The sequence below is a fragment of the Notolepis coatsorum genome, assembly GCF_963971535.1.
Source record: "Notolepis coatsorum genome assembly, chromosome: 3".
NCBI lineage: Eukaryota > Metazoa > Chordata > Actinopteri > Aulopiformes > Paralepididae > Notolepis > Notolepis coatsorum.
Genome location: NC_140167.1, coordinates 175,265,021 through 175,379,768, shown reverse-complemented (window position 1 = coordinate 175,379,768; position 114,748 = coordinate 175,265,021). Strand labels below are relative to the sequence as shown.

General features: G+C 44.1%; 2 protein-coding genes across 2 annotated transcripts; one reads left to right on the top strand and one right to left on the bottom strand.

Moving 5' to 3' along the window:
- Positions 1-10,028: 10,028 nt before the first annotated feature.
- Positions 10,029-45,654, top strand: coq10b (coenzyme Q10B; the record flags this gene model as incomplete). The annotated part of the gene is made up of 5 exons (XM_084310251.1): positions 10,029-10,126; positions 18,084-18,239; positions 41,691-41,883; positions 42,434-42,535; positions 43,162-45,654. 5 exons carry the CDS (start codon positions 10,029-10,031, stop codon positions 43,327-43,329), a joined length of 717 nt encoding a protein of 238 aa, XP_084166377.1. The 3' UTR covers positions 43,330-45,654.
- Positions 45,655-46,331: 677 nt separating this feature from the next.
- Positions 46,332-64,933, bottom strand: hspd1 (heat shock 60 protein 1). Its single transcript, XM_084309616.1, has 11 exons — positions 64,817-64,933; positions 62,969-63,147; positions 62,345-62,680; positions 62,041-62,136; positions 61,792-61,885; positions 61,199-61,367; positions 52,277-52,376; positions 50,464-50,709; positions 48,694-48,868; positions 48,393-48,571; positions 46,332-47,941 (listed from the first exon to the last, which is right to left on the bottom strand). The coding sequence occupies exons 2-11, from the start codon at positions 63,143-63,145 to the stop codon at positions 47,780-47,782; spliced, it is 1,734 nt and encodes a 577-aa protein (XP_084165742.1). The 5' UTR covers positions 63,146-63,147; positions 64,817-64,933; the 3' UTR covers positions 46,332-47,779.
- Between the last annotated feature and the right edge of the window lie 49,815 nt (positions 64,934-114,748).

Genomic DNA, 114,748 nt, shown 5'->3' with positions numbered 1-114,748 from the left:
AGCGGTCCTAGTATCTGATTAAACTCTAAGCATTACCGACTTCGAAAGAGGGCCTAAGCATAACCAGTTCGAAACAAGGTGAGGCGGACATTAATACAATTTTCAATCAATCAATCATTCCAATAACACACGCTCACTTCACTTCATTCTTAGATGGCATGCACCTCCGAGTACTTCGAGAAACGTCCGTACTTTCCGCCAATCAGCGAGCTCTCTGTGGCTGCCACAGGCTTGCCCCTTGAGAGGATTCTCCGGCGCTGCAGCTGGACCCTACTCGTTCGTTTTGTTTACAGTTACCTGATTGATTGATTGAAAACTTTATTAACAGATTGCAGAATGGGTACAGTACAGTACAGCTCAATACATACAATTGTTAAGGGGATGCAGACCAGAGAAAGACTTTCGTCTTGTTTACATCAGGGTCCCCGATTTTCAATTCATCGTAACATATATGACATATATGACATACAGATAGACAGTACTGCTACATCTATACATTTATGACATACCAGATTTGCAAATACAGTACTGTTTGTGATACAAAAAGAGTCCAGAAAAAAAAGTATATACATTTGACGTGGAAACTGTACATTGGAGGAGGTTGGGTGGAGGGGGGGGGGGACTGTACATTGGAGGTGGTTGGGTGGGTGGGTGGGTGGGTGGGGGGGTGGGGGGGGGGGGGGTTGGGTAGGAGGGGTGGGTGGGGGACACTGTACAACTGTACAAACAAAACTGTATATTGGAATATTGACAAGATCATACTTGGTAATTTACTGTACATTGGGGGGGGGGGTTGTGTTAGGACATTTACAGGGGCCAGTTTCGAATTGCAGTCTCCCGTAGGTGTTTTTTTAGAGTGTTTTTGAAAGTGGGTAGTGATTCACATTCCTTTACAGCTTTGGGTAGGGCGTTCCACATTGATGTGGCATAATTGCGAAACGTGTTTAGTCCCTGTTTGAGCCGAATCTGGGTTTAACATGATTTGTGGAGCTCCCTCTGGTGTTGTGATCGTGGTATTCACTGACCTTTGGGAAGTATTTTGACATGTACATGGGTACCTTGGTCGTGTAGTGTATCTTGTAGACCAGGCCCATTGCAAGTTGCTGTACTCTGTCGTCTACTCTAAGCCATCCTAGGTTGTCAAAGTGGGCAGGGGTGAGGTGGGTTCTAGGAGTAAGGTCATGCAGTAGTCTGACCAGTTTGTTTTGAGATGTTTGTAATTTTGTTTTTAGCGCCTTTGAGGTGCTTTGGTACCATGAGGTGCAAACCTGGGTGCATTTGTATTGATTTGGATAAGGTGGGCTGAATCTGCCCCTTTTCCACTGCATGGTACCTACTCGACTCTACTCTACTCGGCATTTTCGGTTTTCCATTACCAAAGTACCTGGTACCAGGTACTTTTTGGGTACTTTTTTAGTCCCTGCTCTGTCGAGGTTCTTAGCGCGTGCCAAGCGAGTAGAACGAGTAGGGGGTAGCCGCAGAGCCAGGCGTGGACGGGTTTGAGGCGGGGCTTCGTGGCGTAGACAAGTATTAGTGGCCTGGACAAGTATTTGCACTACTGCGCGGATGAGGGGGGGGGGGCTCTCTCGCTCGCTTCCTCTCTCGTTTACGACACATACACAACTTGAATGAATGAATGAATGAAAACTTTATTTAACAGATTGCAGAATGGGTACAATACAGTACGGCTCAATACATACAATTGTTAAGGGGATGCAGACCTGAGAAAGACGTTTGTCTTGTTTCCATCAGGGTCCCCCATTTTCAATTCATATAGAAAACATATAGAAAACGTAACTTTCGTCTCGTTTACATCAGGGTCCCCCATTTTCAACTTCACTTTCGTCTCGTTTACATAGATCCCCCATTTTCAACTTAACTTTCGTCTCGTTTACATAGGTACATAGATAGTAATGTTACATCTAGACATTTATGACATACCAGATCTAGTAATAATAGAGTATATACATTTGAGGGGGAATACATTTACATTTAGTCATTTAGCTGACGCTTTTATCCAAAGCGACTTATAGGTACATAGACAGTAATGTTACATCTAGATATTTATGACATACCAGATCTAGTAATGATAGAGTATATACATTTGAGGGGGAATACATTTACATTTAGTCATTTAGCTGACGCTTTTATCCAAAGCGACTTACAAGTTCTGTACGACAAGCCATCAGGAAGGGCACAACTCTATCAGCTGAGCCCCCCCCCCCCCTCATCCGCGCAGTAGTGCAAATACTTGTCCACAGTGGCAAATCCTTATGGAAGCCAGGCATCCCTATCAAAATATGAATTAATATCAAATATGAAATATGAAAATGTCTTTTAAATGTCTCCCTCTTCTCCTTCTCACTCTCTCTAACACACTGTCAGACTCACTATGCTCACTGCAGCTAGAGGAGAGGCAGGGGGTAGGTGTCTTTCTCCAGCCTCAACCATGTGATTCATGTATGTAGAGTCCAAAACCGATACTAGCCAATCAGATTCGAGCTGACTGCCACACCTTAAAAGTTTAAAACGGGGCTGTGAGCAGAATAATTAGTCTGGCATCCCCTCTGCACACCTCCCCTCTGCACTCTGAAAATTGTATTAACCTGTGACTGCTCCCACGGGCCGAATATTGCCCCGATCCTCGCGAGATTAAATCCACGGGTACCTCTCGGCGTGCCGAAGCTTTTCCTAAATCACTTCCATCATCGAAAACGAGGGGAAAAGGTTGGCTCGCGACCCTGAAAATGTCGCGTGCTTTTAAAAACGCTGTATTAAGTGAGCCTATTATGGGATCCACGCAAGCTTTCTATCGTGGAAACATCTGGGCGTCCCGCAACTTTTACTCATTCACATGTAGCCCCGAAAATGCTTAGAAAAGGAAAGCCGAAAGCGTGGAATAAACTCGCCGAAACGGAAAAGTGTCCCACGGGCGTGCCGTGATTCCGATCCGGGCCATAGAGGAGACCGTGGGACACCTTTTTGCAACCGAATATGTGTCTCGAATTTGCTCCCACGCTTTTCCACTGCATGGTACCTACTCTACTCTACTCGCTTTAGGTACCTGGTACTTTGTTCCTTTTCCACTGCAGGTACTAAAATAAAGTACTCAGTTTGTCTCCGTGTGGGGAGGCGGGGCTGCTGGTGTACAGCTGAGAGCTCCATAGCTCTGTGAGAGCTCCAGCATAGCTATGTCCGTGAGCTAGTAGGCGCAAGCCCAATCAATCAATCACAACATTAACGAGACTCTCGTTGTGTCTATTCTGCTAACGCTAACGTTACCTCTCATTGTGTCTATTCTACAAGCGTTAACGTTAGCTAGGCTGTCTATGCTAACGTTAACGTTAGCATTAGGCTAATAAGCTGTAACGTTACCAGTCGCGTCTATTTGCTAACGTTAGCATTAGGTAATAACAGGTTTAAAATGGATGGTGATTACCTCACGTTGTGTCTATTCTACTAGCATTAACGTTACTCATACAAACAATCAATAGCGAGTTATATTGATCACGCTATGTACGATAGCCATGCTAAAACGCTAGCACAACATTAGCACAACATAACCTTAACCTTAACAAGTCAGCGATCTTTTTGCGAGACTAAACTCTCCGCTCGGTGGCAAATTGTGTTGATGTCGGTTTTGTTTAATCAATAAATGAGGCAGAATACACAGTGACTGTATCGTTTGTGTATTGAATTTGTGCCTGCTGCAACCATAATGAAATCCTATGCGAGACATTAAAGATGGCGGCTTTCTGTTTTCGTTCAGACTCTCCAACGAGTGACGCGTCTCTCTTCTGACCAATCAGTGGTCTGCAGTGTTTCACGTGACTTTTCTAGTACCAGTTCTACCCGCTTGGCTCGCGCTTGGAACCACGACAGAGCAGGGACTAAAATAGTACCTAAAAAGTACCTTTGGTCATGGAAAACCGAAAATACCGAGTAGAGTAGAGTAGGTACCATGCAGTGGAAAAGCGCCATTTTTTTGGGTACTTTTTTAGTCCCTGCTCTGTCGAGGTTCTTGCCAAGCGAGTAGAACTGGTACCAGAAAAGTCACGTGAAAAACTGCAGACCACTGATTGGTCAGAAGAGAGAGGCGTCACTGTTTGGAGAGTCTGAACGAAAACAGAAAGCCGTCATCTTGAATGGCTCGCGTAGGATGTCATAATGTATGTTTGCAGCACGAAACAAGTGCAATAAAAAAGGATACAGTCACTGTGTATTCTGCCTCATTTATTGATGAAACAAAACCGACATCAACACAATTAGCCACCGAGCGGAGAGTTTAGTCTGACAAAAAGATCGCTGATTAGTTACGCTTGTTGTTGGGGTTAGGGACGTGAGTGGTAACGTTAGTTAGCCTAATGCTAACGTTAGCAGATAGACACGAGAGGCTAGGTAACGTTAAAGCTTGTAGAATAGACACAATGAGAGGTAACGTTAGCGTTAGCAGAATAGACACAACGAGTCTGGTTAATGTTGTTATTGATTGATTGATTGAAAACTGTTTTACTCTGGCTTGCCAAGCTCATAGCTCCTTTCGTGACTGTGATGCACCGAGTGAATCCACAGTCACTTGCTCCTCAATAGGAAACCAACCTAGATTTACCATGAAGGACTGGTTCTGGCCGAACCGTTCGTTATACAAGTATCACAGAGACATTTCAAAGGTACTCACAGTTGCACGAGGGTTTCGGACAGAGATACGGGATGGTTTGAAAGCTCTGCGTTGCTAATAAACATTTTAAATATTTTTTATAAACTGCTCAACACTGCATTATTTCCGGCGTTTGCTGCCTGGTGTGATCACAGCGCATGCGCATCATGCACCCAACGCCGGAAATAATGCCGTTTTGAGCTGTTTATAAAAAATATTTAAAATGTTTATTAGCAACGCCGAGCTTTCAAACCATCTCGTATCTCTGTCCGAAACCCTCATGCAAATATGAGTACATTTGAAATGTCTCTGTGATACTTGTATAACGAACGGTTCGGCCAGAACCAGTCCTTCAGGGTAAATCTAGGTTGGTTTCCTATTGAGGAGCAAGTGACTGTGGATTCACTCGGTGCATCACAGTCACGAAAGGGGCTATCAAGCTCACGGACATAGCTATGCTGGAGCTCATGCTGATCACCAGCGGCCCCGCCTCCCCACACGGAGACAAACTGAGTACTTATGAATGAATGAATGAAAACTTTATTAACAGATTGCAGAATGGGTACAGTACAGTACAGCTCAATACATACAATTGTTAAGGGGATGCAGACCAGAGAAAGACTTTCGTCTTGTTTACATCAGGGTCCCCCATTTTCAATTCATCGTAACAGACATACTTACTACTTAGTACCTGCAGTGGAAAAGGATTGGAACGAAGTAAGGTACCTAAAGCGAGTAGAGTAGAGTAGAGTCGAGTCGAGTAGGTACCATGCAGTGGAAAAGGGGCGTTTTGTCTGGCTGATTCCACGTATATGTTTAGTCATCTAAAACAAATCTCATGAAATTAGAGGGAGAGGAAGAAAGAAGAGGTTAAAGTTGCTTACTCATGAGTAGTATGTCCATTGATAAAGAAAAATAATGTCCACACCCGGGTCTAGAAATGCAGGCTTCAATCTATGTTGTTTAGTCTATCTGTTCAGTACTGCTCAGCACTGTTTCAAGATGCACACTGACCTCTTCTTCTTCTTCTTTTTGGACACTGACCTCTTCTTCTTCTTCTTATTTGAATTTCCGGCAGAGTAGACGCATCGTGGCGTATTACTGCCCTCCGCAATTCTTTTTATGGGCTCTTCTTCTTCTCCTTCTTCTCCTTCTTCACCTTCTTTTTCTTCTTCTACTGGACCCCGTCATCAACTACATTGTCCATTGGAGTGCAGCTACTGCTGCTACTTCCTGCCTGAGCCCCCCTCCGCGGGACCCTCCTTGCCCCCTGCTATCTTATCCTGGGCTGCTTTGTCCCTCGCAGCCTTGTCCCTCGCAGCCCCCTCAGCCAATTCATTACACACCTCCTTCCAGTCCAGACCTTCCAATCCCAGATGTTGAACCGCTATCCTAACAATCATCTTCACCATCTCTGTTCTACCCTTAGCCTCTGCCATACCAGTAACTACCCCTGCCACGAAGGCCACAATACCTAATTTCTCCTCCCTTCCCCTCTCTCTTTCCACCTGCTCTACCCTCACTGCCAAATGCCCTCCTTCAACCCCCTGCACCCTTTCTTGGCTACCCTGTCCTGCCCTGCTAACCGCCCCAGCATACGTCAACTTACCCTCCCTTCTCTCTCTCCGATCCGCGACCTCCTTCATCATCACCTCGCACCCCCGAAACGCAACACTATGCTCCCCACCACAACTACAGCACTTCGGCTTCACTCCCTCTGCACAATTCCCATATTCATGTTCCCCGCCACACCTAGCGCACCTCATCCCCTTCCTACACGTGGTAGCTATATGGCCAAACCCCTGGCACCTATAGCACCTAAGAGGATTATGAACAAATTCCCTAACCCTATACATCCTACGCCCTACAAACACCTCCCTAGGAACAACCCCACCCTCAAACGTAATCACTACCGTCCCCGTCACTGCCCTCTCCGCTCCCCTCTTCATCCTTGCTGCACTCTTAACTATGCCATTACGCCCGTCCTCCTTTAGCTCTTCCACCAGCTGCTCTACTGTAACCTCGACCGGTACCCCAGCTATCACCCCCTTACATCCCCCCCCCCTCTTCTCCCCTACTCTCGCCACCTTACTTATACCCACCCCCCCAATGCTCTGCATCTTCCTAGCCACCTCCACCTGCCCCTCACTACCACACCCTACGGCCAGATTCCCATCCCACAAAACGTTCACGTACTTTACCTCTCCTAATCGCTCGGCAATGAGTTTGGGCCACTCGAGCCTACCTACTTTCCTCTCATCCCTCTCCCCCTCAAGCCTGACCACTATATGGATCACTTCCGCTTTTGCCCCATCTTTTCCTGCACCCTCGTCTCCCGGCCCACTTGAGCTATCGTCCCCCCCTTTCTTCCTCTTCCCCCCTTCTCCTCCCCCCCTCTCCTCCCCCCTACTCTCACTATCCCCATCGCTGTCGTTCCTCTCCGTCCGCTTCTTCCTCTTCTTCCCCACCGTTTCCCACCCCTCCTCCTCCCTCTCTTCTTTCTCCCTCTCCTCCCCACTGTACTCCGACTGATCGCGAATATCGGTCGTTCTGGAAATTCGTAGCTCCATTTGCCGTTCTTCCTCTTCCTTCTTCTTCTTCTTTACACCATCCGACTCCTTCCCTTTGCCACAGCAAAACGGAGGGCAAGGCTTGCCCACCGTTCCACAGCAAACGCAGTCCTCCACCATCGCCGAGACCTCCTTCTCACTTCCCTCTCCGTAGTCTTCCACCATCTCCGAGACCTCCTTCTCACTTCCCTCTCCACACGTCACACCCCGAGGGGACACTGGGCTCGCACCCGGTGACTCGCGTCCCTCCTGACGCAAGCCCTCATTCCACTCGCACCCATCTCGATTCACCCAAAACCCTGGACATTCTTGCACCGGCCGGGGCCATTCACGAGGACTCCACTCTCCCCGCTCTCCATAAGCTGCGTCGCTCGCCTTCCACCACCGCTCACTCCCCCTCAGCATTACCCAGCGGTTCATTCGTGTTAGCTAGTCCAATGAGATCTGCATGGCTTCAATCTATGCTTCTTCTTCTTCTTCTTCTTATTTGAATTTCCGGCAGAGTAGACGCATCGTGGCGTATTACTGCCCTCCGCAATTCTCTCTCTTCAATCTATGCTTCTTCTTCTTCTTATTTGAATTTCCGGCAGTGTAGACGCATCGTGGCGTATTACTGCCCTCCGCAATTCTTTGTATGGGCTCTTCGTCTTCTTCTACTTCACCTTCTTCTTCTTCTTCTACTGGACCCCGTCATCAACTACATTGTCCATTGGAGTGCAGCTAACGCTGCTACTTCCTGCCTGAGCCCCCCTCCGCGGGACCCTCCTTGCCCCCTGCAATCTTTTTCTGGGCTGCTTTGTCCCTCGCAGCCCCCTCAGCCAATTCCCTAAGCACCACCTCCCAGTGAGAGAATTGTTGAATATATATAGATACACAAATGTTCTAGAATGTTTGATTATGACATCATACTGTGACATCACAAATGTTCTAGAATGTTTGATTATGACCATACTGTGACATCACAAATGTTCTAGAATGTTCTGACAAATAAGACGGTTCAATGACTTTATCTAAATCCAATCAATATCCCTAATGCCGTTTCAATGTAAGGTTATAAAAATAAACATATAAACATTCATATAATACAATAACCTAAATATATAGCTTTGGCTCCTCTACAGAGGTCATCTGTATAATTAATAGAGGCTTTGCTGTTAAAGGGATATTTCACTTTAGTAGAAATTGTCAATTGATTGATTGAACACTTTATTAACAGATTGCAGAATGGGTACAGTACGGCTCAATACACAATTTTCTTTTTTTTTATCCACTTTTTCTCCCATTTTTTTTTCTATATTTTCTCCCATCCCAATTTCGTATCATCCAATTCAACCCTCCCCTGTCACGGACGCTGTTTCTTGCCTCCCACAAGCCGGCTGCAATGTGGACTAAGTCATACATAGCACAAGTCCCCTCCGGTACTTGAGGTAACAGCAGTCGCATCTTTTCACCTGCGTATCTTTTCACCTCAGTGGCGAGGAGTAACGCGTGGGAGGCTCACGCTGCCCCCGACACTTCCTGATTCTACTGCGCAGGCGCACCAACCGACCTGTAGGAGTCGCTGTCCACAACGCCCGATCCCCACCCTTCAGTTTCCCTCCCCGTAATACGGCCAATGTGTATTACTGTGGACGACCAGCTAAACTGAAAGCAAATGTGGAGCGCTGGGCTCGAACTGACGAGCCCAGCGTCTCCAGCATTTCATGGCGAGCGCCTTGCCCACTACGCCACGTAGCCGCCCAATACACACAATTGTTAAGGGGATGCAGACCAGAGAAAGACTTTCGTCTTGTTTACATCAGGGTCCCCCATTTTCAATTCATCATAACATTTATGACATACAGATAAACAGTACTGTTACATCCAGACATGTATGACATACAAGATATACAAATATACAGTACTGTTTAAGAGACAGAGTTTCTAAAAGAGAGTATATACATTTGAGGGGGAAGAAACTGTACATGGGGGGGGGGGGGGGGGGGGGGTTGGACATTTACAGGGGCCAGTTTCGAATTACAGCCTCCCGTATGCTCTTTGAGAGCGTTTTTTAGGTGGGTAGGGATTCACATTATTTTACGGCTGTGGGTAGGGCGTTCCACATTGATGTGGCATAATTGCGAAACATGTTTAGTCCCTTGTTTGAGCCGAATCTGGGTTGAACATGGTCGTGGTATTCACTGACCTTTGGGAAGTATTTCACACAAAGATCTAACTAGAATCCGCCAAAACATTGCCAAATTATATACAAATTTACTTTATTTCACAACCAGCAAACTACACAAGCGAAAATAACATTAGTAAAACATACAGATTCAAATACAAGTTCAAGTTTTGTTTTATTTGTCACATATAATGTACATTACAGTGAAATGCTTGGTTCATGAGCCCCTGATATTGTGCTTCATATAGTAAGTAAAAAGAATAAAGGCCAAACACTATACAAAATATACAATATACAAACTAAAGTACAAAACAACTAATGTATGTGTGTCCCATCTACAGCAGTGCTAATCACGCAGTACATTGAACTTGAAGTAAGGTTACCCAGGTCGACAAAGCAATCTTCACATCTCGTGACATCTATGGGTGTGTGCAGTGCATAGATGCACACAAAAAAAAGTACATACGTCACCAGTTTTCCTAGCTGACGAACGGGTGGAACGGACCAATGGCGAGTGTTACTCGATATCGACAAACCAATCGTAGACTACATTTGAGAATAGGGGCGGGACAAGCGTGTTGGGGAACAAGCCGTCAACCGGGTGGGCGACAGAAGAAAGACCGTCAAGGAAGGCAAGATGGCGAGAGGTAGCCGGAGCCTTCGGAAAGTAGCAGAGTGCATTAAACAGTTACCGTCCGCAGCCAGCCGGAATACAGAAGCGAAAACTAACGTGAGGTACCTGATACGTTTCCACCATAACTAACCCATTTGTCTCGGTAGAGAGCGCCATAAAGTGCACTTATTTTATGTTAACGTTTACTAGCTACGATTAAGTGAAGTTACATGTACGAGCTCTGTACTGTACAACATCTGGTTAGGATTATTTAATAACAAAACTCTTGTTGGAATACTTTCGAGCTCATCTTTCAATATGACACATGCCTTCAGTAATGTATGTGTCATATATCATGTCTTCCGTTCCAAAGAGTCTTGACGAGACTTCTGTGATCGCCAGCCAAGTAGTTATAACATTGCTGGGTAGCGTCAACAGGTAACGTGAAGGCCTCCCCAGCAGCACAATTAATTAATACAACCATTATTATATATCTATGAATACAACGACCATTGTTTTTTTTTAATTATTTTAATTTTTATAAACTTATAACATGGCGTTATCCTGTTGCCAGTTCTAACATTCTAGTGGTGACTATATCTGATATCAGGTATGTGGTTGTGTTAGGATGTATTAACATCTTATTAAAGTAATGCACTTATCCGGTGAGCTGAAGTGTGAGAGGCTTAAGTTATTATATATAAGTAAGGATCACTTTTCACTTGATCTTGTTCTGAAATCCCCCTGACTGCTTTGCTTTGTTTTCTGGGGGAACGCCTTTTCATGCCAGCTGAGAGCTGACAGGTGATGGGACTAGATAAGACAATTGCCGTGCTACTCTCCCAAAGCGATGAAACTGAAATCCAAGTTAACCTCTCACAGTGTTTTGGAAGGTGGTACATTTCTTAGAAGACTTGAGTTCTCACGATACAGACTTTAAATATCCAGCACCCCTCACGCACATGCACACACACACACGCACACGCACACCACACACACACACATGCACAGAAAGTCTGACGTCAGCTCCATGTTTCAGACTCTGTATTGTATTTCACTCCATCTCTACAGTCTGGATCACAGGACTGTGAGTGTGGGTATAAGCATGCCATTGGCCGACTATTTCAGTCAGAATTCTCCTCCCCTTCCACTATCAGTGACTGTGACACTACCGTAAGGGCACGGTCGCTGCATCCTGGGCTTAGCGGATGTTTGTGATTGGTTTAAAGAAATATTACAAACAAGCCAGAGCGCCCCCCCCCCATACCGGTATGATAATAGTTTCAGCCAGACCCCTCTCCGGTGCTGGTACACCGCTAACATAGTGTAGAGAGAGAGGTATGGCTATGTGAGACTATCTCCAGAGTAACCTGTGGGTGGCTGGCTATGGAACAGGAATTCTATGCAGCACAACCTTATAATTAATTCCATGGGTCGTGCCATAATACCCAGTTATTTTCTTTTCTTTTATCCACCTTTTCTCCTTATTTTTCTATTTTTCTCCCATCCCAATTTCGTGTTTCCAATTCTCCCCTCCCCTGTCTTGAACGTTGCTCGCATATGCCCCCCACTGGTCGGTTGTAGGGAGGCTAGAAGCCTTGCATCACATGTCCCCTCCGGTACACGAGGAGGCAGCCTGTCACATCTTTTCACCTGCCAGCGCAGACTCTCATTGGTGAGGTGTAACGTGTGGGAGGCTCACACTACCCCCGCTACTTCTTGTCTCTGCTGTGCAGGCGTCCCCCAACCGACCTGTAGGAGTTGCTGTCCACAACGTCCAGATTACCCATCGACTTCCACCCACTGACTGCCAATTGAGCCAGTATGACGGCCGGCCCAAGCCGGAGGCAATGCTGACACCCGGATTCGAGACCGGAGTCTCTTGCATTGGTGACGAGCGCAATCTCCGCTGCGCCACCCAGCCGCTCCATAACACCCAGTTCTAAACATCTGTTTGTAGTGTGTCGCCAAAGGCCATGCAAAATAAATGGTTTGGTTCCGGTTGCCGACCAACCCTGCCAATTTAGGTGGGACCCAAAGTAAAAATAAAAAAAACTGCAAGGCGCTCACCACCAATGCAGGAGACGCTGGGTTCGAGCCCAGCTCTCCGCATTGCATTCAGCTTTGCTGGTCGTTCATACTAATACATTTGGCAGTATTAGGGGGTGGGAAGCTGATGGGTGGGGATCGGACGTTGTGGACAGCGACTCCTACAGGTCGGTTGGTGCGCCTGTGCAGTAGAATCAGGAAGCGACGGGGGCGGCGTCCCTCCAAAGCGCAGACCCCCGACGCTGAAAGATCGCGCTGTGCAGGTGAAAAGATGCGACGGCTGCTACCTCGAGTACCGGAGGGGACACGTGATGTATGGCTTCGTCCACATTACAGCCGGCTTGTGGGAGGCATGGCCTAACAGCGTTCGAGACAGGGGAGGGTAGAATTGGACGATACGAAATTGGGATGGGAGAAAAATAGAAAATGGGAGAAAAAGTAGATAAATAATAATAATTAAGTGCAGTCCATGTCAATAATGAGAATATATAAAAAGCAAGTATTTCACAATATTTGCACAGCTCTCTGACATCAGGATATTTAGTGAGTAGTATTTACTTAGGGGTGGCATTTTTAATACTACTACCTTTGTACATTGTACTTTTGTAGTACAGTGTCTTTGTATTTTAACCTTTAGTATTATGGATATTAAACATGCTGGCAGAGTACATGCATCCATGTTGCCGTGAACATTTTTATTAAATAAAAAAATTCCCTATTAGTATGCCGTGGGACAAAATTAAATTAAATAAATTCCCTACCTACCCATGGCCTTAACTGACAACCAACAGGAACCAAACAATTTATTTTGTTAGGCCAAACCGCCCTATGCCAGGGACATTGTGGCTCGTGTGGCACGGTCCAACGGTGGCCAAATCATACCGGCTGACCGATCCCTGGCTCTCAGTTCCATTCAACCTGTCTGGCTGACCGATCCCTGGCTCTCAGTTCCATTCAACCTGTCTGGCTGAATTCAACAATATACCTTTTTCACAGAAGACCTTTTGACATTTCACAGCCAGGTAAACTAAACACACAGGTGTAACTAATAACATAAATCCCAGCAGGTCCATTGTAGGTGTGCCAGTGCTTGGGTCCTGGTGTCGTACGCGCTGACGACTTACTGGCACGGCTCATTGGCACGGCTCATTGGCATGGCTCATTGGCACACCTAGGCCTACATGTAATGGAGCTATTATTAAAGGTCATCTCTGTGAGATATTTAGCATGAAAACCTTGTAGACTCAAAACCAAGTCCAAAGCACATAATTTAATTTGCACACAATTCTCTGTTGCCTATACTCAATTTATACGTACCTACTGTTTCACTGTCTACAACTGCCCTACACTAATCATAGTAGTAATATTATAATAATCTTAGCTACCCACCTCATACTATAGTCTACCCATATACTCTGTATGATAGCATGTACAACAGTGCTGTATATACAGCATATTTACATTTTTATATTTACTGCATATATATATTTGTCTAAATATACCTGCATATAACCCCTCTATATACACCTGCTATAACCCATAGCTCTGTATGATAGCATGTACAATAATTCGGTATATACTACTGTATATATATATTTATTCTCACTGTATATATATATATATCCACCACACCTGTCTGTACTTACCTGCACATACGTAATCCTTTTACATATCTGTAGATACTAGATCTACCGGTATATCTGTAGATATCCCTTACCTACTCTTACTAGTTACACTGCTGGCCAGTATGACTACTACCATACTGTCTTTACACCTGTATCACTGTACATATTAACACTACAACTCTGTACATCTGATTAGCACTACCAGTACCAGTACCCACAGTAGCACTAAGTAAGTTGTATATTTTGTACCCAGTCTGTTCAATTACCTGTACATTGTATGTTGCTGTTGCACTTTACTGTTACATTTGCACTCTGGTTGGATGCCAATTTTTTCCCCCTTGTACTGTACTTGTGCTGTACAATAAATCTGAATCTAATCTTAAGGGTTGAGTCGGAACAGTCACTATTATGGAACACAATGTGACAAACCGCTTAGACTCAACCATTAGCCTTATTCACATTGCTGCCATCTTTAACCCTTTCACTACCACACTACCAAAGGGTTAACCCTTTCACTGCGACACTACATAAGGATAACCCTTTACATTTACATTTAGTCATTTAGCTGATGCTTTTATCCAAAGCGACTTACAAGTTTTGTACAACAAGACCTTTCACTGCCACACGACAAAGGGTTAACCCTTTCACAACCACACTGCAGAAGGTTAACCTACCGTCTGTAGTGAAAGGTTAACCTTCTGTAGTGGTAGTGAAAGGGTTAATGGAGACGAGGCTGGTGTGGGAGGGTTAATGGAGACGAGGCTGGTGTGGGAACCACATAGATCCCTGTCATGGCTGCTACTACAAAGTGCTGCTATTAACAAAGTGACCAAAACATCGTTCTTCCATCTCAGAAATATAGCAAAAGTACAACCATTTATTAATAAAAACGAGTCACAGGTCTCCATAAGAAAACCACAGAGAGGCTTCAGCTAATCCAAAACTCTGCAGCCCGACTGCTAACTAGAACCAAAAGGAGAGAGCACATTAGTCCAGTCTTAGCTGCTCTAGTACACTGGCTTCCTGTAACATTAGAATTGACTTCAAGGTCCTTCTCCTTACATACAAAGCTCTAAATGGACAGGGACCTAGCTACATCGCCAACACTCTAATAAATTACAGGCCAGCAAGAACACTGCGATCATCAGCTGCTGGACTACTAGAGGCTCCCAGAAACAGTCAAAAGAGGATTGGTGATGCAGCCTTTATCAACTACGCCCCAAAACATCAAGACAGCTTAAAACCTATTTCTTTGCTCAGGCATTTAAAAGAAACATCAGGGACATCCTGACACAAATTGTACTTTACCTGCACTTTTCTTACCCTGCCTACTTTTATACACTTCCTATCAAATTCATGTGTCGATTCTATGCAAATTTGATCTATATGCACTGTATTTTTAAGAGCGTTGCTCTGTTCAAAACTGATGCACTGTTGTATGTTAGAACTATTTGATGTCCTATTTTATTATTTTTAGCCTATTTTTAAACCGAATCAAACCGCACTTTTTTTATTCTGTCTATAATTCTATTTTTATTATTTGTATTACTGAATGAAACTGTAAACAGAGAGGCCTATTGGGATGCTAGATCCTAATGTGAAACACTGTGATTTACCTTACCTTGCTACCTCTATCTTTTTTATGCTCGCTTATGCCTGTATTTTTTACTGTTGTGAAGCACTTTGAACGGCAACTTCTGTATGAAAAGTGCTATACAAATAAATAAAGTTATTGCTAATGTTATTTAAAAAAAAAAAAGCTATTCTAGCATCAAAGTTATATATAAAAAATATTTAAAAAGACGCATGGAAATGGATAGTTGCATAACCACTCCTATTATATATGACTCACGGTTCATGCATCTGAGTCACGCATGACTCATTCACTCCCATACATTTAAAAACACAGAAACTACGGCGGTTGAAAACAATCTGAGTCAGGCGATCATGGGTCTGTACTTTCATTTGTGTATTCTGAATCTGGCTGTTGTTTTCACAGCTTTGGTTCTTGAAATAGTATTTTTGTGGTGATGTTTTTTACATTGAAGCGAATGGGCACTTCTGCATCTTTCCAGCTCGTCGACCAGTAGGATGGTCCTGTGAATATAAGGCTAATTAATTGAATACATTCTTATTCCACAAAATCATCTAACTGGGTCCGAGTCTACTACATGGTTCTCATTCGAAACAATCGAATATCTTACTGATATGGCCTTTAATGTTATTAATTATCAACATTTCTGTTGTGAAAAAGCTCTATTGTATGCCTTGAGTCTCTCTAATGGTAGCAGAAACCTTCTGCCTCCGTCAGACTGAGTGGAGGTCACTCATTCGTGTCGGGCAGGGGGTACTGTATACTGAGGTATACCGAGAGGACCGAGAGAGACTTAGGCCCCGTTTAGACGAGCGTTTTGTGAACAGAAACCGCAAAAGTCATCTTGCGGTTTCACTTTTAATTTTACGTTTAGACGAGCGTTTTGGAGTGGAATTCTCCGTGCAGACGACGCTGTAACGACGGAGACCCGCTGTCACACGATTGGCGCATATGTCACATGACGTGCTGTGAAGACCCGCCCTACTCTGCCTCTGATTCGCAGACTGTGGATGGGGAATGTGATTGCACCAAAGCAGAGTCACTCACAGACAGTGGGTCCACTCACGCCGCGGGACAGATTCTTGTGTATTTAACCCTTTCACTGCCACACGACAGCCGGTTGTGTGATAGTAAAGGGGTAACCTTCTGTCGTGTGGCAGTGAAAGGGTTAAAAGTACTGCCAATGTAGCCTTCAGGTGATCTCCGTTGATATAAGTCAGACATACTTGCTTTGTTTACGTCTCGGCTACTGGTGCATCGCGCATACCTGCTACCTGTGACGTAAGCAGTACGCGCGACCAGAGCCGTGACAAACCTTTCGTCATCGTTTTATCAGATTTATACGTTTTAACAGTTTAGACGAGAGCGCAAAGCTTTTGCGTTTCTAGGAATTCCACCCTGGAAGGTAGTCTCACTTTTTTGCGGTTTCACCCCGTAAAAACGCCGTTTCCGTATAAACGAAAGGCACATCCGAAAAAATATTTTTGCGGATTCACCTGCTAGCGTTTCCGTCTAAACGGGGCCTTAGAGGCCGGTCGTTGAAAATACTGTGCTTTCATCTTTCATTTTATTGATGAAATCAACACAAAGCCCTTGGTTGTTCTTTTTAGGTCTCTCTCGCTCTCTTCCTGGTCTATTCTTCCTAGTTTCAACCACATCATTCGCATATTACAATGAGAGTGAGCAGGGAGGAGAGTGAGCAGGCGGGAGAATGAGCAGGCAGGAGAGGGACAGGCGGTCTGTCAGAGTTTTCCGCAGGGTATCGGGAGGCATCTGCAGATAAAAGCCAGGGGACCCTCTAAGTCCAGCCCACTAAATATCTGAACTTTCCGAGGCTCCATCTTGCTTGGGAACACTGAGCTGCTATGCATACCACATCGCCCTGCCTTCCCCTCCGGGCCAGGCTGAGTAAGAAATTCAAGAATGAATGGAATGGTAGGACAGCCAGCTAGGCAGGCCGGTGAATTCACTAGCCCTGATATTTATGTAGTACGCCTGTGTTTTTGGTATACAACACCGGTATTACAGTCGGTACCCTTGACCTGTTTCCATTCTGCTTTTGAAGTCGTGTTTTGACCCCCGTCTGTGTGCTCATTTTGTGAGCTGTCGGGTTTCAATGACAAATGGTTGTCAGGTGGTAAATGAGGGCTCCCGTATAGAGTCTGTTGTAGGCTTTACGCTTAAAGGCCTACATTGCTCCTGTGACCATTTCTCCTTTTTAGCAGGTCAGTTAGTTATCAGGTGGCTTGATTGTGCAGGTGAAGTCTGGTTTCTGAGACTGTTAAGATCATCTTTCTTGACAACCGTCTTTAATGAGATTAAAGACATTTATGTGGACACCCGCTCATAGTTTTCTTTTGGGGGGGGGGGGTCTTTTGAAATTACAAATCGCCCACATTTATATTTAGTCATTTAGCTGATGCTTTTATCCAAAGCAATTTACAAGTTCTGTACAACAGGTCAGCAGGAAGGGTGCAACTCTTGCAGCTGAGTAACAATGTTCGTCAAACAGTGTTGAACTTGGGTGCTACACTGCTACAGCCTTGAGTGCATAGTAGTAAAGACATATTAGCATAGTAGGTATAGGTAAGGTAGTTTATTTAGTAGCAAAGTGCCTAATAGTAAAAGGACAGTACAAAGGTTCGTTTTTTCTTATTTTCTATTTATTTATAATGTAAATAAGTCATGAAGAAATCCACAGAGTTCACAAAAAGTACTTGGAATGTGAGTGCTTAATTCTGCTCTGTAACAGCCCACTGAAAGCAGCCCTGTTCCCTGTGTGACCTCACACACTCTGCTCTGCATGTTTAGGTACCTGTCGTCATGTGGGATCCTGATGACCCGAGTGTCCCCCCTGCTGGGCATGACCGTGCCAGGCCGTGCCACGCTGGTGCCCGCCCGTAGTTTCTTCAACTTCGCTGACTCCTTCTCGAAGAGAAAGGAATACTCTGAGAGACGCATCATCGGGTGAGTCGGTCACTCGTCTCACTTTCTGCTGAGCGGCACCCAGAGTTCTCACAGGGTCTTAAAATAAAAGGTTTAGTGAAGTTTAGTGAGAATCAGGGATGCAGCCGTTGCTATTTACGCACCAAAGCTATGGAACACCCTGCCTCTGGACATTAGGGAGGCAAGCTTGCTAAATATTTACAAAAGTAAGCAAAAAATGTACCTCTTCACCGTAGCCTTTTAACTCATTGGACGAGTATAGTCGGGTTAACTCGCCGACGCTTGAGCGCCAATCACGAGTATAGTCGGGTTTTAATTGTTATTTCTTTTATTAGCGATATCCATTAATTTTCATCCATCCAACCTGATGTTATCGTTGGGAATGGGTCTGAGCTCGCAAAAGGGCAAATACCGCTGCCTATCGTCTCCCGGATGGTATTGCACATCATTGGATTGGCTGGGACTGTGCATAAAAAAAAAAGTCCAGTCCAGGTTTTCCTTCTCGGGCATGCAGTATATTATAACACATTGACTGGGGACACTCTGAGCAGTGTGGATTATGTGTTTTGGATATATAACGTTGGATCAATAAACGCGATCAATATTTGGAATGGCGATCAAGGAATTTGATTAATCTTTTTGCAGGACATCAGATGTGAGGTAAGGACTCTATGTTACCAATCTTGGGTTAATCACATGTTTCTTTCACAGCGATCACAACGTGTCTGTGTGTGTGTGCGTGCCGTTGGCGCCGACCAATGCACGGATAAGCGATTTTTCAGCCTGCTTCTGTATCGTGCATGAAGACACATACTATTGATAATCTAGCGTTTATTTGAAAACGATTCATAAATCAGCTGAAAAATGACAACGTGTTTTGTGTATTCCATTAACACTTTGGCGACCATAGTCCCGCGGCGATTTATAGTCCAGAGGACCGAGCTTTGTCAACAAACCGATGTACTTTCTAACAGCTATATATATACTTTATAGTATTGCTATCTGTCCATTCTCATTGTCACTTGAGTGCATAAACCGTGCCTTCATAATGGCTTAAAGAAAATAAAAATCCATCGGTTGGTTGTCATTTTATAGCGCCGTGAATATAAGGTTTATCGCAGTTTTCGCCTCGTCTTTTTTCTGGGGAGCTAGATATGAGGCTAAAGGCTAGTCACGTTATATCAAACGCCATTTCTGTTGTATATATACGAATGAAATAAAACAAACTGCGTAGCATCCGGACTATTACAGAGCATCTATGGATGAAATGGGGGCGGCGGGGGACGCCGATTACTATTATTGATTAGCAATACAGTGTGCGTTCAAGTAGCCATTTTCACTGATCGATCAAGTTGCATTTTAAAACAAGCTCCAATCCGGCTGTAATTTGGCTGAATAGTATCCTACCGTCAGCCCATGTGATCGCCGGCAGCATTTCGTCATAATACATCGGCATCTGGTAGATCGATATGTCCATTGGCTGATCATAAATCCCATTATTCCAGGCTGAAATCTGCGCTTCCAAACGTGATCAAAGATGGAGGGTGTTCGTTTGGGATCCAGGCTCAAATGAAACGTCCACAGACAGTAAATCTTTTTTCCCCCCAATCGGCCTCAATGATACTGCAGTGGAGCGATGGCGCCCCTAAGAGGATCTGGCCGGTATTGCATGTTGCCGAAATAAAAAATGCGGGTAGGTCCCCAGAGTCGATCGGGCACGTTAATACGGTTATTAATATGGAATAAAACAATAATAACTTGCCACGAGTTAACTCGTGGCTCCGGTCCACAACGCATGGCACCGTAACACGTATAAACTCGTGGCTGGTCCTTAAAGTGCTAAAGGGCTATTATTGCGTCTTTCTCTGGAATTACTAGAAATCACAAACTATACTCGTATTCAAAACGGTATAAAACGGAAATGTACTGATGAAAAATGTTGACTGCAAGCAACTCATTGATAAGCGACGGGTGTATTAGACCCATAGCCATAATTTAAGATATATATTTTAAGCACTCGCAAATCTTCCACTCCTCCCATTGATTAAAGCGATGGCGTTCTACCGCCCTCTGGCGCACTTAAGCGGTGGCGTCCAATGAGTTAATGCACTCTTCCACTTAGATTATTGTACTGTCTGCACCTTATGCATTGTTTTTATTCTGAAAATGAGAGCTATTTTATTGTACTGCTTTATTCTGTCTATCTTATGCTCACTGTATGTCAATTCCCTGCTCATTTTATGCCTGTCTATATATATGCCAATTTTATGCAAATGTTATGTCCATTATGTACATTACTGCGGTGAAGCACTTTGGGCTACAATTCTTGTGTGAAAGGTGCTATACAAATAAAGTGTATTATTATTATTATTATTATTATTATTATTATTATTATTAATAATAATAATAATAATGATAACAAATCTTACATTTAACACTTTAATCGCCAAAACGCTGGACCACGTCTTTCCCCGCCATGCGCATTCTGCCAAAGATGCTGGACCACGTCTTTGATATCAATATTTCAAAAATCTGTGATCGAAATCATATTTCTCCCCCGGAGACTTGAGATCTACTGTTGAGCCCCTCTCAACTCTCCAACGGTTCAAGAGCGCCATCTGGTGGCCGATCGGTGGATCGCCCAGAGCGGCAACAGGAAATGGAAGCTGGTGCTCATTTCAATTGGGTCCGATCACTCGGTAATAGTCCCAGGACTCGAGCTAGACACAACGGATAGCAATCCGTTACCAATAACTCGATAAACAACATGATTTGGACGTATATACTATTATACAACCTGGAAATGGATCGCATATTTCTACATCCCATAATAGGAATATTTCTGTTCCACGCTCATCGCCCAACGCTATGAGGAAGCTACGGTAAGATTCAGCGTTATTTTTTAACGTGTTTGATACTAACTGCTCTAATGATCATATCACCCACACTAGATGAATCATCTAACGTTGGCCACGGAATTATAAACGACCCCCCCCCCCATCCGGTCAACATCAGATGATCAGTAGTGTAACTGCCCCCCGGCTTGGTGTTGAAATAAAGATGCGGTTATGTTTCGTACAGATGCTTTTATTTATTTTCTCTTTTTTCTCTTGCATTTCAGCTTAGCAGTACTGTAGCTTTTCTTTGGTAGTTGTGTCGTTGCACCGTGTTTGTACAGGTAGTGACGGTTGCATCATTTGCTCCGTTTGCACCCCGTTTGCACCTCGTTTGCACCGTGAAAACTGCATAGGACAGTCAAACACAAACATACAATTAGTTATATATTTCACATTTCAATATTGTTCACATGTTGTTCATTATTATACCAAAGTGTTCAAACAAACAATTGCATTCAAAGATATTTAAAAGGTGAACTCGTCTTCCATAACAAAGGCACTCAGGGAAAAACAATGATATATAATAACGTTACTTGTCCGGCAGCAGGTGCCTTTGATTAGAATCTACTTCGTGAGTGCACCACTTTATATGTTTATAAATGTTTGGCGGTTACACACATAAATATACAACAACATATCTTCAACAACAGTAATAATAATAATACATTTGAGTGTTCGACATACCTTATTCCGCTTTACCAAGGGTAGTTAATTTAACTGGAGTAAGGTCCTTCTATCATACATATTCGCTGCCTGCTCCGTCGTTATCTCTGAATTACTTCCGCCTTGGTCACACAGGAAGCTGTGACTTTATACTAAAGGAAGACTAGCTCTGCCCCCATGTGGACACTAAATGAAAGTGCACAAGTGGCTCCGAAATATTATTTTCTTAAATAGATAAATAGAGGGCTCAGTATTCTGAGCCAATACAGAGAAATTGATCATCTAGACCAGGGGTGGCCAACCAGTCAGAGACTAAGAGCCACAAAAAAATGACGGTGGTACCACAAAGAGCCACACCATATACCAGCGTTTCTCAACCTTTTTTTTCAGTCACGGCACCCTTCATGTGTTTATAGGTCTCACCCTCTGGCCTCTGAAGTTGCTAATGTCTTTTTTATTTGGGCCTCACAGGGTTAAAAGTACCCTGTGAGACCCACGGTTGCAAAATTACAAAATCACTTTTAGCCATTTAAATAAATGTTTATTTAAAAAATGTTAAAGGGGAACTATTTTACTATTTCTTTCACTATTTGGGCACTTTTACACAATTCCTGTGAGTCTATGGAACACCTAGGTTTTTTTCAAAAAAAATGCGTTGTTTTGTATTTCTAATCAAGTACTAAAAACCGCATTTTTATACCTCAAGATCTTAAGCCGTTTTAAGGCTGGGCTCCAACCACTGTGTGGCCTGGTGCCAACTGCCACATCAACTGCCACATTATTATGCAGCTGAGAAATCTCTGACATCACAGATATGCACATTTTCAGATGACTCAGTTCAGTGAGGGTGAATATTGTGAGAGGAGAATTGGAAGAATTCGCCAATATGAGAATTAGAGACATATATCCAATTAATATAAGTCCACATAGCTAAGAAACAATGGTAAACACTGAAAAAAGCCATTTATAAGATAGTTCCCCTTTAAGCACATGTATAGTCAATTGGTCCTGTTGTTCAGCCTCACAATGCTATTTGATAGTAAATGTGTTTATATGTCCCACCCTCTGGCCTCTTAAGTTGCTAATTTCTTTTTAATTTGGGCCTCACAGGGTTAACCTCTTAAGGCCGAGATATACAGTAAAAGTATATCAGCATTATGTTTGTTTACCAATTATTTTAACTGTTATTAGTGAAATATAAGATTATAGAAATCTCAGGGCATTGAGTCGGAAACCGGCGCATATTGACAGGAGGAAGTGGCACAGCCAAAAGTGAGTGTAGTCTTTTGAAGGAAGAGACTCAGGGCTTTCAAATTTCGAAAAACTACCCTACCCAGCTCACACCAGCCCCTGTCAATCATCTGACTTCTGGATTTACTTTTTAATTTCTCTTATTTTTTGGGATTATCTCCCACAAACCTGAACGTTATTGCCATAAAACAGAACGCAGTTAGTTTCTCTACCTTTCTGTGAACGTCTTGCAAAAAACGGTGTTGCAATATGATGAAGAATGGTGGAGAAATTTACATTATAAAAAAGATGGCAGAATTCAGTACTGTATCTACAAAACCTTCTGTTTAATCATCTTCCCTTTATTCATTTGCTTAGATTTTTCAGGTCTGGTCAATTTTAGCATGGTGTTATTTACAGTCAAAGATAAATTTTTTATGGATGGAAGAGCCGCACATTGACGGGCAAAGAGCCGCATGCGGCTCGCGAGCCGCGGGTTGGCCACCCCTGATCTAGACCAACGCAAATCAAAGCTTACTGACAGTAAAGATGATAGGCATCTTTACCCTTGGCGGTCAGTTACACTCCCACCAAATCCTGCTATGACGGATAAGCACAAAACAATTAATTTAGTCATACAGGATTTCCTTTTAGATTTCACATAGCATCAAAATAATACAATTCAAGCGTTTCTATACTAATTACTCTCGAGGAGGAGTACCAATTTCTGGATCGGTCGCTCGAGGACTGAAGGTCTGGTAGAGTGATCTTTTCGCTCCCCAGTCTGTATTTTTACTCGACGTACTAGACCGTCGCTCTCTGGAATGGCTTCGACGACCCGACATAGTTGCCACTGGCTTCTTGGCAGGTTACTGTCCTTGAGGATGACTATGTCGTTCACCTTGAGGTTACGCCGTGGTACGTGCCACTTCTGGCGTGTAGAAATGTTCAGGAGGTATTCCTTCTTCCAGCGGCTCCAGAATTGTTCGATTAGGTACTGGACTCTGCGCCATCTCTTGGTTGCATACATGTCCTCTTTAACAAATCTCCCAGGGGGTGGAAGAGCGATTTTAGACTTCATCATGACTAGATGGTTTGGTGTTAAGGGTTCTAGCGCCATAGGATCGTTGATACCATCTACTGTCAGTGGTCGACTGTTTACAATAGCTGTAGCTTCATAGAAGAGTGTTCTAAGAGAGGCGTCATCAAGTCTGCCTGGACACAGAGCGATAGTGGCGTTCAGCACATTTCTTACTGTCCTGATTTGACGTTCCCAGACACCACCTGCATGGCTGGCGGATGGAGCGTTGAAGACAAATTCACACTGTTTCTCTGCTAGAAAGATCTCCAGTAAACTGGCGTCACATTGTTTGAGTGCTTCTTTAAACTGGTTTCTAGCTCCCACGAAGTTAGTACCGTGGTCGCAATGAAGTTGCCGAACAGCTCCTCTGAGGCTGATGAAGCATCTCAAGGCGTTAATGAATGAGTCTGTTGATAAGTCTTCAAGCATCTCGATGTGGACAGCTCGTGAAGCTAGGCAAGTTAGTATCAGGCCATACCTTTTGTACTCCTTTCGAGCCTTTTTAATCAGGAAGGGGCCGAAGCAGTCCATGCCACTGTATGAGAAAGGCGGTGAGTCTTCCACACGCTCTTTAGGGAGTTCAGCCATTTGCTGCTCTTCAGTAGGTCGTCGGAGTTTCCTGCATCGTACACAGTTGTGAATCAGCTTGGCTACTAATTTGCTCCCACCAATGACCCAGAATCCATTTGCTCTCAGTTCCATTTGGGTTTGACTTCGGCCTTGGTGACAAACTTGAGCGTGGTGATGAGCCGTAATTAGCTTGGTGATAGGGCTGTCTTTTGGAAAAATGATGGGATGTTTCATTTCTTGACTGAGGGATGAGCGTCTCAATCTTCCACCCACACAGAGAAGTTCTTGATGCAGAATTGGATCAAGGGAATGGAGAGCACTTGAACTTGGGAGAGCATCTCCTTCCTGGCATCTCTTAATTTCCTGAGAGAAGGCTTGCTGCTGGACAAGCTTGATCACTATTTTGGCAGCTCTTTCTCGTTCTTCGACTGTCACCAGTTCGGTGTTGTGTACTTTTCCTGATCCCAGCCTCTTGATTCTTGCGACTACTTTCAGGATCTTTGACCATGAAGAGATCTGATTTAGGCGACATAGAATGTCTGTATAACTGTTAACTTTGGTTGTGAAAGCTTGGACAGCCTTAACCTCAGGATCGCCTACGAGTAGGTCTGCGAAGGGATTCAGTTTGGGATGTACTTCTTGCTCCCAGAGAAATGTAGGACCTGACATCCAGTTTGTTGAAGGAATGTGAGATGCCTGAAGGCCTCTGGAGGCATGATCTGCCGGGTTCTCTGCTGTTTCGATATAGTGCCATTTGCTTGGGTCAGTGTTTTCTCTTATCAGTTGGACTCTGTTCGCGACGAACACATGGAACCTTCTTGCCTCATTATTGATGTAGCCCAGAACTACTTGTGAATCTGTCCAGAAGAATTCTTCATCGATCTTCATCTGCAGTTCTCTTTTCAGCAACACACTTAATTTGGTTGCGACCACTGCCGCTGAGAGCTCTAGTCGTGGGATGCTTGAGACCTTGGTGGGTGCTACTCTTGCTTTGGCCATCACAAGACTGGAGTGTACTGTATTTTTGTCATTTTTGTACCTGAGGTAGGAACAAGCGCCATACCCCATGCTGCTGGCATCGGCAAAGTGATGCAGTTCCGTCTTGATGATGTTGCCGAAGTCATGTGGGTGATAGCATCTAGGGATTGTGAATTCCTTTAAGTTATGTAGCCCGATCTTCCATTCCTCCCACCGTGGCTTTAAGTCATCTGGCAGTGGATCGTCCCATCTTATGCCTCTGCGGCATAGTTCTTGGAGTATGCGTTTTCCGCTTAGGGTGAATGCCAGGGGAGGAAATTAGGCCACTTTACTCGCCAAATGCGAGTATTTTTTACGTTTGGCGAGTGATTCATGAAGACCACTCGCCAGTCTGGCGAGTTGACAGTGCCACGAGAGCACTGCACAAGACCCGCGGACATATATGTTTAATAAAAGTTCCCGCAGTACTGGCCAACCCGCGGACATATATAATGTTTAATAAAAGTTCCCGCAGTACTGGCCAACCCGCGGACATATATAATGTTTAATAAAAGTTCCCGCAGTACTGGCCAACCCGCGGACATATATAATGTTTAATAAAAGTTCCCGCAGTACTGGCCAACCCGCGGACATATATAATGTTTAATAAAAGTTCCCGCAGTACTGGCCAACCCGCGGACATATATAATGTTTAATAAAAGTTCCCGCAGTACTGGCCAACCCGCGGACATATATAATGTTTAATAAAAGTTCCTGCAGTACTGGCCAACCCGCGGAAATATAGAATGTTGAATAAAAGTCCCGTGGTACTGGCCATCAGTCAAGGAAGCACTCGCAAACAGATAACGTTAAACACAGAAGATGGAAAACAGACAGATTGAGCAACGGGGAACTGCATCCAACCCTAGTACAACTCTCGAGTCCAAGGCAAGGACACATTTAAATTACAGAGGTATGTATTGCGCACCGGACTACGACGTAAGGTTAGACATTTTATTTCATGCTCAAAAGCCCCTGGCTTGCACATCGCAGTCACGAAAGGGGCGAGCTCAACCAGTGCACAACAGCAGACCAACCCAACTGACGTTACCACAACACTTGACGGTATTTCACAGCACTGTCGTAAGGCCACCGTGCCGTCTTAAAGGCACAGTGAACACTCGGATGCATACACAACATTGACGTGGCTTGACAACCGAGGTTCAAAGTTAACTTGATTGACTGATTGAAAACTTTATTAACAGATTGCAGAATGGTACAATACAGTACGGCTCAATACACACAATTGTTAAGGGGATGCAGACCAGAGAAAGACTTTCGTCTTGTTTACATCAGGGTCCCCCATTTTCAATTCATCATAACATATGACATACACGACATACAGATAGACAGTACTGCTACATCTATACATTTCACATCTATCTATCTATACACTTCACAACATACTTCGGTTTTTTTCTTTCACTGCCCAACCCAGTCCAACCCAGCATCTTTCACTGCCCAGTTCAGCCCAACCCAGTCCAGAATAGATCCCTCTTTCATGTTAATATGTGTTATGCTAATATTGTGAAGAGTAGAGACTGTTATTAATGTTTTATGCTAATAAATATTTTAAAGAGTAGAGAGACGGTGTGATTATTACTATGATTGAAAATCAATTTAGACGAAGACATACAAAGAAGTAATTATCACAATTAGCGATTTTCTTTGGCTGGTAAAAAATCAGTTTGTCTGGTAAAAAAAATCAGATACTCGCCAGTTGGCTGGTAAGCCAAAAAGTTAGTTTCCTCCCCTGGGCAACAAACCCGAGTGGGTCATAAAGAGAGGCGACGATGGAGAGGATTCCTCGACGGGTTGAAGGCTGGTCTTTCATGTTGACATTGAAGCTGAAGGTGTCGTTGTCTATAGACCACTGAAGGCCAAGTGCATGCTCAGTTGGGGTCGCTTCTAGCTTAAGTTCGAGAGGGTCAGTGATTGTTGCTCTTTCTGAGGGTTTCACACAGTCGAGGACGTCTTTGTGGTTAGAGTTGAATTTGTGGAGGCGTAGGCCTCCTCGTTTGCAAAATTTTTGTGCCTCGATGATCAGTTTCTTGGCCTCTTCGACTGATGAAACGCTGGCTAACCCATCATCAACGTAGAAGTTCTTCTCAATGAAGGCTGAGGCTGCTGGGTAGTCTTCTCTATGTTGGTGTGCCATGTACCTTAGGCCAAAATTGGCACATCCAGGAGACGAAGCAGCTCCAAAGAGGTGAACTGCCATCCTGTATTCCTGTGGTTCCGTTTCCAAATCACCTTCTCTCCACCACAGGAACTTGAGGTATTTTCGAGAGTCAGGGTGGACGAAGAACTGGTGGAACATTCTTTCCACGTCGCAGATTATGGCCACGTCTTCCTTTCTGAAGCGGCATAGAACTCCTATTAGGGAGTTGATTAAGTCGGGACCGGTCAATAGACAGTCATTTAGGGAAACTGCACAGAATTTAGCTGAGCAGTCAAACACGACCCGTAGCCTGCCAGGCTTTTGAGGGTGGTAAATGCCGTGATGAGGAAGGTACCAAGCGGTCTCTCCATATGAAGTGGTATGGTCAAGTTCTGCGTCACCTTTCTCGATGATGTCTTTCATGAAAGCCTTATAGCGTTCGTGATACTCTTTATCCGTCTTTAGCTTCTTCTTTAGAGACTGGAGGCTGACTGTAGCTAGTCTCTTGTTGTTTGGTAGGGATGGTGGGCTGCTACCCTTAGGTAGAGGCATCTCGTAGTGTCCATCTTCTTTCTGTCTGATGTTCTCGCTGAGGAATTGTATGAAGTGAACATCTTCTTGAGACACGTACTTGTCCTCGTAGTTCCTTTCAGAGAAGTCCGACTCAAGTACTTTAAGGACATCTGTTGTAGACGGGGCTGGTATTTATTTTACTGACACTCTGTGTACAAAGCTCTGGCTCCCTTGTCGGTCCAGATGAGGGTTAGATGAGCCTATTATGCTCCAGCCAAGCTCTGTCCTCTGTGCAAAAGGTTCGTTTTCACAGCCTGTGATGACTTCGAGTGGAGCTAGCGCTGAGGGACAATCGCATCCTATTAACATACCCACTTCACAGTCTAGAAGTGATGGTAACTTGTTTACGAGATGCTTGAGGTGAGGCCACTGTAGCGCTGTTTTACCAGTAGGAATGTAGGATTTGTCTACTGGGATGAAGCTACGAGTGTAGGCTTGTGGCACTCTGATGTTGTTTGCAGAATGGAGTCCTCTGATTTGTAGGTCGCTGACACTCTTGCTGGTTATAACTGTATTTACAGCAGTCATTGTACTGAGTCTCAGCTTCACAGGTTGACTTTCCACACTTAACTCCTTAAGCAGGTCCTCTAAGATAAACGTTGTATCACTCTGTGTGTCGAGTAGTGCGTAAGTGAGCACCGTTATCTGTGGCTCTTGAACTGAAGACACAAGGACTGGGACAATGCTTGAGGTCGCAGAAGCACATCGGGTTGTAGTGTGAGACACGACTCTGCGGACTTCTTGGCTCCGGTAGTTTGCAGTAGATGTGCCACTCTGGGTTGTCTCTGGTGCTTGTGACCTCTCTTCGTGCAGACACGTTGGATGACGACGGTTGCAGGTGTTGCAGGTATGTCGCCGTTTACAGTCCTTGCTGGAGTGTCCCTTCCTCAGACATCCAAAGCAGAGGTGATTTTGGTAGATGTACGTTCTCTTAACCTCTATAGACCTTGATGCGAAGTTAGTGCATGTAGCAATGCCATGATTCTCATTCTTGCAGATTGGGCAAGGTGGTCTGGCTCTATAGGGTGAATACTGTGTCTCCACGATGTTGCTCTTTATGTGAGTGCTTGTATTCAACGCTCTGGCTCTCTTGGAAAACCTCTCGTCTGAGGCTCTGGAGTTCAACAGTAGTGGGGTAGCGATGGGGTTACAAGCTTTCGGTGTATCAGGGTCATGAAGGTCATCTTCCAATCAACAAATTTCATAGGGTCACCGTTGAATATTGTTGGTTCTGGTGTAGGTAGGCGATTCATGCTTAATGCACTTGTGATTGCTTCGGCTAGACTGAAGGCCTCTTGGTTTGCCGTCGCGCTGGGAGATGCTTGACGTTGGAATGCTGTAGGATGTAGCGGAGCACTATATTCAGGATTTTGGTGAGCAGTATTTATTTCATGGTCAGTGACTTCTTCTTCTTCGTTGTCTAGATCACTTCCCGAACTGTATGCCCTCACTCGGGCTGCTGCTACCTGGACTTCCTTCTCTGCTTGTAGCTGCTGTAACTTCATCCTCTCCTCCTCCAGCTTACGTCGACTCTGTACCTTCACCTTCTCCATTTCCATCAGCATGGCTGCCTCTTCCCCCTCTAGTTGGAGGAGACTGGTTTGCTGAGCCTGGATCACTTGAATGGCCTTTACCTCTTCCACTTTAGCCGCGAGTTCAGCTTCCCTCCGCCTGTTTGATGCCTTGGAACGTTGAGAGTGAATTGTTTCAGTATTTGTGTGACCATATACAGATCTGTACTCTTCTTTGTTCAGAGCTATTCTCACCCTCTCCTTCTCAAGTCTTTCATTAAAATCTTCCTCTTTTGTTTCCAGCTGCTTACACACAAGCTCTTGGGTGTCTGTCGTCAGCTGAATACAGGCGTCCATTTTATTTGCGATCTCAGGAGTCGTGGCATGGTTACGTAAAATGGACTCATATAAACTTCTTACTAAGTCACAACTTGCTTGAATGTCTTGTTTTAGTCTTTCAAGTTCTTCTGCTGGACAGAAGGTTCTTAGCTTCCCTCTTGCTTCCTTGGCTATCTTCTTCCACTTCTGATAAGCTTTGTTAAAAGCTTTCTCATTCCTCTTATCCTCCACTTCACGGTTTTCTTTTCCTTTCTCGGTTAGAGTTCTTTGGCGAGCACCCGTTCTGTTCTGTTCCAACTCCAAGAGGTTGCCAGCTTCGTCTTCTTGGGCCGACATTGTGCTTGATCACATACACTCAAAATATCAAATAACTAGATGGTATTTAAGAGTTCCACTTGCAGGGATGGATATCAGACAGCATAATATTCATTAAACATACAGGAGTTGCCACACGTCCGTGGTATTGCTGGGATGGATACCAGACAGCATGAGGGTAATTAGATATACAGAAGTTGCCACACATCCGTGGTATTGCTGGGATGGATACCAGACAGCATAGGGTTAATTAGATATACAGGAGTTGCCACACATCCGTGGTATTGCTGGGATGGATACCAGACAGCATAGGGTTAATTAGATATACAGGAGTTGCCACACGTCCGTGGGTTTGCTGGGATGGATACCAGACAGCATAGGGTTAATTAGATATACAGGAGTTTCCACACGTCCGTGGGTTTGCTGGGATGGATACCAGACAGCATAAGGTTAACTCAGTAGGCTCATTCTTCCTTCTCTTCATACATGTATTTTCTTTAGTAGGGTCCTCAACATACATGTGTTCTCTTCAGAGTATGGTCTTCATTGTACATGTATTTTCTTCAGAGTGAGGTCTTCATTGTACATGCATTTTCTTCAGAGTATGGTCTTCATTGTACATGCATTTTCTTCAGAGTATGGTCTTCATTGTACATGCATTTTCTTCAGAGTGAGGTCTTCAACATACATGCATTTTCTTTGGAGTATGGTCTTCATTGTACATTTATCCACTTCAGAATAAAGTCTTCATAATACATCCATCTTCTTCAGAGTAAGGTCTATTTCACATTTATCCACTTCAGAATGAGGTTTCATAATACATTTATCCTCTTCAGAGTATGGGTTTTTACTCACTGTTTATCATCTTCAGAGTATGGGTTTACTCACTGTTTATCATCTTCAGAGTATGGGTTTTACTCACTGTTGATCATCTTCAGAGTACGGGTAAGTCTTCGCTCACCACTGGTCGGTAAGTTTCACTCTTCAGAGTCGGGTAAGTTTTCACTCACCACTGGTCGGTAAGTTTTCACTGTAACTGCCCCCCGGCTTGGTGTTGAAATAAAGATGCGGTTATGTTTCGTACAGATGCTTTTATTTATTTTCTCTTTTTTCTCTTGCATTTCAGCTTAGCAGTACTGTAGCTTTTCTTTGGTAGTTGTGTCGTTGCACCGTGTTTGTACAGGTAGTGACGGTTGCATCATTTGCTCCGTTTGCACCCCGTTTGCACCTCGTTTGCACCGTGAAAACTGCATAGGACAGTCAAACACAAACATACAATTAGTTATATATTTCACATTTCAATATTGTTCACATGTTGTTCATTATTATACCAAAGTGTTCAAACAAACAATTGCATTCAAAGATATTTAAAAGGTGAACTCGTCTTCCATAACAAAGGCACTCAGGGAAAAACAATGATATATAATAACGTTACTTGTCCGGCAGCAGGTGCCTTTGATTAGAATCTACTTTGTGAGTGCACCATAAATGTTTGGCGGTTACACACATAAATATACAACAACATATCTTCAACAACAGTAATAATAATAATACATTTGAGTGTTCGACATACCTTATTCCGCTTTACCAAGGGTAGTTAATTTAACTGGAGTAAGAGGGCGGCTAGGTGGTGTAGTGGGCAAGGCACTCGCCACCAGTGTGGAGACGCTAGGATTCGCATGTTCGAATCCAGCTCTCCACATTGTTTTTCAGTTTGGCTGGTCGTCCGCAGTAATACACATTGGCCGTATTACGGGGAGGGAAAACTGAAGGGTGGGGATCGAACGTTGTGAACAAGCGACTCCTACAAGTCGGTTGGTGCGCCTGCGCAGTAGAATCAGGAAGTGTCGGGGGCAGCGTGAGCCTCCCACGCGTTACTCCTCGACACTGAGAGATCGAGCTGCGCAGGTGAAAAGATGCGACTGCTGTTACCTCAAGTACCGGAGGGGACTTGTGCTATGTATGACTTAGTCCACATTGCAGCCGGCTTGTGGGAGGCAAGAAACAGCGTTCGTGACAGGGGAGGGTTGAATTGGATGATACGAAATTGGGATGGGAGAAAATATGGAAAAATGGGAGAAAAAGTGGATCAAAAAAAAAAATTTAACTGGAGTAAGGTCCTTCTATCATACATATTCGCTGCCTGCTCCGTCGTTATCTCTGAATTACTTCCGCCTTGGTCACACAGGAAGCTGTGACTTTATACTAAAGGAAGACGAGCTCTGCCCCCATGTGGACACTAAATGAAAGTGCACAAGTGGCTCCGAAATATTATTTTCTTAAATAGATAAATAGAGGGCTCAGTATTCTGAGCCAATACAGAGAAATTGATCATCTAGACCAGTGGTTCCCAAAGTCGGGGTCGCGACCCAAAGGTGGGCCGCGAGCAGCCACGGATGGGCCGCGAGATGATTTTTTTTTTTTTTTTTTTTTTTTTAATTTTTTAAATTTTTTTTGTCAGGCCACTGAACTTAGAAGCAGGCTAGGACAGTGTTTCTAGTTGTATTCTAAAATTCTATTCTATTGTATTCTAAAATGTGACTATATGGTTTTATATTAACTTAATAAATAAACAAAAACGAAAAATCTACTTATTTCAACGAACATTTCAAACTAAATAACAGATTATGCACATAAAACGCTGAAAACAACCGAAGCAACAATAGTATTTTAATGAGGCTATTATTATTATCATTATTATTTTGCAACAAGTTAGCCCTCTCATAAATAGCACATATAAATGAATAACTAACTTGAACTAACTTAATAGGATTGAAGTGATATTTGGCTTAAAAAATCGGTCGCATGGCAAAAAAAAAAAAAAAAAAGCCAGACGATGTGCATTGGGCCGCGGCTCTCTGACGCCTTATTTTCTGGGTCCCGGCCTGAAAAGTTTGGGAACCCCTGATCTAGACCAACGCAAATCAAAGCTTACTGACAGTAAAGATGATAGGCATCTTTACCCTTGGCGGTCAGTTACAAGTAGTAACTTCTAGAAGCACGTCCATTTGAAATTTTTTATCTCGCGCAGATTCCTATCAAACTGTATTTCATCATCAATATAATGCATTTGGGGCTATAAATCACGTTCTGGAGAAAGCTGCAGAAAACGATAAAAACATACTTATACTTTAGACCGTATTTTAGTATGAATATGTGAATGAAAAAGTATAACGTTGCTACACCCTGAACAATAGATATAGGACGTTGAATGGGCCATAGTAATGTCAATTTAGCAATACAATTTAAAAAGTTATAGCCCTGCAAAGAAGGTAAACATCCCCATAGACAAATAGAGCTGGCGTGGGATGGTTTATTCTGAATTTAAGCCTGGCGATCAAAGTGTTAATACTCAAATCTTCTCAAAGGGGTCTTAAATATGATTTGGATAGATCTTAAGAATTGAATGGATTAGGAAGTTACATCTATGCTGTAGTAGAAGTAAGCAAAGTAAGTAATATGGTAATCAGTTCCCCCCCAAAAACATTTATATGGATGTACTTCTTACATAGTAATTTTCTTTCATACTTTTTAACTGGTATGGCCATGAAATAGGTATTAAATTATATTCAATGTGGTCATAAAAAGGTCTTAGATCTTTTTTTTTTAAACTTAAATTTTTTATTAACATTTATTCAGACAGACAGCACTTACAAAAAATAAATAATAAAAAATGAAGAGACTAGTATCACAATAAAAACAAAAAGAAAAAACAGTGCACATAAATATTTACATGGGTATCACATGGTTAGTTGTCTGGTTCCCCTACTGTTGTTTTCTAGGTATTTGATACAAAGGCTGATTGTGTATCTTCCTTAAACAGGCATAAACAGGTAATTCCTACTCAATGACAATAAATGCTGACTAAGGTTTGTATGTGTGATCTGGGTCCAGAGACCCTCCTTGAGTTTCTTTCTTCCCTTCTCCTTCGTCCTTTCTTTTTTTTTCTCTTGTTTATTAACTTTCACTTTGCCTTTTGTTTCACCCATTCACAAACCACATCATCCCTGAATATTTAATAACACACCGTTAAACAGACATAAATAATAAGGTATAAAAGCATTCAGCACTTGTAATATCCCAAAAACAAAATAGATAATATTAACTAAAGTACAGGTGTGTGACATGGGTTCATAGACCCTGCTTGAACATCTTTCCTCCTTTACCCTTCGCTCTCTTGTGTTGCATTTGGTTCTTCCTCTGTGATGTCGTTCTCGTTCCTTTTATAATCTTCCCACTTTCCCCATCTTTCCCCAAATTTCTCTTCCTGTAACCTCAGCATGTGTTATCCTTTCCATATCCTGTATTTCTTCCACTATTCCTACCCATTTTGCTATTGTCGGTGGGTCTTCCTTATACCACAGTCTCGTTATTGCTTTTCTGGCCGCTATCAACATTATCTTTATTAAATATTTGTCCCCCCCTTGTATTCCCTCGTGTGTCAGGTCTCCTAAGTAAAGCACCAGTCCTGTTTGTGGTATCCCGTATCCTAATATTCTGATCATTGCTTCCCCTATCTCCTCCCAATACCCCTTCAGCTTCTGACATCCCCAGAATATGTGCGTGTGATTTGCCCCCTCCTTCCCACACATCCTCCAGCATGCTTTTTGTGTTGGTGCATATTTTCCCTTCAGCTCTGGGGTTATAAAGAATCTGATTATGTTTTTCCATCCAAATTCTTTCCATATTCTCGATCCTGTTGTTGAATGTTGTACCTCGCATATGTTCCCCCATTCCTTCCCTGTTATTTCTATCTCTAGCTCTCTCTCCCATTTCTCCCTTATGTAATCGGTCGTGTGTCCCTTGCTGGTCATTATAGCCCGGTATATTGCTGATATTACTCTTCCTTGCCCCCCTTCGTATGCCCATACTATCATCTTTATTATTCCATTCTGTTCCTCGTCTTTGGCCCCCCTTATTTCTTTGTTGTAGTAGTCTCTAACCTGTAGATATCTGAAGTGGTCCCTGTTTTCTAGTCCAAATTTCTCCTTTAATTTTTGTAGTGTCTGCATTTCTCCCTTCTCTATCATTTTGCATATTGCTGTTGCCCCCCCCCCCTCTCCCACCTTCTGAATCCATGGTCTAACCTCCCTGGTTTGAATCTCTTGTCATGTGCTACCCATCTCAGGACCCCTGACTGCTTCTCCAATTTGTGTGTTTTTACTACTCTGTTCCATATGGTCAAGGTGTATTTGGTGATTGGATCTAATAGTCCCTCTTTTTCTTTAAATAGTTCCCTATCCCCCACCAGACATTATAGATGAAGATCAAACTGGATTTATTAAAGGGAGACAGACACAGGACAACGTGAGAAAGACATTACACATAGTAGAGGAGATACAAAAACAAGGGGGTAGCGCGGTACTGATTAGCCTAGATGCAGAAAAAGCATTCGACAGTGTGAGCTGGACATTTTTATATAAAACATTGATGAGGTTCGGACTGAACGGGAGGGCGATGAAGATGATCAAGGCGCTATATCAAGAGCCGACAGCGAGGGTTAAGGTGAATGGCAGCTTGACGGATAGAATCAGATTAGAGAGGGCTACCAGACAGGGATGTTGTCTCTCACCGACGCTCTTCGCCGTTTTCATAGAACCACTGGCACAACTGATCAGGCAGACCGAGGACATCAAGGGAGTAAGGATAAAGGGAACGGAATATAAACTAGGCTTATTTGCAGACAACGTGATAGTATACATGAGGCAACCAGAAAAGAGCTTCCCGGCACTGATGGATCTACTGAAGGAATATGGTCACTACTCAGGATACAAACTAAACGTGACAAAGACACAGACCTTAGCATGGAACTACTCTCCAATGACGGAAATTAGAGAACAGTACGGGATAAGATGGGACATGGACAAGAAAAGGTCTTAGATCTTAAATGTAACTTGTTAAAACCTACAGGAACTCACACTCACCCATAAACAAAACAATGAGGAAGTGGATGGAGAGCATTTCTGTTGATTGGTTTTGCTTTGAAAATGTACCTACTGTATCTCAAGCTCCACCCCAGAGATAAGCAACAGTTGTGATTGGACAATCAAGAGAAAGAGGGCGGGGCTTGAGACAGGTAAATTAGAACGTAAACAATAATCGCGCATTCGCGGAAACGAGAGCTCCACTATTGTGTCATGTTCTCATAGCGCTCGGTCCAACAGGCAGCGATGTATTCGGTTAGTTCCCAAAGGTTCGCCCTCTGTCTGAACTGTCTGTCAAAATGGACACACAAAGCCGGCGGACAGACTTGCGACGCATCATCAGCCCTATCCAGAAAAAACATTGGAAATGGATGTAGACAGACACACAATGGATCAGCTTGGCGTGGAGTTTCAGTCAGAGCCACAACTCGGAACCATACAGTAGCTTGTCTTGGCTGCTTTCATTTGAGGACTTTGAAATTAAAAGACATACCGTAGAGCTGCCGCGGTATTGATGTTTTCCTTACCGCACAAATTTGCGAAATATTTCCTACCGCCGCGGTTATTACCGCACGCACACAAAAAAAATTAAAAAAAAAGTTTGAATGCATTTTCTTTTAGTAGTCTACTCTTTATAGCATATAGCCTGCCTCTAGTCTAAATGTCTATCTTTAGAGGATGACTTTGCAGCATGAATATTGTTTGGGATTCGGCAAGCACGCATTCGTTATTGAAAGTGAAACACAGATTCGAAGTTTCCCCTCTGGTCGTGCGCCGTTCACTCGGTGTCGCGGGCAGGGGTGGTTACCCCCCCGACCCTTTCTTCACTACACTACATTATAATAAAGGCATTCGTTTTGTGGCATTAACGTTATATAGTTACACGTTCAATAACATCAGCGTATTTACCGGACCATAGCAAGGCAAGAAATACTCAATTCATATCTCAGTTCCTTTCTTTGCTCAGAGCGTGCTGAGTTGTCCCATTCTGCGGTCTGTTAATAAAGTTTTCAATCAGACAAGTGTATAGAACGAAGGGCTTTTATTATAACATTCGTTGCAGACAGTAAAATCATTATGTCTCGTTTAGTACTCCTGAGGAGCGATGGTAGTCCACTCCGACGGGGAGCTAAAGCTAACGTTATTAGCCGTGTTGTGATGAGCTCTGATCCAACGTGTGACGCGTCTCTCTTCTGACCAATCAGTGGTCTGCAATGTTTCACGTGACTTTTCTGGTACCCAATAGGGTCGCTTGGAACCTCGATAGAGGAGTAGGGTATATCTGCAGAGCCGCAAGCCCAACGAGAGGAGGGTACTTTATTATTATTATAAAAAAACAGCGGTGATGCGGTATTCAGCCTACTCTTGCGGTGGGCGTGATGTACAGTCCACCCATGGAAGTAAAATGAGTCACTGGTAGAAATGACTTCACAAGCTGATGAATGAAAAAACCCCAGACTCCTATGAAGCTCTATCTGTCTGGTGCGTGACACACAGAATGTCCTGTGTATCTGTCTGGTGTGTGACACACAGAATGTCCCTGTGAAGCTCTATCTGTCTGGTGCGTGACACACAGAATGTCCCTGTGAAGCTCTATCTGTCTGGTGCATGACGCACAGAATGTCCCTGTGAAGCTCTATCTGTCTGTCTGGTGCATGACGCACAGAATGTCCCTGTGAAGCTCTATCTGTCTGGTGCATGACACACAGAATGTTCCTGTGAAGCTCTATCTGTCTGGTGCGTGACACACAGAATGTCCCTGTGAAGCTCTATCTGTCTGGTGCGTGACACACAGAATGTCCCTGTGAAGCTCTATCTGTCTGGTGCGTGACACACAGAATGTCCCTGTGAAGCTCTATCTGTCTGGTGCATGACACACAGAATGTCCCTGTGAAGCTCTATCTGTCTGGTGCGTGACACACAGAATGTCCCTGTGAAGCTCCATCTGTCTGGTGCATGACACACAGAATGTCCCTGTGAAGCTCTATCTGTCTGGTGCGTGACGCACAGAATGTCCCTGTGAAGCTCTATCTGTCTGGTGCATGACGCACAGAATGTCCCTGTGAAGCTCTATCTGTCTGGTGCGTGACGCACAGAATGTCCTGTGAAGCTCTATCTGTCTGGTGCATGACGCACAGAATGTCCCTGTGTTCTGAAGAAAGGTCATAATCACTGAATCTGCCTGTATAAATAGACTCACGTGACCATGGCCGTGCTCCCCGGTCCTGCTCCCCGCGCTGTACAGTTATGAGGGTGGGAGACTCTCGCTGAGTTTACTGGGTAATGAGACCCGTCAATCATATGTAACGTAGATTGTGACAACCTTCACCCACTTTGCCCATAATAATAATAATAATAATATAATAATAATAATAATAATAATAATAATAATAATAACAATAACAATAACTACAAACTTATAGCACATTTTATACAAGAATTGCAGCCCAAAGTGCTTCACGGCAGTAAAGATGGATATAAAATGTGCATAAAATAAACAGAATAAAAGCAATGCAGAGAATAAGAAAAAGGGTAAAAGCAATGCAATAACAAACTCACACAGTTTAAAACCTGAGTCTTCCTCATTAGATGGTCATAAAACACTTTAGTTTGAAGTTACTTGATTTTTTCTGTTTTGATTGATTATCCTGTCATTAACACTTTGCCGCCCAACCACGAGTTAACTCGGGTTTCGGTGCCATGCGTTGAGGACCAGAGCCACGAGTTAACTTGTGGCAAGTTGTTATTGTTTTATTCCATATTAATAAACGGATCAAGATCCCCGATCGACTCTGCAGATTTACCCGCCTCCTTGAAATCGGCGACATGCAATACCGGCCAGATCCTCTTAGGGGTGCCATCGCTCCACTGCAGTATCATTGAGGGCGAATGGGAAAAAAATTTCTTTTACGGTCTATGGGCGTTTCATATGAGCCTGGATCCCAAGCGAACATCCTCCATCTTTGATCACGGTTCGAAGCGCAGATTTCAGCCTGGAATAATGGGATTTATGATCAGCCAATGGACATATCAATCTACCAGATGCCGATGAATAATGGGGAAATGCTGCCGGTGATCACATGGGCTGACGGTAGGACACACTTCCCCCAAATTACAGCCGGATTGGACATTGTTGTAAAACGCAAGCGATCGATCAGTGAATGTGGCTACTTGAACGCACACTGTATTGCTAATCAATAATACTAATCGGCGTCCCCCGCCGCCCCCATTTCATCCATAGATGCTCTGTAATAGTCCGGATGCTAAGCAGTTTGTTTTATTTCATTCGTATATATACAACAGAAATGCTGTTCGATATAACGTGACTAGCCTTTAGCCCTATAAATAGCTTTCCAGAAAAAATACGAGACGAAAACTGCGATAAAGCTTATATTCACGACGCTATAAAATGACAACCAACCGATGGATTTTTATTTTCTTTAAGCCATTATGAAGGCACGGTTTATGCACTCAAGTGACAATGAGAATGGACAGATAGCAATACTATAAAGTATATAGCTATCCAAAAGTACATCGGTTTGTTTACAAAGCGTGGTCCTCCAGCCACATATTAGATGGCTAGGGCCGGTCGTCAATGTGTTAATTTAGTTTCATTGTATAATACCGTTTTTGTTGTTCTTGTTGTTTGTTGTTGTTGTTGTTTTTTGTATTTCCTGTATATTGTTAACACATTCGGGGCCATTGGGATTAGACGGGCCCCACTCTATGAGGCCAGCTTTTCATTACACGTTTTCACTGTGCGTGAGGTTGTTTGTAGAGCTAAATAAATCTATATTTTATATTATTGCTATGTGTCCATTGTCATTGTCAATCGACAGTATAAACCTTCCCTTCAATATGCCATAAAGAAATTTTTTTTTCATCAATATGTTCCCGTTTTATAGCGTTGTGAATATGAACTTTATATCGGAATGGTCTGGGGTAATTCCTGCAAAGCTAGTTATAGGGCGCTAAGCTAATAACGTTAAACCGATTGGCGTTTCGGCCCTACACAAGCTAGAGTTAAAAATCAAAATGCATATGATCGGTATCATGTTCGACCATGAATGCATGAAAGGGGGGGGGGCTGGGGAAGTCGTTTCTGATTATTGATTACCAATAACGGCATTCGCAACATCATACGCTGACCGGGTGGATGGCTATGAGAACAAGGCCCGATCAGACTGAAATTGACGTCAAATCGCTCTTACCTGTGGCCGGTTGGATTCCAAAAAGAATTTCCCAGTTATTTGATCGCCATCTGGTAGATCGATATGTCCATTGGCTGATGCTATATTCCTTTACTGCATACTGAATTCGGCATCGCAAAAAGTATTCCAGGCGATCTGGTGAAGCCATAGCTTTAGGCTAACAGAAAAGCTAACCCCGAGTGAAAAAAAAGTGACACCCGGTCTGCAACAGGGGAAACTGCATTCTCGAGACAGCGCCAATACCAGGATCTGGCCGGTACTGCACTTTCGGAGTCCCAATATGTCTTTTTCCAGCCAAAATACAGCTCTGTGACATTGAGTAGGATATTAAAATGGAATAAAAGCAAAAACGAGTTTACCACATATATATACGTGGTTGGCCTTCAACGGTCGGCTCCCAAACACGTATATATACGTGGTTGGCCAGGAATGTGTTAATGTGTTATCCTGGCTTACAGTCCAAATCCATTTATAATAAAACACAAGATACTTGTGCCTTAATGATAAGGATAAGCGCTCGATGAAGAAACCCAATCCCCATACCAAGCATCTATGCTACTCCTAGTGGTCAAATAAAAAGGTCATATGTATATATACGTATGTATGTGCGTGTGTGTGACGTGTGTGTGGGTGGGGGGGTAGGATACATACCCTACCACGTGGCCCCCAACATGTAAATAGATGGGCAGCGAGAACCAGCATATCACCAGGGTTATCAAGTGGTCACCTCCCTTCACTGGTGTTTTGTCAAGTTAGGCCCACCACACCCCAGGAAGGCTCAGTGGTTAGTTGCAGCGTCCCATAACCACCCCCTTCCACGCTCAATATATGCACAATATTTTGCACTGCGCTTGTGTCGTTATCAGCCTTTGTGTTCATCAGCTCAATAGGGCAGGATCCTCCCATAATGGAACAAGTCTTCTGGACGTACCTGGATAGCGTGAGTTTCATGGCTCTGTCTCCACCCTCTCCCCCTGCAGGTTCTCCATGCTGGAGATGTACGACGTGGTGGCCGGGGTGGAGAACTACCGTCACTTCGTCCCCTGGTGTAAGAAGTCGGACCTGGTGTTCAAGCGCTCTGGGTTCTGCAAGGCCAAGCTGACCGTGGGCTTCCCTCCCGTGGTGGAGCACTACACCTCCCTGATCACCACAGTGCGCCCCCACATGGTCAAAGTAAGGCATTGCTTCGCTACTTTGTTGAGCGTTAACACGGCCAGTAAAGTTATAGGGAAACCATGAAGACAATTGTCTGAGTTATATGTACTCTGGAATAGAGACAAGGTTCAGAGAACATTGTCTGATTCTTTGCATCCCCTTCATGGTGAATTTGACAAGCTTCCATCTGGAAGGCGCTATAGAGTTCCCCTAGCCCCAAAAAACTATATATTTCAGCCCAAAAACGTCTTTCATCCCACATGCCATTGCTCCGATGAATTCTTACATTTTAATTTTAACCATGGTAGGTTAGGTATCTGAGGCTCTGTCTGTGTTTGTGTTGTTGTGCTTTGGGCTGTTTTGGGCCAATGTCTTTTGTGTCTGTATGGTGTTTGTACCATGTTGTCTTGTTGACTGCAACCTACTATCTATCGTCTGGACTCGGCCGAGAATAATGTCGGCCCTGTCAACCAAACACTGTTTATAATGGAGATGGGTTTGGAATTAGAAAATAAACTAGCTTCATTTTGGTGAACTGTGCCATAATGTGTGTGTGTGTGGTCCTCAGGCCGCCTGTTCCGATGGTAAACTGTTCAACCACCTGGAGACAGTATGGCGCTTCAGCCCCGGTCTCCCTGGCTACCCTCGCACCTGCACTGTGGACTTTAGTGTGAGTATCTGCAGTCCAGGACTCTGGAAGTCTGCATGTCTTTTTCCTTTTTCATGCTTTCTCCCAAACCCCAATTTAGTCATTATGCCAATTCCCTCCTGGTTGTTGCACTACCTTACTGTCAGCCTGGGGAGGGTGTAGAACTACCACAGGTCTCCTCCGATACATGTGGAGTTCGTCAGCCGCTTCTTTTCACCTGACGGAGAGGAGGTTCACTGGGAGAGAGCGTAACGCGTGCAGATGTTCGCGTTATCTTTCCCCCAGATTTCCTCCCCGCCGAACAGGCACCCCACGACCCACCAGTGGGAGTCGCTCTCGCAAGCGACCAGGACTCGTACCTCCAGCAGGCTTCCCACCCGCGAACACTACCGCTTGTGTGTTGCCGTAGGTACCGCTGCCAGGATTTGAACTCTCTGCTGCGGTAGCTCAGACCTCTACACTACCCAGTCGACATTCAATATCAGATGTACCTCTTTACATAACGTGATTTCTTGCTATGTATGTGTGTGTGTGTCCCCCCCCCCCCCACACACACACACGCAGACACAGACCCACTGACAGACATGCAACATCAGATGGACCTCTTGACATAACGTGATTTCTTGCTATGTGTCCCCCCCCCACAGATCTCCTTCGAGTTCCGCTCCCTGATCCACTCTCAGATGGCTACCGTGTTCTTCGACCAGGTGGTGAAGCAGATGGTCTCGGCGTTCGAGCGGCGCGCCTGCACCACGTACGGCAACGAGACGCGCATCCCCCGCGAGCTTATGTTCCACGAGGTCCACCACACGTAGCGCCTCCCTCTCTCGGAGCCCACGCCAGAAGGAGGAGGGAGGGAGGGAGGAGGGGGAGGAGAGAGGACAGACCACCTTACCTGAACACGGCGGTGCCTTTGTCAGAAACACGACCAATGATTATTATTCCCAACAGCCGTCTCCGTCTGGATCTCATTGCATTAAAAGAACACGCCAACATTTTGGGAAATTAGCTTACCGTCTTCTCCAGAGAGAGACAAGAAGATAGATAGTGATACCAGTTTCCTCTCTGTGCGTTCAGTAGAAAGCAATCTGGCTGCACATTAGCCTAGCTTAGCACAATGAATGGAAGCGGACAGTGCCGGTTAGCCTAGGCATTGTCCAACTAACACCTCTCCCGAAGGCTAACCGGCACTGTCTCTCTCTGGAGAAGACGATAAGCTAATTTCCCAAAATGTTCGCGTGTTCCTTTAAGAGGGTTTCCTCAGTAAGTAGAGTGTGCAGCTGTAGACTGTAGGGCCTGAAACCTCCATTTAGATCCACAGATCAGGGACACCAAGGCCAAGCCTTCTTTAACTGGTGGGTCCAGTGCCGCTAACGTCAGCCCAAGGATTGGATATTTTTTTCAAGGTTTTTTAGACTACTCATTCTAATTTATTTCAAATGAGATAACTGCCCCCCAACCCCTCCGCCCCACGACAACCACCACCACCTCCTCCTCTATTTCTATCTCTTTTCTCCTCTTCTGATCCCTGGAGGTCAGAAGTCAGGGTGAGGGCAGGGATTATCTTGAGACTGAAAGATGTGGCCCCCATCCCATAATAGATTGACTAATGTGAACCACTAAGACTTGGGTCCAGATGACAAAAAAAAAAGGAAAAAAGAATGAACCAAGTAAAAGTGCTCAAAATTGTCTGCAAGGTAGATGGGACTCTACCGCATGACATTGAAACATGATTATGATTGCCCTTTTCTCCCCAATTTAGTCGTTATGCCAATTCCCTGTGTGTGCCCTGGTCATTGCGCTATCCTTTGTCGGTCTGGGGAGGGTATCGACTAACCACATGCCTCCTCTGTCGGTCTGGGGAGGGTGTCGACTAACCACATGCCTCCTCTGTCGGTCTGGGGAGGGTGTCGACTAACCACATGCCTCCTCCAATACATGTGCAGTCGCCGGGCGCTTCTTTTCACCTGACAGCGAGGAGTTTCACTCAGAGAACATAACGCGTGTGATATCCCCTCGAAGCTGAACTGTCCGTTAAGTTAGAACAGTCAACTCTGTCTGTCCAACAAATGGATACTAGTCATTGAAAATGAATGATTAAAAGCAGACGTGGATGGACAGACACAGCGGATTGATGTAGCCGCAAACGCTCTACAAATATTGAGCGTAATTTTGCAGAATGTCCGGTGTCACCTCACCGGTAAACACCAGTGTTGTCGGTAACACCAGATTATTAGTCACAGGAAATTCCACATCGCCGCGGCAACCTTAAAGCGCAAGCACGCTGGGGCGCGGCTGTGGCTAGCCTGCACACACCTGGACAAGAGTTGTCCTTGTAACAATGTCAGTAAGGGACAATTTCCTCTCTGGTATAGCACTCCTATGCTCTTCCACCATCCATTCTGAATGAGAGTCATATAACGGCAAGCCTTTAAAATACATATATTTCTAAACTTTTTAAGAAGTGTGTGATCTCATTATACGTTTGGTTTTTAAATGCAGCTGAGCTTGCAGCCTTTCCCTAAGCGAGGGTATCTACTTGTCTTTGGCTACGTTCACACTGCAGGGGATGGTGGCCCAAATCTGATTTCTTTGCTCATATGTGCCTCAGATCAATCTCATGGAATCTGATTTTATTTGATCAATTCTGATTTGGGCCACTTTGTTAATTTGCGCAGTTCAGTTCAGTTCAGGAGCGTGACCAAAATAATCTGTTCCGAGCAATCAATCGGAATCGAGCACAACGCCTGCAGTGTGAACGTGGCCTACAAGGATCCAAACTGCCGGGGCAGAGCAGAGGCCACAGGCTCACACATTGACCCCGGTTCAGTTAGGCATCTCATGATTACCCTACAATTCTGACCTTTCAACCCACACTGCTCACTCAAGTGCCTCTTGACCAAGTGGCAGCATATTTATCTTTTTATTTTCAAAACATTATACTAATTTTAATGTATTTATTAAGTATTAAATACAAGTGTAAATACTGATTTAAGACCAGTTGAGAGAGACTCATACACAGAAAATAATGTTTCACGGGACAGAGGGAGTGCCTTTCAGTGTAAATGGAGTAGTCTTGAATGTGTAGATGGGTGAAGAAAGATGTACCAACTGCATGGTTTATAAACTATTTTTATATATATAAAGAAAAGTTTCATGTGTGTTTATTTGTGTGGTTGGTTGTTTATCAACATCTGCTGTGTGTCGGTCTGTGTATAGGGGGGGGGGGGTAGCTTGATAGAAATAGAATCATGTGAGCGGTAAGAATAGAACCACCTACACTAGGAGTTATGGTTATGGCTACCGTTGGACACACGCACATGCTCTGGGGATGTCAGTTGGCAAAAGGGCAGAGTTGAATTAAAGCGCCATGACTCCCCTCTCCACACTTGTTCCAAGCCAAGTTTGGTTCAATTACATTTCAATCAACTGGGGTACATCATTTGTCATAAGGTGGACATGTCCAGTCTTTGAAGAAATACCTTTTAAGAAACGTTCATTTATTGGAAACGAGGAAGTTCAAATTCATAATGAAACAAAGCAATTGAGACTACTTGGGGTAGGTTTTAAGTCATTTGAATGACAACAATGCAAACCATGAGGAAAGTAGTCATTTATAGCAGTTGACCACGTAAGAGGTCATCGCCATGCTGCTTTTCTAAGAAAGTGTCTGGAATTCTGCCAGTGATAGTGTCTAAGCCTAAGGAAACTAACTAAAGCAGTTCATGTCTCAATGAGTTTGATATTTTCCAGTTCATGGGTTTTGATGACAATGGTGAGAATATATTATATAGTATAACCATTAAAGACCAAAGCGTATCAGAACATTTGGTTTTATTAAATTAAAAAGAAAATAATCACAATGTCTACATCATACAAAACAGAACTTGAATGATCACTGTTGCTTGCAATGGAATATACTGGAAAGAATCACTGTTTTATTTTCTGCAAAGTAGCACGGTGTGGCATTTCTCTGGCTTGCGTGGCCGTCGGTGGCACCCGGGTAAGTAGTAGTACACAGAGCGATGTTACACGTCTGTGCCGTGTTGCATAAATGAAGTTTGACAAGCACGAACACACCAAAAGGGTTTCACATTTAAACTCGAGTTCGAGACCTTGGAAATGGCTCAAACTGCTATGTAACTGGAGCCCCCACAACCAGTCCCAACTCCCCCCTCCCTCCACGAGGAAAGAATGCAACTGTAGCACATTATTCAGCCGACCCTGCTCTTTTAAATGGCATTCAAGACGACAGTCGACAAAAGGACTACGGATATATTCAATGAGATTGGAAAAAGAAACTCCCCCAGACACTGCTCAGCGGGTGGCAAATAATCTTCTGAACGACCCTTCCTCCAATCGTGAGGTCAGATACAAAGTTGGAAGGAGTAGGACACCAGATGAATAAGTATAGAATCGGTATCGATGTCACTTCAGAGAGAAAAGTCACAGAAAATGCGTGTACTCTGCAAGAAAATTGGTTTAATTAACAATTGTAAAAGGTAAGGTTTTAACTTTTGACCACCTCAGAATATTAACTGGGTACAACCATGACGGATATATAAAAAGAAAGATAGATGACAGGAAATTAACAAGACATTATAAACAAAAATAACTGACAGCAACACATTCCTGGCCAGGTTTCCTTTCAAGATCAACCCTTCCTCCCCCTATTGTAATGATCTAGATCATCGTTAATATGTATATTGACTATTAGTTAACCCTAACAGTCATATGTATAACTCCATGTACAGAATAGCTGTTTTTTTTTAACATTACTACTTCGATGGGAATATCAAAATGTCATCGCCGGCATTCGCATTATTCTTACTGTCGACCATTTTACATCATGAACTGGACGAGCGTTGCACGCATGTCGATGAATCTAACGAAATCAGATGGGTGGGGGGGGGCTGTAAGGGTTATAGGGTGCAGATGTAAACGGTGTGGTGTAGTGTCCTGGCCCGGCTGGGCTCCCACCCATATGGGTAATGAGCAGGTTGGATGTAATGGGGGAGGGGGACGGAGAGGCACTGGGTCGGGCGAAGCTGGCTCCTCCAGAGACCGGGGGAGGGAGAGAAGAGTCAGATTCGTCAGTATGGTAGTGGGGGATCATCCATCCGCAGCTCTCGACAAACTCTGGGCCGGTCAGTTTGGGCAGGTTTTGGTGGAGGGGGTGGGGTGGGGTTTCCGGTTGTCCCTCTGCCACCCTAAGCACCACCATGCTGCCCATTATAGTCTGTACAGCAACTTGAGCAGGATTGTTTAGAAACCACCCATGCCACCCATTCCTCCCATGCCGCCCATCCCGCCCATGCCCCCGCCTGGCATCTCCTTCTCATCCTTGGGGATCTCCGTGACCACGGCCTCGGCTGTGAACAGCAGGGAGGCGACTCCCGCGGCGTCTAGTAGTGCCGTCCTCACCACCTGCAAGGGGAGACGGAATGACTAGGAGTCACCTCAATGCATTTCTGAGTTATGCCACAATAAAATTGGCAGCAAATAGCTTTTGAGGCATAAATCAACCAGATAATAAAAATAAAAAGATATACATACATAATATAAATGTTGATAAGGAAAATACTTTATTGTTCAAACACAACTTTACTGCCAACAAAGCATCAGTACAGGTGTTCTCACTGTAGCCTCTAGCTGAATAACTAAACAGAAACTCTCACTCCATCCAATGGAGAGCATCGTAAATACTGACGTAGGAGGGGTACCAAATAACAACATTCAATATATACCATAATTACTGGTGTATAAGTGAATACTAAATAACAACTTAACACAAAAGGTTTAGCTTGTCATGGTAGCAATTCAATGTGTTGCAGTACACACCATCTCCCTATGTCTGGTGTGTGTGTGTGCACTGTACCTTGGTGGGGTCGATGATGCCCTTCTCCACCATGTTGACGTACTCTCCCAGCATGGCGTCGTAGCCCAGCTCAGCTCCTCCCTGCAGGATTCTCTCCACCACTAGCGAACCGTCCACACCAGCGTTCTTAGCGATGGTCATGGCTGGGATACGCAGTGATCGCCTGATGATGTCGAAACCTAATAACAGGAGAGGAAAATTAACGTCATCCATTTTATCATTATTCGAACGAAAGAATCCTCTGAAAATTGTGTGTTCCTGTTGGCCTCTGGTTCTGGGCTCTTCTGCGCGGCCTACTCACCGATCTGCTGGTCGTTGTTGGCGGGCGTGAGGGCGTCCAGGCAAGGGATGCAGCGCAGCAGGGCACAGCCACCCCCGGGCACGATGCCCTCCTCCACGGCCGCCCGCGTGGCGTTCAGAGCGTCCGTCACGCGGTCCTTCTTCTCGTTCACCTCCACGTCGCTCGTCCCTCCGATCTGAAACAGAACCACCAGTCACTCATCTTTCTTCTTCTGGTATCGGATAACGGTGGCCACGGGACCAAGGGCCATATTGGGAAAAACTAGCAGGATAAGGAGAATCGTTCACATGAGTACAAGCATCACATTTGGCAAGAAGGTTATTTTGAGTCTACGGCATCCAACATGGCTGTCATTTTTCAAGGTGGCTGCCATCAATACCATTTCCATCATAGAATATGAGAGCAGGCATATTTCAGCTATTTGTGTTTAAGTAGATGTTTTTCACCATGAGTAAGAAAAATATGCAAGAATAAAACCTTGCTAAAACACTTTAATCTCATTAACCGTGAAAATCCCATGATGGCTACACTAAGACATTTTCTTTTTCTCAAATCTACACAAGTATGGCATGTTGTACTTAAATTGTACTACAATTATCAGCTCAATATGGTGCACACTGGAGTTCAGCAAATAGTCAGAGAACTCATGTTTGAGATACAATTTCACAGTCATAACCTAATTTACCTTTGACCAATTAAGTAATGTGATTGGTAAAGATATCATCGAGACATGAAACTTAATCTTGGTAATGAATGAATGAATTATCTTAATCTAAATACAACTCTTTTTATGCACTGAAATGACCAGCTGGTTGAAGGGTTGGTCATTAACAATGTATGTCACGTTTTCCAAGTATAGTAGTGGAGTTGGCCTCCAGCGTGGTGCGACTCAAGGGTGCAGGGTCATGGCATTCAACTTCTCTGCTCTCACTTCTAGGAAGTAAGAGTACTCCTTACCAGTTCCAAGGTCGGCTGACATAATTACAATTCTACTATGCCAACAATCGAATAATGTAACCGATACCAGCATTGCAGGGCTTTCCCTAAAGAATGGTATAGGGGTGGAGCGCCACCATGTGATTTTTATTTTTATTTTTCAATTATATATATTTTCTTTTTCTTTTGCAGTGAAAGCTTGGGGCCAGCTTAGCTCTGTCCTCTGTCCAACCGTGTGTGAATTTCTGTCCAACCGTGTGTGAATTTCCATGTTCAATGGTAAACTACTGTGCAACCACTCTACTTAAATAAATAACTTATTTGGAACATAACCTTGTGTTTGCCATTTTATTGATGTGATGTTTATTATGTTTTTAAGTTGCAGGAAATTACAGCAAATGTCTTTTAATGACATTATTTCCTCCCGCACAGACCCCCGGCCCCCTAGTTGCGACTTTATAAAGATTATTTGACTATTTATTCTAACGTATAATATAACCGATAGGGCACACAGACTCCCATCTGCACCTTTGTTTAAACAGTTTATTTGTCTCATATTTCTATATTCAGTTAATTATATTGTTTATTCACTCATATTTTTATATTCAGATCAAGTCGTGTAGCCTATATTTATGTCTTTCTACCGTTACGCCATACCTGTACCTCCCACATGCTGCTATGACACCCGAGATGATGTTGATGGGTAGAGTCCATTCTTACCACAATCCATACAAGCTCTGGGTAGTTAGCCACAAACCAGTGCAAGGTCAATAGGGCTGTTCCCAGAAATCACAACCATCCCTTCAAAAAGACCTAGAAGCCGGCCCCGCTCACCTTGAGGACGGCCACTCCGTCAGACAGCTTGGCCAGCCTCTCGTTGAGCTTCTCCTTCTCGTAGTCGCTGGTGGTGTCCTCCAGCTGCTCGGCGATCTCCAGCTGCCGCTTCTCAATGGCCGCTGGGCTGCCTCCCCCCTTCAGCAGCATGGTGTCGTCCTTGGTCACCAGCACCTCACCCACCTTGCCGAAGTCGTGAGCCTGGATGTCCTCCAGAGCCACGTCCACCGTATCGTCGCCAAAGACCTGCGGAAGACGGGAACAGTTTAATCTCCGCGTCCTCCCGCCACGTCATGTCACCGGAGAGAAACCGAGAGGCAACTCTCCCGAGCTACTTCCATCACCAGCACTGGGAATAATAAGCAGACCCGAGACTCTACTAAATGAATGGAATAGAGTAATCCTTTTTTAAAGGATTTGTTATATTTTGGGTGCATACGGATGATGACCCAGATATAACCAGTTTTTTTTTTACTATAAGTTTACACTGCTGCCGTTTTTAACTGTCCTGTGTTTTATGCATGTATTTTATTCTATTATATGCACCATTAGTGGCAAGTAGAATTGTGTTGTAAACTATACAATGACAAATAAAGGCCGATTCTGATCCTGACCCTAACAAGGGTAAGCTAGGCTAACGATTTGGCTAGTTTTGACACCAAATTCAGAAGATATTTTATTTACAATATTGATAAACATTCGATATTTAAGCCGTTTATTGCTATTGCACATGTCAATTCTGCTAATGACGTGAATAACATGCGTTCAGTTTTCAGTGAGGACATCGACTCCTGTTGGTTCTCATCCGAGTGCCCATAAAAATAAAAATGTTCCTCACTTGAAAGAACACGCCAACATTTTGGGAAATTAGCTTAGTCTTCTCCAGAGAGAGACAAGAAGATGGATACCAGTTTCCTCTCTGTGCGTTCAGTAGAAAGCTATCTGGCTGCACGTTAGCCTAGCTTAGCACAATGAAGGAAGTGGCCGGTTAGCCTAGGCATTGTCCAACTAACACCTCTCCCGAAGGCTAACCGGCACCGTCCGCTTCCATTTATTGTGCTAAGCTAGGCTAACGTGCAGCCAGATAGCTTTCTACTGAACGCACAGAGATGAAACTGGTATCCATCTTCTTGTCTCTCTGGAGAAGACGATAAGCTAATTTCCCAAAATGTTGGCGTGTTCCTTTAAGCCTGAATGTATAGAGTTGGTGTGAAGCGGTGCAGGGGTAAGGCTAAGAGAATCATCAAGGACTCCAGCCACCCGAACAACTGCTGCGGTCAGGCAAGCGATACCGGATTCTCAAGGAGAGCACAGAAAGACTCAGAAGAAGCTTCTATCCCCAGGCCATCAGGCTGCTCAACGAACAATAAACACTATACAACAACCATCAAATGCACACAGCACACACACACACTCACTTTAAACAAACACACTGCAGCACCCACTCTCCACACTTTAGATCACCTAAACACTCTTTATATTTATTGATAAAGGATTTGCACTACAACTCGTACACCTTACTGTAAATTGCACCTCATCCCATTTCTGCTTTGCACTATATAGTATTGTATATTAGTACACTGCATAGTATATTATATGGTAACTCAGTTACGTCTATTCTGCATCGAACATTGTACATACGTCTACTGAACACTGACCTCATTTTTTACTTCTAATTTACATGCTATACTATGTTATTTCGTACTTAACTTGTCTAGCACAGTCTCTGGAGCGTAACAGTAAGAAGCATTTTGTATAAAAGTATGACAACTATTAAAGAAACTTGAACTTGAAACTTGAAGAGTGGACTCACGGTGCCCCCGGTGGCGATGGCTATGTCAATCAGCTGGTTCTTCCTGTTGTCTCCAAAGCCTGGGGCCTTGACTGCCACCACCTGGAGTCCAACCTTCAGCCTGCACACACAGTGGGTGGCCGTTACCGCACACTCTAATAACGTTATAATAGCCATACAGAAAATAATATCTTCATGCGAGAGCCTCAAGGTTTTTAGAGCAGCATATCAAATGAAAGACATAACAGGTTATTCTCCTAGGTGTTTTTAAAATAACATTATCCACTACCTACAGTAGTGTTGTCAAAAATATCGAAGTATCGATACATATCGATACTGAATATTTAAAATGGTTTCGATACTCATTTCCCGAAATACCGATACTTTCTGCAGTATCGGTACCAGCTGGCGAGTGTTCTATCGCAAGTTGTTGACGCGCTGTTCAGAGCACGCTTGCCCCTCCGCCTCCTCCGAGTCCAGCCCTCCCCCTCACAGAGCCGTCTTCAGTTTGTAAACAAACATTTTAGCTGAAGATGGCAAATGCAGAGCCTCCGCAACTTGTGCTTGTGGATAAAGAAAACAGCAGAAGTGCTGTTTGGAGGTACTTCGGATTTGAAGTAAACAACGAAGGACAAGCTAAAGATGCACCAATGCTATTTGCAAGCGGTGTTACAGAGCCAACGTGGATCTCCATAAAGAGATGAAAGAGGTTCGTGACAGCTGCTCTTTCAACGTCACTGTGACTGAAGCATTAAACCATTAACTCTAGTTTAATACATGATACGTTGTCTACAGATGGCGCATAATATCAACAGCTGATTCGTTGTTAGTAACGTTACAGCTTTCAGCTAACGTTAGCTACTGCTAGCCGTTAGCTCCGTTAGCTTAGCTTAGCTGGCCACATTTATAATTACTGCATGGAAACGGAGTAACGTTAACGTTTAAACGTTATGTCGAGGTCATACAATACTACAGTCGACATAAGGTTAACGTTACCCCGTTTCCATGAAGTGTTTAAATAGCAGCAATCTTGTTGAAAATGTAACGTTACTCTAAATGCTCCGAGCATAGCCCCTCTCTCTCTCTCTCTCTCTCTCTCGTTATCTTTAAGGTCGCTTTCACATATAGTTTTGGTGGACTCGGTGCGGTTCTGGTGGTGAAGTTGCAACATTGTTGCATTCTTCATTTGGTTCGCCTGCGTTCACATAGAGAAATCTGTCCACGCACCGAGACCTTCTGAACAATGTCACGCGGTCGAAAAGGGCGCTTGTCTATTGGACAGTGGAAATGTGTGTGTGGCTGCAAGCCGTGTGTGCGCGCGCGTGTGTGGACTGTCTGCGAGCTCTCAAGATCAGCGGAGCGAGTTTTGACATGGCATTGATCCATTGTTCTATTGAAGCACATTACCACCATCCTCTCGCTAAACAACTTGTAGACCAATAATAATAATAGTATTGACGTGGCATTGATCCATTATTAATGCCGTGCGCCTCGGTAATAATAAGCCGCGTTTTTCTTCCTTCTTCCCAAGATGCACAGTTAGATATATAGATAGATAGAGAGATTAGATGTAGTGTGCTTGTTTTGCAGTGAGTGCTGCAAGCAGTGGTAATAATAATCACTTCCTATATTTGGTCCGCTGAAGCCGAACCGAGACCTACGTTTTCAGGCGGACTAGAGTTCGCCTGCTTGGTCCGCGGACCGAGTTCGACGCGCATTCACACAGACCCGAAAAACCGGACTATCGAATTCTGGTCCGAAAGTCCGGACCAAACAGCCCCTGTGTGAAAGCGACCTAAATAAAAATCGAAACTGTTACTAACTGTAATACAAACAGTTCAGTTGCAACACAGATTACAGTGTTTACATCTGTCTGCTTGAGAAAATACCATGTTCTGCATCTGCAATTAAAATGATTGAAGTGAGATGAACAGTTATTTTTAAATGTGTGATCTAAAGATAAACAAAGGGTTTTAAAAGTGTTATTTTATCTTCTCTTATAGTACCAGAGATAAGCTGAGGAGAATCAACCAGCAACAAAAGCTAAATTTGTTAAAGATATATATATATTTTTTTGTATCGAATTAGTATCGAAGTATCGATACTTTTCAAGGTATCGTATCGAAGTCGAAATTCCAGTATCGTGACAACACTAACCTACAGTACACTTCTCATTCAAATCTGTTATAGCACTATAAACAATATTCTTATCAAGTTGTGATCATTACAAGCCATTCTGCAGAGAATCAAAAGAGTATGACATTAGCCAACATCCTGACCCCAAGGACCAAGCACTGAACCTCTGCTGCCCCCACTCTCTGGAACTCTGCCCCCATCAGAGACAGTCAGTTAGGGTACCTTGTGTATGCTGCATCTTGTGTATTAGGGCTGAGCCCAAACGTTCGGACCTTCATTCGTTACGTTGGCATTCGAGTTCTAAATCACCATTCGAATTTTTTTATTTAATAATTTTATTTTTTATTTTTTTTTAATATGTTTTTTATGCATCTATTCATTCTTCACAGTTGCAGATAAAGATTAGGCTACACTAATATAGTATTAAAAACTGAAGTTAACCGTTTCGTATATATACACACACGTGATTGGGCGCCATCCTTAACACATTCATGGCCATTTGAATCAGTCTAAAATCACTGTAGACGGCCAGCATTTCTAAAAAGACAGTCCGTGGGGCTGTTTGTAGAGCTAAATCTATACTTTATAGTATTGCTATCTGTCCATTCTCATTGTCAATTGAGACCATAAACCGTCCCTTCAAAATGGCTAAAAGAAAAAAAGAATTAATCAATACGTTCTCATTTTATAGCGTCTTGAATATAAGCGTTAACCTGTTCTCCCCCACAGGGTCGGTACCGACCCTTTTTGACATTATGATCATAGGCATATCTTTATGAGTGATGAAAATAATTTGCGATTTTAAAATCAACCGTTTTCAAGTATTAACATCACTACTATGTCACAATAGCATGTAGAATGTAAAACGTTAGGTTGGCAATAGGTTAATAGTGTCCTTATATCGTTTTAAGTTTTCGATATGCGAGAGTCTATCCAAGCCGGAACCGGAAATGAAAATGTTGAACCATGGGATTTGTAGTTTTTTTGCAGCCATTTTGTAGAGGAGATTCATAGCTGTCGGCCAGCGTTGAAATTTCTCCGATCTACACTTCCTGTCACATACTATGGTGGTTCAAAGTTCAGCGTTCTGAATGAATCATATCAATAATTGTTATGATTCGCGATAAGCCACAAAAGGTAACGTTTGACAAATATTGAAACGCAGTCAGTTTCTCCTTACTATTGTTAGCATGTAGGAACAATTAGATCTGAAATTAGTTTCAAAACGGTTACACTGTGGGGGAAATAAAAAAGTACAGTCGATTACAGTAAATATCAGTATCTGTTATTATGCACGCCTGGTGATACTAAATCCAAATTGAACTCGGGCATTTGAAAGATACTATATGTATATATAAATGTATAAGCATATATTCTATAATAATATTTCAAATTGCATTGGTCCGGATGGGAGAATTCAGTACTGTATATACAGAACCTTCGGTTTTATCATCTTCCCTTTTAATTTCCTTAGATCTTTTGTACACATGATCTCAAGAGGGTACTGAACGAGGTCAGTGGCAGTTTTTTAAGTCTGGTCATTAATATCATGGTGTTATTCACGGTCAAAGATTAAAAGAAAAATCATAATTCATATTTTCCTTCGTTTCATCACAATTTAAGCAAGCCTAGTAATAGACACAATATTTCTGACATTCACTGAGGTCTATAGATGTACCTAGATAACAAGAATATGCAAATAGCCCTTGTAGAAGTGGAGCAATATTCCATTTACCTAGGTATACATTTTATGCAGATTTTCACCTGGGGTGGAACAGGTGTTAAGGGATTTCGGCTGGGATATTTCCTGGAACGCGAGATACAGGGCTAATAGCTAGCTACTAACGTTAAATCCAATGGCATTTCGGATATACAGAAGCTACAGTTAAAACTCAAACTGCATATGATCGGTATGATGGTCCACCACGAATGCATGAAAGGGGGGGGGCGGGGGACGTCGTTTCTGATTATTGATTACCAATAACCGCGTTAGCCTCATTCGTTGATCGGGTGGATGGCTATCAAAACAAGCCCTGATCAGCATGTAATTTACATGAAAAAGATACTTACCGTGGGCCGGTTGGATCGCCCAGAGCATTTCTCAGTTATCGATCGCCATCTGGTAGATCTATATGTCCATTGGCTGATGATATATTCCTTTACTGCATAGTGAATTCGGCATCGCAAAAGGTATTCCAAGCTACTATGCTGCACATCCAGAATCCAGCTAACTGGAAACTATTGAAAAAAAAAAAAAAAAAAATAGTGCACCGTTCTGCCACAGGGCACACTGCATTATCGAGACAGCGGCCCTAAGAGGATCTGGCCGGTAATGAACTTTTCAGAATTCGAAGAGGAGGGTAGATCTGCAGTGCAGCTCGGTGACATCCGAGTAGGTTAATACAATGGAATAAAAGCCAAAACAACCTTGCCACGGACATGTCCGTGGTTGGTCCTCAACCGTTGGATTCGAAACACTTATTTATGCGTGGCCCGCCCGGAATGTGTTAAAAAGCCAACCACGTATATATATATATACACACACACACACGTTGTAAACTCGGAGCTGTATTTTGAGCTGTATTTTGGCTGGAAACGGCATATCGGGAATCCGAAAGTGCAGTACCGGCCAGATCCTGGTATTGGCGCTGTCTTGATAATGCAGTTTCCCCTGTTGCAGACCGGGTGTCACTTTTTTTTCGCTCCGGGTTAGCTTTTCCGTTAGCCTAAAGCTATGGCTTTACCAGATCGCCTGGAATACTTTTTGCAACGCCGAATTCAGTAAAGAAATATAGCATCAGCCAATGGACATATCGATCTACCAGATGGCGATCAAATAACTGGGAAATTCTTTTTGGAATCCAACCGGCCACAGGTAAGAGCGATTTGATGTCAATTTCAGTTTGATCGGGCCTTGTTCTCATAGCCATCCACCCGGTCAGCGTATGATGTTGCAATAACGGATGCAGTTATTGGTAATCAATAATCAGAAACGACTTCCCCCACCCCCCTTTCATGCATTCATGGTGGAACATGATAACGATCATATGCATTTTGATTTTTAACTCTAGCTTGTGTAGGGCCGAAACGCTAGCTTTGCGCTATATAGTTCATATTCACGCTATAAAACGGGAACGTATTGATGAAGAAATTATTTCTTTATGGCATATTGAAGGGACGGTTTATACTGACACATAGCAATCATATAAAATATAGATTTAGCTCTACAAACAATCTCACGCACAGTGAAAACTTATAATGAAAAGCTAGCCTCAGAGTGGGATTAGACGGGCCCCAATGGCCCCGAATGTGTTAATGAAAGTTATATTCATTAAAGAAAGTTGATTTAATAAAAAAGACTAAAGAAGACTAATTTAATCAGATTAATCACTTTATTCAAATTGAGGATTTAGTTTGAAGATATTAAAATATATATATATATATATATATATATTTTTTAACAAAGGTTCGAACGCCCGTTCGAAACTCAAAAACAGGCTTCGGGACAGCCTTATTGTGTATACAGTTTACTTTACTCATAGTGTTATTGTGTATACAGTTTACTTTACTCATAGTGTATGTATATATATATATTAAGATTCAAATTCGATATTGCCTATATTTATAATAATGTATAATATAACCGTTAGGGCATACAGACCATCTGCAACTTTGTTTACACCGTAAATTTAAATGTTCAGATCTAATTTTATTGCCTATATTAATACCCTGCCCATACCTGTACCTCCCCTCCCCCCCATGCTGCTACGATGCCTGAATTTCCCCTTATCTTTTATCTACTTTGTTTTCCATTATCTTAAGCCTCTTTTCTCCCTCTCCTTTCTGATTTTACTCGTTCCTTTTTCTATGTAAAGTGTCTTTGATAATCGTTAAAAGCGCTTTTAAATTGAATGTATCGTCATTATTATTTAGTAGGGGTGTAACTGTACACAGAAGCCACGGTTCGGTATGTACCTCGGTATTGCGGTCACGGTTCGGTACGATTTCGGTACAACAGGAAACATATTTATAATTATTATTATATATTTATTATTATTAAATATAATAATATTCTATAGGCTTGCCGTAGTAGTCAGTGATACTGGTGTAATTCTGTGTTCAGGCATCCACAGAGTAAATTAATTGCCTACTGCACCTTTAACAACTTAGTTTCACTTATAGAGAGGATTTAACTTCACTTGAAGCAGAGACTGAAGAATACTAAAGAACAGATGACATGGTACACAACAATGGCAGAGGATTATCAATATTTTGGATTTAAACACGGTAGCAGGCAGCAGCAACTGGAGAGGAAGGAGCTCAGATGATCTGGTGGTATGTTGTGCTTTTATTTTTTCTCCAATCAGGGCCCCATTCCCCATACCTGGTTCAACTAAGTCGATCAAAAGTCCCATTATCCAGATTCAATTAACCCGATGTTTGAATCCGGGATGTTCCCGTTCCTCGAAGGTGGATTCAGTCTCGTTCATTTGAACCAGACTTGAGACTCAGGATAATTGCGCGCGGCCGCCTCAGCTGAAAAGACAGCAGGTGTCGATCGCAGAAATCCTGATCTTCTAGCGGCATTGATTGATTGAAAACTTTATTAACAGGGGGAGCTCCAGTAGCTCACCGCATATCTCGGCGCTATTTCTGCGTCGGGGAAAAACCGTGCTCGTCACGGATCTGGGGGACACGAGTTCGATTCCCGGACCCGCCGTCATTTCTCAGAATGTCTTCCCCTGCTCTACATCCCGTTTCAACCTGTTTCTGTCAGTCATACTTGACCAGAAAAGCGATAAACGCTAAAAAATAAAGTAAAAAAAAATAAAAAAATATTATTAACAGATTGCAGAATGGGTACAATGCAGTACGGCTCAATAGCCTCGCCGACAAGTTAAATGCATAATCTATAGGCTAATTTTAAGTCCCTCATTACCCCAATCAATCAGATTATATTTCTTTAAACGTGCCTGCTGGCAGTAGGCTTATGGAATGAATAATCAAATGAGATCTTGCTAGCGAAAATAATTAGTTCAACTCTTTCAGAATAAGGATAAAAACAAGCCCAAATAGTATATCTAATTGATACGAATTATATTATGAGGATATCTGTACTGTATGTGCTTAGGTATTATGTACTATATAAATACATGGTTTCCAAAGAGAGGCTTGGAGGGAGGCTTGCAGTTACACTATTAATCAGGTTTTAATCTGTTTCGGACCTAATCCATACATGCATTGAATTGATTACCCTTTGGTTTATACCAGTGACACCTCATGTTCATCATCAGATAACAGTGCTTGAAAAGAAATGCATTTTCTCAAATTCATTCATCAAAAACGTCAAAGGCTCATTCAATTTATCAAGTCACGTCATCAAATCCATCAAACAGCGCATCTCCTCATATATTTTAATCCCAGTTACAATATCACAATAACGTGTGACACTGTCAGTGACAGTGATACAATTAAATACTCCACAGATTCAGATTCCTCATAATTCATATCCACAATCCGCGCATAGACGCTTCAGCTTGAATGAAACGCATCCGGGTGCTCCGTTAAGCATATTAAACTAATCAGAGCCAAACACTCGATATTTGCAATGATCCGTTTAGTCAGTTATTAAAATAACTGTCGCGAGCGCCGTATCCGTATAAATATGACGTGCATTATATAGGACAAAGAAAATTCAAAGGCTGAATATGATTTATTATCAGCATTTTAGGTAGACCTATTATTTTACATTTCAAACGAAGCACAAAAACATAATTCAGAATGGCATAATGGGATCTAGACTGAGAAATATTTCAGGAAGCGAGCTGGCATTTCTTTGCGGGGGCGTGGCCATGGTTCATCCAGCTAACTGAACTTAACCCTGCCCTCGACCAGGTTAAAACTTTCTGATCTGTTACCATGGCGATTTAGAAAATCCGACGTCGGGGAATGGAAATGTCTGGCTTAAGTCAAGCTATGCTGAAAATTATCCGGCTAACTCAGTTAGTCAGGTACGGGGAACGGGGCCCAGCTGTGAGACTCCGCGGTCCGCCGGAAAAGGTTGACTTGTGTAAGACAGCAGTCAAACATACCGGTAATATCATATAACGCACTCACTTTTTTGTTGGGTATGCCATAAGCGCCAGCCACTTCACCCAGGCGTTGCGCAATGTTTACTCCAGAATATTTTATCTCCAGTTATTTTGTTTCTTTCTTTCTCCCACACGGCCCCATACTTCAGAGTTAGGTTGTTGGAAATGGTGGATCTTTTGGGCATGGTGTAAATGGGCATGGTGCTTGAGCACTGCTGTGTTGTGTGTAACCCGCTCTAGCGTCCCCACCTCCCCGGTTGCGTCGCGTGTGCATCAAACGTTCCACCCATTCATTAAAATCCGAATGCCAGCGTAACGAACGAACGTTTGGGCTCAGCCTTAGTGTGTTCGCGCGTGTGTGTGTCTTTTGGTTAACATTATTGGGCGAACAAGAAAACTAAAGAAAACTGCAAAATTGTAATGACCCTGCTGTGTTAAACATTTAATTAATTAATCATGGTTTTGTTTTAGGGACAAATAGGCTGTAGTAAACAGGAGAGGAGGAGGGGAGAGCCGAGTGCAGTGTCAGTGCGCGCTGTTGTTAATTCTGTCCACTTGTCATCCGAGACGTATTCGGCGTATGGCTGCATGTACCGCACTGTGACGGCCGTACCGTAAATTTGCAGGACGAATACACGTACCGTTACACCCCTATTATTTAGTGTATTGTAAGTCAGGTTCATTGCCCTGCACCATCAGCTGACAGGGTACGTACCTGTTGAGGACCAGGGTACTGAGGGCCTCACCGTCCACATCCTCTGCTATGATGATCAGGGGCTTGCGGCTCTGGTTGGCGATCTCCAGGGCTGGAACGATACTCTGCACGGTGGAGATCTTCTTCATACTCAGCAGCAGGTAGGCATCCTGGAACTCGCACTTCTGGCCTAAGGAGAGAAATGTGGGGGGGGGGGGGCAAGGTAAGCATGGGAATGTATACCAACATGTGAGGGGCAAGAAGGGGGGGAGGGGGGTGGCACCCTCTGGAAATTCTGAGCGTCAAACACTTAACGCTCAACTGAAATTGTTGGTTAATATATAGTTACAGGTAAGAAGGATATATAAATGACCACCTTATTTTCTACCTCTTTTGGGGGGGGGGGGGGGGGGGGGGTCGTCTTTCATATTAGCTATATTTTTTGAGGGAGACTAATTTAACTATTCTCAATATTGAGGGGGGACATACAACCCCCCCCCTAAATCTACACATGTCTGATTACAGTCTGATGGGCTGGTCAAGCTTGGCATATATATAGGTGGCACAGGTGAGACAGGAAGAGGCCATGCTGGAGACAACATGGACACCATTACCTTTGGCTGTATTGATGAAGTAGGGGGAGATGTAGCCACGATCAAACTTCAGACCCTCAATGATCTCAAGCTCATCGTGCAGAGTCTTGCCATCCTGGGAGATCAAATATACAGGATATGTCAGATCACATAAGGGGGATACAAGGACAATAGTTGATGCTTTTTTAAAGTCTTGTATACATTTGCTGATCTAGAGCAGAGAAGTCTCCATTATTCATGATTTTGCAGGTGAAATGCTGAAACCAATACCTTGACAGTGATGACCCCCTTGCGGCCCACTTTCTTCATAGCGTTGGAGATGATGGTGCCAATTTCTACATCTCCATTGGCTGAGATTGTAGCAACCTGAAAGAGGGAGTAGAAATCAATAAATTACACCCAATATAAAAATATATTGTTGCAGACTTGATATATGCATCGATAACCCCTTTGCTATCAACTTATGATGCAGCCAGATGCTGTGATTAATAATCAGTATATTAAGATATTTTTTCCATTCTTGGGAGGTGGGCAAAATAGCCCATCAGAAACAAGCTATGACAACAGTATGTACCTGTGCGATCTCCTCTGGGGTGGTGACTGGTTTGGAGAGCCTCTTCAGCTCCTCAATGACTGCCTCCACTGCCAGCATGACGCCTCGGCGGATCTCGATGGGGTTGGCCCCCTTGCTGATGGTCTCAAAGCCCTCCTTGGCGATGGCGCGAGCCAGCACCGTGGCGGTGGTGGTGCCGTCGCCGGCCTCCTCGTTGGTGTTGTTGGCCACGTCCTGCACCAGCTTGGCACCGATGTTCTTGTACCGGTCCTTCAGGTCGATGCTCTTGGCCACTGTCACGCCGTCCTTGGTCACCTTGGGGCTGCCCCAGCTCTGCTCAATGATGACTGTGCGGCCCTGTAAGAGACGTGGGAGAAGCAGTTGTGCGAGGATGACCAGGGGACACATTATCCTACACCCTAGGCTCTGTTACCCATACTACACGACTCTGAACTATGTTGCCTAGACTTAATTCATACATACCTCCACACCTCTGTACTTAGCTGCATAATCCTTTTACATATCTGACTGTAGATACTATATCTATACAGTATTTGAGTCATCTTGACGTTAAGATTGTCCAGACTAGGAAAGGCCCAATTCAGCAGCAAGCAGAAAGGGGGGGGAAACAAAACATTGCATCACCTTGGGTCCCATGGTAACGGCCACTGCATCAGCCAGAAGATCCACCCCCTGCAACATGAGGGCGCGGGCGTCAGCTCCAAACTTCACCTCTTTGGCGTAGGCTCGTCGTGTGATGTGGGGGGCCAGGGCCCTGCATATAGGCCTCGCCTGACTCATGACTGTCGGTAAACGGAACATGTCTATGGAGAGGAGTGAAGAGAATATTAATATTACATCCTCCTGTAATATTACTAATGAGCCAAGACATGATCAATTCAGATCTACACAGGACATGAATGAATGAATGAAAACTTTATTTAACAGATGGCAGAATGGGTACAATACAGTACGGCTCAATACACACAATTGTTAAGGGGATGCAGACCAGAGAAAGACGTTTGTCTTGTTTACATCAGGGTCCCCCAATATTGTATTGTATTGTACAACATATTGTACTATAAGCAGATCAGAGCAATGGGACTCCCATCATAATGTTGGATACAACATTACATATATCCATCCAATGCAGATTAATGTGATTGGCAGACTTTGTTTGCTAATCTATAATCTCCCCCAGTGGCCCCCACCAGGTGGCACATAAGGACAAATCGGGTCGTGACAATGGCTAACTATACCCTAGTGGTCACTAGTAGCAACTGCAAGAAGTGGAAGCAGCACCGGTAAATGAATTAACTTCAGTGTGATCGACGACGCAACACTCCTCCTGAAATCTCTAGGTCGAAGAGAAGAAGAACAACTGTAACTTGCACAAATACAACACTCTTCTAGAATTCCCAAATGCTGGTCAAATGAGTCAAGGTGGACGAAAGCTAGGCCCATGACTCACACTGAAAATGTGCAATGTTTCATCATCACCCCCTTCAGACGACTGTAGAAGGTATATTAGGCTAAGTGATACTAGCAACTAGCTAGATCACATGACCATGGTGTATCCTTCATCACGCATTATTCACTCCTATGATTGTAATGAATGGAACCACTATGGAATTGAAAATGGGGGACCCTGATGTAAACAAGACTAAAGTCTCTCTGGTCTGCATCCCCTTAACAATTGTGTGTATTGAGCCGTACTGTATTGTACCCATTCTGCAATCTGTTAATAAAGTTCTCATTCATTCATTCACCCTAGCCATAATACGCTAGGCATCGATGTAGTTATGAGTTTTATTTAATATACATCAAAATAAACATGGCGTTGGATTGTATGCATAGAATGAACGTTATAAAGAATATATAGTATATGATTGTATTTTATACACGTTTCCTGACTCACACGTGTGTTCAGGTCGTACCTCGTCACAAGGTCATAACCGCACGACATGTGGGGAACTGCCTCCCCATCGCTGCTGAATGAAACTGCGTGTTTTCTGAGACTATCAGCATGTGGCACGACGCCGTGCACATCGTGTAAATATACCAGTGCATTGGTACACAAATACATGTTTTCTCTTCTTCGCATAATGTATGACAGGGTAGCAGCTGGCCGCGTCGTGAATAATTAAATCGGACTGATGAGTTAAATATACCTTCATCATGATGACATTGACACCCCTAAAGAACAACTGTCACAACAAGGAACATTCAGGATCTGTGACATGTAAAATGTCTAAATCTAACAAGCCAGTGGGCATTAATAAGGTAGCGGCATGTTTGGATGTATGCCCTTGATACCAAGGCATGATAAAAAAAAAAGCCATGTTAGCTCGCTAGCTAGAGAGGTAGCCTCAGTAGGTAATGTGTCACATGCATGAAATAGAACTGCGTTGATGAATGTGTAATATGTTCGTCACAAGACGACGGAGAGCCTGTAGCCAGCTTTGAAAGCATGTATGAAATGGGTGTACTTACTTGTAAAGCTGAAAGGAAAGAAGCCAGGTAGCACAAGTTGCTCGTCTGTGAGCCGGGATGCTAGAAGGTGCAGAGGAGATGATGGCAGTGCGGTGCAGTGAGATCCTGCTATAGGGCCGCACATGGCACCGCATCCGGGTGCTTTTTACCGGTGGACCCCGGAACATGTATCCAATAGGGTCCAGCTGCAGCGCCGAAGAATCCTATCACAGGGCAAGCCTGTGGCAGCCACGAATGAATAACATTTTTATTTAACAGATTGCAGAATGGGTACAATACAGTACGGCTCAATACACACAATTGTTAAGGGGATGCAGACCAGAGAAAGACGTTTGTCTTGTTTACATCAGGGTCCCCCATTTTCAATTCATAGTACCTAGTACAAACCTACTTTCTATAGAAGCAGCTTGGAGGTGCACTGTTTTAAGTGAGCGTGTGTTATTGGATTGATTGATTGAACATTTTATTAATGTCCGCCTTGTTTCGAACTGGTTATGCTTAGGCCCTCTTTCGAAGTCGGTTATGCTTAGAGTTTGGAATCAGGGCTGGTGGTCTATCGAAAGTCATGGACAAAATAGTCTACGAACAGGTTGAAAAGTACCTGGCGGAAAAAAATCTAATCTACGAATTCCAATCTGGCTTCAGAACATCCCACTCCACTGACACATGCCTTCTCTATTTGAACGACCACATCAAACAAGAGGTGGACGCGGGCAAATACTGCGGCATGGTCATGCTGGACCTACAAAAGGCCTTTGACATTGTCAATCACTCCATTCTGATTGACAAGCTAAAAGCAATTGGTTTTGATAGTCTATCAGTGAGCTGGATGCAATCCTACCTTGAGGGGAGGGAACAGATGGTGGAGGTAAACGGTAAAAGACAGCTGCTCCAATGGCGCTTGCTCAAGAGAGGTCCCAACTCAGAGACAGAGAACATCCCACAGGCTTGAGACGCCGAGCGCCAAGCAGGAAACGTTTCACAAGAGGGTGGTTGAACAACGTACCGCCCCCAAAACCCACATGACAAGAGGATATAGCTGCGGCGTATACCCTCACCGTTGAGGCCGACAGTCTACCCAGGATAGACTGGAGGAAGGAAAGAACAGCGTCCAGGGGGCAGGACACCGGATCCCAGCCCCCAACCTTACACCACTCTTGAAAAGCATGCCACTTACCCGCGTAAACCACGATAGTGGACGGAGCGCGCGCGTTCCGGATGTGTCATAGTCACAGCACAAGCGTAATTCACTCCCCCTCCTTTTCCCCTCACGTTCACCACACACTCCTCTTCATCCCCCTCTTCATCCACCACGCACTCCTCCTCATCCTCTCTTCCTCCATTCACCCTTATACGGCCAGCATTACTTCACTTCCCGTCACCCAACCCAGCTGCACCTCATCCCTCTGATTCACACGCTGTCAGGCACCTCACTCCTCACAGCTGTATCCTATCCACCGTTGATGAGGATCCTACTTCTACCCCACGACGCTGACCAGAAGTCGTCGTGGTGTTAAACACCACAACCTAGGTACGACGTCTCTGCCTGAAGCTCTGCTAAACCTGCTCTTGTATTTCCTTGCTCTAACCCGTTTCTCCTGTGCCCCAGGATCCCCGTTCCAGTGTGCCGTCCTGCCTGGACGTTCCATGCAGAGCAAGAGGACCTCTTGCTCTCTTTCTGCCCGCAGCTGCAGCCCCAAGAACACTAACCCTGTTCTATTCCCCCAATTCCTGTTGAACTGCTGTCTGCAATTAAAACCCTTGAAACACTCCATTCTCCTCTCCTGTGTGTTCAGCGATTGGGCTGTGTTCTAGACCAACTTCTCACAGGATGGTGTCGACCACAGTAGGGTCAAGACCCATCCCCTCCAGACTCACCCTCTCAGCAGCCAAACCTTCAGTGGCTGCCCCAGAACAGGGAACAGACACAGAGATCCATGTGCCTGAGAGAGGGCCTGCGGCAACCAAGGAACAGGCCACGGCGGGGCTACCAAGAGCTGGATCAGGACCGGGAACCATACAGCCATGCCCCGGTCCGGCGCGATCAGGATCAAAGTCCTGCGCTCCCGACGTATCCGCTCCAACAGCTGAGCTATCAGGTGTATGGGGGGGAACGCGTACAGAATCCCGGGAGGCCATGGATACATCGAGAAGGCATCCACCCCCAGGGGAGGATTGTCCCCCCGACTGACGAGAACCATAAGGGGCACTGGTGAGACTGTCTGCTCGCAAACAAAGATCCACCGTGGCCTCCCCGAATCGGTCCCAGACCTGTCTGACTATGTCTGGATGTAGTCCCCACTCGTCAGGATGAGGACCGTCCCGCGACATCACATCCGTGCTCACATTCTCCTTGCCAGGGATGTGGAGCGCCCTCAGGCTGCGCAGATTGATAGCCAGAGCTCGACCGCCGCCCGGTGCAGACGGATGGAGCGTACTCCTCCCTGTCTGTTGATATACGACGCTGTCGTCGTGTTGTCCGTCCTGATCAACACGTGCTCGCCCACCACCAGGTGGCCGAACTGCTTGAGGACCAGAAGGACCGCCTTCAATTCCAACACATTGATATGCAGTGCAGACCGGGTAGCATGGCACGTCCAGCTGCCCCCTACTGCGTTGGTCCGACACGTCCCCCCCCCATCCCGTGAGGGAGGCGTCGGTGAAGACCGTGACGTGTGACAGCCTGCAGCCCATGGAGATCCTGCTGGTGAGGGTACCAGTCCTCCCCCAGTGGTCGAGATCCCCCAGTATTGACACGGGAACCTTCAGTTGTTTCCACTTGCCTCTCACCAGGTATATTTTCATACTGGAAAACCACCTCTGAACCCTCCTCATAAATAGGAGGCCAAGAGGGACCACATAGTGAGCAGATGCCATCATACCGAGCAGGCGCATCACGGACAGCACCGTAACCGTCCTGCCAGGACGGAACCCCCTGAGCGTGCCGAGAATATCCACTCGCCGTCGCTCTGAAAGGGTTGCCCTCATGGGCCTTGAGCTTAGAACCAAGCCCAAGTACTCCACCTGTTGACTGGGAAGAGGAGTACTCTTCTTCCAGTTCACAGCAAAACCCAGACTGGTGAGGAATTCCACCACCAGCCTGGTATGAGACCTGGCGACCTCCTCCGACCGGCTGAGGAGCAGAATGTCGTCAAGATCCCCTGACGACGTAGAGGCTCCAGCGCGGTCTCTACGCACTTGGTGAATGTGCGAGGGGCCAGAGAATAGCCGAACGGCAGCCTCTGGTATTCGTACGCTACACCCTGAAAAAGGAAGCGAAGGAATTTCCTGTGAGGAGGGAAGATCGGGATGTGAAAGTACGAATCCTTCAGGTCTATGGAGGTGAACCAGTCTCCCACTCTGACAGAGCTTATCAGGTGTTTGACGGTCAACATCCTGAACCGCCTCGCCACAATCAGCCGATTGAACGCAGACAGATCCAGAATAGGTCTGACACCTCCCGATTTCTTGGGCACCAGAAAATACCGGGAGTAAACGCCATGCATCGCGTCCTCCTTTGGGACCACGACGATGGCTTGCTTCGCTAACAGAGATTGGATCTCGACGGCCAGAGCTGTCACTGCTGCTGACCCTGACAACAGGGTCTGTACCAAACCTGAAAACGGAGGGTGGGGTTGTGCAAACTGCAACACAAGTCCCCGCCTCAGCGTTCTCTCCATCCACCTCGACATACGGCACTGCTGTAGCCATATGTGATGATAATCCCAAAGCGCACCCGCCGCCACTTGGCGCTGGTCCGCCAGGAACCGTAGATAGGCAGCCCGGTCCCACCCGCTGTGTGTTGCCAACCCTGGACTCGCCTACCGTGCGAGCAGGGCGTCTCGTGGAGCTGGGATATCGCACCCTGACACTACCAACGAGGCAATCGCACCCAAGGGGGGACCCCGACAGAAAGGGCCGGTTTGATACGGGGGAAGCTGACATCACACTGGGTGACAAAAGCTCCCCCACTGAACACCTCCCCGGCATGGATTGCTGAGGAACTGTTCTACAGCTGGACATGCAAGGCGTGAGGTCCCCACACTGCCCGATAGGGTGGGTTCCTACACACCGTAGCCCTGCAGTGATATTACTACCACCCAAATCACGCGCGCCTGACTGACCACCGCCGGTCTTCCGGCCGTGGGAGGCACTAACGTGATACCCGGCCTGGCGAGGGCGGAGCTGGGGGAACTCATGCTGCGACCCCCTGGGCCTCGAGTTCCCCCCCTGACAACCTTCGTCGTTGACAGGCACAACACCAGGCTCACCAAACACAGACACAGAACGTGTGGCGTGGGAGCCGTTTGACAGCACAGCATTCTCATAAGCAGACCCAGGCCTAGCCAGCAACTGGGTGTCAGCCCCTGTCCCCATGAGAAGCGAAACGTGGGGCCGCTTGCGCCTCGTTGAAGGCATGCGGCATGCAGCCAAAGGGGACAAATCAAAGCCTGTATCCCGCTGGTGTTGGGGGGAGGGGAGTGACCGGAGAGCGAGCTAGACACAGCTAGACGGCGACGGTTTTTTAGCACGTGCTCATCTAATGTAGACGATCCCTCTGCCGCCAAGGCTGTCGGCCTTACAATCACCTGTTTTCTTTGTGTCCAGGGTACCTCAGGCGGGGGAAACATGGCCGCTGGTCGGGGGCCTCGCCACAGTCGCTGGCGAGGCTGCGCCCTCACCTCTGGCTGCGTGGTGCGAGGCGGTGTGGGGCCTAGGTCAAAGACCGCCCGCACTCCTGCGGAAAGACCAAAGAGTCCCTCTGCGGAGAGGTGAGCCCTGAGGAGAGAAGCCTTTTCTCCTCCTCAAAGGAAGACTGCTCCAACCAAAGATGTCTGTGAACAAGCGTTGATAGCATCCTGGTCCTCCCTGCGGTTATAGCTTGCAACTGAGTTAAAAGCTGTATAACCCCAAAAACACGAGCGATGTTTTCGACGTCGGCTGGCCCTAAGGCCCCACTACCTGACACCATTGTGGACAGAAAAGCAGTCAACTGAGCGACACTGGTCGCCGCTAAATTCCGTCCTGCAGCGGTATAAACTTCATCAGCCCATACAGCCACCTGCTGGGCCGACTCGCCCTCTGGCGTCGGCTTCCGGGTGGGACACCGTTCAACCATGCCAGGGCAAAGGACAGATGCTACCTGTCCCTCAAGCCACGGCACACCTGCCTTGCGCCCTGTTGTCATCCCATCCACCCGTATAAAGGGTAAATAAGCCTCAGCAAAACCCCCCACATTAGACACCGATTGACCTTCAGCAATGAACCGGTTAAGAGGAGGGAAGAGTGGCGACAGCCCACGGCGGGGAACGAAGGAACAGTGACCCAGCATCGTAGCATTAGCATTAGCCGCGCACTCCAGGATAGCTGGGAAAACATCCAATTCAGAGTCATGACGACCATGTTTACCCAAATATCCTGCCCCTCGCACCAATACATAACTCGGCTGTCTCACGGGACAACGAGCAGTATCACTCATGCTAGTATCAATGCCTGTTAGCGCAGGCCCTACCTGTGCGCGACGTAGCTCGACTGCTAACCGTCGCGCGACGTCCCTCGATCCTGAGGAAACCCCAGGACAGGCCCGATGCCCTGTTAGGATGTGCCGAGAAGATTCCAGGGGCTGGTGAACCTCCGGCGAAAACCCAACATTGTGTAATTTCTCCCTGCGTTTCATAACAGCTAGTTCACGGAGTGCACTGCTACGTCCGTGTTGGAAACAAAAAAGAGGAAGGTAGAGTGTGACCATGTCCGGCGTCATATAGTAGGACGCGGGGGCGTGGCCTGGTCACGTGCATGTGAGTGCATTTGTTTGTTCGTGAGCACATTAGGTGCTAGGAGATAAGAGATATCTCATAATGGCGAAGAGCGAGACGCGATTGGCCAGTATGATAATATAACTATCATTACACCTGGGTAAAACAGAGTCCATTCTCTTCGGATCAAATAACAAACTCAGCAAGACCGACGGCTTCTCAGTTACAGTGGGTGACAATATTGTCACAAGGAAATATGAAATTACATACCTAGGTTCCATCCTAGAGGCAAATCTTTCCTGTGACAAAATGGCATCCAAGGTAATAAAAAAAGTCAACCAATGAACTCGATTCTTGTACCGGATCTCCTCTCTGGTAAACAAGAATACCCTGAAGACTCTGGCAGGAGCACTCATTCAAGGGTACTACGACTATACTTGCACCTCATGGTACCAAAGCACCTCAAAGGCGCTAAAAACTAAATTACAAACATCTCAAAACAAACTGGTCAGACTACTGCTTGACCTTACTCCTAGAACCCACCTCACCCCTGCCCACTTTGACAACCTAGGATGGCTTAGAGTAGACAACAGAGTACAGCAACTTGCAATGGGCCTGGTCTACAAGATACACTACACGACCAAGGTACCCATGTACATGTCAAAATACTTCCCAAAGGTCAGACACCAGAGGGAGCTCCACAAATCATGTTAAACCCATATTCGGCTCAAACAAGGGACTAAACACGTTTGGCAATTATGCCACATCAATGTGGAATGCCCTACCCAAAGCTGTATGAATCATTACCCACTTTCAAAACCACTCTCAAAGAACACCTACGGGAGACTGCAATTCGAAACTGGCCCCTGTAAATGTCCTAACCCAACCCCCTCCAATATACAGTAAATGACCAAGTGTAGCCGGTTAAACGCTGAACCTGCCACTACTTCGACCATGCCTTTAGTGGGAGTCGAACCCCGGGCGTCCGCACCGGGGCCAGCATCGCAAACTGCTGCGCCAAGAAAGGAATTCCCTCCTAAGCGCTCAGTTTGGATGCCTCTGGGGAGTGAGTTTTACTTCTATGTGCCGTAGTCACACTATCGCGGCACATATCCGTTACACAAGTATGGTTTTGTCAATATTCCAATGTACAGTTTTGCTTGTACAGTTGTACAGTGTCCCCCACCCCTCCTACCCAACCCCCCCACCCCCCCACCCACCCACCCAACCCCCCCCCACCCCACCTACCCAACCTCCTCCAATGTACAGTTTCTACGTCAAATGTATATACTCTCTTTTCTAGACTCTTTTTGTATCACAAACAGTACTGTATTTGCAAATCTGGTATGTCATAAATGTTTTTTTTTTTTGATCCACTTTTTCTCCCATTTTTTCTATATTTTCTCCCATCCCAATTTCGTATCATCCAATTCAACCCTCCCCTGTCACGAGCGCTGTTTCTTGCCTCCCACAAGCCGGCTGCAATGTGGACTAAGTCATACATAGCACAAGTCCCCTCCGGTACTTGAGGTAACAGCAGTCGCATCTTTTCACCTGCGCAGCTCGACCTCTTAGTGTCGAGGAGTAACGCGTGGGAGGCTCACGCTGCCCCCGACACTTCCTGATTCTACTGCGCAGGCGCACCAACCGACTTGTAGGAGTCGCTTGTTCACAACGTTCGATCCCCACCCTTCAGTTTTTCCCTCCCCGTAATACGGCCAATGTGTATTACTGCGGACGACCAGCCAAACTGAAAAACAATGTGGAGAGCTGGATTCGAACACGCGAATCCTAGCGTCTCCACACTGGTGGCGAGTGCCTTAGACCACTACACCACCTAGCCGCCCTGGTATGTCATAAATGTATAGATGTAGCAGTACTGTCTATCTGTATGTCGTGTATGTCATATATGTTATGATGAATTGAAAATGGGGGACCCTGATGTAAACAAGATGAAAGTCTTTCTCTGGTCTGCATCCCCTTAACAATTGTATGTATTGGGCGGCTAGATGGCGCAGTGGGCAAGGCGCTCGCCACCAACGCAGGAGATGCTGGGTTCGAGCCCAGCTCTCTGCGTTGCTACCAGCTTGGCTGGTCGTTCATACTAATACAATTGGCAGTATTATGGGGTGGGAAGCTGGTGGGTGGGGATCGGACGTTGTGGACAGCGACTCCTACAGGTCGGTTGGTGCGCCTGCGCAGTAGAATCAGGAAGCGACGAGGGCGGCGTGTCCCTCCCACGCAGACCCTCGCCGCTGAGAGATCGCGCTGTGCAGGTGAAAAGATGCAACGGCTGCCTCCTCGAGTACCGGAGGGGACACGTGATGCAAGGCTTCTTCCACATTGCAGCCGGCTTGTGGGAGGCATGGCCTAACAGCGTTCGAGACAGGGGAGGGTAGAAGTTCAAGTTTCTTTATTAGTTGTCATACAGAAGTACAGAATACTTTTATACAACAAAATGCTTCTTTCTGTTACACTCCAGAGACTGTGCTAGACAAAAGGATAAGTATAAAATAAAATAAGTATAGCAAGTATAAAATTGAAGTCACGTACGTAGACACAAGTGTTCAGTATGTACATATGTACAATGTTCAATGCAGAGTAGAAGTAACTGAGTTACCATACAATATACTATACAATATACTAATTACAATATACTATATAGTGCAAAGCAGAAATGGGATGAGGTACAATTTAGGTACAATTTACAGTAAGGTGTACTGAGTTATGGGTTGTAGTGCAAATTCTTTGCCAATAAATATAAAGTGTGTTTAGGTGTTCTAAAGTGTGTAGAGTGGGTGCTGCAGTGAGTTGTTTGTTTAAAGTGAGTGTGTGCGTGTGGATGTGTGTGCTGTGAGTGCTTTTGATGGTTGTTGCATAGTGTTATTGTTTGTTGAGCAACCTGATGGCCTTGGGATAGAAGCTTCTTCTGAGTCTTTCTGTGCTTGCCATGAGACTCCGGTATCGCTTGCCTGACCGCAGCAGTTCAAAGAGGCAGTTGTTTGGGTGGCTGGAGTCTTTGATAATTCTCTTAGCCTTACCCATGCACCGCTTGTTGTAAATGTTCTGGAGTGGGAAGCCCCCCTCCAATTGTGCATTCGGCTGAATTGGACAATATGAAATTGTGGACGGGAGAAAAATAGAAAAATGGGGAGAAAATGTAGATTAAAAAAAATATATATTGTATATATTGAGCTGTACTGTACTGTACCCATTCTGCAATCTGTTAATAAAGTTTTCAATCAATCAATCAAGCAATCAATCAATCAATCAATCGCCCTGCTCTAAAGATAAACTCTAAGCATAACCGACTTCGAAAGAGGGCCTAAGCATAACCAGTTCGAAACAAGGCGGACATTAATAAAATGTTCAATCAATCATTCCAATAACACACACTCACTTCAGGCCGCCATTTAATCCTTGTGTTGTGTTAATTGTGTTAACCATGAAATGATGTAGATGGAAAAATAGCAATACCCTGTCTTATAGGGACTGCTACCTTATCATTATATTGAGGTGTAATTAAGACAACACAAGGATTCAATGTCCCTGATGAAATCACTGGTGGCCATATTATTCAAATGAATTGATTGATTATTATTGATTGATTGATTGAAAAGTTTATTAACAGATTGCAGAATGGGTACAGTACAGTACAGCTCAATACATACAATTGTTAAGGGGATGCAGACCAGAGAAAGACTTTCGTCTTGTTTACATCAGGGTCCCCCATACACTTGTGATGTCACAGTATGATGTCATAATAGAACATTCTAGAACATGTCATTTGTGTATATATTCAACAATTCTACGGCGTGAGAGAGTATGTAAGGCCACCGCTGCGCTGCTATAAGTGCCAGAGGTTCGGGCATATTGCAGGGGCTTGCAGGGCGAAACAGAGGTGTGCGAAGTGTGGCGAGGGTCATGACATCAAGGAGTGCAATGCAGAGGTTCCCAATTGCTGTAACTGTGGAGGGGAACACCATGTAGCGTTTCGTGGGTGTGCATATGTTGCTCAGGCCAAGGAAGTGCAATCTGTGAGGGATCAGAACAAGGTGTCATATGCCGAGGCAGTTAAGTCAGTTGCGACTGCGAAAGAGAAGGAAAGGAGACAGGGGGTGAACAGGGTGCAGCAGGGGAGTCAGCAATCTGCTCCAACTCTGCCAGCCGCGCCTCCTATTATTTCCGATGCGTCTCGGTCTGGACCTGGTCTGCCAGCCGCGTCTCAGGATGAGGTGATGATAATGACCAAGACAGGGTTTCTGGCTTTCATGGTAGAGGTGGTGGCGGGAGTGAAGGGCAGTGAATCAAAGTCTAACGTCTGTAAAAGGGTGGCTAATGCAGCTGAGAGGTTTTTGGGGGTAGGGATAAGGCCAGAAGAAATCCATACTGTACTGGAGGAGAGTGGGGAGATGGGTGAGGGTGGGCAGCGGCCGGACAAGGGTGCTGCACTGGGGGCAAAGGGGAAGGAGAAGAAAAGTGGGGTTGAACGGCAGATATGCAGGAGTGGAGGGGCAAAGGAGAGGGAGAAGAAGGAGAATGAGAAGAAAAGTGGGGGTGAACAGTCGTGTGCACTAGGGGCAAAGGAGAATGGGAAGAAAAGTGGGCAGATAGGCAGGGGGCGGACGACAGACAGGGAGAGTGAGGGGGCCAGCAGTATGGAGGAAGAAGAAAGTGGATTAGATAACTGATGTTCTGTATTCTTCAGTGGAATGCCCGGAGCCTGATCGCTAATGGACAGGAGTTAAAAAGATTTGTGGAGGAAGTCATAGTGAAACCTGAGTTAATTTGCATTCAGGAGACGTGGCTGAAACCTTGCCTTGAGTTTGTTATTCCAGGATATGAGTGTTTAAGAAAAGACAGAGTTGGTAGAAGAGGCGGAGGGTGTGCAACTTTCGTTAGAGAAGGGATCCAGTATAGGGCATTGGACATAACATCTAACCTTGAGTGTGTGGCAGTGGAAGTTTGGAGTAATCAGAGCCATAGTCCCATAACGGTGCTTAATTTATATAATCCGTGTAAACAACTTATTTTGCCTGAATTTGATGAAATTATGCAGAAGGTGAGATGTCCAGTTATATGGGTCGGTGATTTTAATGCTCGTAACCCATTGTGGGGAAGCAATAGTAAGGACAGTAATGGAGTCGTGGTTGAGGAGATCCTGGATAAGCATGAGCTAGTTATGATAAATGATGATAGACCGACTAGGTTTGATGTCACAAGGAATACTTGCAGTCACATAGATTTGTGTTTTGCCTCCTCGGGTTTGGCTAGAGTTGGAGAGTGGGAAGCGCTGGATAGTAATACTATGGGAAGCGACCACTGTCCTATTCTGTGCAAATTTGGAAGGGATCTGATAATAGAAATCGAGGAGAGGGTGCCCAGGTATAATTTTTCGAAAGCTAATTGGGAAGAGTTCTTGGAGGCGGCCCGAAAGTGGATAGGAGAGATTGATTCTGAGGGGAGTGTAGACGAGTGGAATGCTTCTCTTAGTGAGATGATACATAGGGCAGCGCAGGGCACAATCCCTATGAAGGAGGAACCCAGAGCTAGAAGGATGGTTCCCTGGTGGAATAAAGAATGTGACGTAGCTGTAAGGAATAGGAATAAAGCATACAAGAGGGTGAGACGGTTTCCAGGGTTGTGCCAGTCAGTAGAATATAAGAGGTTAAGGGGAGTAGCACGAAGAGTTATTAAAGATGCTAAAAAGAGTAGTTGGAGGAAGTTCTGTGAAACACTAGGCCCTGAGACTTCTGTGAGGCAGATGTGGGCAGTCGTACACAGAATGGCTGGAATATATAAAAAAAAGCTCGATTCCAGTGATTCAGAAGGGGGGGGTAGAAGCAGTAACCAATAAAGAGAAGGCAGACATGCTGGTGGAGGCATTTCAGGCAGTGCATAACTCTGGGAGTCTGGGGGAGGAGAGAGGGAGAAAGAGGACTGAACTGCTATCGCAGAATGAGTGGAAGTTGAGAAGAAGCTCAGAAAATAATAATCCGATTAATTTGTACTTTACAATGAAAGAGTTAGGGGATGCTATCCAGGCTGGTGCAAATACGACGCCTGGCAGAGATGGATTATCCTATGAATTATTTAAGAATTTGGACGAATTTGTAATGATTGAAATACTGGGTTTGTTTAATAATGTGTGGCTAGAAGGCTGCTTGCCAAAGGAGTGGAAGCATGCCGTCATCATTCCTATTTTGAAGCCAGGTAAAGTAGCGGCTGATCCAGGATCTTACCGACCCATAGCCTTGACGTCTGTATTGTGTAAAATTATGGAAAGGATGATTACTAATAGATTAGTTTACTTTTTAGAAAGTAAGGATCTTTATGTTGGGTATCAGAATGGGTTTAGAAATGGCAGGTCTACAATGGAATCAGTAGCTGTTCTAGACCAGGACATTAGACAGGCTTTTGACAATAAGGAAGTAGTGATAAGTGTATTTTTGGATATTGAAAAGGCGTATGACTCTTTGTGGAAAGAGGGGCTGCTTTTGAAATTGTATGACCTAGGAGTTAGAGGGAGATTGTTTAATTGGATAAAGGATTTTCTATTAGACAGGACGATCCAAGTACGTGTGGGGGGGCAAACCTCAAAAACTGTAAAAATAGAAAATGGCACCCCGCAAGGAAGCGTGATTAGTCCGGTCCTCTTCGATGTGATGATTAATGACATTTTTGGGCAAATTGGAAAAGGATATGGGTTGTCTTTATTTGCGGACGATGGGGCCATATGGAAAAGAGGGAAGAATGTTGAGTATTGTTTAAAGCAGGTACAAAGAGCTCTGGGGGATGTAGAGGAATGGGGAGACAAGTGGGGTTTTAAAATATCCGCCTCTAAGTCTAATTATATGATTTTTGGTTTTAGAAAGAGGGTGCCTAGGGGAAGGCTGGTTATGTATGGATCTCCCTTAGAGAGAGTAAAGGTGTTTAAATTTTTGGGAGTTTGGTTTGACGAAAGATTGAATTGGGCTGTTCATATAGAGAAAATCCTGGCAAAGTGTGAAAGAATAGTGAATGTGCTGAGAAGTTTGGCTGGGAGTGGGTGGGGAGCGGATAGAGAGACCACGTGCATGATATACCAGGCGATGATCAGGTCAACAATTGATTATGGTTGTTATGTGTACGGCTCTGCGGCCAAGTTTAATTTGCGAAAGCTGGATGTGCTTCAGTGCAAGGCTCTGAGAATCTGCTGTGGAGCTTTTAAGACCACCCCTGCTTCAGCACTATTGGTGGAAATGGGGGAGTTGCCCCTAAACCTGAGGAGAGTAAAGTTAGGGCTACAGTACTGGGCAAAATTGAGTGGGACAAGTCTGTCCTTCCCAGCTAGGTGTTTACTTTCAGGAGATGGGGATAAGTATAAACCTTTTTTGGCCAGTATTGATCAGTGGGCCAGGAAGTTGAGATTGCATCAGGGGGGAGTGGCGGAGCACACTCGGTGGCTATCAGTGCCATTTTGGCTAGTGCCTGATCGAGTCATTGAACTTAGGTTCTTGAAGGAGGAGGATAAGGGCGAGATTGTGGAGGAAATAGAGAGGTTCCTTCTGGAATCAGGGGCTCTGGAGGTGTACACTGATGGCTCTGTGGATCCTGAAAGTGGGAGGGCAGAATTTGGGTGGTGGGTGCCTCGGTTAGGGATCGGTAAGGGACAAAGAATATCCGATGGCAGCTCAGTATTTGTGACAGAGTTGCTTGCCATCCTCTGGGCATTGTGGTGGGTGGAGGAAGTGGGACCAAGCCAGGTGATTATATGCTCTGACTCGGCTGCTGCACTGATGGCTCTGAGTGCAGGTGGGTCTAAAGCTTGCCCTGATCTCATTCAGGAAATAATGTTGGTTTTATATAGGATTGCGAAGGCAGGCTGGTCAGTGGAGTTTTGTTGGGTCCCGGGGCACGCTGGTATTGCGGGGAATGAGATGGCTGACTCCCTTGCCAAACAGAGCCTGGGAAGGGAGGAAGAGATAGGCATTTCAATGGGAAGAGTAGAACTCAGAGATAAGATAAAGAAAGGAGTTGAGGCTGAGTGGCAGGATGAGTGGGAAAGGGGGACCAAGGGAAGGCACTATTTCTCTCTGCAGCCTCGGGTCAAGATCAAGGTGGAGGGATATGGGTCAAGGAGTGATAGGGTGAAGATGTGTAGACTGAGGCTGGGGCACTGTGGGTTGAACAGTAGCTTGTGCATTGTGGGCAAACATCCAGATGGGGTGTGTGAATGTGGAGAGACTGAAACTGTCGGGCATGTCTTCCTAAAATGTGAAAGGTATAGGAAAGAGAGGGAAATCTTTTATAAAAGTCTGGAAGAGCTGGGAGTCTCTTCCTTCTCTCTTAAATCATTCTTTGGCATGGATAATGAGAACCACCAGTTGATCACAGAGGCAGTGCTGACATTTCTGCATGCTTCAGAGTTGTACCAGAGGATATAGCGTTAGGGTATGTATTAGTATTGGACAGGCAAGAGGAGCAGAGAAGAAGGAGAAAGTGTGAGTTGAAGAGGCCTAAAGATGGAACACCACTAGTGTAGTATAAGAAATGAGGAGGGAAGAAATACGCCAAGAAAGAAGAAGAAGAAGAAGAAGAAGAAGAGATCATCAAAAGAAGTGTGGAGGGCAGTAATACGCCACGATGCGTCTACTCTGCCGGAAATTCAAAAGAAGAAGAAGAAGAAGAAGAAGATCTCATTGTGCATCTTGAAACAGTACTGAACAATTGAACAGTACCGTTGTTGTTATAGTGGCGAGGTAAAAACGAATATATTCATAACAACGACTCTAATGATAAAGGATAACGGCTGTGGATTGGAAAGCCAATTGTTGATTGACCGATATATTAACAATTAAGACTAATATGAATCGAGAGGTTAAGACCGGCACGCAAGGAGGTTCTGGGGCACCCCCTGGTGGCTCTGAAAGTGTTAATTGGCCGCGCTCAAGTCAAAAGCAACCTTGGGAGGCATACGGTCCGCCTGCATCCTTTCGGTTTCCGTTTCAGCGTAGTAGCGTTTGGAGTGATCCCAATGTACTAGAGGACGACTTTGACCGTGTTTGCAAAAAAATTATTGAAGAATCGAAGAAGGCGACATATAGATTGTGGTCAAACACATCTGAGGACACTGTGGAGTCTAACGTTAAGCCACAGGGACGGTGAGTGCCAACTGACCAAGTCACACGTTGTCCACAGTATATAGGCATATGCCTGGTTATGCTTATTTTAAGTATAGGCTATATAGGAATATAGCTAACGTTATAATAATGTTACATAATAACGCTGGCTGATTGATTGATTGAAAATCAAATCAAATCTATTTGTAAGGCCCGACAATAATGTCCCCATGGGCCTTACACGTCTTCTTTAAACAAGTCAAGAAGAGAAACATAACAATAAGTCAAGAACAGAACAAGAACACCATAAGGTCCAACCAATTTAAAAGAAATGCAAATAAATGAAATAATGCAAGCACTCCCAGACATACCCCACACGAAGGTAATGACAAGTTTATTAACAGATTGCAGAATGGGTACAGACTAGTACAGTACAGCTCAATACATACAATTGTTAAGGGGATGCAGACCAGAGAAAGACTTTAGTCTTGTTTACATCAGGGTCCCCCATTTTCAATTCATCATATCATAACATATATGACACACACCACACGACATATATAGACAGTACTGCTACATCTATACATTTATGACATACCAGATTTGCAAATACAGTACTGTTTGTGATACAAAAAGTGTCCAGAAAAAGAGTGTATATACATTTGATGTAGAAACTGTACATTGGAGGAGGTTGGGTAGGTGCGGTGGGGTTGGGGGCGGGGGCTGTACATCGCAGAGGTGAGTAGATTTGCCACAAACGTTAGCTTGTAGAAACCCTTCTATAAAGGGACATTTCACTTTTCACTAACTTATCTTCTATAATTATTTTTAAAGGACACTTCACCAAAAAAAATAAAAAATTTGATTTATTTTGCACATTTGATTTTCTAAAAACAATAGTTTTTGACAGTACATTTATTTGAATATGGCCGCCATTTAATCGTTGTGTTGTGTTAATTGTGTTAACCATGAAGTTATGTAGATGTAAAAATAGCAATACCTTGTCTTATAGGGACTGCTACCTTATCATTATATTGAGGTGTAATTAAGACAACACAAGGATTCATGTCCCTGATGAAATCACTGGTGGCCATATTATTCAAATGGAACTCAAACATGTATGAAACAATAGTATGATGTCATAATACAACATTCTAGAACATTTGTGATGTCACAGTATGATCTCATAATAGAATATTCTAGAACATGTCATTTGTGTATATATTCAACAATTCTCTCGGTTCAACATCTGGGATTGGAAGGTCTGGACTGGAGGGAGGTGTGTGAAGAGTTGGCTGAGGGGGCTGCGAGGGACAGGGCTGCGAGGGACAAAGCGGCCCAGGATAAGATAGCAGGGGGCAAGGAGGGTCCCGCGGAGGGGGGCTCAGACAGGAAGTAGCAGCAGTAGAGGCACTCCAATGGACAATGTAGTTGATGACGGGGTCCAGTAGAAGAAGAAAAAGAAGGTGAAGAAGGAGAAGAAGGAGAAGAAGAAGAGCCCATAAAAAGAATTGCGGAGGGCAGTAATACGCCTCGATGCGTCTACTCTGCCGGAAATTCAAATAAGAAGAAGAAGAAGAAGAATTCTCTCAGAGGATCTCAGTGGCGATGAGATGGAGGGTTCCCCCTCTTGGGGGGGCCCTTCAAGAGAGGAGATGATGTTTGTATTGTGATTGTATGACAAGAGGAGCAGAGAAGAAGGAGACAGACAAGAGGAGCAGAGAAGAAGGAGACAGAGACAATAGTAATGTGTTTTGAAGATGAGAAGAAGAAGAAGAGTGTAAACTTTCTCAAGTGTGGGCGAAGCATAAGAACTGCGGAGGGCAGTAATACGCCATGTCGAGAGCGTGATTGTGATTGGAGAGGTGGAGGTGGATCAAGATCGGGACTCAGGTTTTCTCGGGCTCTGAAGTGGATGTGGACATGGGGTGGGGGACATTTGGTGGCTTGCCGGGTGTGGCTTTTGCTTGCAGTTGATTGCTTTGGAGTGGTGTTCAGCTGGAATGGGGTGGAGATGGATGGGTGTCGCGGTGTTTGTGGAATGTGAATGGGCGTGTGGTGGATGTTGGGTGGAGGCTGTTCACGGCACATTTGTCGCCGGAGGGCATGTGGCCGAACATGGGGGGCGGTGCTAGGTGGCGGGGGGGCCCCTGATCTCCCCACCGGGGCTCTCTGTCGCTTCTTGTTGTTTCTCATGCCTGGTGGCGGGTGTGCTCTGAGTGGTTTTTGTTCGGCGTTTGATGTGCATTTGTTTGCATTTTGTAGATGTTTTCTTGTTCATTGGTTTTTGCTTTGTTCTGGTTGGGTGCTGTTTTGGAGCGGTCGGCTGTGGGTGGAGGCCGCACTTGTGGGCTGTCGGGTGTTTTTTGTTCCGTGTTTGGGTCTGCTTCGGAGCCTGAGGGGGTGATTTTTTTTTGGGTGTTGACAATATTGTATGACAAGAGCAGAGAAGAAGGAGACAGACAAGAGGAGCAGAGAAGAAGGAGACAGAGACGATAGTAATGAAGTTTTGAAGATGAGAAGAAGAAGAAGAGTGTAAACAATCAAAAGTTGATTTACCAGAGACCATAATATGGAAACCATACTACTAGCGTAGTATAAGAACTGAGGAGGGCAGTAATACGCCATGTTGCATCTACACTGCGGGAAATTCAAAAGAAGAAAGAAGAGGAAGAAGAAGAGCTCAATCAAAAGAACTGCGGAGGGCAGTAATACGCCACGATGCGTCTACACTGCCGGAAATTCTAAAGAAGAAGAAGAAGAAGAGGATCTCAGTGAGGAGAAGAAGAAGAGCCCATAAAAAGAATTGCGGAGGGCAGTAATACGCCACGATGCGTCTACTCTGCCGGAAATTCAAATAAGAAGAAGAAGAAGAAGACAAGAGGAGCAGAGAAGAAGGAGACAGAGACGATAGAAATGTGTTTTGAAGATGAGAAGAAGAAGAGGAGTGTAAACTTTCTCAAGTGTGGGCGAAGCAAGAATTGTGGAGGGCAGTAATACGCCACGATGCGTCTACACTGCCGGAAATGCAAATAAGAAGAAGAAGAAGAAGAAGAAAAAGAAGGTGAAGAAGGAGAAGAAGGAGAAGAAGAAGAGCCCATAAAAAGAATTGCGGAGGGCAGTAATACGCCACGATGCGTCTACTCTGCCGGAAATTCAAATAAGAAGAAGAAGAAGAAGATCTCATTGTGCATCTTGAAACAGTACTGAACAATTGAACAGTACCGTTGTTGTTATAGTGGCGAGGTAAAAACGAATATATTCATAACAACGACTCTAATGATAAAGGATAACGGCTGTGGATTGGAAAGCCAATTGTTGATTGACCGATATATTAACAATTAAGACTAATATGAATCGAGAGGTTAAGACCGGCACGCAAGGAGGTTCTGGGGCACCCCCTGGTGGCTCTGAAAGTGTTAATTGGCCGCGCTCAAGTCAAAAGCAACCTTGGGAGGCATACGGTCCGCCTGCATCCTTTCGGTTTCCGTTTCAGCGTAGTAGCGTTTGGAGTGATCCCAATGTACTAGAGGACGACTTTGACCGTGTTTGCAAAAAAATTATTGAAGAATCGAAGAAGGCGACATATAGATTGTGGTCAAACACATCTGAGGACACTGTGGAGTCTAACGTTAAGCCACAGGGACGGTGAGTGCCAACTGACCAAGTCACACGTTGTCCACAGTATATAGGCATATGCCTGGTTATGCTTATTTTAAGTATAGGCTATATAGGAATATAGCTAACGTTATAATAATGTTACATAATAACGCTGGCTGATTGATTGATTGAAAATCAAATCAAATCTATTTGTAAGGCCCGACAATAATGTCCCCATGGGCCTTACACGTCTTCTTTAAACAAGTCAAGAAGAGAAACATAACAATAAGTCAAGAACAGAACAAGAACACCATAAGGTCCAACCAATTTAAAAGAAATGCAAATAAATGAAATAATGCAAGCACTCCCAGACATACCCCACACGAAGGTAATGACAAGTTTATTAACAGATTGCAGAATGGGTACAGACTAGTACAGTACAGCTCAATACATACAATTGTTAAGGGGATGCAGACCAGAGAAAGACTTTAGTCTTGTTTACATCAGGGTCCCCCATTTTCAATTCATCATATCATAACATATATGACACACACCACACGACATATATAGACAGTACTGCTACATCTATACATTTATGACATACCAGATTTGCAAATACAGTACTGTTTGTGATACAAAAAGTGTCCAGAAAAAGAGTGTATATACATTTGATGTAGAAACTGTACATTGGAGGAGGTTGGGTAGGTGCGGTGGGGTTGGGGGCGGGGGCTGTACATCGCAGAGGTGAGTAGATTTGCCACAAACGTTAGCTTGTAGAAACCCTTCTATAAAGGGACATTTCACTTTTCACTAACTTATCTTCTATACTTATTTTTAAAGGACACTTCACCAAAAAAAAAAAAAATTGATTTATTTTTGATTTGATTTTCTAAAAACAATAGTTTTTGACAGTACATTTATTTGAATATGGCCGCCATTTAATCGTTGTGTTGTGTTAATTGTGTTAACCATGAAGTTATGTAGATGTAAAAATAGCAATACCTTGTCTTATAGGGACTGCTACCTTATCATTATATTGAGGTGTAATTAAGACAACACAAGGATTCATGTCCCTGATGAAATCACTGGTGGCCATATTATTCAAATGGAACTCAAACATGTATGAAACAATAGTATGATGTCATAATAGAACATTCTAGAACATTTGTGATGTCACAGTATGATCTCATAATAGAATATTCTAGAACATGTCATTTGTGTATATATTCAACAATTCTGGTGTATAGCGAATTGGCTGAGGGGGCTGCGAGGGACAAGGCTGCGAGGGACAAAGCAGCCCAGGATAAGATAGCAGGGGGCAAGGTGGGTCCCGCGGAGGGGGGCTCAGACAGGAAGTAGCAGCAGTAGCTGCACTCCAATGGACAATGTAGGTGATGACGGGGTCCAGTAGAAGAAGAAAAAGAAGGTGAAGAAAGAGAAGAAGGAGAAGAAGAAGAGCCCATAAAAAGAATTGCGGAGGGCAGTAATACGCCTCGATGCGTCTACTCTGCCGGAAATTCAAATAAGAAGAAGAAGAAGAAGAAGAAGGGGGAAGAAGAAGGATTCTGGTGGCGATGAGATGGAGGGTTCCCCCTCTTGGGGGGGCCCTCCAAGAGAGGAGATGATGTTTGTATTGTGATTGTATGACAAGAGGAGCAGAGAAGAAGGAGACAGAGACGATAGAAATGTGTTTTGAAGATGAGAAGAAGAAGAGGAGTGTAAACTTTCTCAAGTGTGGGCGAAGCAAGAATTGTGGAGGGCAGTAATACGCCACGATGCGTCTACACTGCCGGAAATTCAAATAAGAAGAAGAAGAAGAAGAAGATCTCATTGTGCATCTTGAAACAGTACTGAACAATTGAACAGTACCGTTGTTGTTATAGTGGCGAGGTAAAAACGAATATATTCATAACAACGACTCTAATGATAAAGGATAACGGCTGTGGATTGGAAAGCCAATTGTTGATTGACCGATATATTAACAATTAAGACTAATATGAATCGAGAGGTTAAGACCGGCACGCAAGGAGGTTCTGGGGCACCCCCTGGTGGCTCTGAAAGTGTTAATTGGCCGCGCTCAAGTCAAAAGCAACCTTGGGAGGCATACGGTCCGCCTGCATCCTTTCGGTTTCCGTTTCAGCGTAGTAGCGTTTGGAGTGATCCCAATGTACTAGAGGACGACTTTGACCGTGTTTGCAAAAAAATTATTGAAGAATCGAAGAAGGCGACATATAGATTGTGTTCAAACACATCTGAGGACACTGTGGAGTCTAACGTTAAGCCACAGGGACGGTGAGTGCCAACTGACCAAGTCACACGTTGTCCACAGTATATAGGCATATGCCTGGTTATGCTTATTTTAAGTATAGGCTATATAGGAATATAGCTAACGTTATAATAATGTTACATAATAACGCTGGCTGATTGATTGATTGAAAATCAAATCAAATCTATTTGTAAGGCCCGACAATAATGTCCCCATGGGCCTTACACGTCTTCTTTAAACAAGTCAAGAAGAGAAACATAACAATAAGTCAAGAACAGAACAAGAACACCATAAGGTCCAACCAATTTAAAAGAAATGCAAATAAATGAAATAATGCAAGCACTCCCAGACATACCCCACACGAAGGTAATGACAAGTTTATTAACAGATTGCAGAATGGGTACAGACTAGTACAGTACAGCTCAATACATACAATTGTTAAGGGGATGCAGACCAGAGAAAGACTTTAGTCTTGTTTACATCAGGGTCCCCCATTTTCAATTCATCATATCATAACATATATGACACACACCACACGACATATATAGACAGTACTGCTACATCTATACATTTATGACATACCAGATTTGCAAATACAGTACTGTTTGTGATACAAAAAGTGTCCAGAAAAAGAGTGTATATACATTTGACGTAGAAACTGTACATTGGAGGAGGTTGGGTAGGTGCGGTGGGGTTGGGGGCGGGGGCTGTACATCGCAGAGGTGAGTAGATTTGCCACAAACGTTAGCTTGTAGAAACCCTTCTATAAAGGGACATTTCACTTTTCACTAACTTATCTTCTATAATTATTTTTAAAGGACACTTCACCAAAAAAAAATTTTTTTTTGATTTATTTTGCACATTTGATTTTCTAAAAACAATAGTTTTTGACAGTACATTTATTTGAATATGGCCGCCATTTAATCGTTGTGTTGTGTTAATTGTGTTAACCATGAAGTTATGTAGATGTAAAAATAGCAATACCTTGTCTTATAGGGACTGCTACCTTATCATTATATTGAGGTGTAATTAAGACAACACAAGGATTCATGTCCCTGATGAAATCACTGGTGGCCATATTATTCAAATGGAACTCAAACATGTATGAAACAATAGTATGATGTCATAATAGAACATTCTAGAACATTTGTGATGTCACAGTATGATCTCATACTAGAATATTCTAGAACATGTCATTTGTGTATATATTCAACAATTCTCTCAGAAGATCTCATTGTGCATCTTGAAACAGTACTGAACAATTGAACAGTACCGTTGTTGTTATAGTGGCGAGGTAAAAACAAATATATTCATAACAACGACTCTAATGATAAAGGATAACTGCTGTGGATTGGAAAGCCAATTGTTGATTGACCGATATATTAACAATTAAGACTAATATGAATCGAGAGGTTAAGACCGGCACGCAAGGAGGTTCTGGGGCACCCCCTGGTGGCTCTGAAAGTGTTAATTGGCCGCGCTCAAGTCAAAAGCAACCTTGGGAGGCATACGGTCCGCCTGCATCCTTTCGGTTTCCGTTTCAGCGTAGTAGCGTTTGGAGTGATCCCAATGTACTAGAGGACGACTTTGACCGTGTTTGCAAAAAAATTATTGAAGAATCGAAGAAGGCGACATATAGATTGTGGTCAAACACATCTGAGGACACTGTGGAGTCTAACGTTAAGCCACAGGGACGGTGAGTGCCAACTGACCAAGTCACACGTTGTCCACAGTATATAGGCATATGCCTGGTTATGCTTATTTTAAGTATAGGCTATATAGGAATATAGCTAACGTTATAATAATGTTACATAATAACGCTGGCTGATTGATTGATTGAAAATCAAATCAAATCTATTTGTAAGGCCCGACAATAATGTCCCCATGGGCCTTACACGTCTTCTTTAAACAAGTCAAGAAGAGAAACATAACAATAAGTCAAGAACAGAACAAGAACACCATAAGGTCCAACCAATTTAAAAGAAATGCAAATAAATGAAATAATGCAAGCACTCCCAGACATACCCCACACGAAGGTAATGACAAGTTTATTAACAGATTGCAGAATGGGTACAGACTAGTACAGTACAGCTCAATACATACAATTGTTAAGGGGATGCAGACCAGAGAAAGACTTTAGTCTTGTTTACATCAGGGTCCCCCATTTTCAATTCATCATATCATAACATATATGACACACCACACGACATATATAGACAGTACTGCTACATCTATACATTTATGACATACCAGATTTGCAAATACAGTACTGTTTGTGATACAAAAAGTGTCCAGAAAAAGAGTGTATATACATTTGACGTAGAAACTGTACATTGGAGGAGGTTGGGTAGGTGCGGTGGGGTTGGGGGCGGGGGCTGTACATCGCAGAGGTGAGTAGATTTGCCACAAACGTTAGCTTGTAGAAACCCTTCTATAAAGGGACATTTCACTTTTCACTAACTTATCTTCTATAATTATTTTTAAAGGACACTTCACCAAAAAAAAAAAAAAATGTTGATTTATTTTGCACATTTGATTTTCTAAAAACAATAGTTTTTGACAGTACATTTATTTGAATATGGCCGCCATTTAATCGTTGTGTTGTGTTAATTGTGTTAACCATGAAGTTATGTAGATGTAAAAATAGCAATACCTTGTCTTATAGGGACTGCTACCTTATCATTATATTGAGGTGTAATTAAGACAACACAAGGATTCATGTCCCTGATGAAATCACTGGTGGCCATATTATTCAAATGGAACTCAAACACGTATGAAACAATAGTATGATGTCATAATAGAACATTCTAGAACATTTGTGATGTCACAGTATGATCTCATAATAGAATATTCTAGAACATTTGTGATGTCACAGTATGATGTCATAATAGCACATTCTAGAACATTTGTGATGTCACAGTATGATGTCATAATAGAACATTCTAGACCATTTATGATGTCACAGTATGATGTCATAATAGAACATTCTAGAACATGTCATTTGTGTATATATTCAACAATTCTCTCTCTCTCTCTCTCTCTCTCTCTCTCACAACCAAGCCAGAGAGAGAGAGCACAACCAAGCCATAGAGAGAGAGAGCACACCCCAGCCAGAGAGAGAGAGAGCACAACCAAGCCAGATAGAGATATATATATATATAGAGAGAGAGAGAGAGAGAGAGAGAGAGAGAGAGAGAGAGAGAGAGAGAGAGCACAACCAAGCCAGATAGAGAGAGAGAGCACAACCAAGCCAGAGAGAGAGAGAGCACAACCAAGCCAGAGAGAGAGAGAGATAGATAATGTAGGGGATGACGGGTTCCAGTAGACTGCGGGAAAAGAAGAAGAAGAGCCCATCAAAAGAATTGCGGAGGGCAGTAATACGCCACGATGCGTCTACACTGCCGGAAATCCAAATAAGAAGAAGAAGAAGAGAGTAGAAAGGATGAAGAGGGGAGCGGATAGGACAGAGACGGAGACGGTAGTGATTGAGGGGCCTTTCTCACTCACGTTTGGGGATCGAATCACTGCTCCTGGGAACGGGGGGGAGTGTTCTCACTCACCCCTTTTGGGATGCGAAACGGCGCTGATTCGTTTTACCCCCCGCTGAACGGGATCAGTTGGATTAGGTGGTCTCGGAATCGGGCCGTGCGGGTGCGGGGGCGTGACAAACACAACGTCGTTACTGTCATGCTTGCTTGGATTTTGGGCAGATAACACCACACAGCAACAACTGGAGAATACCCACAAAAACGATATTTATGGGCAATTTGAGAGTTCAGACCTCAACCAAAAACAAGTGGATGAAAACATGAAGCCACGTTACAAACGCACAGCAGTTCCCTGGCTCGCATTAGGCCTGTCAATTTTTGTTTGCCATGCTATTTTCTATACATTAGTTTCTTGTTTGAATGCATTTATTTCTATTAGACCAGTGGTGCCCAACCAGTCGGCCGTGGTCGACCAGTAGATCAATGACATGTAATATAATTGCCACGAACGATGGGATAATGTTAGCTGCTGGACAGGCTAAGCTAACTAGCGTTAGCTGTTAGCTTAGCGTTAACGTTAACCCTGCAAAACGCTCAAAAGCGGACTCTACAACAGAGTTCCATTCGTGAGAAAAGAGGCAGAACACACAGTGAATGTATCCGTTTTGTTTATTGCACGTTCTTTGCTGAAAAGAAAAAGTGCTACAGGCTATACTAGACTAGGCTAAGCGGGAGCATGTCTATGTTCCCCGGGTCCTATGTTCCCCGGGTTCTATGTTCCCCGCTTTGATTGATTGATAGATTGAAAATTTTAGACCACCAGCCCTGATTCCAAACTCTAACCTTAACCAGTTCGAACGAGGGCCTAAGCTTAACCGTTCGAAACAAGGCGGACATTAATAATTAATAAAATAATAAAAATTTATAAAATGTTCAATCTATTAATCAATCAAAGCGGGGAACATAGAACCCGGGGAACATAGGGATGATCCCGGCTAAGCTAACTAGCGTTAACCGTTAGCTTAGCGTTAGCCCTGGGAAACGCTCAAAAGCGAACTCTACAACACCATCCATTCGTGATAAAATGGGGTGTATTATATTGACAAGGCTTGACAACAGAGGTTCAAATATAACTTCATATTTATTGCTTATTTATTCATTTTATATCAGCATCCAGTCTCCAGCGCCATGTTAACACTTCCTGTGTTTACATTTTCGAACGTGACATCGCCTACGGCAAGCGTAAACGCTCAAAAGGCAAACCGTAAACAGAACCCGGAATGAAACAAGACTGCAGTGTACGCAAACTAGAGGGGGGAGAGGGGGGGGGGGGGGTTTGCATCAGATCTCGGAACGGGCCAGAACGGAACGGAATAGAAACGAATAGGGTGAGTGAGAAAGGGCCCTGAGTTTGAGGGTGGGGATGTTCCTAGGGAGATGTTTGCAGGGCAAATGGTGTATAGGGTTAGGGAATTTGTTCAGAATCCTCTTAGGTGTTATAGGTGCCAGGAGTTTGGCCATATAGCTACCACGTGTAGGAAGGGGCAGAGGTGCGCTAGGTGTGGCGGGGAACATGACTATGGGAAGTGTGGAGAGGGAGTGAAGCCGATGTGCTGTAGTTGTGGTGGGGAGCATAGTGTAGCGTTTAGGGGGTGTGAGGTGATGAAGAAGGAGTTCGAGGTGATGAAGAAGGAGGTCGCGGTTCGGAGAGTGAGAAGGGAGGGTAAGTTATCGTATGCTGAGGCGGTTAGCAGGGTAGTACAGTCAAGTCAAGTCAAGAGTTTTATTTGTCATGGCATACGAGTATACAATGAAATGCGGGTGGTCTTGCCCGCAACGATGTGCAATACAGTGGTACAACATATAATAGAATCCAATACAAAAAACATTGTGCAATAACAGGTAACAGGCAACATGGTGTGACATCTCTGCATTTGTACATAGTTGCACTTTGGTAGTGCAATACACTGTTACTGTTGCTAATACTAGTTTAAAGTGGCCTTTCCTTTTGGCAATAAGTGTGGGTGAGTGCGGCATGAGTGTGTGCCCGCTCATGTTAAAGTGTCAAAGTGGCTGCTAGTGTGTGAGCGTGCACAGCGTGCGTGTCGTGTGTGTGCTCATGTGTGCTTATGTGTGGATAGTTCAGTGTTCTGTGGTACTCAATGTTCATTGTTCAAGACTCTGATGGCCTGGGGGAAGAAGCTGAGCCTAAGCCTCTCTGTCTTAGTAGCTGGGGTTCGCAGGCGTCTGCCTGACCTCAGCAGCTGAAACAGGCTGTTATTGGGGTGGTGGGGGTCTTTCATTATTCTGCAGGCTCTGGATTTGCACCTCTTGTTGTTTAGAACCTGCAGGGGAGGTAGTGCAATACCCGTGGTACGCTCGGCTGAGCGCACCACTCTCTGTAGGGCCTTCTTGTCCTGTGCCGTGCTGTTTCCATACCAGGCAGTGATGTTTCCGGTCAAGATGCTCTCTACAGCTCCTGAGTAGAAGGACTGGAGTATCTTCCCCGATACTCTGAACTTCCTTAACTAGGTGGTAGAGGCGCTGTTTCGCCTTCTTTACTACTGTGTCTATGTGTGTTGACCATGTCAGATCCTCTGAGATGTGGACCCCAGGTACTTAAAGCTGCTCACCCTGTCCACGGTAGCCCCGTTAATCATCAGTGGTGTGTGTGTCTCCTGCTGTCCTCTCCTATAATCCACGATCAGCTCCTTGGTTTTACCAATGTTCAGGAGCAGGCTGTTGTCCTGGCACCAGCGTTCCAGTACCTCAACCTCCTCCCGGTAGGCCTTCTCGTCGTTGTCCGAGATCAGCCCCACCACCACGTGTCGTCTGCTAACTTCACTATGGAGTTGGAGCTGAACTTGGCCACACAATCGTGTGTGTAGAGTGAGTACAGCAGGGGGCTCAGAACACAGCCCTGGGGGAACCCGATGCTCAGGGTGATGGTGTTGGAGGTCTGACCCCCCACCCTGACCGCCTGGGGTCTTTCACTCAGAAAGTCCAGTACCCAGGCGCTCAGGGCGGAGCTCAGACACAGCTCGATCAGCTTGTCCACCAGTCTGGTGGGGACTATGGTGTTGAACGCTGAGCTGTAGTCAATGAACAACAGTCTCACATAGCCCCCCTTCTGACGGTCAAGGTGAGAGAGGGTGTTGTGCAGTACCTGGGAGACCGCGTCGTCAGTGGACCTGTTTGTCCTGTATGCAAATTGCATAGGGTCCATATCACTGGGGAGGGAAGCCAAGAAAGGGTGCAGGGGGTTGGAGAAGGGCATTTGGCAGAGAGGGTAGAGCAGGAGGATAGAGAGAGGGTAAGGGAGGAGAAATTTGGTATTGTGGCCTTCGTGGCAGGGGTAGTTAATGGTCTGGCAGAGGCTAAGGGTAGAACAGCTAGGGTAAAGATGATTGTTAGGGTAGCGGTTCAACATTTGGGAATGGAAGGTCTGAAATGGGAGAAGGTGGTTAGGGAATTGGATGAGGGGGCTGTGAGGGACCAAGAAGCCCAGAATAAGATCGCAGGGGGCAAGGAGTGTCCCGCAAAGGGGGGCTCAGACAGGAAGTAGCAGCAATAGCTGCACTCCAATGGACAATGTAGGGGATGACGGGTTCCAGTAGACTGCGGGAAAAGAAGAAGAAGAAGAAGAGCCCATCAAAAGAATTGCGGAGGGCAGTAATACGCCACGATGCGTCTACACTGCCGGAAATCAAAAGAAGAAGAAGAAGAAGAAGAAGAAGAAGAAGAAGAAGAAGAAGAAGAAGAAGAAGAAGAAGAAGAAGAAGAAGAAGAAGAAGAAGAAGAAGAAGAAGAAGATTGTATGGGTCTAGGAGTGATAGGGTGAAGATGTGTAGATTGAGGCTGGGACACTGTGGGTTGAACAGTACCTTGTGCATAGTGGGAAAGCATCCAGATGGGCGGTGTGAATGTGGAGAGACTGAAACTGTCGGGCATGTTTTCCTAGAATGTGAAAGGTATAGGAAAGAGAGGGAAATCTTTTATAAAAGTCTGGTAGAGTTGGGAGTCTCTTCCTTCTCTCTTAAATCTTTCTTTGGCATGGATAATGAGAACCACCAGCTGATCACAGAGGCAGTGCTGACATTTCTGCACGCGTCAGAGTTGTACCAGAGGATATAGCGTTATTGTATTTATTAGTATTGGACAGGCAAGAGGAGCAGAGAAGAAGGAGATAGAGTCGATAGTAATGTGTTTTGAAGATGAGAAGAAGAAGAAGGTAAACAATCAGAGGCCTAACTATGGCACACCACTAGCGTAGTATAAGAACTGAGGAGGGCAGTAATACGCCTGCGGGAAATTCAAAAGAAGAAAGAAGAAGAAGAAGAAGAGCTCATCAAAAGAACTGCGGAGGGCAGTAATACGCCACGATGCATCTACACTGCCGGAAATTCTAAAGAAGAAGAAGAAGATCTCATTGTGCATCTTGAAACACTACTGAACAATTGAACAGTACCGTTGTTGGTATAGTGGCGAGGTAAAAACGAATATATTCGACTAATGATAAAGGATAACGGCTGTGGATTGGAAAGCCAATTGTTGATTGACCGATATATTAACAATTAAGACAAATATGAATCTAGAGCTTGTAGAAACCCTTCTATAAAGGGACATTTCACTTCAGTAGAAATAATACGATTCCAGCTAACTTATCTTCTATAATTATTTTTAAAGGACACTTCACCAAAAAAAACTGCTGATTTATTTTGCACATTTGATTTTATTTGATTTTATTAAGGATTCCCATTAGCTGGTGACATAGCAACCAGATAGTCTTCCTGTTGTCCACACAAAAAAAAATATACAAAAACAATTGTTGCAAAACAAAATTATTAAAAGTCAGTACTCAACACACAATGCATAATGAAGCTAACAAATAAGATGGCTGATACATGCAAGCAAAGAAACAGAAAACAAAAAAACAAAACAAAAATACTTTATAGTGTTAAATACAATTTAAGATTATTTTTAAAAGTTAATTTACTGTAAATGCAACCTTGGAGATGGGACAAGTCTATTACATCCTACCCAGTCATGCACAACGTTAAGTTCTCTGCTCAAAACTTCATTAAGTGCATTGCATGATGGTGCAGCGTAATACAATGTTGAATCATCTGCATAAAGAACTTGTAGCACATTTGTTAGCCCAATAGGTCATTAGTAAATACAGAGAAAATGCACATAATCTCACACCCATCCAAAAACTCTAAACAGTTTTGCACATTCTTTTGACAGTTATTGACAGTACATTTATTTGAATATTAGTCAGGGGGCCAACACTGATATTGCAACTTAAGTAATCGCTTTTGGGTAGAAGCTGTCAACCTATCCAGTATTCATGTTTAACCCCTTGACCAGTGGTGCAGTCGTAATATGGGAACTGCCCAGACGCCACGTGCAGAACAGTGATTGGTTGCTTGGTGATAGAGTTGCAAAACGTTCACCCCCCCCACCCTCCCTCCCTCCCTCTCTCTCTCTCTCTCTCTCTCTCTCTCTCTCTCTCTCTCTCTCTCTCTCTCTCTCTCTCTCTCTCTCTCTCTCTCTCTCTCTCTCTCTCTCTCTCGTCCCTCTTTAAAGCGCTCCGTGGTCTGTTAACTCACCTGACCCACCACCCCCACCACCTCTTAATAGACAGTCTCCTCCCCACCGCATGTATATATTCCCTCCCCGCCATATGTATATTTCTCTCCCACCCACCCACCCCCTCCTAATGTACAGTCCCCTCCCCATCATATGTATATACTCTGTCAGGATCTAGGGGTAACAGTACTGTATATTTGAATACCGTTTATGTCACAAATGTATCAGTACTAAATACCTATATGTCCCTATGCCATAAATGTCATGTATGTTGTGTATGTCATAAATGTCTATATGAATTGAAAATGGGGGACCCTGATGGAAACAAGACAAACGTCTTTCTCAGGTCTGCATCCCCTTAACAATTGTGTTTATTGAGCCGTACTGTATTGTACCCATTCTGCAATCTGTTAAATAAAGTTTTCATTCATTCATTCATCACAGCTCAAGCAAACCCTTTGTTATGCTATCGGTATCCTATTATTATGCAAAGTCTAGGTGATAGAGATAAGTGCCGGCCGCCGGGTACTTGGCGCACGGCGCGACGAGTCCAGTGACAATTGTGAACGCATTTTTGTGTGCGCGCACGTGCACATCCGATTGCGCGTACTTCTGCTCAGCGAACTATAGGACGGCGTCGTACCCCGTCCACCCACCACTGGATCCCTGCCCTTGACATATGGCTTAGCTATGTTGAGAACTTTGAAAATGATTTTTTTTGGTAATTTAATCATTGTATGTAAGTAAGTAAGTGGTAAAATCAGACCTTTTTTCACAATGCTGCCAAATTAGTAATTTGCTCTAATTTCTAACAATTTTGTAATATTATCCCTCAATATATCTCCTGTGAAAGTATGATCTTAACTAGGCCAATGAAGACAAGCCAACCTTTACCTTCTGGAGACATTACATGTACCTTGTGTCTATTCTCCTTGCGTTCACCCGGGCACTGAGATGTGGTGATTGGAACCTGTACATGTCAGCCTTCAAGAGCATGATGCCTTGGTTTGCTGCATATGATCACACTCATTACACAAGATGGGGTGCTGTGTTCATAGCAGACATGGAACAGCTGGCACAGACAGCACCAGAGGTCTACCAGGGCTTCCTAGATGGCGATTGTGTAGCCAAGGAGACCAAACACAGCTTCAACGAGGTACCTTTTCGACCTTCGCCTTGAACACATCAATAAAACGGGAAAGGTTGCTGGAGGATTGATAGGCATCACTAGAAATGATCGAGCAAGAAACCGTTAGTCAATCACCTACAATCAACATGCATCCTTGGCATAGGATACCAGATCCTTGTTTGGACTGACACATGATGACAACGATGATGAGGAGACGCACAAAGACTGCCTTCAATCAAGAATCAAGAGGGATAATCACAATGTCATTCAACTTGTTGATCAGTTCCAGAGATACAACATCTTCCAACAAGAGCATATGTATGATTTAGTGTCCCTGACAACTGGTGATGTTGCCTCAGAAGAGATACTGAATGACCTTACACATGCTGCAGAGTCTGGCAAAAAAACAATCACTGAGTTGGTGAAAAACAGACTGGGCACAACGAACACAGACTTCCACGCCAGTCTCACCAAGAGAAAACCGAAAACATTCTCAAGCCTATACAGCACAGATACCAAGCTTGAACAACTCAGATCCAAGTGTGTGAAGCCTGACAGGGATATTTTTTGCTGCATCATTGTATCCATGGAGAGTGACAGAGAGGTCTACATGAATGATCTTCTCCAAAAAGAGCTGTGTGCAGTCCCCCTGTCACTTGCCACAACAGATTCAGTGCTCAGGCCTACAAACAAAGCTGACTTAGCCACCATACTACAAGCTGGTGCAAAGGAAACAGACCATCATTGATGGAATGGCCTTAGTAAGAGCCATGGAAAAACCTCAAAATACATCAAACTTCGGGGAATATGCAGATGTGTTCACACAGAGAGTTGCATCTAATCTACATGGGAATGTCACCAGAGTGGATATAGTGTTTGATCGGAACCAACAAAACTCCATCAAGAGTGGAACAAGAACCAAACGCAGCACTACTCAGCGAAACCTTACCCATTTTCTATCAACTGAGCTTGAGAATCATGTGCAGCTTTATGATGAGGAAATTGTCATCAGTGGAGGGTTTGAGGATCCTGAAAAAGTCACATCAGCAGCTGGGATTGATGCATCTCCCCTACAAGCTACACATGAAGAAGCGGATACACATACTACATTCAGCTGATGCAACAACGAAAGGGTTTCAGAGGCTCATCATTCAGTGCCGAGACACAGATGTGTTGCTGCTACTACTTGTATTTGCAAACCAACTAAGCCAAGAAGTTTGGATGAAAGCAGGAACAGCTAAGAAACCACGCTACATCAAAGTCCATCAAATCACACTACCAAATGAGATGCTCGATGGTCTGTTGGCATTTCATGCCATCACTGGATGTGATACTATGAGCCAGTTCACTGGAAATGGAAAAAGGACAGCATGGAAAGTGTTCCAGCAGTACCCGCATCTTCTCCACAACTTTGGTGAGGATGAAGTACCAAGTACCACTTCCCTATCCCTGGCAGAACAGTTTGTATGTAAGCTCTATGACCTTAAGTCAACCAGCAACTCGATACAAGAAGTTCGCTGCACTCTCTTTCGAAAACTTAAAGCCAATATTGATACATTACCACCAACAGAAGATGCATTGTCAATGCACCTCAAGAGGGCCCACTACCAAACGAAGCTTTGGAAACAGTCACTAGTGACACATCCACAACTGCCCTCACCAATCAATTGTGGTTGGCAGATGATGAATGGTATGCTGGTCCCCATGCTTCTTACCAAGGAACCTGTACAAGCCACATGCGTACAGCTGACAGTGTGTGGATGCAAGGAAAGTGGAAGTCAGTGCAGTACCAGACAGTGTCTCTGTCGCAGAAGAGGACTGTCTTGCAGTGGGGCGTGTGGATGTGCTCGTGCAGCGTGGTGCATGAACTCCAATGACATTCAAGAGACTAACGGTGAAGAAACCGATCTTGATCTGGATGTTGTGGTGCGGCCGCCAGAAAAAAGCACATCAACAACGAGATCTTCAGTGTATGATGCTCAGCCCTCCACATTAGCATGTGCACTGAGGGCGCAGGGGCGTACAGATCGCCGTCTGTAACCAGCAAACCTTGAGTCTGAAGTGCCTTCTATAGGTCCTAACGTTATGTACCTGAGATTCTAGACTTACCAAGTTTACTACCTTGCTGTGCATCCAGTTGTGCCATTCTGACCTTGTGTCTCTTTCCTCCTCAGTGTCTCCTGTGCCCCATTGGATCCCTGGGCCTGTTCTCGTCCTCGTAGACACCAGGATTCTAGTGCCCCACGCTGCCTTGACTACATCGCGGGTAGTGGCCGACTGTCATTCCTGGGTGTGTTGACAGTCGTCCACGATGCACCCGCTATTGTGCCTTTTCACACTGTACCAAAGTTGTAGATGTTGAATGAATTGAATGTCCACAGTTGCTCCTCTTACGGTTTACAGGGTTTATTGTTGTCCAAAGGTAAATGATAGTGAATTAAGGATGAAACAGAACAGTCGTCAATTGCTCCGTGGTCAGTTCCAACAGTAAAACAGGTTTAGGGTAAATCCTCCGCAGGTGCATGGGATCATAGTAATCACCTAGTGGGCTATATTGGGTGGTGAGCCCCCTAGTGTCCAAACATAAATGGTTCAGTGCATGGTTCTAATATATACATAATATAATATATATAATAATAATATAATATATATATAAATATATATATATAACATAATATATATATAATAATAATATAATAATTTATAAATCCACCAAGTCTGTTTCTGCCTCTACACACCGGCCCCTTAATTGTGCACCAAAACACAATTATAAAATTATATATGCATCAAAGAGGCAAAGAAGCCGACATAACCTACAGTCAATGCTAATGTCCTCAATAATAAACAATATGAAATCACAATTCTAAACATAAAGAAACTTGACTGGGTCCTGTGGTTTTCACCTGTTGTCCCTGAGCATGGGAAGAACAAATCAGTTAGTGAGTCAAGTAACAGTTAAGGTAACTCAATAATATATATATATATATATTTTTTTTATAACAAACAGAGCCATATAGCTCTGACAGGCATATAGCCAATGTCTATTCAATGTCCATTCAATGGCCATGCCCTATTCTGAGGCAGGGACCAGTAAGCATAGCTTACTGATCGGTCGTTCCAACGTGTTAGTTCTGGTTTGTAGGAGCACGCTGCGCACCAATCCTCTGGATCCAGGGCGTGTCTCCAGGACTCTTGCCATGACCCAGGACCCACGGGGTGCATTGGAGTCTATGATCAGAACAATGTCCCCTTTTGTGAAGTTCCTCCTGGTTCTATTCCATCGCTGCCTTTCTTGGAGAAGTGGAAGATATTCCTTCACCCATCTGGTCCATAACAGATCCGAGATGTACTGAACTTGCCTCCAACGGCGCCTAGCGTACAGGTAATCTGGGTTGAACACACCAGGTGGCAGAACAGGCTGGACCTTAAGCTGAAGAAGATGGTTAGGAGAAAGAGCTTCCAAATCATTCAGGTCATTTGAGACATTTGTCAGTGGGCGACTGTTCAAAATGGCTTCCACTTCACACATGATAGTTGAGAGGGCTTCATCATCAAGAGTTTGTTGCTTAGTGACTGATAATAGGGTTTTCTTGACCAGACGGATTAATCTCGCCCATATTCCACCATGATGGGCTCCATACGGGGGATTAAAGGTCCATTTCACATTCCTTTGCTGTAGGGCTTGTGCTATTTGAACATGATTCCACTCCTTTAAGGCTTTCTTTAGCTCCTTTTCTGTAGAGACAAGGTTGGTCCCATTGTCAGACCTTATTCCAATCACTTGGCCTCTTCTACTGATGAAACGTCGGAATGCGTTAATACAAGAATCCGTATCCAACGAATGAGCCACTTCTAAATGTATCGCCCGGCTGGCGAGGCACGTAAAAATTACTCCATATCTTTTCAGCATAGTCCTTCCTCTCTTTACTTCAATTGGCCCAAAGTAGTCGACCCCCACATGTGAGAACGGTGGCAAATCTGGTATCAACCTGTCTTTGGGTAAATCTGCCATCTTTTGCTCCACCTGTAGCGAGTAAACGTCGGCATACAGTACAATCAGATATGACTCTTCTTGCCAGAGCGTTGGCTGAGGGAATCCAGTATTTTTGCCTCAATCTTGACAACATGTGGTTTCTGCCGCTGTGACCAACCTTGTTATGGATACTTCGGAGAATGATATGGGAGACATGGTGATTCTTGGGAAGAATTACTGGGTGTTTTGCTTCTTCTGGCATTGCCATTTTGTTCAATCATCCCCCAATTCTCAAGATACCATTTCAAGGACTGGATCAAGTCAGTACAGTGAACTGTTCTTCTTGACAGAACCATTGGCTTGCAGTGCTGTCAGTTCCTCCAAAAAGCTTTGTTTCTGACAGAAGAGTATTATAACTTCCTCTGCCTCTTCCAGATCATCAATGGTGAGTGTGATAACAGTCATCGTCTCTTTGAACCTTGTCATCTCAGCCTCAACCATCTGCTTTTGCTTGTCCACATCCTTCAGTTGTGCTTGCACAATGGTAAGCACTTCCTTTCGCTTTTTGCTCAATTGTAACAAGATGCTTTTCAAGTGCAGAAACCATGACGTTGCTCTCTTTAGTTTACCCCAGTCAGAAAAATGAAGTATCATTTTGCTTGTTGCCTCTTGTTCGTGTTCATTGATTGCGTTCACGGTGACCTTTTCTTTCTTTACTTCAGGGTCATCGGGATTGTCGACGGCAAGTCGGTCAGGCTGTTTCGGCCATTCTTTTTCAGGTTGCTTCAAGAAAACTGGACCATTGCACCAAGTGTCGCACTTTAAGAACGCCTCAGCATGGAGACTGCGAGAAGCGTGGTCTGCCGGGTTCAATTTGGTGCTTATGTACCTCCACTGCAATACATCTGTTGCTTCTCGGATGACGCTCACCCGATTGGCCACAAAGGTGTGAAACCTTTGGTTTTCATTTTTTATATACTTTAGTACCGTCGTACTGTCTGTCCAGAACATGGAACTTTCAAGAGGGATTTTGAGCTCAGTCGTCAACATTCTGTCAATGCGTACAGCAAGGGCTGCTGCAGTAAGCTCCATCCTAGGGATCGTTATTTGCTTGAGAGGTGCCACCCTCGCCTTTCCCATTATGAAGGCTGTGTGCGCATCATAATTTTTGTTTGACATCTTCAGGTAGGCGACGACACCATACCCCATCTCACTTGCATCGCAAAAGAGGTGTAACTGTGCAAATTGGATTGACCCGAATTGTTTGAGTTTGACACACCGTGGGATACTGAAGTCTTCCATCTGCTTCAAACCCATCAATAATTTCTGCCATGGTTTTCTGATGGCCTCTGGAATTTCCTGATCCCATCCGCTATCATGCTTGCACAGTTGTTGTAACATGTGTTTAGCTTTAAAAACAAAGGGGGCAAGAAACCCAAGTGGATCATAGACTGAGCTTACAATGGAAAGAATACCTCGTCTAGTCTCCGGTTTGGGTTTCAGGCTGACTTGGAACTTGATGGTGTCTTCTTCCACGCACCACTGTATTCCAAGCGCTCTTTCGATGGGAAGAGTTTGTTTCTCCAAATCCAGGGTCTTCACTTCCTTGGCTCTTTCCTGTTCAGGAATTGAAGCCAGCACAGTTCTGCTGTTACTTATCCACTTGGTTAAGTTGAACCCTCCTTTTGCACATACGTTTTTTTTTTAAGTCTCATGGCCTCTTCTGTGGAAACAGACTTTAAACAATCATCCACATAGAAGTTGTGTCGAACAGTGTCAACTGCTTCGGCTGAGAATGCTTCTGTGTTGTCCTCTGCAGATTTCAGTAGGGCGTAACTGGCACAGCTGGATGAGGATGTAGCACCGAACAGGTGCACCGTCATCCTGAACTCAGCTAGGGGTTTAGATATGTCCCCACCAGGCCACCATAGGAAGCGAAGGTAGTCGCGGTCTGAGGGTGCAACTTTGACTTGATGGAACATTCCCTCCACATCAGCCATGAAAGCAACTGGTTCTTGTCTGAACCGCATCAAAGCGCCAAGCAACGTGTTGGTAAGGTTGGGACCTTGGATCAGATTGTCATTCAGGGAAGTTCCTTGTAGTGAGGCAGAGCAATCAAAAACAACACGAAGTGTGTCCTTCCTCGGGTGGCGAACCCCATGGTGTGGTATGTACCATACCTTTCCACTGTCAGCCTTGAGCTCTTCTTGTGGCACAGGCTCAGCATGACCTTTCTGTATTACGCCTTCTAAAAATGTTCTGTACTCCTCGTGGAAAGCTGGATTCCGGTGGAACTTTCTCTTTAGTGACATCGTTCTTTGTTCTGCTAGATGGCGATTGTTTGGCATTCTGGTTTCCCTTTGCTTGAATGGAAGTGCAAGCTGATAATGTCCATCTCTTTTCACAGCAGAGTTTGACATAATTTCTACAAATCTTTTGTCTTCAACAGACATTTCCTTCTTTTCCTCATATTTCATTTCTGGGAAATCATGGTTGTATTGTCCCATGAGAAGGTCGTTCAAGTCTGTTACTGAAATCCGATTAGAGGTGACAGATGAGTGCAGTCCATCCCCATCATCCGTGTTTAGTGAACCATTCACTATCCATCCTAGGACTGTTTTAACAGCATAAGGTCCTTCCCTCTGGCTGTTAATGACTTTCCACGGTTCCATTAGTTGTGGCGCATTGGTTCCTATAAGCAGTCCAACAGGCACATCAACTTCTTTCAGGTGAATCTCCTTCAGGTAGTCTCACCTTTCTAGTGCAGCTCGTGTAGGTATATGATCCTTGGTTACAGGGATTTCGTCTTGGATGTACAGCTTTGGTAGCTCATAGAAATCCGAACTGTTTATGTTGCTTACTTCAAGTCGACCAGCAGGGACAAATGAAGTGTTAACAGCTTGCTCTTGGCCCATAGTCCTCAACAGGATTCGTGTTTTCTTTACCTTCGTATTCAACTGCCGTCTCAACGCTTCAGTACAAAAACATGCTGTACTCCCCGAATCCATGAAAGCATACGTTTTGGATGACTTTAGTTGAGTTGGACATTTTTACCTGTACTGGTATGATTGAAAGTGTTTGGCCATCACCGGCCCCGGTAATGCCATGGGCTTTCAGAGAAACCATGCCATTGTTGATTGACGTACCTGTTTCACCCGTCTTTTGTCCTTCACCTTTATATATGTGCAGAATTGTTGGATGTTTTTGGGAACATACATTACAATTCAATCTGTTGGAACAATCTTTGCTTCTATGTCCCTTATTCAAACAGCCGAAGCATATTCCTTTAGACATCAAGCATTACATTTCTCCTTGTGAGGTCTTTTGTTCATTTTACATGTTTCATCTGCATGTTCTCCTTCACAGAATACACACGGTCTGCGCACGATGGCGTGTAAGCGGTCAACGCTTATCTTTGAACCTTTGTAGGGCTTCCGTTCGTCATGGAAACCAGGGGTTGCAATAGTTGCAAAGCTACTTCGCTGGTAGTCCAAGTTGAACCTTGTATTGAATGGTTTGCTTCCTCTTTGTTCCTTTTTGGGTGCAGGATCTTGTATGTCCCCAAAAAGAGGATCTGTTGCCATTCTAGCCTGTCGCTCTATGAAGGCAACAAGCTCAGGAAACTTTGCCCTTTTTCTTTTACGTTCATAAAAGTCATAAGCAGTAGCTCACCACCTCTCCCTGAGCCTGTATGGTAATTTTAGGATCACCAGCTTCATTTGAGATGGGGTGCTCATCTCTTCCAAAAATTCAATGTCTTGCATTGTGTTTAGACATCCACGGAGAGCAATTGAATAGGCATGCAGTGCTCGTTTCTCCTCACTTTTGATAGCAGTCCACTTGGAAACTTTCTCCATACAAGCCGCTGCGATTAGGAGTTGATTTCCGAAGTTTTCTTCAAGCAGTCTTTTGGCTTCGTTGTAACCCTTCTTGTGGTTTGTATACCGACAACTTCTTACAAGCTCTTTTGCCTGGCCTTCTGTAAACTGTTCGAGGAAGAAAAGGCGGTCTTTGTAGTTGTCAGTTTTCTCTTCAATTGAATGCTCAAAGACTCGGATGAATGACAGGTATTGGACAAGATGTGCATAGATGAGGTTGTTGAGCTCACACCACTTATATGACTGCTTGGACCCCTTTTGCTACTTCTGTAACTGGTTGGTGCCTTTGCTTGCTGCTGGGAACAGGCGGCAACCTCGCACATCCAAGTAGTTATGATATCATGGAATCTGTTATAAGTATCCAATTTTGAGTGCCAAGTTGCCAACCCAGGTTGTCTTGTACTTTATCCTCCTCGTCAATGAGATCCTGAATGGTTGAATGATTTTTTATAACTTCCTTTTCAATGGCTCGGAATGCATCAAAATTGTCTTTAACAAGTGACACATTTCCATAATCAATCATCAATTCTTCTATTGCATTCCTTCTTATAGTCAGTGCTTTCATCCCTTTGGTTCTTGTTTTTTGGAGTTGGGATATGTGAGTTAGGAGGGCCTTTCTTGTGAGCTTTTTATCCCTTTTAGGTCTACAATCAGGCTCTTGCTCCACAGGGCCTGTTGCTCCATTTCCACTTGTCTCGATTAGGAATTGGCCTTCCTGGGCTGGTCCAACAGCTCCATCCTTTTCCGTTGCTTCAGACATTTCGTTACTGTATTTATTTTATTCTTTACATATAACGAAGTGTAACTTTAAATGTTATAATCGTATGGCGACGTGATGTGACGTCAGAGCCTTCAAAGTGGGTTTATTTTCTTCCCGCTGATGAATGCTCTGCAGTAACATAGTATTGTCCACTGCTATATATGTCGGAATTTAAATCAGACAGTCCATTGCGTTACATTTAGTGTCCAGTTTCCACACGTTCAGACAATAATAATTGTGACGGTTCCACACATCAATACTGCGCATAGTCCGTTCCATTATCCACAGTATCACAATTTAATTAGTCCGACGCTAGAATGCTCCACAGCGTTCGCAAGGAAGCGCACAAAGTAGCAATGTCCTGAGTTGGTTCCATTCATAAATACAGCAGCGTTATCCGTTATCCAGTTCTTCATCAATGGAGGTATTATTTAAAATCTTCTTACCTCTGCTTGTCCTTGGTGAGGGAGGTGGTCCAACTTTATACTCACATATCACGTCCTTTCACAAGGATATTTTTCCTCCTTTTCACTCACGTCCTGTCGTTTAAGGAGCCACTTAAAACTTTTGTAGTGGCCGACTGTCATTTCTGGGTGTGTTGACAGTCGTCCACGATGCACCCGCTATTGTGCCTTTTCACACTGTACCAAAGTTGTAGATGTTGAATGAATTGAATGTCCACAGTTGCTCCTCTTACGGTTTACAGGGTTTATTGTTGTCCAAAGGTAAATGATAGTGAATTAAGGATTAAACAGAACAGTCGTCAATTGCTCCGTGATCAGTTCCAACAGTAAAACAGGCCTTAAGGTAAATCCTCCACAGGTGCATGGGATCATAGTAATCACCTAGTGGGCTATATTGGGTGGTGAGCCCCCTAGTGTCCAAACATAAATGGTTCAGTGCATGGTTCTAATATATACATAATATAATATATATATAATAATAATAATAATAATAATAATAATAATAATAATAATAATAATATAATATATATATATATATATATATAACATAATATATAATAATAATAATAATAATAATAATAATAATAATAATAATAATAATAATAATAATAATAATAATAATAATAATAATAATAATAATAATAATAATAATAATAATAATAATAATAATAATAATAATAATAATAATAATAATAATATATAAATCCACCAAGTCGGTTTCTGCCTCTACACCTCGTCTGGGACACATGGTCAGGGACACATTTCATATCCAGAATTCCAGTTGCACCATACACTTGAACCTGCCTAACCCCTGAGCTGCTCTGGTTCCTTCCGACCCTAACACTGGATTCATTTTATTGTTTTAGTTTTTATTTATGTTTTATGTAATATTTTGTATACATACAATGGTTCCATTACTGGGAAGATGATCCTCAGTAATCCACAAACATATTTTGTCTTATCATGGTATCCAAGTGTATTGTCAAAATACAACATTAAAAAGTCAAAAAGCATTAGCACGAAAGGTCACCTCGAGAATCATATAGATTTCCGCTTGGACATTACATTATTCAAACCTGTGTAGTATTGAACTGTATCGAATTACTGTGCTCTAACTTGGCAAAAGTACCTAGCATACATTGGAATCATGATTCCTAAATTACTTGGGCTACTATCTCATGTTTCCAAGCTGATATTCACTCTAAAAACATATTTTCTTTTAGGCGGAAATACATTTTTTTACTTTTCTCAATGGTCTAACTTAGCTCTATTTTCTCTGACACAGTAACATCCATTTACATTCTGAAACTTCTACAGCCATCCCACTGCTGTCACCTTTATTTTGATACCAGGATTATCTATATGGCCCTTGTGATTGGGGAGATATTCTATTGTGGGCATGTCATTTCGAGCAGGCAATCTAAGAAATTTGCCTGAAATGGCCTCTAAAAGTCACAAAATAATTGTTCAAACTTGTCAACCACCCTAGAACATCTTACATAGGTCCCCTCTTACCAAAACAATATGTTGACAGCTTCTACCCAAACATGGCAGCAAAAGTGTTTGATTGATTGATTGAAAACTTTATTAACAGATTGCAGAATGGGTACAATACAGCTCAATACACACAATTGTTAAGGGGATGCAGACCAGAGAAAGACTTTCGTCTTGTTTACATCAGGGTCCCCCATTTTCAATTCATCAGGACATATATGACATACATGACATACAGATAGACAGTACTGCTACATCTATACATTTATGACATACCAGATTTGCAAATACAGTACTGTTTGTGATACAAAAAGAGTCCAGAAAAGGGAGTATATACATTTGACGTGAAAACTGTACATTGGAGGAGGTTGGGTGGGGGGGGGGGGGGGGGGGGGGGGGTTGGGTAGGAGGGGGGGGGGGGGGGGGGGGAAACACTGTACAACTGTGAACCAAATGAACTTGTAAAAAAATGTCTAGACAGAATCTAAATGTAAAAACATGTTTCAGAAAGTGGTTAACGGTGGTTAGTGTTTCCGTTTAATTTGCTATTACTCATTATGTATCCAGAACAAGCTAAACGGCAACAGCCTCATTATCGATGAACTCTGCTTTAAGATAAGTTAGGATTCTGTGAATAACAGGCCCAGAGCCTCATTGATAAAACAAGTGAGTAAATATGGCGGTCGAAACATTTTCATGTGTAACAGAGTATGTGATTTTTTTCTGCTATGCTTTGTCCTGCATTTATTATGTTCTGTGCTACGGGACAGATGATATTGTCTGGCTTTTTTGTGTTAACATTGTGCTTTTGTCCCCCCCCATAGCGGGTGCTTTTCAACAAGGAAAGATTCCTCCCACACCATTTCCAGTTGGCCCTCCGCCAGGTAGGTTTTCATTCTCAAACCTGTTAAAGGAAGCTCTTTTCAGGATTGGCCCCCTGACTAGTTTCAAGTTTCAAGTTTCAAGTTTCTTTAATAGTTGTCATACAGAAGTACAGAATACTTTTATACAAAATGCTTCTTACTGTTACGCTCCAGAGACTGTGCTAGACAAGATAAGTGTGAAATAAAATAGTATAGCATGTAAAAATAGAAGTAAAAATAGAAGTCACAGTGTTCAGTATATACATATGTACAATGTTCGATGCAGAATAGAAGTAACTGAGTTACCATACAAAATACAATATACTATGCAATGTACAATACTATATAGTGCAAAGCAGAAATGCGATGAGGTACAATTTAGGTACAATTTACAGTAAGGTGTACGGGTTGTAGTGCAAATCCTTTACCAATAAATATAAAGTGTGTTTAGGTGTTCTAAAGTGTGGAGAGTGGGTGCTGCAGTGTGTTGTTTGTTTAAAGTGAGTGTGTGCGTGTGGATGTGTGTGCTGTGTGCATTTGATGGTTGTTGCATAGTGTTTATTGTTCGTTGAGCAGCCTGATGGCCTGGGGATAGAAGCTTCTTCTGAGTCTTTCTGTGCTTGCCATGAGACTCTGGTATCGCTTGCCTGACCGCAGCAGTTCAAAGAGGCAGTTGTTTGGGTGGCTGGAGTCCTTGATGATTCTCTTAGCCTTACCCCTGCACCGCTTGTTGTAAATGTTCTGGAGGGTGGGAAGCCCCCCTCCAATTGTGCGTTCGGCTGAACGTGTCACTCTCTGTAGTCTGCTTCGGTCTTGTGCGGTGCTATTCCCAAACCAGGAGGTGATATTGCCAGTCAGGATGCTCTCTATTGTACATGAGTAGAAGTTCTTAAGGATCTTCTGACTGACTTGGAACTTCCTTAGGCGCCTGAGGAAGTAGAGGCGTTGTCGTGCCTTTTTCACAACAGTGGCAAAAGTACCTAGCATACATTGGAATCATGATTCCTAAATTACTTGGGCTACTATCTCATGTTTCCAAGCTGATATTCACTCTAAAAACATATTTTCTTTTAGGCGGAAATTTAATTTTTGACTTTTCTCAATGGTCTAACTTAGCTCTATTTTCTCTGACACAGTAACATCCATTTACATTCTGAAACTTCTGCAGCCATCCCACTGCTGTCACCTTTATTTTGATACCAGGATTATTTATATGGCCCTTGTGATTGGGGAGATATTCTATATTTATTGTGGGCATGTCATTTCGAGCAGGCAATCTAAAGAATTTGCCTGAAATGGCCTCTAAAAGTCACAAAATAATTGTTCAAACTTGTCAACCACCCTAGAACATCTTACATAGGTCCCCTCTTACCAAAACAATATGTTGACAGCTTCTACCAAAACATGGCAGCAAAAGTGTTTGATTGATTGATTGAAAACTTTATTAACAGATTGCAGAATGGGTACAATACAGTACAGCTCAATACACACAATTGTTAAGGGGATGCAGACCAGAGAAAGACTTTCGTCTTGTTTACATCAGGGTCCCCCATTTTCAATTCATCAGGACATATATGACATACATGACATACAGATAGACAGTACTGCTACATCTATACATTTATGACATACCAGATTTGCAAATACAGTACTGTTTGTGATACAAAAAGAGTCCAGAAGGGCGGCTAGGTGGTGTAGTGGGCAAGGCACTCGCCACCAATGTGGAGACGCTGGGTTCGCATGTTCGAATCCAGCTCTCCACATTGTTTTCAGTTTGGCTGGTCGTCCGTACTAATACAATTGGCAGTATTAGAGGGTGGGAAACTGATGGGTGGGGATCGGGCGTTGTGGACAGCGACTCCTACAGGTCGGTTGGTGCGCCTGCGCAGTAGAATCAGGAAGTGTCGGGGGCAGCGTGAGCCTCCCACGCGTTACTCCTCGCCACTGAGAGATCGAGCTGCGCAGGTGAAAAGATGCGACTGCTGTTACCTCAAGTACCGGAGGGGACTTGTGCTATGTATGACTTAGTCCACATTGCAGCCGGCTTGTGGGAGGCAAGAAACAGCGTTCGTGACAGGGGAGGGTTGAATTGGATGATACGAAATTGGGATGGGAGAAAAATATAGAAAATGGGAGAAAAAGTGGATCAAAAAAAATAAAAAGTCCAGAAAAGGGAGTATATACATTTGATGTGAAAACTGTACATTGGAGGAGGTTGGGGGGGGGGGGGGTTGGAGGGGTTGGGGGGGGGGGGCACTGTACAACTGTGAACCAAATGAACTTGTAAAAAAATGTCTAGACAGAATCTAAATATAAAAACATATTTCAGAAAGTGGTTAACGGTGGTTAGTGTTTCCGTTTAATTTGCTATTACTCATTATGTATCCAGAACAAGCTAAACGGCAACAGCCTCATTAGCGATGAACTCTGCTTTAAGATAAGTTAGGATTCTGTGAATAACAGGCCCAGAGCCTCATTGATAAAACAAGTGAGTAAATATGGCGGTCGAAAAATTTTCATGTGTAACAGAGTATGTGATTTTTTTCTGCTATGCTTTGTCATGCATTTATTATATGTTCTGTGCTACGGGACAGATGATATTGAAGTGTCTTTCTTCATTCATGTATCTCTATCTAAGTTCATTGATCGTATAGTGTTCTATATCACCCTTTCCTCTGCATTGGTTTAGGTATTTTCAGATGTTCGGTTTCAAGTAAGAGGAGACTGACGATATGGTCAAAATCAACGGGCGGCGGTTGTTTATTAATAAAACAGCTTTAGGAATTAAAACAGTACATCGTCTCTTTGGTTCAATCTAATTGTCTCTTTCATTTGGCTGTTGTCGTCTCTCGGTGCTGTTCGCTGTCTCAGATTGTCCATGGCCAACACGCGTTCTCTCTAGTGGTCCGTGGTCTGGTTGCCACGGCAACCTTTCTTTCGGATCCTGGGAGGTTTGGGAGCGCTTGGTTCTTTCATCTACCCTCGGTGGAGTCTGGATATGAGCCTCGGCTCAGTCATCTGGTCTCAATGGCTCTCATGTCATCGGCTCTTCAGTAGCCGGCTTGTCGAGTCTCAGGCTCGGTTCTCCGTCTCCTCTGAGTGTCTTGCTCGGCTCTCGAGTTCTGTTTGATGATTCTCTCTCCGTCGGTGGAGGTTCAGCGCTCAAGCAGGGAGTGCTCATCTCCAGGTTCCTTCGCTCAGCCGGTGTGTGTGGCGTGTCTCTCCAGGTTCCTTCTGGTGTGAGTCGTGTGTCTAGTGAGTCGCCATCAGCCCTTTTTATCAGAGGAGAGAGAGAGAGAGAGAGGGAGGGGGAGACAGAGAGCGAGAGGGGGGGGGGAGACCCTGCCTGCCTGCCTATTCTTGTCACATTCCAGCAGAACTTGTCTTGATGGTGTCCTGTGACCACATGTTACACAATTTCTTCTGCTGACACAACCGTTTTGGGTCTTCTGACAACGGTTTTCACAGTTTGAATCTGCTGACACTTTACTGGATGAAGGGATCCGTTTCACTGAATAATACATCCTCATGCTTGTGACTAAAATGTTTACATAGTCTAGATAAGAAACAGACTACTTTTGATGCATAGATAATAAAACATGAGCTATTTCCATCTACAAACTCTTTACCATTCTGTAATTGCTTTTTAGAATACTAAGATAATTCTTTATTGTCTAGCCAGTGACTCACTGTCTTGTCTTCAGTTGGGTCCACTTTTTTACTTTATTTGATTGAACTATTTATCTTACTGTTTGTTTTTCCTATTCTAAAGTACGCTGTAATCTAGGTTTTAGCTCTATTTTGATCACTTATTATTTTGTTCAGTATTAACATTAATTTACAAACAATGTCTTTGTATTTGGTTCACTTATGGTCAACTTTTCATGCCTGCCAAACCTATTTATCTAAGGTGATTTGGTATGACAGCTCACTTTTAACATAATGGTCCTTTCTTTACATATGTTTTGCAATGTTTTCTAAAGCCATCTAACTAATCTCTCTGACAAAGCCATTAGTTTTCTTTATATCCTTAAGGTCTAAAAACCGTCTAGTCTACCTATTAGAGTGGCATTCTACTGTGTAAGGGGCGATTTCCAAATAGCCTGTGTCACCTTTCTGACCTCTGGGTTAGTCAGCAGCTGCCGTGTTGTAACCTGAAATTCCTTCCTTGTCTCATACCACTTACTTTAAACAACCTCGCTTCCTGCCAGCTGGCCGGGTGAGGGGCCATTGTCTCTCAACCTCTTTAGCCTAGGGTCTCAGAAATAACTTCACATGGTGTTCAAATCACCCTGTCTTTCAAATCAACTTCTCTGTTTTATCATTTGGTACATTTATAGTTGCTTATGTTCATGTTTTCATTTAGAAATATACGACAATCCACCCTTAGGGGGTTTAATAACCCACTATACAACATTAACTTTCTAAATTAAACATGTTAAAAATCATAACCATAATTTTTGCTAATATTTTCTAAAATTTTCAAAAAAATCCAAAATTTACCCAAATCGAACTACAAAACCCTTTCCATCTGTACAGTTACAAAATCATCATTTCACCTACCTTTTCCTCCTTTCACAGTTTATACACATTATCAGTTATTATTATGACATCCAGTCTAGGTCCGTCTCTCTATGCAAAGAGATGATCGTACCATTCTCAGCTTCTTTTCGTTTAAGACTATATTTATCCATGTACTTAGCTTAAATGTCTATTTTGTGTAATGGACTCTGCAAGAAAAGATTAATACATCACACCACTAAAAGATTAACTCTCTAAACATTTGAGGGAAATTCAAACAAGCAACATAAATCATTTTTACTCCTTAAATAGACCACTGAGGCCTCAATTATTCTTCGCTTTCATCCCTGTCAGTTATCTCTGTTTAAACCTCCTGAGGCCTTTACTGCTAACTCGTTTTTGACCGTTTTCTTCTTGTTGTATCTTGTGCTAATCACCGCCTCCTCTTCGTTGTATGCAGGTCTCTGGTACTGCTCCGATTTTCCACAGAAGGAAACGATTTTCCCTCTGTCCTTTTTGCATTTTGGATTATTTTACAAAACACACAATAGATTGGAAACTTTTATTTTCGCAGATACATCTTTATTGTTCTGCATTTTGACAATACATTTTTCTCCAATTAATTATCTATGTATTTCACAGCTTCTTACGTTAGCATTCAATCAAATCATCTTTGTCTCATTTCTTTTTGTGCTGTACTGTTTTACTAGATTCAATATCTCAAGATCAACACAACTACCTCCACCCTTGACAGTGGAATAACCATTATTTCACTTTCAAATACCTCGTTTTCCGACAGCTCCTCGGTCCGGACAGTCAGCTCTAGACGAGGCCAATCACCAACAGAACCTATGTGCATGGTCAACAAACCACAGTCCCTTTAAACACACATCACACACTCTCTGCCAGCTTTCAACAAGCCGGTGCAGAGTCTTCCATAAGTCAACCATCAAATTCACATGTCTGCACTCTACATGAACACTGTCTGGCCAATTTGCGACCAAAAACCTACAGAGCTTTCCTATAGACAGAGAAATATGTTTCCCCAACACTTATCATAACCCAAAAAGTGACACAACCGCCCAGATTCTACATCTGGACTCTTAATGAGCGGAAAACAAACCATGAACCAGCTCCCGTCCATTCTCAGTTTCCAGCTCATTATATCAGACTTCCTACCAGCCTCGCTGTGTCACCACCACCTGCTATCCCTGACCGGCGAGAGAACCCTCCCAGCCAGCCAGTTCCTAAAAAAATATAGTCAACCAAAAACAAAGAAAATTAAAAATAAACAAAAAAACTGTGAGTGCCTACATGCTACACACCCATCCAACAGAATTAAACTATCATCCAGAGGCATAAATACCCCCGCAAAACTAAGACAGCAAAATTAGAAATCCAAAAAGAAATAAAATAAGTAATGAAATAATAATATTGTTGTTGTTCTTTTTTTTTTTTTTTTTTTAATTCCTTAATTCAACCTTGACCACCCTTTGATCAAGTATTGTAATCACTACTATAAATAGTCCTTTGTTTCTAACTCTGTCTAATATTATATGTTCCATTGTTCCTGTCTAAAACCAACTGTTTAACCCTTCTCTGACACCGTCTGGTTCAGAGTTCACATGACCACAAGAGCCATTGCGGTGACCATTTTTCTCTCTCTCTCCAATCTGTGCAGCCGGGCCAGGCTGCACAGGTGGGAGATACCAAAAATCGTCCACCATACCATTCTCCCTTACGTTTTCCTCACTGCCACAGCAAGAGTTGATCAGACACACTGTAGCAAAAAGGAAAACCCATGATTTGTCTATTAATTAACTGTTAGTACGATTGGCTCATGCATCTGTCATTTCATCTCTCCCTGTTAGTTGCACATCCATCTTAGTCGCTTCCACTCATAATCTAATGTACCAACGCTTCTATATATTTTTTATTCTATTTTTATTCCAATCAGTCCTTCTTCCCATTTTAACTTATTAATAACTCTATTTTCCCGAGCACTATTAGCTCCGCTTGTGCATTCCTGCCTCGTTCTTAATTAACCTATGACCTATGCAGACACCCCCTCTGACAATGTCCCAACTCTCCACATTCCCAGCAACCCTGTTTGGACTCTTGCTTCTTTCTGGACGTTCGCTGAGGCCTCCACCCTTTGTAACATGACCGAGCGAAATGGCCAACCTCCCCACAACCCCAGCACACAGCCGACGCCGGCCATCCCAGGGGTTCCAGTTTACCCAGTTTACCACGACTCCCACAGTCTCTCGGCTGGCCCTCCACAGTCCTCGCCAGATCCACCCCTCTCCTGTCCTCTGGTCGCATGTCCTGTTGCCTGGAGGAGAGAGGGGCATACCTGTCCTTTTCTGCTGCCTCTCCTCGGGCCTTCTCTTGTTGGGAGGGGCCTGGAAACTCACCCCTCCTGCGGTCCTGTTCACCCTGTCGCGGCCCAGCTCCCTGTCCGGGCAACGGAGCACAGGGCACTCTTTGATCACAGCGGCCTAGGTCAGACGCCCGAAGCATGATCTCAACAGCTGTCGCTTCTAGTAGCACAGTCTTTCTCGCCAGTTCTCGTCCCAGTCTCTGAGTCTCGTGTGCGGCTTGACCGATCTCCAGCTGTGTCTTCATCAGATCTCGATGAACTGCCTCGTGTTGTTCGAACGCTGTCACAAACGCTCTCTGTTGTCTATAGTATGCTGCCTCTTCCCCCATCTCAGCACCGGCGGTTTGACGTCCCATCGTTGGGCTCCGCCTCTCATCTTGGCTTTGGTGCAGAGGGCAGGGTGGATGTGGGAAACGGGTGGGCTGTAGAAACTGTTCGTGTATTCCATACCTGCTGTCGGTCTCAGTTCCAGCCATCCGGCCAGAGTGGACTTCGTGGGACTGCTGTAACCTCAGTCTCTTTTTCTGCCCCTTGGTTAAACCGCAGTCGCCTGCAATGGACACTCCAGCTTGAATCGGTTCTGGTTGGAGTAACACCGTTGTCACTGGTTCACTCCCCTGTATCGGAATTAAAGTCAACATCTCAAGTCCTTCTGTCGTACTGG

Bases quoted from the DNA above. Each gene is read 5' to 3' on its own strand.
- hspd1 (XM_084309616.1), bottom strand. From the start codon at position 63,145: ATGTTCCGTTTACCGACAGTCATGAGTCAGGCGAGGCCTATATGCAGG. The intron at 62,681-62,968 runs GTGATGCAATGT...CGTCTCTTACAG, and splicing joins CCGTTACCATGGGACCCAAG to GGCCGCACAGTCATCATTGA. The intron at 61,368-61,791 runs GTAATGGTGTCC...TTCTCTCCTTAG, and splicing joins CTTCATCAATACAGCCAAAG to GCCAGAAGTGCGAGTTCCAG.